General features: G+C 39.5%; 4 protein-coding genes across 7 annotated transcripts in view; 2 read left to right on the top strand and 2 right to left on the bottom strand.

The window, feature by feature from the left end:
* Nucleotides 1-7,435, top strand: part of LOC308666961 (regulator of G-protein signaling 16-like) — a gene marked incomplete at its 5' end in the record, with an annotated part of 9,614 nt that extends 2,179 nt beyond the window's left edge. The window contains 4 exon segments of the mRNA XM_081325995.1: nucleotides 1,279-1,371; nucleotides 2,111-2,172; nucleotides 3,017-3,183; nucleotides 6,510-7,435. Coding sequence (XP_081182121.1) covers nucleotides 1,279-1,371; nucleotides 2,111-2,172; nucleotides 3,017-3,183; nucleotides 6,510-6,710 — 523 coding nt within the window. The 3' untranslated portion in view covers nucleotides 6,711-7,435.
* A 15,561-nt stretch (nucleotides 7,436-22,996) lies between these two features.
* On the top strand, nucleotides 22,997-48,485 carry RNASEL (ribonuclease L). Of its 3 annotated transcripts, none has more exons than XM_081324738.1 (7): nucleotides 22,997-23,427; nucleotides 32,741-34,196; nucleotides 36,149-36,240; nucleotides 36,812-37,014; nucleotides 39,744-39,864; nucleotides 43,536-43,693; nucleotides 46,755-48,485. In XM_081324738.1, the coding sequence occupies exons 2-7, from the start codon at nucleotides 32,810-32,812 to the stop codon at nucleotides 46,891-46,893; spliced, it is 2,100 nt and encodes a 699-aa protein (XP_081180864.1). In that variant the 5' UTR covers nucleotides 22,997-23,427; nucleotides 32,741-32,809; the 3' UTR covers nucleotides 46,894-48,485. The 3 variants fall into 3 exon arrangements, with proteins under 3 accessions (XP_081180864.1, XP_081180865.1, XP_081180866.1); XM_081324739.1 differs by having other exon boundaries at nucleotides 32,796-34,196; XM_081324740.1 differs by lacking the exon at nucleotides 46,755-48,485 and adding an exon at nucleotides 44,676-46,748.
* Nucleotides 48,486-53,501: 5,016 nt separating this feature from the next.
* On the bottom strand, nucleotides 53,502-88,314 carry RGSL1 (regulator of G protein signaling like 1; the record flags this gene model as incomplete). The annotated part of the gene is made up of 22 exons (XM_081325523.1): nucleotides 53,502-53,682; nucleotides 55,239-55,296; nucleotides 56,721-56,816; nucleotides 57,093-57,217; nucleotides 59,886-60,010; nucleotides 62,594-62,732; nucleotides 63,218-63,401; nucleotides 65,353-65,482; nucleotides 66,482-66,578; nucleotides 67,040-67,157; nucleotides 67,687-67,880; nucleotides 69,727-69,832; nucleotides 71,307-71,414; nucleotides 73,095-73,317; nucleotides 74,783-74,845; nucleotides 75,414-76,405; nucleotides 79,001-79,162; nucleotides 80,938-81,042; nucleotides 83,466-83,595; nucleotides 84,648-84,722; nucleotides 87,495-87,577; nucleotides 88,302-88,314. The coding sequence occupies 22 exons, from the start codon at nucleotides 88,312-88,314 to the stop codon at nucleotides 53,646-53,648; spliced, it is 3,363 nt and encodes a 1,120-aa protein (XP_081181649.1). The 3' UTR covers nucleotides 53,502-53,645.
* A 6,589-nt stretch (nucleotides 88,315-94,903) lies between these two features.
* LOC308667042 (uncharacterized protein) lies at nucleotides 94,904-103,237 on the bottom strand. 2 transcript variants are annotated; one of them, XM_081326097.1, is made up of 5 exons: nucleotides 102,325-103,237; nucleotides 101,349-101,490; nucleotides 100,180-100,485; nucleotides 98,773-99,097; nucleotides 94,904-95,800 (listed from the first exon to the last, which is right to left on the bottom strand). In XM_081326097.1, exons 2-5 carry the CDS (start codon nucleotides 101,389-101,391, stop codon nucleotides 95,782-95,784), a joined length of 693 nt encoding a protein of 230 aa, XP_081182223.1. In that variant the 5' UTR covers nucleotides 101,392-101,490; nucleotides 102,325-103,237; the 3' UTR covers nucleotides 94,904-95,781. The 2 variants fall into 2 exon arrangements, with proteins under 2 accessions (XP_081182223.1, XP_081182224.1); XM_081326098.1 differs by lacking the exon at nucleotides 102,325-103,237 and adding an exon at nucleotides 101,951-102,024.
* Nucleotides 103,238-112,071: the final 8,834 nt, after the last annotated feature.

Below are 112,071 nucleotides of genomic sequence, written 5' to 3' on the forward strand. Positions count from 1 at the left end.
CATATCAGTTTAAATAAGCTAGATTCATTATCAGCTAAAGAGCATCTTTTCTATGATCTGTGGAATCATACAGGGCATTTTAAAAACATGCTGGACAAATACTAGAAACAATTGTATTTATTTAAATATTGTTTTAATAAACAGAAAAGAACAAAAGGTTCAAGAAAAATGTACAAAGATTTAAACAGGAATAAACTAAAAAAGGTGGATAAAAGTGCACCATAGAATTATATCTATATGTGTGCACACCAACTACAGTATATGTATGTTCAGTTTTTCTACAGCAGATTAAATGTTGACCTCATCTGATAATGATGGTTAATCAAAAATATGTTGGTTAAAGTTATAAATATAATATAGATATAATTTTTATAAACATTTTTGAAGGATTAAACATTTTTATTGTTCACCTGTTTATTGATAATTATTAAATTCTGGCACATATTGCCTGCTTTTTGGTACATATTACTGATGATAATTAGTAGCTTAAGAATTTTGCAGAACTGAAATGCTTGCCTAGTTTTACAAAGCAGAAAGCATATATATTTATTTTATTATTGGAATACTATTGTGAGCAGCTTTTAAGAAATTAGGTAGTTGGAATATTGAATCCTTGTAAGGTAACTTAGACCATGACAGAATTAATGCCCTGGTAGGCTGGAGTTATGACATGTCATATCACTTCATTTCAGAGGTCAAGGCACTTAAGAGCAGGGCTATCAGATCTGGGGGTACAAATCTCCAGATGACCATCAGACTAAGCTCAAGTGTTCTTTGTGTCTCTTTGTTGCCACCTGGTGGTGATCTGGAGCTTGTAGCCTAGAGCTCTTTGGGCTTTGATGAGAAGTTGAGGGAGAGAGACTGGCCCAGAGAATTAAGCAATGGATATCTGGTGAAAGGGGGTGGGTGGGGATAAAAAGCTAATTCAACCCTGAGGAAGAAAACTTATTATTACATTCTGCTGTTTAAAATCCATTTATCCTTGTTGCCAACAATATAATACAGATAGCCAAGTTCAAGACTGGTTGATAAAGGATAAAAAATGCATGCTCTAATAGAGAAAAGGAAAGCTTAGCAGAGAAGTCAAATAGTGGCATTACTAAAGAAATGCTACAACTCTCAATCTCACCATGCAAACTCTTACCTTAAATTGCCTGAACCAAGAAGCTCCTTGGAGACCTTAAGTTTGAAGGAACATCCTTGCCTGCCCTTGATATCCTCCAGTAATCATGGTACTTTTAGTATGCATTTTGAATTATATTCTTTTTCTTTTTCCAGAGCCAAAGAATTTAAAACACGTTTGGGAATTCTGCTTCATAAACCAGAGTTTGGACATAAAATTGGGAACTTCAGTTGGAGCGCCAAACAAAAGTAAGTCTATACTTGGTTGATAGAAGCGGCAGAGCAATACAATTTTAGGGTTATTTCAGTTTCTAATTGAGTTCAAGGAGAGGAAGGCACCCTAGTTAATGCTTTTTAACTGTAGCAGAAAATATTTTCTATGATATGGCTGCTTGTTACATTGCATCCCCCATTTATGAACAGACAAAGAGCTGTTCTGAATCAGCCAAATGGCTGAGATGTTTTTGGAGAGAAGCTGCTTCGAGACAAAGAAACACTAATATTAAAAAGTCTTGTGCAAGTGTTATAAGACCATTTTTTCCTGAAAAGAAAATGATGGAAGAAGTAGTAGGGTGAAAATGGGAGACTTAAAAAAGAAAGACCCCTTTATCTCAGTCACTTATAACATTCTATGAAAAAAGGGTGATTGTTCAATAAATCTTCACTCAGGATATCTCAGCTACTCAGTTACCAGATAGCATTTTTTCCCATTTCAGAATATTGTCTCCAGAACAAAGCTCTACATCTTAATTGGCTAAGAAGGATAAGAAATTTTGAAGAACTATCTTCAGTTGTTTAAATGTTGTTAATGACATAATGTATGTGAGGCAATGTGTGGCAGCGGGCAACTGACTGAATGGGAGATTATGAGAAGTGAAGGCAAGATAAATAGGATCACCTCTGCACTTCCTAGTGGCTCTGCTTCCTGTACTCCTCACTTACAACATTACTCTCGGACAACCTCTAAAACTGCTCATTTCTTCTCCAGATATTCTTTGGAGGAAGCACTTGGATGGAAGGAGTCCTTTGATCAATTGCTGAGAAGCAGAAGTGAGTATGCATCTTGTATGTAATGAACAATTTGTAAAAAAAACTCCAAACCTTATAATTACGAGTAACAAGAATGGCGATTGTGTGATTTCACATGATTCAGTAGGGTTGCCAACCAGTCATGTCTTCACAAAATGCACCAGAGGATTTTTCTAGAAAGCAGAAAAGCAGATACTTTACAGAATCACTGAATGAACAATCATCCTTAACATAGTTTTAAGAGATTATAGCTCCTGGAATTCCCTGCTCAAATAACAAAGGTCTGAACTGGTTGAGAATACTAATATTTAGTATGTTTATAAATAACTCAAGACAGCAAACATATCCAACACACCTTCTTCCTCCTATTTTCCCCATAACAACAACCTTGTGAGGTGAGGTGAGCTGAGACAGAATAACTGGCTCAAAGTCACACAGCTGGGTCCCTAAAAGGGACTAACCGGCTTTCTAGCCTGGTGCCTTTACCACTAGACCCACAGGCTCTCATTGGATTTAAATTAGGCATTATGATAAATGTGACCTTCTCTCCATTTTGTTTTTTAAATTTAGTAACAGACCATTCACTCTAGATTTTCAGGGAGAGGATTCTCATCCTTTTAATGTTGTGTTTTTGCTACCTGGATTTTTTTATTTTTATTTTCTATAATAGAAGGCAAAATAAATAAGCTACTGGAGTGTAATAGGTTATTCTCTACCCAGAAATAAGCCATGTATCTTTAAGATGTATTGTCCTTGACATTAGAATTTGCAAAACATGCAGCGTTTTAAAAAATCTATTAGCGACAATCTTTCTTTTCCTTCTCTCTCTACCAGTTCTAAACTGGTTATTCTATCTCATTTACAGGTGGCATGGCAGCATTTCATGGGTTTCTTAAAACAGAATTTAGTGAAGAAAATCTGGAGTTTTGGCTTGCCTGTGAAGAATATAAGAAAATCCCCTCCAAAGCAAAATTAGCAACCAAAGCCAACAGGATCTTTGAAGACTTTGTTCAGAATGAGGCCCCCAGGGAGGTGAGTCAAATGGCTTTATAAGTTCAAAAGTCAATCGCACAACTTCAAAGCAGAACTTTAAAAAAAAACTTGCTTGAGCCTAAGTCGATTTAAAGAGAAAGAAGCATAAAGGCTTGAGCAGACTTTTCTGGTATAGCAGATAGGGAATGTATGCATCTGTCATTCAGGAATGGTTGCATAGATGTTCCTTTTTTACGTCAGTGAATTTTAACATTCTGGCTAGGGCAGGAGTCGGCAACCTTAAACACTCAAAGAGCCACTTGGACCAGTTTCCCAGAGGGAAAAAAACATTGGGAGCTGCAAAACTTGTGCCCCTGCGCGCTTGCATGCAAGGGAGGGGGAGCTCAACTGAAGAGTTTAATTAAAAAGAAATAGAGGCTGCTGGGCATGAGTTCTCTCTCTCCCTCTCCCTCTCTCTCTCTCCCTCTCTCCGATCTTCTGCTCACCTGGCAAGCTAGCTTCACGCTGTTCTTGGACAAGCTGACACACATTCTTATTGGGCTGGCTCTCCTGCCCTGCTTTCTGCTGCTTCCTGTGGAGACACAGCAAAGGGAGGAGCCCTGCCCAATAAGCCTGTCAGCTTCTCGGAGAACAGCGTGAGGCCACTCTCTTTTTTACACACACACACACACACACACACACACACACACACAGAGAGAGAGAGAGAGAGAGAGAGAGAGAGGGGGGGAAGGGAAGGGAAAGGAAGGGAAGGGAAGCACAAGTGCCTCTCTCTGTCTCTGTCTCTCTGCAAATGGTGGAGGACAACTGGGAGCAGCAAGAGAAGGCTGAAAGAGCCACATGTGACTCCAGAGCCTCAGGTTGCTGACCTGTGGGCTAGGGGATTCTCAAACAGCAAAGTACAATACAGGAAGTTGGATCAACCAATTAATACATAGGGCACACACCTCCACACAACATACAGTTGGAATTTGGGAGGCATTTGCATGAGCCAATCTGCAGCCCTCCAATTACCCATCACCCCCTTCCCAGTGTAGGTATGTGGTGACAGCTATGGGCAGTTGCAATTCTAAATCAGCCTTGAGAAGGAAAAGGCATGGGCTGGCATCATTTCACACCTGGAGAACAGATTCAGCAAGTTCAGACAGGTTATGTAATCACGAGGTTTCCCACAGTGCTGAGATAGAGTATGATTCTATGTCAACTAGTATTTCTCAACCTTAGCAACTGTAAGACATGTGAATTTCAACTCCCAGAATTCCCCAGCCAGCCTTCTGAATTCTGAAAGTTGAAGTCCACACATCTTAGAGTTTCCAAGGTTGAGAAACGCTGATATAGACTAGAGTCACAGCTCTGTTTCAGGAAATAAATATTCATAGGCAGGTTTTTTTTTCTCATAGAACGCTCAGAATTGAGTTCCGGCACCTTTTTTGGATGGAACCTTGTAGGGTAGGCAAGGCGGGTTGTATGACATGTGTGAGTTCCGGCACCTTTTTCTTTTACAAAAAAAGCACTGTTCATAGGTAATACATATGTGCAAGATTCAAGGCACTGTGCCTTGCAGAAATAATCATCCTAAGTATGAAACACACAGTAGGCCTCCCAATGATAAATGATTTCTATTACCTAGTAACACTAATTAGCTTTTTTGGCATCATTTGACTAATTGGCTCATAAAAAGAAATGGAATGAAAATGAGGGTTCTTAAGAAAGGTACATAATAGGAAGCTCAGTTATCTGGAATAGGTATTTTCTGCTGAGTCATGCAGTTTTCTAAAGGGCCTGTGATACAATAGATCTACCTTAACGTTTGATAACATGTTGCACATCATGAGGTCCATCTAATACATGCAGATTCAGCTTCAAGATATATCTTAGTATTGGCGACAGTGCCTTTACAATGGGAAGGGCATGACATTTCAAGGTTATCAAGGTTATCTAAGTTGGCTTTTCCCAGTGTGGTGCACTCACAATCTGATCTAGCTATAACTCCCGTACCCAGGAAAGGGAAGATGCATACAAATGCTTTTGTTGAGAGTGCATAGCAAGGGTCCAAAGGAGGACAGGTAAATGGAGCAGTTTGGATTCTTCCATGCAGAGAATATTTGTGGCTTGGGTTGTGGATTTTGGCATTGGGTCATTCTCTGAGCTCCTGGACATTTTGTTACTAGACTAGGTAACATCTCCAGTGGGATTTCGGATTAAGTGTTTTGTTCTTTTTCTTCCATTTACCTAGGTCTTGCCATGTTGTGGTCAGTTGGTTGCGTGACTGGTTGTTTGCACATGTGAAATTCAACTGGTGAGGTGGTCCAGAATTGATTATTTGGATGGTCCAATTTCTTATAGGTTCGTATGGTGGTTCTAAGTCAGTGTGGATCCATCAATAAACATATTGACTTACAACCAGAATATGAACCTATAAGAAACCAGACCATCCAAATGACCAATCATTGATGGAAATGACCACCTCCACACCAGTTGAATTTTGTACCATGCAAACAACATGACTTACTGACCACACTACCACACAGGACCTATATAAACAGAAGAAAAACCGAACAAAACACTTCACCTGAAGTCCCACTGAAGATGTTAACTAGTCTGATAATGAAACCTCCAGGACCAAAACAGCACGCTCAAGGAACTAACTGCTGTCAAAATTCTTCCATGTATTTGAGAATTTCCCACCTTTTATTTATTGCCAAGCAATTTCCAGTGTTCATTCATATTTGCTTATTTAAATTCAATTTCCAGAAGCTTTTGATATCTACTTTGCAGGTCCTTCACTGTTGAATAAATAGCATACGCTTTTTAAAGAAATGGAAATGTCTTCCATCGAGACCTATAACTCAGAAGCTTTTTTGTAATGCACTCTAAGAAATTTTCTATCTTGGTTATAGTGTTAAAGGTAAAGGTAAAGGTTCCCCTGCACATGCGTGCTAGTCGTTTCCGACTCTAGGGGCCGGTGCTCATCTCCGTTTCAAAGCCGAAGAGCCAGCGCTTGTCCGAGGACGTCTTCCGTGGTCATGTGGCCGGCATGACTAGACGCCAAAGGCGCACGGAACGCTGTTACCTTCCCACCGTAGTGGTCCCTATTTTTCTACTTGCATTTTTACGTGCTTTCGAACTGCTAGGTTGGCAGAAGCTGGGACGAGTAACAGGCGCTCACTCTGTTACGCGGCACTCGGGATTCGACCCGCCAAACTGCCGACCTTCTGATCGACAAGCTCAGCGTCCTAACCCGCTGAGCCACCGCGTCCCCGGTTATAGTGTTACAGTATATAATAATTACTATATTATATATGTTGTTTCTCATTCATCAAGTTGCAACCAAGGAGCTATATTCAACCATAATTTTTCTTCTTTAGGTAAATCTTGACCATGAAACTCGAGAGGCAACCAGAAGGAATCTCGCTGTGGCCTCTTCTACATGCTTTGAAGAAGCACAAGCAAAAACATACATCTTGATGGAGAAGGACTCCTATCCCAGATTTCTGAAATCTGCTTATTACAGAGACCTAATTGAACAAGCAAATGACCACAGAACAGGCAAACCTGCACACACCTGAGCCGATCCCTTGTCATCATCTGGAACTGTGTTGGTGAACAGAGACACAGAATGAAACTGGAGATGCTGGAGTCCAAGTGGAGAGTGCCAAGAACATTTCAGTTGCAGAGCTTTGGTTGGGATTTTTTCCTGGCCTGGATGCCTGGGACCGCCAATGCTTCCATGCACCCAGAAGCTCTACAAAATGTAGATCTTCTCTAGAAAAGAGGCTGTGAGTTGAAAAAAATGGGAGAGCCTATGAAAAAGGCTGGAGAAATTGATGAAGAGAACTCCGGTCTCCAAACAGGAAGAGAAATGCAACAGGAAAGGGAATGAGAAATATGTGGAAAAGGTGGATTTTGATTCTCTCCTAAAATGTTTACCATTTTTTGAGAGATCTCTCTGCATTCATCTGTCTGAACCAGTGATAAGTCTCCATCTACTCTCAAAAGCTAGTCTCTGCACCTATAAACACAGACCAAAAACTCTACATAGCACAATTCTCATATCTTCTATACATAGCAGACACCAGTTTGAGATTTCTGCCCATTGCATGTCAGCCTCAGAGGCCTTCAGTTCTCTGCATGTTTGTACAGTGATCAGCTTGGTGTTCCAGAGCTTTGCATCCAAACAGTTTTGCATTTATACTCAAGAGGAAGGCTTCATCTGCTTTGCTACTTCATACATCTCAATCTACTGCCATTTTGGACAGATTTCCTTTTAAAGACATATGAAAGAAAACCTTGTTTTATTTATGTCTGAACATTATATGCAATCTTGGGAAATGTGCCCTATTTTTTACTTATTTATATTTATTATTGTCATTTTATTGTTATTTATTGTGAATGGGCATTAGATAAGCACAGCACTTTAGAAATAGGTGCTATGGATAAATTATTGCTACAAGGAGCCTACAGTTGAAAGTGGGCCTTTTAGCCACATTCATAGCATTTACAGAATATGCTTATAGGGGACATTTACAGATTATTTTTAAGAAAAGAGGGAGACAAGCAAGTCCACCTCTACAAATATGTCCCTTAGAATTGTTAGTTTACCTCACAGTGTTTTATGAACATACTGATACATACATTTAGTCATTTAAAGCTCATTTGATAGTCTGAATGTGGAAAAAGAAGGGACAAAATTTCCATTGAATGATTTCCTGTTTGCTTTGTGGAGATAATTTGTATCATCACTGTTGACTGGATAGTGTAAAACTTAAATTCCAGGGCTTCATTTCACAAATCACTTGTTGAACATTAGATTCAATGAAAGTTGAAAATAAAACATAATCAGTAGGATAGTTCATTTGTGACTTTCCTTCTTTAGGGTGTGCTTTTTTAGAGCAACATACTAGGACGCTGAGCTTGTCGATCAGAAGGTCGGCAGTTTGGCGGGTCGAATCCCGAGTGCCGCGTAACAGAGTGAGCACCTGTTACTCGTCCCAGCTTCTGCCAACCTAGCAGTTCGAAAGCACGTAAAAATGCAAGTAGAAAAATAGGGACCACTACAGTGGGAAGGTAACAGCGTTCCGTGCGCCTTTGGCGTCTAGTCATGCTGGCCACATGACCACGGAGACGTCCTCGGACAAGCGCTGGCTCTTCGGCTTTGAAACGGAGATGAGCACCGGCCCCTAGAGTCGGAAACGACTAGCACGCATGTGCGGGGGAACCTTTACCTTTTTTTTTACTATATTGAAAATAATGACAATTGTTCATATTCTAACAGTAGCACAACTGAGACATACATAATCAGAGACAGTTCTGAGTGACTGAACCCCAATTAACTTATTTAAAATATATCCTGTCTTTCTTGTTTAACCAGCTGCAAAGTAAATAATTGTAAGCCTGCTTAGAATTGTTTATATGATTGAGATACTGAAAATGGCTGGAAGGAAACCAAAGTTTTACACAATGACTTAGCAATTTCTATTGCTTTTGACTAGTTCATGAGTGCATGTTCAGAACCGATTGTAGCATCAAGTGACATGGGAATGAGCTATTATAGATTAAATACATATTGTATTATTCATCCTCATTGTCTGATTTTAATACCAACAAATACTTTCTCTGGACATTGTTTTCTATGTTTGGCTGAGAGTCTTGAGAGTCTGTTGTACAAATGAATGTATAAAATAGTTTTCCATTTAATTTCTGAAGCCTTTAGCACAGATATAGAGGGAAGGAACAGAAGAGATACATTTAAACTGAACAACATTAATTATATACTGGCCGCCCCCAACTTCATGGCCACATGATGTGTTGAACATTTTTAGATTGCCAGAATTGTCAGACAGTTTGGTTGAACAGAATTTCTGGAACAGTACCGCCACTATATCTGAGCTGTACTTCTTAGCAGTGGTTAAACCGCTATCATAGACACTAGTAAATGGCCAAATGCCAGTGAAAATAAATGTATCTTTTTTCTGCAGCAGGGGTCTTGAAAATAAATTCTTTATCCAATCTCAGCATTTCTAGGTGAGGTATATCCCAAGCCAACTATAGATTCCTTTTTGCATTCTGTGGAATACTAAAAGGGCCTGCATTCTGAAATGATTCTTCTGACTGTGTGACCCTTATTTAGATCAACTGTAATAAAGAGGCTCCTGAAATAGATTTCCATTCCATTGGCATCCAGTCAACTATGGTGAAAACCTCCTTCTATGACTTTATTGGTGAAATATCATTAGCCTTGTTATGCATAGCAATTCTTAAAAACCCCCACAGAAGACAACTTCTAAACAGGGGCAGGGGAAAGGATTCTTACAGCATCTGAAAATACAGATCCATTGAAATAGTTCCCTACAACTGCCTTGGTTCTTTTTAATACTGATTTTATTGAGACATTCTTCAGAACAGGCATTTTTACAGACATAAATTGGACCTAGAGTTAAAATTTAACTAAGAAATGTTAGAGACCCTTCCAGTGTTCAACAATAAAGCGGCTACAGCAGCCCTGTAGTTTCTCTGGTCAAAACGGTAGGAGTCGCCTCTCTAATCCAAACTGATTAGACATCATTCTCATCTAAAAGTCCAGATTGGGATTCGAACTTTGCTAAGGCCAGAATGGCTTGGATATGTATTATTTATTCATCAGTGGAGGTGGTACTATATTACCGTTCTTTCAGTGAATGATTGAGATACTGCATTGTGGTTTCATGAATGTTGTGTTGTCTTTATTTGAAAAAATAAAACAATTGTGGATACCACGGAAATCTCTTTTATTCTGAAAAATGAGGGGAAGACTGAGGGGAAAGGACTTGCTACATGAAGCATCAGCCACATGGACCTGACGCAAGTAATTCAGGACCCGACTCATGGGGGGGTCACACGCTCGATTTGATTTTTCTATCTGGCCGGTGGTTAGATGATCTGGGTGGGGGCTCTCCAACTGTTACGCCCCTGTCATGGACCGATCATCATCTCCTGCGGCTGGTCTTCCATTTTGCAAATCCCTGTCGTGGGGTTGTTGAACCAACTAGATGGTTCCGCCCCAGGCGCTTAATGGACCCTGAGCGGTTCCAGGCAGCGCTTGGGTCCCCACCTGCCGCCCTAGTTCACAGCTCGGCCGAAGCCTTAGTGGAGGCCTGGGAAAAGGCTGCCACGGAGGCACTCGACCAAGTTGTACCCATGCGGCCCCTGACCCGGTGCAGATCCCAGTGGGCTCTGTGGTTTTCTGCGGAGCTCCGGGAAATGAAGCGTCGGAGACAGGGCCTAGAGAGCTGTTGGAGATCCAGCCGGTCTGAATCCAACCGATTGCGACTAAGATCCTTTACGAGGTCTTATCTCGTGGCGATGAGGATGGCGAGGTCTAACTACTTTGCCACCCTCATCGCGTCCGTAGATAATCGCCCGGCCGCCCTGTTTAGGGTGACTCGCTCCCTCCTGAATCAGGAGGTGAGGGAGGAGCCCTTGCAGGGTCGTGCTGAGGAGTTTAGCCAGCATCTGTCGGACAAAATTGCTCGGATCCAGACCGGTTTGGACTCCAACTGGGAATAGTCTGACGGCATTGGTCGCGCTGGTGAATGATCTCTGGCGGGCTCGGGACAGGGGTTGCTCCTCTGTCCTAGTCCTATTAGACCTCTCAGTGGCTTTTGATACCATCGACCATGGTATCTTACTGCAGCGTCTTCGGGGATTGGGAGTGGGAGGCACCGTTTTAAGGTGGTTCTCCTCCTACCTCCTGGGACGTTCGCAGTCGGTGTTGGCAGGAGGGCAGAGGTCGGCCTCAAGGCCTCTCATTTGTGGAGTCCCTCAGGGGTCGGTCCTCCCGCCTCTCCTGTTCAACATCTATATGAAGCCACTGGGTGAGATCATTCATGGTTTTGGGGTTGGGTACCATCAATATGCGGATGATACCCAGTTTTTTATTTCTACCCCAAACCACCCCAGTGATGCCCTCAATGTGATGTCCCGATACCTGGAGGCGGTTCGGGTCTGGATGGGGAGGAACAGGCTTCGGCTCAACCCTGACAAGACTGAGTGGCTGTGTGTGCCGGCGTCTCGGGAAATTCAGATGGTTCCATCGTTAACTATGGGGGGGGTGAGATATTACCCCCCGTAGATAGGGCTCGCAACTTGGGTGTCCTCCTAGACTCACAGCTCTCTTTGGAAGATCATATAGGAGCTGTGACTAGGGGGGCCTTCGCCCAGGTTCGCCTAGTGCGCCAGTTGCGGCCCTATCTGGACCGGGATGCCTTGCGCACAGTCACTCATGCACTCGTGACCTCCCGTTTGGACTACTGAAATGCTCTCTACATGGGGCTGCCCTTGAAGACTACTCGGAGGCTCCAGCTGGTGCAGAATGCGGCCGCGCGAGTGGTGGTGGGGGTGTCCCGATACTCCCATGTAACACCTCTACTCTGCGAGCTGCATTGGCTTCCAGTTGTCCTCTGGGTAAGATTCAAGGTGCTGGTTATGACCTATAAAGCCCTAAATGGCATGGGTCCGGGTTACTTACGGCAGCACCTGCGGCCGGCGTCAACTTCCCTCCGTCCAGTGCGCTCCCACAGAGAGGGCCTCCTCAGGGTGCCTCCAATCAGAGAATGTCGACTGGTGGCCCCCAGGGGGAGGGCGTTCTCTGTGGGCGCACCAGACCTTTGGAACCGTTTACCGGTGGAGCTCCGGATGGCTCCCGACCTTCGCTCCTTCCGACGTGACCTAAAAACATATTTATTTGAACAAGCCGGCCTGGTCTGATGGGTTTAGGGGTATTTTAATGTTATTGTATTAACGTATTGAATTGGGCTGTAATATTTAATATTTTTTAACTTTTATAGGTTATATTTTATTGTATTGCCCTGTACAGCGCCCTGAGTCCTTCGGGAGAAGGGCGGTATAGAAATTAAATTATTATTATTATTACTATCTGCTTTTCCCTCCCATACACCCACCTGGATGAAATAACGGCCTTTATCAAGGAGTGTCACCCAGGATGTCCCAAAAAACTGAAGAAGCTTCTTGGGTGAGAAGCTAAACATTTTCAAGGGAAAAAAAAACCCAAGAAAGTCCAGTTGCCTTTTGAAAAGCACCTTTGGGACAACCATGACCTGGATGATTGAGAATCTCCACAGACATATTGCCCAGGATGAAAGAATAAAAATTCAGCATAGTAGTTATTCTTTATCGGCATTGCACAACTTGGAACCGGTATTTAATGCTAAAAAGCACAAATTCAACTTTAAAATCCTACCAAGTATAAAAAGTTACTGCCGTCAGTAGTTTCTCAGAGGAATCATGGCTTTAGGAAAGAGGGGATAATGCAATTTAACCATAAAAATTGGCTCACAATATTCATATTCCTGGATATTAAATCATTTTGTCTTCAGGAACAAACAATAACATCAACTCTAATTGTCCAATGTCACAGCGTTGTTCACGTCCATAGATCTGGAATTATGACCACATTGTTTCACAGCATACCTGACTTAACCAAATGGATGAAGACTCAAACACCCCAGCTTATGGATTTCATAAATCTCTGCCTAACCACATATTTCCAATCTGCTGGACAAACGTAGCAGCAAATTGAAGGCACACCTATGGGAACACCGCTTTCAGGACTTATAGTGGAGGTCCTTATGCAACGTCTAAAAGCCATAGCACTTCCACAAATATAACCCAAAATATGGATCAGATATGTAGATGACACCTTCAGCATAATAAAAAAGGACCAATTAGAGAACACCCACAGAACCATCAACAACATTTTCAGAGGAATGCAGTTTACCAAAGAAGAAGAAAGCAATAACTCACTACCCTTCCTGGATGTCTTGATCAGCAGAGACCGCAATGGCAAACTAGAAACACAACTGTATAAAAAATTCAACACCAACCAAGTGATGTTACTAAAGCAACAATCCAACCTCCCACAAGAGAAGCTCCGTATAAACTTTAGATGAGCACAAAATCTCTGCAGCAATTCTGAACAGCAGAAAAAGGAAAAAGAGCACCTATACAACATATTCCAACAAAATGGATATCCACACAACTTTATCAGAAAGTGCCTGAACGCTCAACTCAATACAGCACAACCAACACAGGCCCTGAAAAGAATAACACTGCCATATATCAGGAACATCTCAGAAACCACCAACAGGTTGCTACAACCACATGGAATTAGCGTAGCACAATGAGATGAACCAGCACAAAACTCTGCCGCCTTAGGTCAGCCCAAAAGAATACCATGGTCGATGGTACTAGAAGCTGCCATCCTGTTCCTCTTGGAGATCATCCATGAGCACGACCAATATAGTTTTGGTCCCATATTTGGGCTGAAAACCTGACTGAAAAGGGTTCAGATAATCCGTTTCTTCCTCTCTAGTTACTATATGTGCTAGATTGGATCTTCCTTTTAGCAAACAACTTTCAAAGTTGCCAACAATAGCCCTTATAAGCTACATCTGGAAGTTCACCTTTCTTCCAAGACCATATCCCTCTCGCAACAGGTCCTTCTACATTTTGTGCCTCGACCTTCAATGGAGTCAGAAGACTTGGATCCCTTATACTAACGCCCATTTATTTCTAGCCATTTATTTATTTCTCAACTTCAGTGATTTTTAAGGCCCAGGAACTTCAACTTCCAGAATCCCCCAGCCAGCAGAGGAATACTGGGGTTGAAGTCCATCCACCTTAAAATCCCTTGAGAAACATAGCTCTAGATCATGGGTGTCAAACTCGCCACATCACGTGAAATGTCACGACGTATTGTGACTTTTTTGCATTAGCAGAACTGGGGTGGGTGCGGCCTCCGTATGATGCAACTGGCCCGCAGGCCAGCAGTTTGACACCCTTGCTCTAGATCAATCCATTATTTCTTTGCAAACTCAGCTGTCCATCTTACTGCCTACAGAGGCCAGGTAGTACTTAAAGGGGAGGCTAGACCATTTCTCCAGGATGGGATAAGGACTCCTGCTTTGAGTAGGGGTTGGACTAGATGATCTCTGAAGGCCTCTCCAGCCCTGGGATTCTCTGTGACTGTTGCAAAAGGAGGAGCTGTTGTCCCCCCACCACACACATACCATGAAGTGATAAAAGTAAACTCCCCGCCTCTGTCCTCCAATCTCTCTCCTTTTTGGAAGGCCTGCCTGCTAGACAGCCAGCCAAGAGGGTGTTGTGATTCAGGGTCAGCCTGTGGGTTCGGCAGTTGGGTCGGACGACTCAGAGGAGGAGGAGGGGGGTGTTGAAGACCTTGCTGAGGGGGTTGAAGATCTTGCTGATGAGAGCCCTCAGCCAGGCCCCTCCCACTTGGTCACCACGGAGACCCAGCTGTGTGAGCCTGACAGCGTGGATGAAGATGACCCACAGCTGGCCCTGTTCAAGGACGCCCGACACAGGAGGCAGTCAATTAGGAGTAAACAGAGGAAGGCAATGGGGCTCCTCGGAAGGAGGCAGAGAGAAGCCACACCCTGAACTCTATATAAGGGGAATGTGTGGGAGGGCTGGTTTGCTGAAGGCAACCGCTTGGATAGTTCCTGTTTCTTAAAGCTCCTATTTCTTGGTTTGTCTTGTTCCGTTTGTTTTTGTAGTAATAAATTTGGCAGGCGTAATTCCAGCCTCTTGCCTTCTTGTAAAAGGGGTTGTCCCTGCCTTTTCTGCAGGGCCGGTAGCAGGCTGGTACAGAACAGTGGGAGACAAAATCTTTCAGGCACATCCCTTGACTGCATGCCGAACAGGAGAGGGAAGGAAGCAGGCCAACACAGGTAATCTCTCTACGTCATTTGGGACTTGGAGCAACAAATGCAGGAAGAAAGTACAGCAATCGGCAGAAGAGAGTTGGAGAGGCAGCCAAGACCAACCCGAAGGTCTCCAAGCGGAGTAGAGACTGAGATCACAAAATGGAGGGTGATGGGTCTTTGCATCCTTTAGCTGTCTACCTTGCTGCCTGTAGGGGGGAAAGACATCTACAGTCCAGTGGCCTTTAAGTCCTAGCTGGCCACCGCAGACAATAAGTAAAAGGTAAAGGTTCCCCCGCACATGTGTGCTAGTCGTTTCTGACTCTAGGGGCCGGTGCTCATCTCCGTTTCAAAGCTGAAGAGCCAGCGCTTGTCCGAGGACGTCTCCGTGGTCATGTGGCCGGCACAAGGCTGGATCCATGCAGTAATAACTGCTTCTTTGAGGGAGGGTAGCTTCCCTAACGCCTTGAAGGAGGCGGTGGTGAGGCCCCTCCTCAAGAAGCCTGTCCTGGATCCAGCTGTTTTGAACAACTATCATCCTGTCTCCAACCTTCGCTTTGTAGCGAAGGTTGTTGAGAGCGTGGTGGCACATCAGCTCCCTCTGTTCCTGGAGGAAACTGATTATCTGGACCCGTACCAATCGGGCTTCAGGCCCGGGTACAGCACAGAGACGGCATTGGTCGCACTGGTGAATGATCTCTGGCGGGCTCGGGACAGGGGTTGTTCCTCTGTCCTAGTCCTATTAGACCTCTCAGCGGCTTTCGATACCATTGACCATGGTATCTTGCTGCGGCGTCTCAGGGGGTTGGGAGTGGGGGTCACTGTTCTACAGTGGTTCTCCTCCTACCTCCTGGGCCGCTCGCAGTCGGTGTTGGCAGGAGGGCAGAGGCCCTGAGGCCTCTCGTTTGTGGAGTTCCTCAGGGGTCGGTCCTCTCTCCCCTCCTGTTCAACATCTATATGAAGCCGCTGGGTGAGATCATTCGTGGTTTTGGGGTTGGGTACCATCAATATGCTGATGATACCCAGCTTTTTCTCTCCACCCCGAACCAACCCATTGATGCCCTCGATGTGATGTCCCATTGCCTGGAGGCGGTCCGGGTCTGGATGGGGAGAAACAGGCTTCGACTTAATACCGCCAAGACTGAGTGGCTGTGCATACCGGCATCTCAGATTGAGCATTCTATTCCATCGTTAATTATGGGGGGGTGAGGTGTTACCCCCCATAGATAGGGCCCGCAACTTGGGCATCCTCCTGGACTCACGGCTCAGTTTGGAAGATCATATAGGAGCCGTGGCCAGGGGGGCTTTTGCCCAGGTTCACCTGGTGCGCCAGTTGCGGCCCTACCTGGACCGAGATGCCCTACGTACAGTCACTCATGCGCTTGTGACCTCCCGGATAGACTACTGCAATGCTCTCTACATGGGGCTGCCCTTGAAGACCACTCGGAGGCTTCAGCTGGTGCAGAATGTGGCCGCGCGAGTTGTGATGGGGGTTTCTCGATACTCCCATGTAACACCTGTTCTCCGCGAGCTGCATTGGCTTCCGGTTGCCCTCCGGGTGAGATTCAAGGTGCTGGTTATGACCTATAAAGCCCTAAATGGCATGGGTCTGGACTACTGTATCTTCGGGAGCTCCTGCAGCCAGCATCAATTTCCCATCGTCCTGTGCGCTCCCACAGGGAGGGTCTCCTCAGGATGCCGCTGGTCAGGGAGTGCTGGCTGGCGGCCCCCAGGGGGAGAGCATTCTCGGTGGGTGTGCCTGCCCTTTGGAATCAGCTGCCGGTGGAACTCTGGATGGCCCCCGACCTTCGCTCGTTTCGCCGGGACCTAAAGACTTGGCTATTCGAGCTTGCCGGCCTGGACTGAGGGTTTTTAAGGTTTTATTTTTTATTTTTTGGGGCTATCTAATTTAATTTTTATTTTAACTTGTATATATTGTATTGTTTTAATCTGCCCTGTAAACCGCCCTGAGTCCCTCGGGAAAAGGGCGGTATATAAATCGAAATAAATAAATGACTAGACGCCAAAGGCACACGGAACGCTGTTACCTTCCCACCATAGTGGTCCCTATTTTTCTACTTGCATTTTTACGTGCTTTCGAACTGCTAGGTTGGCAGAAGCTGGGACGAGTAACAGGCGCTCACTCTGTTATGCGGCACTCGGGATTCAACCCGCCAAACAGCCGACCTTCTGATCGACAAGCTCAGCGTCCTAACCCACTGAGCCACTGCGTTCCTGCAGGCAATAAGAGAGACAGCTAAACCGTTCAAAGACCCAGTGGCCTCTTTTGTTGCCCAAGTCTACTTTTGGAGAGGATTCTTTCTTCCTCCATTTCAAGGAAAAAAGCTGCAGAAAGATCCTTCCTTCCTTCTCTTCTTCAGATTCAAGGAAGATTTTCCAAGGAGATTGGAGAGCAGAGGCTGGGAGTTCAGTTTTGCCACCTCCTAATCACAGAGAATCCCAGGACTGAAGGGGGCTTCAGAGATCATCTAGTCCAACCTCTGACTAGACCTGTGGCATCCTGAAGGTTTCCCCTCTGAGACTTTTGATCTGCTTCTTCCCATCATAGAGAGTGCAGCTCCTTCTTTTGCAGGTAAAAGAATGAGGAAAAGCCTGGATTGAACACAATTTGGAAAAATAAAATCCTCTTTTGTATCCAAGAAGCTCTGGATTAGGGAAATAAGAATTTTGGAGAGAGTAAAACTTTGGTTTTATGCTGGAAAATCCTGGATTGCAGTAATAAGCAGTTCAAGATGTTTCTAGACTTCTTCACACTACCAACAACTACCATTCTGGCATGTCACAAGCCAGTGCTTGTGTATGCATGTGTGTTTTTGTGCATGTGCACGTAATACAATATATGCTAGTTCCCTCCCAGCTATGATGACTCTCAGATAAGAGAGTATCTTCAAGTATCTCACATGATCAAGTAAATGAGAGGTAGATGAGAGGTGCAGATTTAAAAAATGGGTCACGATACATCCCGCATCACTGGGTTGGTTAGTACAAAAATAATTGAAATCCATAAATTTATCATGAATTGCCATATACAGTTTGTCAGAGTCCTTACCAGCCCTGGTCCCACAGATGATAAATGATGGTCAACAAGGTAGCTGGCTAGGCAGGAATGGTCTGACTAGCATTTATTGACGGCAATTAACAGCAAATAAAGTGCTGGGAGTGATCTGCTCCCAGTGCCTTACATGCAGTCAGCCCCCTTAGCTCCACCCCCCAATCAGCAAGCCAGTATCCAGCGTCCATCCTCAAAAACAGCAACACCAGCTTCTGGTTTCTTCCTCCGACTGACTATGCAATCCCTTGTATCCTTGTAGATCAGCTGTTTGACCACCTGGCTGTTCAGGGGCGTGGTGTTGCAGGTAGGGCTGTCCCCGTCACTCCCCTGCGTGCTGTCCTTATTGCCTGCTGCGACAGGGCTCCGGATATCGGTGGCTGAGGGTCAGGGATTTTCCGGCTGTTCGGTGTCATCATCGCCACCGACAGTCTAGCACTGCACCAGGATGCCTCAGCTGTTCGGCAGTCGGACCGAGGGATTCCCTGGGTGTTCTGTGGCATCAGTGGCTCGCCACTAGGCTGCGGAACCCCTTGGCTGCCCTCCTACCCCCTTTCTGAAGTGGCAAGCCCACAGGGCTTGACACAGTTGATGTTCAGTGTATGGGAGAATGATGTCAACAGGAGAACCTACTGTATCTTCAATACCTGGGATTTCCTCCAGGTTGACTTTGGGGTGGGATGATACCATCTAAATTGTGTCTATCCCAGCCCCATAAGTGACTCTTCACAAATAAGATTCCACGCATGTAAACTCATCCGTGTGGTATAATTTGTCTGTTTTGTATACTTTTAGTAAACCATATATAATTAGGTTTATCGAGAATTCCATCTCACAGGTGCACCCAACAGTCAAAACCAACAGGAATAAAACACAGTAAAAATATAAATAAATGCATAAACATACAATCATATTAAAATCACAATTGAGAGATCAATTCAAGACAAAACAATGACATTCATAAGGTGAAGACATCCAGATATCTCATTGAGCACAAGCCTTGAAAAGGCTCTCTTCTACTCCCGGACTCCCAGGCTCTATGACACAGTTGTGTTCCAGGCCCTTCCCGAAGGCCAGAAGGTTGTGGCTGGATTGCCAAGGATGAGGGCAGTGACTGGGGGTCCAGGAAATGGGTCCTTTTGGATTCCGACACAATAAGCACATCAGCAAGTAAAGAGCTCTTAAGCTTTAGTATTTCTTCAAGTAAATTAAATAAAAGCACACCCTAAAAAGCATACATCTAAAGCAGTGTGATACAAAATCTCCCCTAAACTGCCATGAGCTCCTTAGTAACGACAACAAGCAGGCTTCAGGTTTGTGATCGTGGTGCCGGCAGACATGCGAGACAATCGCTCTCTCCACCATCTGGTTTTCTCTTGCCAGGGGACCCTGAAAAGGGTCTAAAGTCGCCCTGGAGGGGCGATGAGCGTGAAGAGGACCCCTGACTGATTGCATAAGAGTGGTAGCCCTTCCGTTTGATCCAGGGCAGCTCTTCAAACTGATGGGGAAAAGATTGGCCATTAACATGGCCCACCACTAAGCCACTACCAGCTGAGGCCAAAATTACTATCAAGCACATCGAAAGCACTGCAGAGGAATTGGGTGAGATCCTACCTTCTTTGTATCCCAAGTATTTTCCTGTAAAAGCTTCTTGAAACTTCTTCCCCTTGTGAGGAGAGAGGGAAGGGAATGTCTTCTTCCCACCCTCTAAAATGGTGGCGTCTGACTACCTAGGGGAAATAAAGCCTGGAAAAGAACAACTAAGTAATTGGATTTGCATCTTCTTGATATTTGGGGACCCAAAAAGCTCCTACTTCCATGGGGACCTGTTACCTTATCTGTTTGTAAAAAAGTTGAAAAAGATTTTAAATTGGATAAAAGCCTAGCTTGGATTTTGAAAAAGACTTTAAATGCTATTGGGGACATCTTGTGGTGAGGCTTGGTACAGCAAGTGAATACTCCTGACTAAGAGACCTGCTTACAGCTCAGACCTGTCCTTAGTATTATCTAAAAGACATATAAAGCTGAGAGAACAGCTGGGCGGTGAAATTGCCTTTTAGGAACTGTGGTGGTGAACACTTACTGACTCTTGTTTAAAAAATAGCTTCCACTAAAGGACTATTTATAACCATCTCAGAAATGGAGGAGTACCAGCAACAAATTTTGGCTAATTATAAACTTATACTTGAAAAAATTCTTGAAGCTACTGAGATAATTAAATCCAGATTGAAAGACAAAGGCACCAGCTTAAATCTACAAAACAAAACCTTGACTCCAACTAAAGAACTTACAATTCAAAAAACAACAGAAGCGGAAGAAATTAATACCAGAACAGAGGATTTTAAAGAACAAGTACAATGTACTGAGAATTTAGACAACCAAACCCTGACTGCAACTAAAGAATTTACAACCCAAAAAACAACAGAAGTGGAAGAAAATAATACCAAGACGGAGGGTGTTAAAGATCAACAAGTACAGCATACTGAAAACCTAGACAACCAAACAATTATAACATTGGACATGACTTATTACTTAAACCAGAAGAAGCTTGAAGTAGAAGACCAGACCGAATTGAAGGTATACTAGAGCAAATATGGAGATTTGAGCCACCAGGACAGCAATCTAATGATTATAAATGGGCCAATTCCTTTGGAAAATTGATAACTAGATGGTCTCCTTTGATTCAAGTGACATGTACAAGAATGAAGGGAGATCTATCTGATGATTTAAAGGCACTAGTATGGAAGCCTGGTTGGCATAAAAAGAAAACTAGTTAGATTTTAAAAATGGGGTCCTTTGATTTATGACAGAAGATCCTAAAGTCTCAACTAATGGGCTAAAGGGAGATTTTGAGATGAAGGGAAATATGAATATAGATTTAAATATTGTAGAAAATGATAAAAAAGAAGGGATTAATTGGCTTAATATTTAGGATTTAGATTTATAAGGGAAATGAAAATTAACTATCAGGAAATAGCTTTGAATTATTGTTTAGCCCAGATAATATAGAAGATGGACTTGAGACAATAAAGTACACTTTATTAGTAAGTGGTGAGGTACTAGGATGAGAAATACAAAATGTTTATGAAATAATATAAGAATATAATAATATAAGAATAATAATATAAGAATATATTTAAGTAAGTAATATGTGTATAATATATTTTTATGTAGTGAAATAAAGGAAATTTGGGTTACTGAAACCTTAAATATTATGGATATTAATGGTTAAATTGGAATGCTGTAATTAAAAATTGAAAATTAGGTAAAATTTAAAAACAGGACATGGATATGTATAAGCAAAAATATATTGATAAATGTTTTAACTGAGCATGTTAGTTAGAAATTTACTAGCTTAAATATGATATAGCAAATGTTAAGGGAAATAGAGAAGGACTTTTTGATGATGTAACCTGAGATATGTACTAAAGATTTTGTTATTGAACTATTGACTACTCAATCACCACGCTGCTTTTCAAATACTTAAATGTAAAACTGGAAAACCAATACAATTTGTTATAAAGAAATAAAATAATAATAAAAAATAATAACAGCAAGGAGACCTGAAGGGCTGCCAATTTCCAGAGGACCCAGTGCTAAGCTCAAATGCAGAAGCTCCAAGTGAAATAAAATTCAGGATTTTCATCCCTGTTGTAATATATTTTGACTTCTCCAGGTTCTTCAGAAAAAGAAGAATCTCTAAAAGAATCTTCATACAGGAATTTTGTGTAAGTCTGTATAGTTGAAAATGCCTTTATGTGGTTCACTTTCTTATTAGAAATCTGCATTCACATGTATTACTTTATCTTCTAGCTGCCAATCATCATTGACTAAAGGGAGATTGAACAAAAAAATAATTCCCAACTAGGTGTATCACTAGAAGACAGTAGGAGAAAACACTTGTTGAAGGGCCGCATCAAATGTTAATGTTACATAAATGTGATGGGCCATATAGACCTTTGAAATAGATACAGGGATGGATGGGTGGATGGACGTAAGGACAGACAGACAATCAGACAATTCATTGAGAAAGAAGATCGTTATTAACTTTATTGAGATGACTACAATGCCACAAGAGTTAGCAGGCTGTTTAATACTCCAACCCATCTGGCTCTAAAAGGTAGAGATAAAAAGAGAAAGACAAATTATGCCAGCAGAGACTGTGCAGAGTTTAGATGCCATAGATATCAGTTGGTAACTAAGATTTAAGTATGAAGAAACATCACCCCCAACCCAGACAAAGTTGTTTTTAGGGGAAAAAATAGGGTCTTTAACCGGTGTAAGTTTGTCTTTTTAAAATAGAATATTTTGTCAATATTTCAGGAAGAAAATTTTAAACTTCTCTTCTGCTAAAAATAACTGATGAATGGAGACATCCTGAAGTATGTCTTGAAGTTGAAATCAGTATACAAGATATTAACAATGAAATTCATAAAAGGTGTGGAAGTCAGGAAGGGTAGCCCTCAAATCTGTAGTTTTACTGACTGAATCCAACATAAATGGAGGCACCATCTTGAGAAATACATTGTTTGGATTTTGGCTTTTATTACAGCCATCCCCAGTCCTATGTCAAACTTCCCTAATGGCCAGGATAGCTAGAGGTTATAGTTCATATCAAAGACACTTATTTATAGGGTGCAAGATAGAAAAACAGCCCACTTCTGAACAGCAGAATAACATAGTTCTAACAATTTATTTATTCGATGAGGGCAATATGCTGACTCTGTAAACCTCCTACAGAAGGCTGTAAAGCACTGTGAAGCGGTATATAAATCTAATGCTATTGCTGTGAATTGGGATGGTATAATTATCTAGAAATTTCCCCCAATATTGAATAAATAGAAAGGGATACGAATCTCAAATATTTTTCTCATGTCCCTCTAACCTGCAAGTCCCACCGTATCTAGTCTTTCTATTTTCAAATCTGCAGACAGGCCCAGAGCTAGGCAGGGAATGGACGACTCCCGACTCTCCCCCGGTTCATCCGGGTCTTCTGAAGCCCGTTCAGTTTCGCGAAATCTTCGTCCTCTTTTCTCCTCCTCTATCCGCCTCTCCTCTACCAGTCACCGCCTTCCCCCAGAAGTCAGACCGCCACCGCGGCCTACAGAAGTGAGAACGAGGGCAATGGAAAAACAAGGAAGCCGCTCGTCAGGAAAGGAAGCCTCCTCGCCTTCGACCCTGCCCTCCGCGTTCAGCCAATGCGCCTCAAGCTGCTGCCCGGTGAGAGCGAAAGGCTTTCTTGATCGGTGGCTGAGGAAGAATGAGGAAGTAGCTAACGGTGAACGCTGGTCTCTTTTGAGGAAGAGTGTCAGAGTCAGAGGAACGAAAGCTCTTGGATAAACAGGGGCTTCGACGGAAGAGGAGCGAATGGCGAACTTTGGGTCGTCTTCCCGCCCGCGTCCCGAGACAGAGAGACAGAGAAGATGCTTTTAAGAAGAGCTCAGTAGGCAAATTCAACAGGGGAAGTTAATGCGTCTCTTATTGCCGCTCATTACGGTATCCTTTGTTTGTTAGGCAGGAAAAGATCTGCACCCGCAGGGAATTAGAGGCAGGTTGAAATCGGAGAGCAGATCGGTGTGTGTCAGAACTGGTAGAAAGAAAGGTCTATTCTGGTGCTATTTTCTGTGGCTGAGAAGTCGGATTGGTTCGTTTTACATGTCATACAAACCTCTTAAATCAATCCGAGAACTGTGCGGGGCAAATTTTGTCAGGGGAACACTCTTACACCTGTTTATTCAGAAATAAGCCCCACTTAGTTCATTGAGTTCTTCCTTGAGATAAATGAATTCAGGCCATAATTCTTTGTGGGTTTTCAATTTGGGCTGAAAGTTGGAGAAGAAATAATGAAGCGACTGACCATAATAATAATATTCCAGGCCCTTGGGAAGGACTTGATGGCTGGACAAAAATGCCAAAATAGAAATCATTGGGCAGGATTTAAAAAACTGAAACCTGGAGGAATTTTTTTTTTATTTTAATCCCATTTATATCCCGCCCTTCTCCGAAGACTCAGGGCGGCTTACACTCTAAGCACAATTCAATGTGCTTAGCAATAGCCTTCATTCTATGTATATGCCTGCTTATTAGGGCTTTCGCCCCCCCCCCCCCCAAGTGTCATTATTACAAAGTCAGCTTATTGCCCCCAACAAAATAATAAACTCTGCCACTGAATTATATAGTTCCTCTGAATGCTGAGTAATACCGGACCAAGAGGAATTAGGAAATGTGTTATATAACCATACACGGCTGGCTTATCTAAAAATGTAGCATTTGGCTCCGGATGTGGAAATTGTTCTGTGCATAGCAGAGCTGGGCTATGAAGTGAAATACGAATAATCAGGTTAACTTTAAAGAGCAGAGCCCATAAAGTTGCAAAGACAGGTACAATACAAACACAAATACAGTTGCGTTTGGCAATTACAATTTAGATTGGCAACTCAGTCGTTATGTGAAGCAGTCACTAAGTGAAATTGTGACTGATTATGATCCTACCTCAATTTTCTTTTCTTTTACAGACTTGCAAAGGTTGTAAATGAAAGGACAAGTCATAAAATTACCTTTTCATCACAATAGTAAACAGTGAATGGTCGCTAAAGGAGGTAGTCATTAAATGAAGACTTCCTGTAGCAAAGAAGTCTCACGCAGGCAGGAAATCTAAAAACTGTTGCTTCACAGCCCTAAGAGACATGAGATGTTGAATGGATCCTGTTTTTATACTTTATTTATACAGTACTGTGCAAAAGCGTTAGGCAGTTGTACAAAAATGCTACAAATTAATAATGCTTACAGAAATAAAAGTGTTAATAGTTTATTTTTATCACTTAATCAAATGGAAAGTAAATGAACAGAAGAAAAATCCAAATTAAATCAATATTTGGTCTGACCACCCTTTATCTTCAAAATAGCACCAATTCTTCTAGGTATATGTGCACACAGTTTTTGAAGGAACCCAGCAAGGTTCCTTCAAAGTTCTTCCAAACATCTTGGAGAAGTAACTACAGTTCTTCTGTCAGTGTAGGCTACCTCAAATCCTTCTGTCTCTTCATGTAATGTCAAACAGATTCAAAGATTTTGTCAGGGCCCACTTCAAAACATCCTAAGAAAGCAGAATTTGTGGAAGCAGTTTCTTCCACAAGGAGAAGCTGATAGCAAGCATAATAGAGAGGATCTGAGGGTTTCTTGCTCAGATCAATAGGGTAAAAGTGTCCCAAGCAAACCCCACCCCAATAGTTCATCCGGTCAGTTCAAATGGGCCAATTCCCAGGTGTTAAGGCTGTTGTGGGAAAAATGCTGGTAATGCCAGGCTGTCTCAGGGTTGCAGCGATGTTTTGTTGGTCTTCGCACCTTCCCTTCCGAAAGCGGAGATAAAGCAGTTGCTGGAGGTGCATTCCTTTCTCCTCCACCACTTTGAGCTGACATCAAGGGGGAAGATAGTTCAAAGAGCGTGTATGCAGAGACAGCAAAAGTGTTACAGGGTGGTGATAGAGGAAAACAAAAAAACAGCCCGCAGCATTTTCCCCCTCGCCTCCAGGAACATGGCAGAACCCAGAAGAGTAGAAAGATTAGAGTTAGAATTAAAAGTTAGAAAAAGCCCCCTTAGAATATGGGTTCTGACAGATGTTGATATCAGGGATCTGTGGGGGCCAAACCATCACTTTCAGGATTTCTTGTTCTTCTTTACACTGAAGATAGTTCTTAATGACTGGGTGCAGGTTTGGGGTTGTTGTCCTGCTGCAGAATAACTTTGGGGCCAATCATACCTCTCCGTGATGGTGTAGCATGATGGATAAATATTTGCCTGTATTTCTCAGCATTGAGGACATCATTATCCTGACCGAATCTTCAACTCTATTTGCAGAAATACAGCCCCAAACATGCAAGGGACTGCCACCATGCTTCACTGTTGCCTGCAGACACTTATTATTGTACCCATCTCCAGCCTTTTGACAAACAAATTGCCTCCAGGTATCCTTCAAATTTTGACTCATTAGTCCAGGGCACCTGCTGCCATTTTTCTACATCCCAGTTCTTATATTTTCGTGCATAGATGAGTCGCTTAGCCTTGTTTCCATGTTGGAAATATGGGGTTTTGGCTGCAGTTCTTCCATGAAGATCACTTCTGGCCAGACTTCTCCAGACAGTAGATGGGTATATCTGGATTCCACTGGTTTCTGCCATTTCTATGCTGATGGCACTGTTGGACATTTTCCAATGTCCAAGGGAAGTAAGCATGATGTGTCTTTCATCTGCTGCATTAAGTTTCCGCTGCACCATGAAACTGTCTTCTACAACCTTAGTAGCAAAGTTTGGCTGTTCCTAACCCAGTTTTTTTTTTAAAGGACGTGGTGGCTCAGTGGGTTAGGACGCTGAGCTTGTCGATCAGAAAGTTGGCAGTTTGGCGGGTCGAATCCCGAGTGCCACGTAACAGAGTGAGCGCCTGTTACTCGTCCCAGCTTCTGCCAACCTAGCAGTTCGAAAGCACGTAAAAATGCAAGTAGAAAAATAGGGACCACTATGGTGGGAAGGTAACAGCATTCCGTGCGCCTTTGGCGTCTAGTCATGCCGGCCACATGACCACGGAGATGTCCTCGGACAAGTGCTGGCTCTTCGGCTTTGAAATGGAGATGAGCACCGGCCCCTAGAGTCGGAAACGACTAGCACACATGTGCGGGGGAACCTTTACCTTTACCTTTAACCCAGTTTTAAGCCTCCTACACAGCTGTTTCAGTTAATGACTGTATTTCAACCTATATATGAAATTGATGATCATTACCACCTGCTTGGTATAATTAATTAATCATACTACCTGCCTCTAATCCAGGGGTGTCAAACTACTGGCCCACAGACCAGTTTCATCATACGGAAGCCATGCCCACCCAATGTAAAAAAAGTCTTGATATGTTGTAACAGTTCACGTGACATGGCAAGTTTGACATCCGTGTTCTAATCCTACAAAATCCTTGACTGTGCAAGTGTAAGAATTAATGCTGTTTTGAAGACAAAGGGTGGTCATGCTAAATACTGATTTGATTTGGATTTCTCTTCTGTTCATTTGCTTTCCATTTTGTTACTTGATAAAAATAAACTATTAACACTCCTATTTCTTTTTATATAATATTAGTTTTCTAATTTTACAATTAAAACATTTAAAAAGCAACATGGTGGCTGGGTAGTCAATAATTCAATAACATACATAAATCTTTAGCACAAATCTCAGTTACAACATCAAATATTTCCTCTCTTTTTCCCTTAATATCTACTATCTCATATTGAGCTAATATAGTTCTTATTGTTTTCAACTAAGTAAAACCATCTTTGTTGACTTCCGGTTTGCTGCCGCGGCCGCCATAGTTGCTGGAAGGCGAGCTCCATCTTCCATGTCCAATTTTGCACCGGTGGGGGATCCTGGAAAGGGTTGAAAGTCGCCCTGTAGGGTCAACAAGAAAGGAGGAGATCCCTGCTTGATTGCGGGAGGGTGGTAACCCTTCTGCTCAATCTGGGGCAGCCCTTCAAACTGGCGGATGAAAGACCGGCCATAGAAATATGGCTCGTCACTAGGCTGCAGACAGCCGAAGTCAAACCTACCACCAGGCACCTATAAAGCAGTGCAGATGAGACTGGGTGAGATCTGAATCTCTCTTAAATCCTAACTATTTTTTCTACTTGTATAAGCTGCCCAAAGTATTTTCCCTCCTGTGGAGAGAGGGAAGGGAAATTCTAGCCCACCCTTTAAAAACAGCAGTGACTGACTATCCAGAGGAGTTTAAAACGAAAGAATAACCTGATTTTAACTGGATTTCTATCTTTCTAAATTTTGAGGACTAAAAGACTTCTTATTTTTATTGAAGATTTGGGTTTTTACTTACAAAAAAGAAGTAAAATAGGAAAAAGGACTATAAAAATCTTGGACTTAAAAAAATCCTAAACAGTATGGGCGACACCTTGTGGCTAAATCTGATATTACAATCTGTTATTGTCTAAAAGTGACTTGGCTTGAAGCCCAGACTATAGATAAGACTTTTGTAACCTTGGCACATATCAGCTGTGAGAAGCCCAGCTGTGTTCTATACTCAATGATAAAATTATTTTCATTCTCTGTTTGCAAAGCTTTTAATTCACACCACTAAGAAAACATGGATGAAGATCAGGAACAGATTCTATTTATGTTGAAAGCAATTTATGAAACTATTTTTAAAGCCTGTGATGAAATAAGAAGCTACAGAAAAGAACAAGATGTCACCCTAGATATACGGACCCAAACTTTGATTACAACTAAAGAATCAACTACACAGAATATAATAGAAGAAGTGGAGCAATCAAATACTATGGTAGAAGATTCAACTGATCAACACAGTTAATGGAAAACGCGAAAAAGGGACTGACAACACTGAAAATGGAGAAGACTTTATAAAGCAGAACAAACTTGAGGATAAAGAAGAACAGATTGAAGGGAAGATAAACACTTCAGGACAACTATGCCGAGAGGGGAAAAATAGAGAGATGATTTGTTGGCCCCTCCAAAAAAATGGTGACTGCATGGCCTTTTTTATTTCAAACAACATATATAATAACAGAGGGAGATCTATTTGATAACTTAAAAGCACGGATATGGAAAGGGAGTTGGGAAAGAAAGAAAGCTAGAATAAGGCTGAAGAAAATTGGGGTTTTGACTTATTAGTGAGGGTTAAAATAGAATATATTCAAATAGACAAGATGTGTACTTCAAATACTAGATTTTGTTATGAACTGAGATAAAAAAAACTTTGGTCATTTAAAACTTGGAAATATAAATATTAAAAGTTAAATTTGAATATTGATTTGTTTATAAAGGTTGAATGTAAAACTAATATATATATATATATATATATATATATATATATATATATATATATATATATACATACATATATATATATATATATATATATACACACATATATATATATATATATATATGTAAATTACTAACAAAGAATTAAGGGAGACTTTGTTAGTAATTTACATAAATATATGAGCTGTCACCGGTGTGACTACTGCCTGTTCGATGGCCTTCAAGATAGGCTGAAACAGGAAATAAAGATTTGCCCCATGTTTGGGGCCTAGCAAGGTAATCTAAATAGTTACACACACACATATATATAGTAATTATATATATATATATATATATATATATATATATATATATATATATATATATATATATATATATATATATATATATATATATATATATATATATATATATATGTAGATCTTTGGTCATTCGGGTTTTTCCCCCACGTAGAATTGGAGGTATCAGGGCAACGTTTATATATTGATAAATGTAATAAACATGTTTTTACTTAGCTGATATAATAAAAACTGTACTAGCTTAAATATGAGATAGTAGACATTAAGAAAAAAAGGAAGTATTTGATGTTGAAATGAGAAAATTTGGTTGCTAAATTTAAGACATTTGTAAATTAATAGAAAATAATAATGCTATACTGTATTATTAATTAGTTGGTGTAAGATGGTGAGAAATAGAATATATCCAAATAGATAAGATGTGTATTCTGAACATTAGACTTTGTGATGAATTGTGATAAAGAGAACTTTGGTTACTTAAAACTTGGAAATTATAAATATTAAATGTTAAATTTAAATATTAATGGGTAAATAAAAATTGGGAAAAACTAATTAGGACATTGATTGTCTATAAAGACTGAATGTTAAAATAACCAGGATATGTATAAGCTAAAAATTATTGATAAATGTAAGAATGTTATTTTTATTTAATTGATATAATAAGAATTGTATTAGTTTAAACAGGAGACAGTAAATACTAAGGGGAAAAGAAAGGAAATATTTAATGTAGTAGTTTGAGACTTGTACTAAAGATACTTGTATCTCATTGAATTATCGATTAACTCAGCCGCCATATTGCTTTTTAAATACTTAAATGTAAAACTAGAAAATCAATAAAACATTAAAAAAACTATTGTAAAACTATTGATAAATGTAACCATTTGTTACATTTATCAATAGTTTTTATCTGATACATATCTTAATTGTGTTTGCATTCAATTCTTATATACAATCAATGTCCTGTTATTGTTTTTTCCCCAGGGTTTAATTCCCCCTCAATATTCAAGTTAACATTTGGTATATTATAATTTCCAAGCTTTAGGCAACCAGTTTCCCTTATCTCAACTTCTACATTTTTCCCTTTTTATAACAAAATCTAAAATTCTAAATACACATCTTGTCTATTTTCATACAATCCTATTCTATTTTCTAAAAGTTATCTATTTTTCACCATATTAAACCAAAAGTCTGTTAATTTTATTACACATCTTACCTATTCATTTATAATGTTACTTTATTTTCTGAAAATTATCTATTTTCCACCATATTCAGCCCACTAATCAATAGTATAAAAGGGACGTGGTGGCTCAGTGGGTTAGGACGCTGAGCTTGTCGATCAGAAGGTCGGCAGTTTGGCGGGTCGAATCCTGAGTGCCGCATAACAGAGTGAGTGCCTGTTACTCGTCCCAGCTTCTGCCAACCTAGCAGTTCAAAAGCACGTAAAAATGCAAGTAGAAAAATAGGGACCACTATGGTGGGAAGGTAACAGCATTCCGTGCGCCTTTGGCGTCTAGTCATGCCGGCCACATGACCACGGAGACGTCCTCGGACAAGCGCTGGCTCTTCGGCTTTGAAATGGAGATGAGCACTGGCCCCTAGAGTCGGAAACGATAAGCACGCATGTGTAGGGGAACCTTTACCTTTTACCTAATCAATAGTATAAAATCCCCTCTACTAGATCAAAACCCTATTTTCTTTGAGCCTTACTCTGGCTTTTTTCCTTTGCCAACTAACCTTCCATGTCAGTACTTTTGAATCCTCAAACAATTCTCCCTCTGTTATTATATGTATTATTTGAAATAAGAAAGACCTTTTAATTACAGTTTTTTTGGAAGGGCTAGCCCAATTATATTCATTTAATCTCCTCCCTATTACTCCAGTTTCCCACAATTGTCCTGATAAATTTATCTTCCATTCAATCTGTTCTTCTACTTTTTCCTCAAATTTTTTCTGATTTATGTAAAAAGTCTTCCATTTTCAATGTTGTCACTCTCTTTTCTAATTTTCCTGTTCACTGGATCTGTTGGTCAGTTGGGTCTTCTGTCTTAGTATTTAGTTGTTCCACTTCTTCTGTTACTTGCTGCATTGTTAGTTCTTTGGTTGTAGTCAAGATCTGGGTTTGTATATCTAAGCTGGCATCTTTTTCCTTTATGTTGCCTCTTATTTTGTTACATGCTGAAAGAATGGTTTCATGTATTGATTTCAACATAAGGATTTTTTCCTGATCTTCATCCATATTCTCTTGATAATGTATTAAGTTGAAAATTTTAAAATCAAACGTTAAAAACAGGTTTTTTTTGTTTTTATAGCTAGGTATGTGACGTGTTATAGGTAGTCTTTATAGTGGAAATTGTTTATAGTAATAATTTATAGTCCAAAGTATTCCATCAACTTGTATAATACTTCTCATGTAAAGAAATAGGAAAACAATTTCTCACATATAGCTCTGAAAATCAGTAAAGGTTTATTTTCATAGTTCAAACAGGCCAGATATGCCACCCTGCAGTTCCTTCTTTACAGCTGAGGTTTTCACAGGTGGCATCTGTTAAGGTCAAAGTTTTTTCTGAATTCTAGGCTTCAAGCCAAGTCTCTTTTAGTCAGTAACAAGTTGTAATACCATACTTCGCCACAAGATATCACCGATGCTGTTTAAAACTTTTTAAATCCCCCCTTTTTATAATAGTTTTTCAAAGTTTATTTCTTTTCTTTTTAGATAAAAATCAGTGTATCCAGTAGAAATAGGAATAAAAAAACTTAGGAAAACTTTTAGTCCTGAAATTTCACAAGTATATGCATCCAATTAGATTAAAGTTGTTTTTATAATTGCTTTGTTTCCCCTGGGTAGTCAGTTGTTGCTGTTCATTGAGGGTGGGGCAGGAATTCCCTCTCTCCTCACAGGGGAAAAAATACTTAGGGTAGCTTTTGCAGGAAAGATATTTAGAGTCTTAAAGAGAAGATCAGATCTCACCCAGTTTCATCCACGTTGCTTTAAAGGTGCTTGGTAGTAATTTTGACTTCAGCTGTCAGCAGCTTAATGACGAGCCATATTGCTATGGCCAGTCTTTCCCCTGCCAGTTTGGAGAGCTTCCCCAGATCAAGCGGAAGGGCTGCTGCTCTTCTGCGATCAAGCAGCGATCCCTTTCTCAGGGGGACTTTTGACCCTTTCCAAGGTCCCCCAGTGGGATGAAATTAGACGCTGAAGATGGAGTTCACCTCCATGCATCCGCAGGCGCTGATGGCAAACCGGAAGTCAACACTCCTATTTCTGAAAGCATTCTTAATTTTCAGGATTTTTGAACAACTGCCGAACACTTTTGCACAGTACTGCAGTTGTAATTTTTATGGTGTGTTTCCCTACCCCCAACCCCACTCCTCAGCTGAGTAAGATTAAGGTGATTGTTCTTAGCATAGCAAGGCATAATACTAGTCTGGGATTCATCTTCCAGAATCTAATTTAGACTGGAGTCATAAACTTTTTGGCAATAAGACCTATTGAATATAGTCAAGTTTCTGAGTAAAGCCTAAAATACACATCTGATTATGCAGTTCATTCAGTATTCTGTTTTAATAATGGTCAGTCAGATGTTTCTAGGAATTTCTACTCTGGGTAGGAATAGTTCTTTCATTTATTCAAACTGTTGATGTCTCCATAACTGTATACATGTTTATGTTAAATATACAGTAATAAGAATACCTGGAAATCTAATATAACCCTCTTTCTTGAGAACTAAAAGAAGCCTGCAGAAAAGCCATGGCAGCAAAATTAAACGTTGCTGTGAAAAAAGGTGACCTTCAGCTTGCTCGGCAGCTGTTGGAAGAAGGAGCAGATATTAACGCAAAGGTGGAAAATGGCTGGACACCTCTCCATAGTGCTGTACAAAGAGATTCTGAAAACATTGTTAAGTTTCTGCTGCAAAATGGGGCTGATCCATTAGCTCGGAAGGATAATGGTGCCACACCTTTTATTTTAGCAGGATTGACAGGCAATGTGAACCTTTTGCAACTTTTTCTTGATAAAGGCTCGTATATTAACGAGTATGATATCAATGGCTTCACCGCATTCATGGAGGCTGCTTGTTATGGGCGAGAGGAGGCCCTGAGATTTTTACATAAGAATGGGGCCGATGTAAATCAGCGCCGTGAAGTTGATGAGAATAAAAAGGCTGTGAAAAAAGGAGGCGCGACAGCTCTGATGGATGCTGCCAGTCATGGCCATTTTGCTCTGGTCAAAATCTTGGTTGAGGAAATGGATGCTGATGTAAATATCTGTGACAATCAAGATGCAAATGCATTGATTCATGCTCTATTTGAGGACGAAAAATGGAATAAAGGCAGAGAACACTCAGCCCTTTTCCTTTTGAAAAACAACATTGATGTCAATAAGAGGGATGTAAATGGGAAAACTGTGCTCATATTGGCTGTTGAAAGAGAAAGCCTGGACCTTGTGAAGGCCATATTAGAATTTGATAAAGTTGATCTTGATGATGCTGATGAAAATAATGAAACAGCATTGCATGTAGCAGTGAAGAAGAAAAACGAAGTAATAGCAATGCTACTATGTGAAAAAGGAGCACGTGTAGATGATGATGTCCTGAATATTGCCCGTAGAACCTACCAAAGCAATATGATAGAGCTTCTTCAGAAATATGAATCACCAGATAGTCCAAGGCAGCCAGAAATATGTAAGGAATTCTTGAGCATACGCTGGAGATCAAAACTCCAGAAACTCAATCGAATGCATCGTCCTATGATTGGCAAGCTCAAGATCTTTCAATATCAAGATTTATGGATCCAGAAGACCACCCAAGGAGGGGTCTACCTGGGATTCTATGCTGGAGAAGAGGTGGCTGTGAAGGTATTCTGGAAGGATGCAGAAAATGCCAAGCGAGAAAAAGTGTGCCTTGAGAAATGCCGAACCAGCAAATACCTGGTAAAGTTTTGTGGTTGTGAAGAGAAGAAGACCTGTCTCTACCTGTGCCTCTCCTTGTGCGAAAAGAATCTTCAAGAGTACTTCAAGGAAGAAAACAGCATAACTATGGAAAGCAAAAAGATTCTTAAAAAAATATTTCAGGCTGTAAAGGAACTTCATGCATTTGGATTTGGCCATCAGGAGCTGCACCCAAGTAACATTTTGATAGGTTGGTGTTTTCTTTGGCAGTCTGCCCATTTATTCCAGTGTAATCCACTTAACTTTATAGGCTATATATGGAACAGCAAAATTCACAATTTGTTTTGCAGGGAGTGTTTTGTTGTTTTCAGATTTCCCTATATAATATTATAAAGCCCCAGTTTGGCGCTTTAGCAAACCATTAACAATTTCATCATCATAAGTGGCAAAACTGCTTATCATTTAAAAAAGTCCCAAAGGTCACCCCAAGGTAATTTGGCTGGTCATCTGTCTCATAAAAGAAAATTGTCAGTACCCCATGAAAGTTGATGATTTCCTTCTCCTCCAACAGTCTTGTGAAATGGAGGACAGGATCTCGTTTTTATAGTTGAAGGTTGAAAGGTTGAGAAGAGGCGATGGCTCCTCCCCATCATGCTGTCATTCCTTCAGGGACTTTCCCTCCATTCTAAAATCAGCATTGGCAATGAGCTGAATTTAAGAAAAAACTGTCTGTAGTGACTGCATGGTGAGGGGAAGTTAACAGTAATTTATTTTTCTGAACAATCCTTTAACTCAGATTCAGTTCAGACATCTGTTCATGCTTTATACATGAACAGAAAAAGTCTTTCATATCTATGTTAGCTGAGGAGGTTCACCCATTCTCAGCTCATTAGAATGGAAAAGAAGAGTAAACTCCTTTCCCTCACATTAGCTGATGCTGCCCAATAATCTGGGCAGCTCACAACAATCAAGGGACATTGCAATAAATCCAATAAAAGATACAAATGAAAGAGGGTAACTCTTCCAAAAGCCTAAATGGGTGTTATTTTTCATTGTAGTTAGTGAAAGCAAAACAGCTTCATTAACTTTGTGTGAAATTGAATTGGTGCACTGCTGGTGGGAATTCCCTTCAGTGCACAACTATTTATCCCCTCCCTTCTGCAGCCATCAAAATCTGGACCCTCAGAACAAGATTGAAGGGCCCGGGGAGAAAGACAAGTGAAAATTGTATTGTGTGAGCAGAACTGATCCCTGGATAAATATATGTGTCAGAATCCATTTATATCACATTCATAAATGTATGTTTAAAACATCCCCCCCATGGATTCTGCCATCTCCCGAGGAAGGAGGAGCGCATGTGGATTCAGCCTGCCTTAGGTTATTTCAAAGACCAAGGGAAACCTTTTGAACTGGGGGAACAAAAGGGAGGGTTATAGAAGAAGGCATCTGGCCTGTGTCTCCATTTGAATCTGTAGAGGAAGAAGGCAATAACCATAAAGATTCGAAGTTCCTTTTTCCCACGAAAGGGATGACACGAAGTAAAATGATGGGGGGCTGACCAAATGGGGTTGAGGGAAGGGGGGTTGAACCGGGAACTCTTTATAAAGTTTCAGTTTGTAAAACAATACCAAGTCCTGTCTTGTATTTCCACAACCAAGCATGTCCTAGTAAAAATTCCTTTTGGACTAGAACTGACTCCAAGAGTTTTTGTTTTCCTAAGATGTGGATTGGGGTGGGTCCTGACAATATGGCTTGAAGGTAGCTTGTTTACTAAAAACTGTTTATATTAAATTGTCTAGACTAATATTGTAAGGTGCCTAGAGTTACTGTGTGACAGGATGGGTGGCTAATAAATTTTACAAATAGATAAATAAATAAAAATAAATAAATTACATTTAATCAAAAGCAGATATAAAAATCAACAAGCTTCTCTTGAGTCATAGGCAATGGACAAGGCCCAAGCATAATACATTCTCATAACAGTGCAATAATGATTTAATATTTTAAGTGTTTTTTGTGCATTAGGTTGATATGAAGTAAGACAATATTTCAAAAAACAGATCACTTGCCTTATGCAAAATAAATATATTTTGCTGATGGGACTTTTCTCAAAAGATAGTGGCAAAATTGCTGCCGTTACTTCAATTCAGTTTTCAAAGAATTTATACTTTGTTTCTATCAATTTCTTTTTTACTTTGTTAGATGTCACTGGCAAGATTTTTCTAGCAGACTTTGATAAGAGCAGAGAAATAACTGATGATACAAAATATTCTGTAATCTCAAAAGACCTACAGGTAAATAATTATCTTTATCTGTCTCCAGTCTTCTATATTCTGCAGAATATTAAATATAATTATAATCTCCAAAGAACAAAAAAATGTAAAATTGGTTCTGGCCTTTACAGAAGCTTTTTTCCATAAAAACCTAATATATGTTATGGTATTTTTATTTCTGAAAAACCCACATACCCTGTTATACTTAATAATTAGGCCTATTTCTAAAATACAAATTAGATATAGTGTTCCATTTTAAAATTAAATTTACTTTTTACAAATCTACATTTCTGCTAGTCATCCTTGTGCTAATTTGAATCTCAGCAGAGTTACCATTTTGGGAAAGCTACAACATTATTTCACTCCATTTAAGTCCACTTAGTCTATGGAGCAAAGCAAATCATAACTTACAAGTTGTAATTTTACTGTATGGTGATGGGTGTGCTTGGTACTTGCTGCATTAGCTAAGATGAACTACAATCTGGACACAAAACTTACTGCCCTGTGAGAACCCAGCTGTAGCATAGTGGCTAAAGAAGGCGATCTGCTCTAATTGTTCTGGTGTGATATAGACATTTGTTTGTGCGCACAGGATCTTCAAAAACTTATCCTGTATGTTGTGATGAGAGGCCAGCTGGACTTTGAAGATTTGCCCACAAAATGCCCAGAGACTGTAAAGGAACATAAGGAGATTCAAGACCTCCAAAGAAAACTGGAACTCACTGACCAAAGTACCAAAGCTGATAGTCTACTGGAAATGCTGATCTATCATCCATATTTCTGGTCCAAGGAGACGTAAGTTAATACCAGAAATTTTGTAACTGGCTAACTTATCTGATTATTAGCATAATAGCCATGGGAGAAGGAGTTTTACAAGAAGAGCTAGAATGACAGACCTGAAATTATGCAATCTGTTCATTGCAGATCTTTTAAATTTAAAAAAAATTGTCCTCAGCATTGAATTCCAGGAATTGATTACATGACTTATAATTCATTTTATCATCTCAATGGCCTGATATTGTTGAGAACAATGCAATTAATACAGAGAAAAAGTTGCTGTCAGAATTCCCTCATTGTATTTTCTTTGAAAGGATGAGATGGCTCACAAGAATATTATTAATCATTTGTTAAAATGTTTCATATAAACTATTATGATGAGCACACTAGAGACATCAAAGCAAAAGTTCTCAAAATACTAAGACAGGGTACTGAATGTGATATGTCTCTGAAAGATAACTGAATTTAAGGCAACCACCCCATTTCTAGACAACATCACCACCAGATGAAATTGTAGCTGGCTGACAAACAGTACTTAGCAAATAGTCCTCAATAGCACTACATCCACATGGAGAGAAGTAAGCGGTGGGGTACCACTAGGCTCTGTCTTAGGCCCAGTACTCTTCAATATCTTCATAAATGACTGAGATGAGGGAATAGAAGAGGAACTCATCAAATTTGCAGATGACACTAAACTGGCAGGAATAGCTAACAAGCTCAGGATCCAAAAAGATATTGACAAACTTGAACAATGGGCCCTATCCAACAAAATGAATTTTAATGTGCAGAAAAGCAGTTTTACATTTAAGCAGGAAAAATCAAAGGTATAAGTACAGATTAGACGAAACTGCCCAGATTCATTATCTTGTCAATGTAGAGTTGCCAACTCTAGCTGAAACTAATTCTAGAATTCCAGTCCCCCCGCCCACACAATATATAAATATAAATTTAATAGTATATAAAGCATATAAATTTAATAGTAAGTATAAGTACAGTAGAATGACTATGCTAAAAGAAAGCAAAGATGAACTAATACTAATAGGTGCTTTGAGTGCAAATCCCAAATCCTTGCAATTCCAATAATCTCCTATTTCACAAAGTTTCCCTCTCTTTCATCGATACTAGACATCCAATTTTGGTTGCCATAATATAACAATACTGTATGTTGAGACCCTAGAAAGAGTGCAGAGAAGAGCAGCAAAGACAATTGGACTGGAGGCTAAAAGATATGAAGAACAGTTGCAGGAATTGGATATGTCTATTTTAATGACAAGAAGTCATGGGGTGGCATGATAGCAGTGCTCCGATATTGGAGGGGCTGCCATAAAGAAGAGGAGGGGGTGGGGTTACAACATATTCTCTGAAGTCCCTGAGTGCAGGACAAGAGCAATTGATGGAAACAAATCAAGGAGCGAACCAATCCAGAACTAAGAAATTTCCTGACAGAACAATTAATCTGCGGAATGACTTAACTTCAGAGGTTTTGGGTGCTCCATCACTGGAGATTTTTAAGAAGACATTGGACTTCCATTTGTCTGAAATGGTAGGGTCTCCTGCTTGAACAGTGGGTTTTGCTAGAAGACCTCCAAGGTCCTTTGCAGCTCACTTATTCTGATATTATAAAATGTTAGACAGCCTCCCTTCCCAATCTCAGGCAGTTATTTGGAAGGTAGTTAGTACATGTATTCTTATTGGGAAACCCCATCACAAAATAGATCATAGAATTTATGAAGATGGTGTTTGCTTCCATATATCTCCTAGAATCTAAGGGCCTTTCCCATTGCAGTGTTATAGTGCTCTCTACTCATCCTCAGGTCAAGCAGAAAATCACACTTGTATGACAATAGCTGTGTTGATTGCCTTTGTGCCTAAGAAAGACAAAGCCAGCAGCCACAACTTGTGGCTAACACTGATTACATTGATTTTAGTAGGAAAAGTAGTAGTAGTACAGCTAAGGATGACTTATGTCTGTCTCACTCACTGGGGACAAGGTGAAGATAATATTACAGAGAGCTGGCACACATCCCAAGGGAGCATTGGGATGGCATGACCAGAAGCAACACTGAAGGCTGTTCCAATCTACTAAATAAAACAGTTGATGAAAAGCCAATGTGTAACTCCTTTGGACCTTGATATGTCTCTCTCTCTCTCTCTCTCTCTCTCTCTCCACACACACACACACATATACATACATACATATACGCATACACATATATGTATGTGTGTGTGTGTGTATATATATATATAAAACATTCTCTTCATTAAGAACAAGATAAATGCTGCCAAAGGGAGGATTGTGTTCTAGCATTATCTTTATTTTTAGATACATTTTTGGGCAATGGGTAGTCCCATTAAAACTCTTAAAAAATTAGAGTATGGGCATAGTCCAGTGATCAGTTTGCAAATGTATGCTTGCCCAGAAAGCTGACACAAATCTATTGAGGGTTTAAAGAATATGTCAGTTTAGAGGGATAGAAGGGGAAATCTCACTGGTCTGGTTTCTAATAAATGAGTGTTCGGTGGTTGCCATGTCCAACCAAGATAAGTTATTTTTGTAACAGTGCAGGTTTTCTTATCAGCTCTTTTATGAGGGAACTCACAATATGCCTGCAGTCACTTCCTAACTTTGAAGTTAATATGCAAAGTATATTTTATTCTACAAACACCTTGGTCTCACCGATCATCCACAACACTTTTCATTCAGTAGTAATATACTGCATTTTTTACAATTGCCTTTTGTTCTACAGAAAGTACAGGGTCTTAAGAGATATTGGGAATGAGATACGTGCGTGTCAAGCAAGCAAGAAAAGTGACAGCCTGAATGCTTTGAAATGTAAGAATGATCCTTTCATGGACTGGAAAACAAAGGTAATCTATTGAACAGCAAAAAAGAAAAAAAGGAATTATTTTGCATCTTCCAATTTAAAGTTTTAATTATATTGATTTCTGCATTCAATTTTTGCCTTTTTTGGAGCTGGCTGTGCTAGCTAACAGGTTTGATGGCAGCTTCTGCTAGTGACAAACAGCTAAGGCCTCACATGAGCAGTTTATCATAGGCATGTTTAGTCAGCATCCATTATTGAGAGACAATGTATGTAGTGGTATGTAAAATTTGGATGAGGATCAGGGAGACCTGGATTCAACTCCACTTGTATATTAATGTTGAAAATCCTCTGAATCAGCGTGTGAATTTAAATCCAAAGTTTTCTGGCTTTTTCATATGTCTACCCAGCAAGATAAGATAACCCTTCTTGTTTAGATTTGAAGTGCCTTTTTACATTCTAGATCAATTTCTAAATTTTAATTTTTCCAACCACATATTTCCCAGTGTTCCATCTGTATATTATAACCAAAATTTTAGTCTACTTTATCATACATTTTTTACTTGTTCTTCTGTTTCAAATTTCAGTAAAAGTATACACAGTTTAGCAATTACATGTTCATACACAATTCTATTTCAGGTTCTTTTGTATACTTTAAATCTTTCTAATAACTGTAGATAAGAAAACCATTGGCAAATAATCCCTCTGCCAGAAGTTATATTCCCCTTGACAATAAGCCATTTTGTTTGTCTATTATTTTTTCATTTATAAAATGCTTCTTGTGCTGAAATTCACAAAGGGTTTTTTGGAGGGCACAAACTGGATTTGTATTTATTTCATATGCTTAATATGGCATGTCTAACAAAACTATTTTTAAAATCCATCTTAATCTTGACTTTATCATTCCACAAATATTCATGCCACTCAAATCTCAGGCCAAGTACTTTAGACACCAAGAGCCTTCTATTTCTTAGCAGCACTTACTTTTTTATTCACACTAATAGCAAGCTACAAAATACAATTTTGAATCAGGTAGACCCACTCCTCCTCTTTCCTTTGCATGTTACAGTATTTATATTTAATTCATAGTTTCCCCCTGCCACACAAATTTAGATATATCTTTTATCACTGTTTAAATTGTGCATCAGAACAGATACTGTTTAAGACAAAAACATAATTCTAGGCAAAACATTTATTTTTATCATAGACGTTCTCCCCAGCAATAAAAATGGCAGTTTCTCTCATCTTAACATATCTTTTTAAACTTCATTCCATGTCTTAACATGGTTATTTTGAAATAACATACAATTTGTATGTTGATATTGTCATAGTGATACCCAGATATTTTACTTCCTTCTCAATTTTAAAGCCCATTTTATTCATCAATTTTATTTGATCTTTTATTTTCATGTTAGTTGTTGAAATCTTTGATTTCTATTTGTTGAACTCAAAACCTGCTAATGCACTAAAGCAGCAGTCTCCAAGCTTTCCGGCTTGGCAGCCTGGCTGGAGGGAGAAGGGAACTGGGCTGCATGAATGGCAGGAGAGGGGAACTGGGCTGCATGAATGGCAGGTTGGTGCACATGTGCTTGTGCGCCAGCCCACTGCTCGCGTGAGTGAAGTTGTATGAATGTATGCTGGCACTCCAGTCACATGAATGGAGTTGCATGCACACATGCATACCAGCCCACCATTCACACGAGTGGAGCTGCATGCATGCATGCACACCAGCCCACTGCTCGCCTGGCCTGGTTCCGAATAGGCCACAGCCCAGTAGTGGGCCATGGCTTGGGGGTTGGGGACCCCTAAACTAAATCTTTTAGTTTCCCCATTAATATCTCAATTCCCTTCAAAAGCTGTTCTAAAACAATACCAAGTCATCTGCAAAAAACCTACATTTATAAGTTTCTTTTTAAATCTTTACTCCCACAATCCTCTCATCCTGTTTTAATTGCTATTCAGTATTTCAAGAACCAAAATAAACAAGAAAGGAGACAGTGGACATCCTGTCTTGTTCCTTGTGGTATCTCACAAGCCTTGCTAGAACTTCATTAACAATTATTTGTTGTTTCTGTGAAATATAAATCGACCTCACTTATTTGATAAAGTCTCCCCAAAGTTCATATCTTCCAAAACTTTGAAGAAAGAAGCTCTGTTCAAATTGTCAAAAGCCTTCTCTGCTTTTAAGGAAATCAATGTGCCTTGTTTTTCATTATGTTGCTCCAAATATTTCAGAATGTCCACAGTATTTTTAGCATTACCCTCTAACTGTCTTTTAGGCTAAAAATTCTCATTGATCCTCATGAATAAATTCTTGCAAAATTATGTTTAGTCTATCAACTAGAATTGTAAACAACTTGCAATCATTATTCAATAATGGTATTGGCCTATAATTTCTTCTTAAAGTCAAAACAAAAGTCCTTCTGTCTCAGTTGCAATAGTACCAAATTATCTAGTTTTCTTTCCAGCTTTCTTCCTATAATTTGTGTTTTACAATCCAGAATTTCTACTTTGTCATTAATTTGTTTTATATCTAGAGACACTTGTGTTACACAAATTTCTATCTTCTGAACTTCTTTCATCCCTTTCATCTTTACAAGTCTTTAATCCATTATTCAGAAACTGTCAATTTAGTATCATATGATTCAGATAACTTATTGTTCAATTTTTCAAAGATTTTCTGAAATAAATCTGCTATAATTCCTCTCACGGCAGGTTGCTCTAATGATCTCTCCTCTCTGCTGTTTTTTGCTACTTTCTAGTGGTTGCCATGGTAATACTGTAATACAAATGTGAAAATTATCTAAGGGAACACCTGCTGCCAGCGTCAATTTCCCATCGTCCTGTGCGCTCCCACAGGGAGGGCCTCCTCAGGGTACCGCCGGTCAAGGATTGCCGACGGGCGATCCACAGGGGGAGGGCGTTCTCTGTGGGCGCGCCTGCCCTATGGAATCAACTGCCAACGGAACTCCGGACTGCCCTTGACCTTCGTTCATTTCGCCGGGACCTAAAAACCTGGCTCTTTGAGCTATCTGGTCTGGACTGAGGGGTTTAATGTTTTTACATTGTGATTTAATTTTTGCGGCTAGACTTAATTTAATTTAATTTTAATTTTATATTGGATTGTTTTTAAATTTTGCCTTGTAAACCGCCCTGAGTCCTTTGGGAATAGGGCGGTATATAAACCGAATAAATAAATAAATAAATAAATAAATAAATAAATAAATAAATAAATAAATAAATAAATAAATAAAATGTCTCAATTGCAAGGAAAAGAGTGAAAGACCGTTTTTCCCTATTGATACCCTTAAAATGTTCATCTCAAATGACACTTTATGGTTACAATCAGCATCACAATCAGACGATTATTAGCTTTATTTTTTGTTTTGCAAAATTCATCATTTGTCTGTACTCTTTAATAGTAAAAAAAAGTATATTCCCATCCAGTTCATTTGTCTATTTTAATTCCCAGTTTTTGAAAAAAACTATGTTTCTGCAGTCACACTATAAAGTGTCATTTGAGAAGAAGTTCTCACAATCTCTCCTTTATCCAGAAAGACTGTGCCTATCTGGCTTTCGATCTCTGCTGCAGTGTCCTTCAAGGATGTCTAGTCTGCCATAAATCCTCACCCAGAAGCCAACATTGTTATATCCACCAAATTGCAAAGAGTGAGTTTTATGGACCAATAACTGGCCAGAATTTTGCATCTTTTTCAGATTGATAAAAAAGTACTGGAATCTATGATTTTTCTGTCAAACGAGAAAGAAAGCAAGAAGGGCAACAAGAAGGTCAAACGACAGTATAAGCCGGGTGTAATAGATCTAGTAAAGTTGATTAGGAATATGGGTGAACACTACCATGAAAAGAATGATGAGTAAGTAAATCTTTTTCTAAATTATGTATCTTTAAATGTATCTCTACATTGGATTTGTTGGCTGGCAACCTTTGGTTCTTCTTTTTCTATTGTACTAACTAGAATAAAAACCTGGCGCAAAGGTAAGTCACAAACTTATCTTCATTGATCACGTCCAACTGCAGGGAAATCTGTCACTTTGCAGGCAAAAGGAAAAAAATTCAGAAGAATGACAATTCTTCCTATATCCTGAACTTGGAATTGCTCTTGGAGCCAACAGCAACTATCACTAAGTTCAGAGAGGAGGTAGTAGTGACAGATTCCAGAGTGCTATTGGAAGCCGTTTTCCCAAGAGTTTTAGATACCAATATTGCCTATGGCAGGGGTGTCAAACTTGCGACGTCACGTGACGTATTGGAGCTTTTTCCCCATTGCCGGCAATGGGGTGGGCGCGGTTTTGTCGTGACACGTCTGGCCCATGGGCCAGCAGTTGGACACCCCTGGCCTATGGTATTCATGCCTCCCTGACACAAACAAATATTCATTATGTAAATTCTAACATAATTTAGAAGACAGGCAACTGAACCTAAAATAAAATGGGACATTTATTGATTGGTTTAGAATAGAAAGGGATCTTTTTAGGAGTGAGGTGAGGAGCAAAAAGAAAGGAAAAATTCTAATAATTAATATTGCATCTCCTGTAATCTCTTTCACTTCTTAATGAAATGAAAGATTTATGGGAGCAAATCCAAAGAAATATCTGGTGCTAAATATATAACTGGCATAAAATAATAGTCTGTTCTGAAATATGGTACAGGTAATTCTTGACTTACGACCACAATTGAGCCCAAAATTTCTGTTGCTCAGTGAGACAGTTGCTAAGTGAGTTTTGTCCCATTTTATGATCTTTCTTGCTACAATTATTAACTGAATCACTGCAGTTGTTAAGTTAGGAACACGGTTGTTCAGCAAATCTGGCTTCCCCATTGACTTTGCTTGTCAGAAGGTTGCAAAAGGAGATCACATGACCCTGGGACAGTGCACCCATCATAAATATGAAAGAAGTTGCCTAGCAACATTTGATTACGTGACCGTGGGAATGCTGCAATGGTTGTAAGTATGAAAAACGGTCATAAGTCAGTTTTTTCAATGCCACTGTAACTTTGAACAGTCACTAAACGAATGGTTGTAAGTTGAGGATTACCTGTATTTCTAAAAAAAGATTGCCCATTATGTGTAGAACAATTGTAGTAAATATGCTGTGTGGACAAAAGATCAATTAGATTTTGAAAATTCCATATGTATATTTGTACAAGCTTAAGAACTAGTCTGATGTTAACTTCAGCTCAGAGGACATAGGGACATTAAGGCTTTATCCTCCTTGCCCTGGTGCCTGCTTACACCTTTGGTGCCATCAATCTGTGTGCTGAGGCTTAATTTAGAATCTGCAAGACAGATGTCAAAGAACAAGAAAGTAAGGTGATGCCAGAGTGGCAATAGATCTTGAAAAGCTTTATTAAGAAATTACTTCTTTACATACAGCATCAGAAGAATAGGACCCCAAACAGGTGGATGAGCTTAAATGGCGGGGAAGGTTTCCAGTACTCAATTTACAAGGAAGCTGGGGAAAAGGGATAATTCTTAGAACCCCTTTCTGCCAATTCCCTACACTTTGGAATCATTATCTTGGTTCTGAGATGATTATCAAGGGGAAATTAATATTTATATCCAATTGAGAGGAAGAGTTTGCAAATGAATAAGAAAACACATAATGGAGAATACACATTGAAGAGAATGAGTCTGGGTTGTTTGCTTAGAGTTGTTTGCTCAGGGTATTCTTTGCACTTAGGAGGCAAAAGAAAGCGTTTAGGGTGAAACTGGCCAAGGTCTTGCCAATTTCAGACAGGAAGCCTGCAGAGGATGCTAATTAACTAATCAAGGTCATAGAGCTGAGTTTAATAATCTTTAAGGTTGGCACCTTTTAAGAAAGTGCTGAGCTGGGGGAAAAAGAGTTTAGGTAGAGATAGTTTGTTTAAGCAATCTCTCCCTTGTGCAAAGGGGGAAATTCTAAAAGGTGGAAAAGAAAACAAAAATACAAAAATAGGGTGAGACAGTCAGGCACAGGACACTTTTGTGTGGGATATGCCTTCCTGGCAGAAACTCCATCTTTTGGCCAGCATGCCGCAGGGACAGGCTGAAATTTGAAGCTCATCCAACAAGAACATTTTCTTTTCTATTGAAAAAATCAATGCAACCTGCTAGATGGACCTTCTGATTTTTTTTTTTTGGGGGGGAGGAGTTTGAGAGAGATCATTAACCTGCCAGGCTCCAATTGGATCATTCCATGGCTGCCCCTCCCATCCACCTGCAGGCTGTGTCTTTCCGTGGCTCCTCTTCCTCCTCTTACATACAAACAGATGAGGATCTTTTCCTTTCTCTGCAACTGAGCTTATCTCCAATTTCCTCCCACAGCAACACAGCAAGGTTTTCTGGCCTGTGTGACAGGCTGGGAAGAAGAATAGGGGGAGGGGGTGTAGTTTTTGAAGCAGTGTGTCTTCTCTTGAGGATGGGAGGAAAGCATTCCTGTGAGGTTGTGGGAAGAAAGTCCAAACAAATGTAGACTGGAAAACACGTTGCAAAAGCAGAAACTTTAGAAAAGGCTTCATGTTAGAAGACTATCTCTATGGAAAAATGTTCCAGGTTTCAAAGATCAAAGGAGTTGCATGCTATTGCTACAGTAAACCTGAGAGCAGGGCATTTAAAGCAAATTAGACTATTAAACTAGTGGTTTGAGTCGATTGCTGAATGAACTGTCAATGGGACCTCTTATGATCTAAAAAAAAGAAAGAAAATGAGATTATCAAGCCAGCTCCTAGGAAATGCTTGGATTTTAATAACTATGTAGTCTTTTACAGCTTGCATAGTTCACAGATCCAAAAAACATGTGTTTCCTGGCTGACAATTGCATTACAATTTAGCAAGTTGGCATTCATCTTTTAGCAGCTATTCTTCACCTTCTTTAACCCAGGACAAACTACTGCTTGCATATTGTTTATATTAATTGTATTTTCCTTCATTTCAGGGTGAAAGAAATAATTCAGGATCCTGCAGACTATTTTCTGAACCTCTTTCCAGATTTAACCATTTATATCTATCAGTGTTGCTGTAACTCAGATTATAAGAAGTATTTTCCAAATGCTAAGGATTCTTCCCACCCATAACATGGGTCAATGGGCACTGATTGTTTAATGACATAATTGACCTACATATTTTCTAACTAAAACCAATCAATAGTTTTATCAGCAATTAATACTGTATGTCATCCTGGAAAATGAGCTCCTCCTCTTTAGGCCTTCCCTTGCTCACAGACAATCTAGTCAAACTACAACAGCTAGTTAGTGTACCCCCAGAGAAACCAAATAATGCAGAATACAATTGTCAAATTTACAATCATGTCTAGTCTGACAACACTACTTTTAAGTTCCCAAAGCATTGGGCAAAGCATGGTGGAGTTGCATAATTGCTTCCTCTCCAACCTAATATGTTGTATTTGTTAATGATACTGCAGATATAGGAGTTTATTTGTCAAAGTCAGCTTCTATCCAAAAAAAGCCCCTTACCCTTTTTAGTGAGTGGAGAATCTCTGCTTTCAAGCAAGTTTACTGTAATGCCACAGGGACAGAATACAAGGTTTTGCCCGCTTGACAAGGTTGAAGATGCAACTTACATAGTAATGCCACACATTTGGTCAGTTAACAATATCCTGTAGCCACAACACCCCTTTCTTGAAACCCAGAGTCCCCTTTGTCTTATCCAATAGCAGCAAATGCAGCAACAGCAGCCAGACTTCTCATAACTATCCTTGAGGTTTCACTTCTGCTTTGTTGAGCTGCATAAGCTCTTCCTATAGTTCTGCTTCTCTACAAATAAGTCAGTGTTTTTTTTAGCAAGCTGAAACCATTTTACTAGGCTAAGCTACTTCCCCAGTCAAGCTTTAAATGCGCACGGGCTTAAAGATTATAAAAGGGCACTTGGAAATTAATATTTTTTGCCACTGAAGTTCTGTGTGCGCTCTGCAGGTTGCAAAATAAATGAACATGAGGCACGTGACCATGGGTCGCCTACCTAAGAGCTGCACGATGACTGAATCCAGTCACTCACTGTAATGGTGTGTAGAAATGACTTTGGGAGACAGGAGGAAAAGTCGTAGACTGGACAACTGGTATGTAAAAGAGATCTCAGCCCACAGAAGGATGGAGGGCATGGGAAATGTTTCCCTAATATTCTGGTGTGTAAAAAGAAAGGAGGGGAGAAATTGCAAAATAAATAAGTTTATGGCAAAGTTAAGATACGTTTGCAATAAAGATAGAGCAAATATTCTTGGTTGTGCTCTCTGACTGGGCTACTATGAGCAACTATACTGACCATGCAAGAAGGACCATATTACATTCAACGCTGACAGCAGAGATTATCAATTGTTCTTGGTCTTCAGTGCCTTCATCTCAATAATTCTTTTCACAGTGATCCTAGGCTTGTAGTTGTGTGGTGTCTGACAATTGTCAAGTATCAGTGTGGTATCCTGTGGTGTCCCTTTTGAGTTCACTGCAGCACCCTGGGATACAGCAGAACCGAGTTTCGGAACTTGGCCACAGTGATAATTATTACTCTCTGCACTTAGCACATTAAATTTCACTTTGATTGTATTGCTTTACATATAATCCCTACATCTCTATGATGTCATGCCATGTAAGTGGTATGATAAACTGAAATCCATGGAAGTCTATGCTGCAATAAACTTGGTATGTAAAGTGCCTCAAAACTGTATTTTTACTTCATCAGTTACTTGAACAGTTGAAAACATCCATCCAATGTTTATCAAGATAAATGATTGCATGTTGAAAAGAAGAAAATTACTTTTAATTTATTTCTGCAACTCATCCAAAATTGCCATAAGTATCATCTGCAGGAAGCACTGCACTGCAGAAAGTCAACAGTCTAGGACAATTCTTTAAAATTTTCTAGAACAGCCTAAAAACCCAACAAAATCAAAATAGGGCAGGCTAAAACCTTGTCCTTTTCACACAAATTAAAAGATTTACACCTCAATAACATATAAGGCCTCATTGCAAAAACTGAAATATGTGTGTGAATTTTTCCCCTAGATAATCTCATTGTTTTCTTGAAAGTTGATTTATGAATCCCTTTAAGTTACAAATCTCTCCACTGTATAATGTGATCTAATGACTTTGAATATTTTCATCACAGCTGGCCACTAAGGTAGGCAAAACCCAAATTGCATTGACCACTTCTGAGTCCTACCAATAACATCCCTTTGCTGTTGATTCCAAGTTTCTGAAGTCAGAATAGACCTGAATATTTTAAAAAATATTTCAATATTTTAAAATCTTAATTTGAGCAATGCCATTAATTTTTCAAGAGTGGCAATACAAGGCTAGAATTACTACTGGTGCATAGTTTGCATTTAGCATTTTGGTTAGGATCCAATCATCTCTGGTTCCTTTGCCATTTTTGAGCTATGAGTTCAGCAGCCCCCAAAAGAGACCATGCAGGCCAATTTGCTATGCTATTGAGGCAGTGATTCAATGAAACCAGGATCTCACTGAGTATTTGGCCAACATCTGAAGAGAAATGAGGCAATGAGAGTTAACAAAGATCTTTGTAAAGAAAGAGAGAAAGCATCAGTCCAAAACTGTGGAACTCTTTTCCATTGTTAGTGACCTTTTGCAATGTGTCCAGCTATTTTTCTTTTCAGCCTTGATATGAATTGAAGACTGTACTTTCTAAAACCTTCAGCTCACTAGGTTCTAGTTTCATCATATTCAAAATCAAGCCATGGCATTTGGTTCCCTGAGTCTTAAGTGAGATCTGAACCCAAAGATTTTTTTTGGATGTTACTAATTAACTTTGGAAAGTTATTGAACATCTGACGCATGAGCTGGAAATGATGGCTGAGGTGGCCCATTCCATCTACCTCCATAGCGTACCAGACTCTCAAGCCTTTTTTCCCCTGGGCTTTAAGCTGATTTGCATCTTGCTAATAACCTCTGGTCAATCTTCCAAACTAATCTAATAGAGCAAAGAGGTCTTTATCAGTGTGGTAGCAATGAAAAAGTATTGTGCAGTAGGCCAGGGCAATATCAATAGCAGTGGAGCCCCGCACATTTCTTACAAGTTCCTCTTTGTGAACCCTATTGATGGGTCCATTTAGAATGCACTGATTAAAGTTAGAAGTCATTTGGGATCAGCTCTCTTCCTCGTGGCTGATATCTGCATCTTAGAAGGCCAGAGAAAGAATTAGAGGAAAGAGGTGCCCAGAAGAGACCTGTTAAAACAGATAAATATTATTTCATCCCAGGCATTAAAAAGCCTGTATCTCGCTGCAACAAAGTTAAATCCAAAATATAATCTTCCATCTTGTTCAGTGGTGGGATTCAAATATGTGAACAACCAGTTCTTTGTGTGGATGCTGCTTCCGAAGTCCATTCTGGGCCTGGGCAACAAAAAATTAGCTACTGGTTCTGCTGAACTGGTGCAAACTGGCTGAATCCCATCACTGATCTTGCCCCCAAATCACTGAACTATTGAGACTCAATTATATTTACCTCCTTTTATAGAGTGTCATAGCAGAGAGCAAATATAAGGAGCAGGGGGTTCTTATGCACAGTTTATCCACTATATTATGTATTTCCCCCTAGCATTGTCTCTTAAGGCTTGAGGTTGCTGTCATTTCATAGGAAACAAAACTATCAAGCTCTTTTGGAAGATAATCAGATTTTCCATTGGGCAGGAGAGACCTTTCCTTTTTTGTCACCATCTAGATATATCCCAGGAACTCAATGAAATCTCCTGCTAATCTCACAGTACTCTGTCAGTTGAAGGTCTCTGTGTTTCACTAATGAAGTAGATTGGTGCAGAATTAGTAGAATCTGCTGTGCCAATGGTGGCTTGGCCAGTAGTACCACATTGTGGAGAGGTCTTTTCAGAACTGACTGAAGCATCAAAGGTCATCAGTAAAAACGGGGGTTTCAACACCATTTCAGATGTAGAGTTGAACTGCAATTGGACAATTTCAAGGTTGGAATTCATGCCTCTTGTTATTTGATGAATAAGTTTATTTATTTTTATCTATATTTCATATTTCTTAACTGCCCTCTCCAGCTCTCTAGAGTTGCATGGATAAATTCATTTTTATTTTTTATGTCAAAGTTGCTTTGATAAATACACTTTCCCCTTTTATTCATTTGTGTGAAGAAAGGTGGGGCCGAAGCTGAATGCTATCTATATTAGCCGGTTTTCTCTCAGATCATCAGAGGGAGCTACAGGAACCTTTGTAGATGAGGACAGGCTTCGTGACTAGGCCTCTACAGCTTAAAAGCTGGAATAAACCTAGTTGTTATTTTAATGAGGTCAAGACTGAATGAACAGATAATAAATGATGTTTTAATCTTTCAATCTTTTGCAAATTTCAATTTGCTCTTCATTGGAAACAAATGAGCAGAAAGTACTGGTTTCTGATTAAGAAAGGTGAGCAAAAGCATTAAGAGAGACTTAGCAAGTTGATATTTGTATTGTAGACATAAAGTTTGTAGAGTTACTGTATGTATGATTCTGTGTCATGTGCAACGTGAATTGTATCATTGAGTAATGTTCACCTGCAACTTATAATCATTATAATATATAATGAAGGACATAATACGACAGCTTTCTGTCATGAAAGCTGCCCAACCCACCTCACAGGGTTCTGGTTGTTATGGGGAAAATAGGAGAAGGAAGGAGTATTAAGTATGTGTGCCACCTTTAGTCACTTTTATAAAGTAAGAAAGGTGAGATAAAGATCTAATAAATAAATCTCACTCTGTTTCCAAATGTAACAATTTATTGGCATTCATATATCAAAAAGATAAATGTTTTCATGTTCAGAACCCTTTTAGTCAGTTCAGTAAATGTAAGTGGCAGTGAATTCTTGCAGGTAAAATTTCTACTTTTGATTCACTGTAGCAATGTGCTGAAATGTTATTCAATTTTATCTAAATATAAAACACGCTCAGTGTAAAGAGAAATACAAAAAGAATTTATGTTAAGAGGAAGTGTGGATTGCAAGCCCTCCTTGCTTGAAGTGAAGATCTTTGACCTACAAAAGGACACCAAGCAATGTTTTGTAAATGCAGTGCAGGCTGCAGCTGCGGGGCGAGGTGGGGGGGGGGGACCCAAGCACATTTCATTATGCTCTGCAGTTGCTTGACATAAAATCCCTTCACAAATGAAAGAGAAACTTGCAGGGGGGGAAATATTTCCTTGCTGTTTCAAATTTCTTTGGTATGTATAGGATCTGGAGTTGTTTATAAATGTGCAACAATGCAATATATACCTCCAGGACATATGTCCATCTTATCAAAAGAAACATAGCTTCTTTTTAATATAGCTGAGTCCAGCTTCCTTCTAGAATACAGAAAAACAGCCAGATAGAGTTCCAGCGTTTGGGATCAGGAAACATGGAGAGATAATATTTTTTCACTTTGGTAACCTGAAGGTGTGCAGATGCTTGCTGAGGAATTCTAGGAGTTGAAGTCCACATATTTTCAAGTTGCCAGTGTCGGAAAAATAATGGATTAGCAGCTACTTTTGGAAGTATGGCTTGTGACACAGGATACAATTCAAAACAGTCCCAGATTTTTAAGTCACTGTAACAGCTCTTAAGGGAATGAATGCATTTTTGTGGGATGAATAGGGTACTTGTGAGTAATGATTGCAGAGGAGAATACCAATGATTTTGGAGGATTCTGTGATCCTGTATTGTAATTCTGATTTTTAGTAGGTAGCTGCAATAATATCATGAACATATGACGGCCCTCTTTTGGTATGCAAATGGTAACAACATATGTATCTGTGGTTTTTCAGAATGATTCTCTTATGCCAAAGGATTTTTTTTAAATAAGACCAGGACATTGTCCCTCCCCCCTTCCCCTTTCCTGGAGTCATAGGTTAAGAAATCATCAACAAAACAAATGACAAAACGTATATGGCTGCATCCTCCTCCTAATGCTGGGACTTGTGTGCTTGAGACAGACATTAGGATGCAAACAGATAAGAACAGCGTATGTAAAATAGCATCAATACATGCATGCCATTAATTTCATGTCACAGTGGTTTGCTGTGGATGCCGCTGCCTAATGTTTCCACAGTATCTGTTGACAGATGAAATTTGGATTCTTTAAAGGACTATTGCCCTACTGCTGAAGATGCTGCCAAATCTTTAGATTCAGGGTAGATTTTTTTTAACCTGGAAAAAACAAAAAGTGATAAAGTGGCTGCTGATTCTGTGACATCTGATGGGATGACTGAAGAAAGAAATAAAGATAGATTTTTGTACTAAGCTTGTCAATATAGAAAGATCTGACAGGGGAGGTTTAATAAAAGACCAGTATTTCATGATTAAGATAACTGCTTATTCCAGAAATGCTATTATCTCTTACAAGTACCTGTTTCATCTTCTGAAATGAAACAAACAATGATTTTTTTTACAAATAAAATCTAAAACGATAACTTGTCATTATAATAAAATAGAAATCAACCCACTCAGTCTTAAAATTATATCAAAGGGGTGGACACACCTATTTTAATTATTCTAGAGAGGCTCTCTAAATTTTGCAGGGATTCTCATCCCTGTATGCACAGAAAGACATATCCTCAATTCTTTCTTTTTCCTCTATCCTTTTTTTTCTTGGTTGCTTCTGCTTTCTGAGGGTTAATAGAAAGGATTAGAAAAATACATCCCAGGAGGGAAAATATACTTTTATCACTTAGCTCCCAAAGATCTTTCCAGGCTTGTTAAAGCCCCATTACTTGCTGTGGTGATAGACAAGGAACTCAGTTTCCATATGTTGCAGCAGAAATTTATCGCCCATTGACAAAGTGGTGACAACGTGCTTCCAGAAGGGAAGATATTAAGCTGTTAAAACACTTTTTTTCCATCTTCAAAAATTGATGTCCTGTGTCAGGATGCAAGCAAAAACAAATTTAACAAATTTAAAGCTGAGATACATAATGTTATAAAGAATTCACGACTGGATTGGGAATTAGTTGATCTTTTGGCATTATTAGGCTGTGGCTTCTGTGTGACAAACATGTCCAACCATACCAGGTAGTCCTTATGACCACGTTTGGGACCAGAATTTCTGTTGCTAAGCAAGGCAGATGTTAAGTGGGTTGTGGCCAGTTTTATGATTTTTTTGCCAAGATTGTTAAATTAATCACTGCAGTTGCAGCAGTGCAGTTGTTAAGAGAATCTGGCTTCCCCTATTGACTATACTTGGCAGAAGTTGGTTGAGATGGTTGCTAATGGTGATCACACGCCAAGTTGTTTCCTTAACCTTCCATTAACCATTCTGTCCACCTGTTTAGGAGCAGAATAATTGCATACAGAATGGTGGCTGAGAAGACAGACCCTAAATCAGTTGGTCTAAACACCCAAGAGCATCTTTCTGATCAGCATCAATACTTGTCATTTAATTCTACCACCTATTGATTTTACATAACTTGAGGCTGGATCATATTGGAATATAGAGGAAAAGGCTACTTGAATACAGAACTGGAACATCTAGTGAAAACTTACCACCATCCCACTCATAAACTTAAGAAAAGGTAAGGGCAATTCAGTCACAGGACAAAGTGTGAGGGGAGTAGCTGTTAAAACCATGATTGTGCCTTGATGTGCCAAAATCTCACAGAATTCAGATTTTTTTTCCTGTGAAATATCTGAGAATGTCTTTGTCTAATGCTTACTTCCTATCGCTGGCTGCTTTGTAGAACCTCCTCTGAATATCTCCACCACATGTGTGTGTTTCTACATGTGGCAGCAATAGCATTATCATCCTCTGCATGGAGACAGGATGCAAAAGGTTGGCCAAATTGTAAGCATGGTTGCTTCTACGACTGGTTGCACAAGTGAAACACATGTGTGTACACATTCCATAGGAAACCCATGTAATATCTTACCTGTTTATTGGGGAGCTTCTGCCCAATAAACTGATGGAGAATTTTCACTGAAAAAAATCAATAATTTTGACTTTCTCTAATTTATCATTCAATAAATTTGGTGGAGAATTTCAGGAGGATGCTTTTATATAGTTCTACATACGCGGTGGCTCAGTGGGTTAGGACGCTGAGCTTGTCGATCAGAAGGTCGGCAGTTTGGCGGGTCGAATCCCGAGTGTCGCGTAACAGAGTGAGCGCCTGTTACTCGTCCCAGCTTCTGCCAACCTAGCAGTTCGAAAGCACGTAAAAATGCAAGTAGAAAAATAGGGACCACTCCGGTGGGAAGGTAACAGCGTTCCGTGCGCCTTTGGCGTCTAGTCATGCCGGCCACATGACCACGGAGACGTCCTCGGACAAGCGCTGGCTCTTCGGCTTTGAAACGGAGATGAGCACCGGCCCCTAGAGTTGGAAACGACTAGCACGCATGTGCGGGGGAACCTTTACCTTTACCTTACATTTCTCAAAAACTTTTAAGTCTCAGGTAGAGGCAACATATTTCAAAAACATTTACCTTTTTTGCACAGAGGCACCAGATGACGATTTCCTACGGACTACACTTCCTGTCGATGCTGTCAAGGAAAAGGAGTTGTTAGGACTAAATCAATTGATTCAACCAAATATGAAACCACTCATAAAGGAATTATTGATATATTTTTTCCTTTCACAAGCCTCAACCTATCTGGAAAAAAATGATCTCTTTTTTCCCCTCATCCACAACTAAGGAAAGTAATTTCTAAGTTCTGGACAACTGCCAAATTCTTTAAGGTTAGATTGTTCCTACTTCAATTTTTGGTTCAGCCATTATACTGAATAATAAGGAGAGGGCCAGAGTGCAGGAAATGCAAAAAATTACGATCACCTAGATAAGACTTTAATTTGTTCTTTGGATTTTGCTGGCCTTCTTGCTGAGAATTTAGCAACTTTTTCACCATCCGGAAAAGGTGGATTTTTCCACTAGCAAATCTAGAATCACTATGCTTGTTTATATTTGTAGTGACAAAGACTTCTTTATACATGCAGTCCTCAACTTTCATTTCATTTAGTGACGGTTCAAAGTTACAACAGCATTCAACAATATGACTTATGACCCTTTTTCATAGTTACCACCTTGGCAGCATCCCCATGATCATATAATCAAAATTCAGATGCTTGGCAAGTGGGTCATACCATCGCTGTGTCACAAGGTCATGTGATTAATCTTTTGCAATCTTTTGATGAGCAAAGTCAATGGGGAAGCCAAATTCACTTAACAACCGTGTTACTAACTTATCAATTACAGTGATTCACTTAATAACAGTGGCAAGAAGGCTTGTAAAATGGGGGCAAAACTCACTTAACAAATGTTTCATTTAACAACAGAAATTTTGGGCTCAATTGTGGTCGTAAGTCAAAGACTGTATATTTCTATTCTCTTTCTGTATAGTCCAGTGATGGTGAACCTTTAAACACCCCCGCAAGCCCCGCTCTGCTGCCTGCCCTGCCGCCTGCCCACTCCCGTTCTGCTACCCACCCGCCCCCACCCTGCCCACCCTCAGGGCCTCCTACTGCCTCCACGGCCCACTGCAGCAGTTTACCCAGGCGACCCTGCAGTGCCATGGCAGCCATGCCCTCTGCCTGTGCCCTGCAGCATCATCTGTGCGTGACGGAGCACAAGGGCGGAGTCTTGTCCCTGCTGCCTGGCTGCCATGTCCTTGGCTGCGCTCCTCTGCACGGGCTGCACCCGGGGGCGGCTCTCCAGGGTCGCTGCTGGTGAGGAGAGGGCTGCAGGGTGGTGGTGGGGCTGGGGGCTTGGTACGCGTGCCCACAGAGGGGGCTCTGTGTGCCATCTCTGGCATGCATGCCATAGGTTCACCACCACTGGTATAGTCCTACTTCTTTTTTTCTATTTCCTTGCACTTCGAATCTTTCTTTTTTCCCTTTCTTTAAATTTACTTTGTGTTAGATTATACTGTTATAATTAAAATTCTTAATAAAATTGTATAAAATGACTTACATTTTTCTCCAGGTGACTCATCTGTTGCCTCTCTTGGTTGAGGCAGCAGTAGTTGTATTCCCTTGAGCAAAGTAAACCTGATGATTGGATGATCTTCTATATAAATTTATTAAAAAGTGAAGGTAAATTATAACAGGCATTATCTCCTGATCCCCCAAATAAAACACCACTGATAAAAAATTGTCTTAATATGCACACTCTAACAATAGTGTAAAGTTACTGAGTTTGAAAAACACTAGTTTAGCACCCTATAGAAGGTCAAGAGTTGCTTTTTAGAGCCGTGAGATACAGTTCAAACATGCCAATCAAGTGCATATTTTATAACATAAAACATATACAAAATAAATCATGGAAGCTGCAGGTTCTGCTTACCTCCACTGAAAACACTGGCCCTCCTAGTTGCTTTTGTAGGTGATAGTGGTGGTGGAGGAGGAGACTCATCTGCTTTTTCTCCTTTGCGTTTTCTGAAATATTTCATCACTTTCCAATAACAGTATCTGCCAGGAAAAATGTTGATACTCCTGGCAGCTTTTATTGACATAAGGCACATTTGGCAAAGCAAAGAGTTGCTCGCTAAGAAAGGTACAAAAAAAACAAAGCAGACAAACCAGCTTAGAGGCTTCCTGAGCCCCCGGTGGCTGTCATATATGGATAACAGACTGTGTGGGCTACAACTTTTGTAGGACAGGTCTAGAATGAAGGAACCCCAAAAAACAGTAAACAAGTGGACAGAGTGACAATTTAGGGACATGCAATTCTTCTTTGAGCTGAACCTTTCTTTTTGTAGTACTAAGCCACCCAAAATCAAATTATCACAGAAAAGCAGCACAATCAGTAAGAACACACCATGGAGGCTCCTACCTTCATTCGATTTTGAAATATGTATTGCTTAGATTGCAAAATCAACTTTGGGACCAGCTTAATAACCCTGTTGTGACCTTTGTTCTCTGATTATGTCCACTATAATAGGTATTTCCCAGATAAAAAGCATGCCCAGTGACCTTTTTATTCTGTCATGTCATTGTTGTATTATCTTCATCTCATCCTCAGCCCACAGATGAGGTAGCGTAACATTATTCTTGGCTGTTTTGATCTGAAAATAGCATTTTTCTCCTTAAGCATTCAATGACCTTGGGTCTTTTTGTTGTGGGGGTAAACTGATACTGTACGCTCAACCTAGCGGTGTTGCAAGTGACTCTTAGTGGTTGGGATCATCTTGCCATTTATTAGCTACGTTGGGCTGGTGCAAATATGTTCCCTCCCTTCAATCCCTAGGTATTGCCCTCTAGATCCCTATTTTCATAGAATCATGGGCTGAAAAGGACTTTGGAGGTCTTCTAGTCCAGCCCCCAGCCCAAGCCAGGAGTTCTTACACCATCCCAGGTAGATGGTTGTCCAATCATTTCTTGAAAGCTTCCAGCAATGGAGCACCCACAATTTTGAGGGAGGCAAGCTGATCCACTGCTCTCAGGAAAGTCTTCCTTATTTCCCAGTTGGCTCTTCCTCTGATAATCTTCCACCCATTGCTTCTTGTCCAGCCCTCAGGTGTTATGGTGAATAAATTGACAACTTCTTACCTGCAACAGCCCTGTTTTAGGAACAATGAGAGCAGCAGATAGGGTTTTTCCCTCATGTTTACCAGGTATCTGAATTGATCCCTAGCTTGGAGATCTGTTTCAGCCCAAATAGCACTACTAGTGGTGGTGATGTAGGTTGCGAGGTGAAGCAGGCCAGAGCAAGCCATCTGTGTCACTTACCCCTCCTGATGTGCCTGTCAGCTGTTATTTGAGCTGCTATTGAGTATAGATTTACTGTTCTTTCAGAAATGTACCAAATGTTTCACAAACTTTTTTTAAAAAGCTGTCCATATTGGGAAGAGGGGGAAGGTATGGTGAAGTGGGATTCTTTTACTTTATTTTGCAATCCTCACAGCTGTTTGAGAGACTTGTTGACTGTAACTGGTGAATAGAGTCAGTTCTTCCACCATCCCTCCCTGCCCTGGTAACCTGGGCTTCAGCTGCCAAAATGGGGAGGATTGGCAAGAGAAATGGGATACCTAATAAAGCAAGTAGAGCACCTCTGTTGGTAGGCTCTAGCACCCCATGGATCAGTGGCAGCTCATTTCCCAGTCTGCTGGTTAGGTGAGGATTGTTCAGTGTGGCAGAAAAGCATCTTCTGCTTTGCTGGTCAGACTCTACCAATGCCATGGATCAAGGGCCATAGAGGGCAGAGAGAATGGCGTTGATGGACAGAAGGATGAGCCACTACCAAGTCAATGGTCAGATGCAAAGGTTTTGAGAAAACATCTCAGACAAGCCCTTCCCTTAGTTCACATAAAGAACTATTTGTGTGTGTGACCTGGCTGGGCTGACACTTGATAGCAGATCTTGACAGATGATGGGGTCTACACTGTACAGCTGTACAATGATTAGTGGAGAGTTTCTACTTATTAGTGAGACTAGAAAACAGAGGACCACGACGCCAGGGAGTTTAAGCTTACTTACTAAAGCTTTAATAACATACCCTGAATACTTTAAATCAGAATAATGTTATCTGGTGGCAAACCAGAACATAGGTTTTAGATGCAGGATAGGGATTGATAGTTTAGTTTAGCTGATTGATTAGTCAAACAGTCACATCAAATCATAATAGCAACAGGCTACAACATAACTTGCCACGTTATGTGACGTGTTATGACATATCGTGCCTTTTTCCCCCCTTGCTGGAACTGGGGTAGGCATGGCTTCTGTGTGACACATCCAGCCTGTGGGCCGGCAGTTTGACATACCAGGACTAGAAAGCAGGAGATCGTTAGTTCAAGTCCCATCTTAGCCATGAAAGCCAGCTGGATGACTTTGGGTCAGTCACTCTTTCTCAGTCCAACTCACCACACAGGGTTGTTGTTGTGGACAAAATAGGAGGAAGGTGTGTTGGATATGTTTGCTGCTTTGAATTATTTGTAAAAATAATAACGACGGGATACAAATCAATAAATAATATTGTCAACATGAATTGGTAGTCAGCAAATGCTAATCCTGTATATATTTTGATGAATGGAGAACACTTCAATTCTGCAATTGGAAAAGGCCCTATAAGAGTGTCTCAACACACATCTGAAGTGTACATATACAGCAAATTAATAATCCAAGTGATAAAAATACTTACTTCTTCCAGAAGTATAATAAATGTGGGAAGATGGAAATTATAGCACCATGATAAAGAGTCCTGTTCAGCACCCCTTCAGAAATCAAAGTCCGAATTTGAATACACTGTGCATCTGTGAGATTGACCTGATCATAAATAAATAAAATCTATTTTCAAATAAAATGTCATAAAAATGGATAATCATGTCAACCCATCATCAGAACAGAAACAGAAATCTCTGAGATAATGCTTTCAAACCAAATGTTGGAAGGCAAAGGCTAACTATGGAGAAGTGCTTACATTTGGTATTTTGTCTAGAATGTGAACCTCCTTCACAAAATGCCTTGCAGGCATGCATGAATATCACCGCTTAAGCACATTCTTGCCCTAAAAATGTTTAACTTCTCTTTACTAAGACCAGTGTAGCATTCAGTGGGACCTAATTCTAAAAGAGTAATTTCCTAGGAAAAATTTCTAGATCAGAGACTATAATCTAGCTGCTCAAGACCTAAGATCCAACTAATCATGTTCATCATCTGTACATAATCATTTTCAAATTCTGTTACATATTGTTCTATACCTGCTGGCTTTCTGTCCATACTGACCCTCACCCTTAAATGCACATACAAAAACATGAAAAGTAAATCCTTCTGTAGTCAGTTGTTCTCTGGATTTCATTTTGAGTTCTCTATTTTCCTGAGTTAGGTAAAAGCAAAGTTCCCCCTGTCCAGCTTTGTCCAACTGTAAGAGGCAGTGCTCATTCCCATTTCTTAACTGAGGGAGCCACCATTGTCTGAAATGTCTGAAGACATTTCTGTGGTTATGTGGCCAACATGACTATATGCCGAGGCATACAAAATGCTTTTACCTTCCCATCGAAGTTGTACCTATTTATTCTACTTGCATTTGCATGATGCTTTTGAACTGCTAGGTGGGCAGGAGCTCAGCCCATCATGTGGCACTTGGGTCTTGAGCCCGGACTGTCAACTTTCCAGCTGGCAGGCTCAGCATCTTTAACCACTGAACTTCCACGCCCCCTATTTTCCTGCATTAGCAAGCCTGTATTTGTTAACCATTGTTGTTTGCTATAAACCATTGTTTCTTTTCTATAAAATACTTCTTGAGTGGAAGTCAACAAAAGTATTTATGGGCATTACCTGGGTCTAAAAAGGTAAAGGTAAAGGTTCCCCCGCACATGCGTGCTAGTCGTTTCCGACTCTAGGGGCCGGTGCTCATCTCCGTTTCAAAGCCGAAGAGCCAGCGCTTGTCCAAGGACATCTCTGTGGTCATGTGGCCGGCATGACTAGACGCCAAAGGCGCACGGAGCGCTGTTACCTTCCCACCGTAGTGGTCCCTATTTTTCTACTTGCATTTTTACGTGCTTTCGAACTGCTAGGTTGGCAGAAGCTGGGACAAGTAACAGGCGCTCACTCTGCTACGCGGCACTCGGGATTCGACCCGCCAAACTGCTGACCTTCTGATCGACAAGCTCAGCGTCCTAACCCACTGAGCCACCGCGTCTACATCTCTGTAATTTGTTCAAATTTGCCATTTGTAATATGGCAAGCCCAATAAAATGTTTTTTTATATAAATTTACAGTTTAACTTTACCCTACCATAAAAAGCCATGCCATCAAAACCCCAGACCATGACTTTCTAATTCTAAGAGTTTCTTATTTCTTAGCAGCATCCATTCTTTCATTAAGCAAACTACAGGCAGCAAAATACAATTTAAAATCAGGCAACCCCATTACACCTCTTTCCTTTGCACCTAGGAGAAACTTATATTTAATTCTTGATTTCTCAAATGAATCTGGCTGTATCTTTTTGCCATTGTTTGAAGGGTACATTATGCCTCAAAATGGATATTGTCTGGAATAAAAACATTCCTTCCCCATTTGTCATTCAGTCCTTTGTCATGAACTCCTCTTTCTTTTCAATGCTGCAGCAAGGTTCCTGGGATTTAATCTCTCTTCCATACTTAGGTAATCAGAAAGTAAGTTTTGATTTCCAGCTTTGTGATGAATTGAAAACTTCTATGGTTGCATAGTTAAATGCCATCTGGTAATCCTAGGATTACTGTCCTTCATTGGTTTTTTTTAATCTATGCAAGTAGTTGATGAAAGGGCATGGCAGCCTAGTGGTTAAGATGATGGGCTTGACAACCAAAAAGTTTGAGACTCAAGTACCGTGTGATGGGGTGAGATCCTGTTTTGCCCAGCTCTTGCCAACCTAGCAGTTTGAAAGCATGCAAATGCAAGTAAATAAATAGGTACCATTTAGTTGGGAAGGTACGGTAACAGCATACTTTGTACTTTTTAAAAAATGCTTATTTTGTTGATTTATTTATTAAATTTATATGCCACCAGTTTCAGTCTCCGAAGCAACTCTGTCTCTATATGTGTAGGAAGTTTATCACCACAAACCAAAGTAGAAACTCCTTTCTGAGCAAAGGAATGAATGATTCCTTTAAACATGGGTCTTTAAAGATACAAATGTTGTGCTAATGTAGGATGCAACATGACTACTTTCGACTTTTACGAAACATGCCACTATTATTATAATAATAAGTTAAGCTTTGCTATGAAATCTGTATATCTTACCTGTCCATCTGTCCACTTCAGTGCCTATTCTCTGCCATTAAGTTGAAAATGCAGCATCTTTTCTTTATGTTCCTGCAAGCACAACTAATCCCATTACCTTGGAAAAGTTGTTTTCAGATCTCTTACCCTGAGTTTAGGTGGGATATCTGAGTTCAGAAATAGTTTGGTGATTGTAGCCACTTTGTTCTTCAAGAAGGCAATATCTCTCTCTGTATAGAACCCAAGAGAAGCCAGCATGACCACAGTGTCAGACAAGTGAAGAAACCTGTTGTAGTAATAAACAGAAAAAGGAGAGACATTGAGGATGGGGAACACAAAAGCCCCCCTTGATGTAGCAGAAAAGGGAGAGATGACCACATCACAGTTGATATCATCCAGGCCTGGATTGGCAATGCTAATATGGCAATAACAGGCCATATTTGGGGTCAATGGATATTTCTTCCTGTGGCCCATTCCCATGCTAAAAGCTGCCGTGTTCATTTGGCACCAGTCTGACATAGGTCTCTGTGGCTGCCACAGATTGCCAAGGTGAATTAGAAGGAGAATGCCTCCCATGTTGGAGAACATATTGGCGAATTATCCAATCCAAACAAGATGTTTCAAATATTCATATATGGCCTTACAATGTGATGCTTGATGAGTGTGAATGAAGAGTTGCATTAAACACGATTGATGAGGGTAAATATTATTGATCACAGAATACAAGAAGCATGGATGATATGTCAAGTGATATAGCATGGGGTGACCTACCTCTCCATTTCTAGATAAAAGTAGAAATCATTCACCAAGAAGTTGACTGAGATGATGCGGCCACCAGGTAGCTTGCGCTTCACCTGTTGTGATTCAGGGTCTTCTGATAGTCCAGAAGCTGCACCATAACGCCCACTAACTCCACTCTGACTTGCAGGCTTTGTTTGAGTTGGACTCTGTATATCTGGACAGAAAGAGAGGGAGCATCTTCCACAAAAATCCATCCATGATGAGAGGTATAAAAATAATTCTGTTCAATAATCTTCAATATTGGCAATTTCATTCCCCAATGCAGGAGACCAGAAGTTGCACAAAAATGATTTTGGACCACAATGCACTTCAACTTATCAGTCCCTTTAATAACCCGTTCCCCATTAGTCCATGCCTTGAAGATTAAGAATTTCCTGGTAAAATTGCTTTGGCTGGATAATTGTTGCAGGAGCAGATATTGTTGAGCTGGAAACTTCCAGTGATTTACTACCATCAGAATGAAGAATGCGGGGAAAACACACTGACCACAACTAATACAAGGCTATCAGGATGAACCTCTAACTTCAGAAGATTGGCTTTAATGATTTAGTAGACATAAAACACTGGAATGAGTTTTTAGGAGTTCCAGCTGGATCCAAGTGCTCTGCCTGCTAGGGAAAGTTACTCTAGGAAACCAGATTAATCTTCTATTTAGAGAGTCATTTGAAGACAGAGAAGCACACTCAGACTCAGGTCAAAGTACATGACACAGGAAATACAATACAACAACTCCAAACACAAAAGCCCAGGAAGGTATAAAACCCACCACTCCCAGCAACATGTAGTCAGCTTTCCCAGAGCCATGCTTCTGTCTGGCTTTTCTCTTCAATAAACTACAACTTTCTTTCTAAAGCAGTCTCCATTTTGTTTATTCCCAGCTTGGATTGGACCCTGATGAAGACTTTTCTTTCAACAGTACTTTACAGCTATAAATGCCCTCCATGAGACTCTAGACAATTTGACTATTTTTTTGAGAATAAAGCTGGACAATATTGTATGAGTCCAATATAAATAGTATGGTTATTTGGATTGGATTCTATATGTGAAGGATATATATGACTTTGGACTGAGCTGAGTATCTAACCTGAATGCATAGGTGTTCATCTCTTTTTACTTTGATTGCTATCTCTTTATTTGATGGACAATGTATGTTTTATTCTGGGAGTTCAAGTCCATACATTTTAAAAGTGTTGAGGTTCAGAAACAGTGGCCTAATTAGTTCAAAAATCCAAATTAAAGCTTATAGCTATCTGGCTTCTGTAAGAATACATCCAGTAAAGAAGAGCTCATTTTTTATTGTTTTTCTCCCCTAAGATATTTCAGTTTAACTTTTTATATCCACCGTAGTTTCTACTTAGACTATGTATGGTATGAAATAATTTTTATTTGTATGAAATATTAGTTTTTGTATTCAAAAGTATTTTTAACAATAAGCTCTTATTTCTATATAATTTCTTCCATGTTTTTAAGGAGTGACATTTGCACAGAGGGACAAATTACCAGTACCTACTTGCTGTTTATTATGAATTACAAAGAGAACATTAGTTGCTTAATAATATTGCTATCTAACTGCATCACTTCTTATCCTGTGTCATCATCTCCATTAAAGGAAAACTAGTATTACAGAAAAAGCAAATAGGAAATCACTCAGAGAGAAGCCTCCATAGCTGACTTCACTATTGCTTTGCTTTTACAATTAGAATATTTTTCCTAGCTTCCAGTTGCAATTGGTCGCCCTGTAAGGGGTAGTATACTCAATAGTTGGTCTCACTGTAAGGGGCATATTCAACCAAAGTGTCACTTGAGTGAAATCATTCCACACTATGTGGAGGGCTTGGTTGTTGAAGAGGTTTAGGTTAGAGGAATGAAAAAGCAAGGAAATAAGTCTGTGCATGTTAAAAAAAAACCTCAAAAGCTCTCAAACTTCATTTCATTCTCAGAAACCAAGTTAGTGGATGCTGAACTCCTTTCATTCTGAACCAACTGATGCCTTTGCTCCATTTCTTGATTTTGAAATAAACTATAACATAATATCATCAACCAAGAAGACTCCTTCTCCTGAAAAAATCCACCGCTGTGTGGAAAGTGAAAGATTTAGGACTCACTTTCCTTGTCATTCTTCACCTCCTTGAGGAGAAAGTTCTCAAACCGTTTGCGCTGTCCCACATAACTCATTGCCTTTCGGAACTTGCAGACCCTCCTGATGAAAGCGGTAAGAATACACCAGCATCTTTTCTGGAAAAGAGACCATTGTTTGCAATGCTCAGTACAAGACAGCCTGATCGCTGACCTTGTTAATTCTCACAAATGAGAAAAACTAGAGTAGAAGACAAAGAATTGGAGAAGTATCAAGATCTGAAAATCGAAATTGAAAGATTATGGCATAAACCAGCCATGCTGGTCCCTGTGGCTATTAGCACACAAGTTATCATATCAAAAAATCTTGGACAGCTCTTAGAAAATCTTCCCATTGACAAAATGTTCCAACTGTCAATAGCAAATGAACCCATTGTTTGGATCCATACATATACTATACATATTAATTACAATTTCCTAGGTTCTTGGGAAGAACTCAGTGTTATGAAGGCCAACACCAGCTAAAGAATCAGCAGCTGTCTTGGGTTAATCATAATCGTAATAATATCAAATAAAATAAAATGGGGGGGCACAATCACTATGTCTTTTGGGTCTGCAATAGCTACCTGGTCTTCAGTAGATTTTTGAATGATATAAAGATGGGAACCACACAAATCTCTGGAGGAAGATTATTCCAGAGGTTTTTTTTTCTCTTACTGTTTGCTTTCTGGTTATTGTTCAGGGAATGTAAGATTTGAGGTTTGACACTTCCAGAGAAAAAAAACTTGTTATTTAAAGACTCCACATTATTTCAGACTCTGAACATAGCACCTCAATTAATTAGGAGAATGTCATGACAGAATAAGGTCATCTCCTTGATTCAGCTGATTCTTCAAGACAAGCTAGAAGTTTATTATTACAGACAAGCTTTGTTTATTGAATGTAATGCTCTGCATTCTGGCTTCCTCTGACCTTTCAAAGGGTAGAATAGGTTTTTAAACCAGATTCAAGGCAACTGAGTCAGCTATTTATGAATTTGTAATTTCAAATTGGGTCTGAATAGAAGGATGTAAACACAAAGCCGTCCTTTGCAACCATCAGTCTCTATGGAAGACATGAATCCAATCCCTCCCCACCACTACTTCAACCATCAGTCACCTGCTTGTTTGTCAACGGAGAATCCTTCTTTGTCTTCCAACCAGGTGAAACAATGGCAATATCACTATCAGGATATAGGCCTTGGTACATATTAAACCTGCCAGTAAAAATGGAAAATCATTTTGGTAAATTATTACTCCTTGTTATCTATTGCAATTCATTTCACCTGAAGATGTTTATAGGAGAAACTGGAGTGTAACAAGCAAAGGATTCTGCATCAAGATTGACTTGGCACTTAAATCATCCTACATTCTCCCCCATTTTAGGGGCTATAGAATAATTTATATCCCGGATATAAATTATTCATGTGGTAATTCACATATGAGCAGTGTAGACAAAAGGCAAATCCTAGATCAAAAGAGGCTAAACTCCAACTTTACTGCGCCCCAGAACAAAAATACAACAGGTTTCCTTTGAGGAATACCAACTCATTGTTATCTGCATTATTATGTCAATGCCTCTGTGGCTTTCCATATCACTACATATAGTATTCTGACTATGCAATGGCCCAAAATGAACAACCCCCATGACGCTATTTGGCCATTGCCCTTTACTCACCACTTTTCTTCCAAGTTCCTCAGGACTAATATTTGAGCAGTGACCAATATGGGAACAGAGACTGATGGTAACTTTGGAATCTCATGGATGACATATTCATCGCAATGCAGCAGTTTTTCTGGATAAGAGAAAGTATATACCATTGTACTGTTGTTTTTTTGTCCTTGAGTGTCTCTGTGCCACACCTAGTGGTCATTTCATTATAGCATTGTATCTTTCATGCAACTCTGAAAGAGCTACGCTATTTTTTTTTAGCCTTGTAAAGAAGCCTGAAGAGTTTGAAGGAACAGAAAGAGGTGCTCTTGTGCAAGATCCAAAACACTTCTTCCCAATATTTTTCAAATCTCTCAGGCTGAGTTCTTCTCAAATCGGCTTGAGCAAAGCAGACTTGGAAGCATTACAAGGAGCCAAAATCAGGAGGAGACCAGGAACTTTCTGCTGTGAAAGACAAGACTGCCTTTTCTCCCCTCTATCTCACAGGTTGACAGGGCACCAGGCAGAAGGCCCATCCAGACTAGTAAGGCAGGAGCACAAGACGGGCAGAAGAATTTGTGGCTGTCAGCAAGGAGATAAGCTTCAACAGTGAATCACCCCTGGGCCTATCTCTAGCCTTGTGAGGTAGAATGAGAGACTTGCTTGCTGCATACCTGGTGGGATAGCATTTAAGAAGTAAGTTTGGACACACTTGTTGATCTGCATATGCTGAATCCTGGCATCTAGCTCGTTCTTTATATCTTCTACAGCCAGGCAGAAAAGGAGTGGGGCTTCTGCATTGTGCAGACGAAGGAAGTTCTTGAAGTATTCAAAATGGAGCGAGTTCTGCATCACTTCAGAAAGAGTTCTAAGAAGGAAAGAGAGATGAGGAAGCTTCAAGGGGCTACTTTCCCATTGAGCTACACAGATGTTCAATCTCTAAATATGGCGATGGAGTCCATTTAAAAACCATTTAAAAACAAACAATAGTAATATCAATAAAAGATCCATGGTGCATGAACGTATTACAGGATACAATTATTGACAAATCACATGGTAATGAAAATCACTATTCAGTTAATACTTAATTCACAGAAAAGGATTTACTTTCTTCCCCGTTTAGAACAGTACATCCTCTTCTGTTTAAAAACATCCTCCTTTCTATAAACTCAATTTTCTAAGCCTGATAATAAGAGTGTGGGGATTCATATTAGAGACATGTGGTTTAACACCCTTCCTCCCTTTTGGGGTCTGTTTTTGAGTCAGTGCTGACTTCCAGCAACTACCTGGACCTATATCCCTGCAGGTTTTCTGGCAAGATTTCAGATGTAGTTTGACATTTGCCTCTTTTCTAGGACTGAGAGTGAGTGACTGGCCCAAGGTAACCCAGCTGGGTCTCTATTCAGTTATACAACGTATTGCAGAAGCTGGTGCTTCTTTGTGCCTGGCTAAATTCTCAATGCAAAAGGAGTAAATTGCCATGAGATCTCTGGAGAGAAGGAGGGAAAGAAATGTGTCAAATTAAATCATGTTTCAGAATATCCAAATAATGCTTAAAGAAAACAAAGCAAAACAACCCTTCACTTTGCTTCTATGGAACAGAGCTTCAGGGATCTATATACTAACCAGACCTTCCTTCCAGTTTTTTTTTAAAGGCTGTTTCTGATATTTCTTGTTCACAAACTTGCTTCTTCATATAATCTATGCAGTGGTGTAGCGTGGGTTGTCAGCACCCGGGGCAAGGCAAGTAATTTGCGCCCCTTAACCCGTGGATTTTAGCACTCGAGTCTCTTCCACTAGATTAGTTAAAGAAACCCTTACCCCCTAAGCACATGTATTGTTTGTTATGAAAATACTGATGTAATTAAAGTAAAATGCATCTAATGCGCCCCCCCAGATGTTGCGCCCGGTGCGGCCGGCCCCCCCTGCACCCCCCACGCTACGCCACTGAATCTATGTCTTACATTGCTTATCAGCTCCAATACTTCTCCTTCCTCTGGGCTATGGGACCATGGGAGTTTGCACATTTAGCAATTTAGGAAAAATTTCCTAATAGGCTACATCATAAATATTAATATTTGCCTGCCTTGATCAGAGCCCCAACTCTGCTTTGCTTCCTTTGATGCAGAAGCAGGGAAAGCATACAATTTCACACAAGCAGCATTGGTAGGCAGGGTCATTTCTTGCATGCCTGACTTCAAAGCAATACCAGATTTACAGTGCAATCTTACGTATGTTGACTTGGTTAAATTCAACAGGCTTTAGTCGTGAAAAAAGCACACATAGGAGTGTAGCAATAAATGCTTAAAAAACAAAAGATAGCAAGAGGTGGTAGCCTAATAATTTTAAAGGTGCCAATACCTCCTTGGATCCTTGGAAATTTGATGAACCCACCAAAACATGTGTTGGTAGCATAGAATGAGCAACCTGCAAGGACTAGAGTAGACCTGACAACTTTATGAATTACACGAAGTTCCACTGGTAGCAAGGGAGGGCTTCTGTTTAAATGAAAATAAGAGCTTTAGAGAAAATACCTTTATTTGATGTTTGTCAAAGAGATGGAAGAAGATATTTACTCCCTTACTCCATCTCTTATTCCTGATCCATATTTCTTAATTTTTTTTCCAGCTGCTATTTAATGAGCAAAACTAGTTTGGCTAAAATTTGGAATGAAATAGCAGAATGTATCCCTTCTGGATGGATGAGATAAATACCTGGGCTTTGAAAGGGGTTTCCTAACCACAGCCTTCCTCAGGAAAGAGAAACTTGATCTGGCCCATTGGAGACTCCTTTTGGGAACCACTGGCCGAACAAACACTTCTGTAAAGAAATAACAGGACATTTCCAAATAAGTACAATCTCTGTCTTATCTGATTTGGGAGCTGGGCAAGAAGCACCTTCTGAAGATGAGCGTAAAAGATTTGAAGCTTATATTAAATCTTCAATTCACCTGTGCATTAGCAGATGTAGGTTAGGATCTGCTCACAGAACAAATTAAATCCCCCCACACTGATTGATTGACATCATCATTGGCCTTTTTAGATGCTTCTAGCTCTCCCCTGCTGCAACTGCAGTATCAGGAACCTTGGTGGCGCAGTGGTTAGAATGCAGTATTGCAGGCTAACTCTGCCCACAGACCTGGAGTTCGATCCTGCCAAGCTCAAGTTTGACTCAGCCTTCCATCCTTCTGAGGTCAGTAAAATTAGGACCCAGATTGTTGGGAGCAATATGCAAATAAAGTTGACATTGCAAACAATCCAGAGAGTGCTGTAAAGCACTGTGTGGCAATATACATACTGTTAAGTCTAAGTGCTATCGCTATTTTATACTAACTGAAAATTTCCACTTTCCAGCACCAAGTGCCCTGCAGAAGAGGCTGCATTTCCCTTTGCTGTAACATACTGGATGGTTGGGGTGGCCCTTGAAGGGAATGCTTCCCATCTCATGCTAGACATACCAGCAAGTCAGGAGGATAGGCAGAAGGCACAAAATGTGGGGCTGTAATGCCAAGAGACAAGCTGCCATGATGGACAGACTGAACATCTGCATATTATTTTTCATTATTTTATTTTATTTGAGGGGGAAGAGAGATATTTTTAAATGTGAAGTGAAGCTAGCTAACAATACCCAAGCAGCAATTGGTTGAGGCATTCGGTGTTCTCTTATCAGCTAATAACTGGCAGGTTATAAGTGGCTGTCAGTTCTCCACCAGCCTCATCCACTTACAAACAACTAGATTTTCCCTGTTCCTGCAGTATTTTGTATCATCAGGGTATCTTACTTCACTTCAATGGTGAAATCATAAAATTTGCGCAACAAGAGTCTAAAGTGCTGGTACTCTGAAAATAAGATATCCTTGCAGAATCTCAAGACTGCTGCAGGAAATACAGTTAGTCCTCATTTGGCGACTGCTTGGTTTAGCAACTGTTTGCAGTTCTGAAAGTGATGAAAAAGTAACTTTACAACCAATCATCACATTTACAACCTTCACAGATCTGTAAGAGGTGAGGAAAGTTGAAGTAGAATAATAGGCACAATCATGGTTTCACTTTGTGACTGCTTTGCTTAATGATCAAGCTACTAGTCCCAATTGTGGTTGCTAAACAAGGAGTATCTGTACTTTTATTTTTAGATGCCTCCAGATTTTTTTTCCTTTCCCTATTCTGAGATGTTAAGGTAACAGAAAGGAACCAATACACCATAATCCTCTCTATTGGGAGCTCTATTCTATTTTCTTCCATATTGTTTCTGAGCCAGGTGAATTCCTCTTGAATCCAGCACTCCAAGAACTCACTGCCTGATGGACATCTCTTGCAGAACTCCCTGAAGTTCTTGCTAAGAAGTTCCACAGCCATCTTGGGATTCAGCCGAGCCAGCTCCTCAAATGTCATGCCGCCATAATCTGTTGTTATGGGCAGGGGGAGAAGCGGGAAGAACAAGCATGGGAGTCATTAGCAGTTTTGAGCTACCCAGTTGAGCTGACTACTCAGGATTTGTTCAAGTTATAGGGGAAGAAATTACAACTCAGATGTAACTCAGTACACCATGAAATTGCAGGTGATTTTGTATCTGGTGTCACGAGAGACTCAGCCATGCATTTTAGACCCTATGGCTCCACTCTTAAAGCACTACAAACAATTTTGCCCAACCAGGAAACAGACTGTAATTCAATCCAGCTACCTTTGCTCTCTGAGCCGCCTAATGCTGCCCCAGTTCCAAAGAACCAGCTCTTGCAGTTCCAGAGACAAATCTCTGCGAACATGATCTCCTTACACTTCTGAGAGCTGGGTGGAAATCTGCTTCTGGACAGCTTTCTTGAAGGCACTTGCCAATTAACTATCTAGCACTCAGAATATGGCCCTTAGGTAATTCAATATGGAGACTCCTGCCACTCTCAGATCAAAGCAATATACACTGGCTCCATTTTTACCTCCGTAAAAAGAACCTATGTTATATTATTTATTCAGTAACCAGAAAAAAGAGTGCAAAAGCAATAGGAAAATATGATCATTTGAAGTCCTTGGTGTTCTCAGAACTCAGTTGCTTGCTTGCAGACATTACCCAACTAGGTGACATCATCAGCACAGCTCACAATATGAGTCTTTTCAGCCTACCTTCTGAAATATTCTCTCCCTAGGGATTAGGATGCACCTGACCCTGCTGTCATTTTTTGTGAGAACCTAAAAATCTGGTTTTGTGCTTGTTTCCGGGACCCCAAGTGGGTTAATGATTCATAACTGCTGTATTTCTCTGTGTGTTCTGTGAATTATATTTGCGTGATTTTTATTTTTAACCTTGTTTGTTGCTCAGAATAATTTGTTAAGATGGGCAGCTATTTCATATTAAACAAACAAACAAAGCTGGCTTACAAATGGAAATCTTGATTTTAATCTTGAATTTTGTGAATGAAGCAGGGCAGCATGCAATAGAAGTTAAAATTAATAAATAATAATAATAAATATTATTGACAATATTTTTGTTTGTGTGTATGTGTTTGTATACATACATAATGTGGATTCCCATATATAATATTCCATAATGTGAAACGGTGGGCTTGACGGCCCAAATCTAGGATGCTACAGTTGTGTATGTATCTGAGTGACAGAAAATATTTTTTTGTATTCTTATATTAAAATGATTCAAACTGCATTTTTCTTAATGAGAAACTGATTCCCCCCTCCCCATGTCCCCATATTGACTTCAAATACAACCCATCTCTGTTGGATGTTTGCCACTGAGCAATTCTCAGGGTCCTTTTAGGATAGAGATTTAAAACCATGCTAAGTACCAAATGGACAAGGGTCACTTGACATGCTAAACCCAGGTCAAACCAATAGCAGTAAGCAAGCTGTAGCAGCAGAGGCCCATTTCTCATAGTATGCTAAGACAGTGGCTGACTTCCCACATTCCTTCAGTCAAAAATTACCCCATCCCATTGTAGCTTTAAAAAGTGTGTTGTATATCAACAGATAAGTGTAGATCCATGTACCCCAAATATATTCTAAATTGCTAACCCTGCAAGGACTCAGATCTTGCTCTCCAGTTAAACACTGCTTTTACTGTGCCAGTTCTGTCAATTTACCCCTCTGTGGTGCAACAGGCTCCAATTCCATGAAAATAGAGCCTCCCATGGCCAGGTCCTGAATGCCCAACAGTTGCCAGTGCTCTCGTGTCAGCAGGTCAAAGTCTCTCATGCCAGCTAAAGCCTGGCTCAGATGCAAGGATTCAACAATCCTTTTGATCAGCCGCAGGTTCTCAATTCTGTCATACAGTTCTTCTGTGTTTGGTTTCTTTTCCTTGCCACTCTACAGAAGAAAATATTAAAGTGCAAAGTACAGCTGGTTATTCAAAGCAGTGAATGTTAGAATACTACACAATGCCGATCGATATAGAACTTTTTTTCTCAGACTCTGAGATTGGACTACTAGTTCTAGGCTGCAAAAATCTCCATGAGATGGAGGCTGACACAACTCTTAAAACTTTGCTGCCTTCAAGTAATCACTGAGACTTTTTTTTAGCCCAAATCTTGCAGGTCTATTCTGAGAGACCTGGGGGCAATATGTTCATTCTGAATCCTCCCCTTTCTAATTTTGTACTTGCTTTCTAGAACCTTGTCAGGTTTTTTTTTTTAATTCACTGGATTTTGATCATCAAAGTCAATAGCTCAATAATCAGGAGTGCTTGGAGAAATGGAAATATCTGTCTGTTAAAACTCACTGCTTTTTGCAAACAAAGCCTTGAAGGACTACTTTTGAGTACATCTCTGGCCTAATCAAATTGAAAGCACCATTCTTGAGCTATTCTGATGGCCTTTATTTTTTAAAAGTTTGTTTCAACAGGTAACAGAACCTCATGTCACATGTTACCAAAGCATATTCTCTTAATCTTGTATCTAACATCTATTCCTGTGGTGGCGAACCTATGGCACACGTGCCACAGGTGGCACGCAGAGCCCTCTCTGTGGGCATGCATGCCGTCACCCCAGTCCTAGGCCTTCAGCTGGGTTTTATAAAACTTTTTCACTTCAGGCCTCCACTGCCGTGTGCAAAAAAAAAAAAGTTTCAATCAATCTATTTCAACTTCTTGTGGGGAAGAAAAAGATCTCACAAAGTTGGAATTGATTGATTGAACTTTTTAGTCCCACCCAGTCTGCCGTTACCACCACAGCCACGCCCACCCAATGGGCCAAGCCCACCCAGCACCAGATGATACATAAGTGGGTTTTGGGTTGCAGCTTGGGCATTCGGTCTCTAAAAGGTTCGCCATCACTGATCTATTCCTTCTGCAATCTGATAACTTTTCTGCTCCAAGACTGTACAAGTAGTCCTCAACTTACAACAGTTTATTTACAACAGCACTGAAAAAACTGACTTATGACCATTTTTAACACTTATAACCATTGCAGCAACACCAGGGTCACATGATCAAAATTCAGGCACTTGGCAATTGACTCATATTTATGATGGTTGTAATGTCCCAGGGTCATGTGATCTCCTTTTGCGACCTTCTGACAAGCAAAGTCAATGGAGAAACCAAATTCACTTAACAACCTTGTTACTAACTTAACAATTGCAGTGATTCACTTCACAAGTCTAGCAAGAAAGGTCATAAAATGGGGCAAAATTCACTTAACAAATGTCTCACTTAACAACAGAAATTTGGGGCTCCATTGTAACCAACAATGTATAAGTTTTGTTTCCCTTGTATTTTATTTGGATCCCTTACTTGTCTTTCCCTCCTGAACTAAAGATCTCTGTAGCTCCCTCTTACCACATAATACAGGAACATTTTGTCATCATTCTGAAGAAACTCCTCATAGAGGAAGCTGAGTATCTAAAATGAACATAAGAACACCACCTAAGTAAATGATTTTTTTCAGTTTCACACTAATTATTTAGCAGTGACTAGATATTGGTTCTTTCCTTACTGTTGAATACTATCTTCTCCTCCCATTTTTTGATTTGGCAGAAAATTGGTGCTATCAGAACATTTGATGCTTCCATTGCCAATCCTTATTTTGCCTTTATTGTGTCTGTTCCTCCTAACTTTCTTTCAAGCAATGTGTGACAAAGCCTAATGGGTTTTATTAACCTCAGGTCTGCCTTTGGACAGTTTTGGAATAAGGGGGGACTAGTATCTTAAGATGAGTTCAGCCAATGATGATTTAAGCCAGTGTCACTCATGGGCTGGAGACAATGTTAGCAATGCTTTAGGAGCCCTACAGAAATAAATTGTTGTCAGAGCACATTTAAGCCACATTAGTTACAAGCAGTGAAGCACCCTTTCCATCTGTAAGGCAAACCATAGATATTGCATGCATCACAGCCCCAGGACCTAGGAAAGCTGCTGAAAGGTTAGGTCGCTTTGCCTGGAAAAAGGATGGAGATGATGGTCTTCCCACCTTACAGATTTCCTTCTGTGCCTTCAGGACCCAGGGAATCACATGACCAGAAGGCAGGAGATTCTGCAAACTCTGGAGTGTCGTTAGTTTCAGAGGCAGATGCCAATTGTTGCTCTGCGTCAGATACAGCTCACAAATCCTTTCCCCCATCACGTGGCGCAGAAGGATGTTCCCTTCACCAAGGGAGCACAACATCATGCGCAAGAAGTCCTCCAGGTCATGCCACAGGTCAAGCAGATGGACTTCTACTGCATAGTTCCGCCGCAGCAAAAACTCTCTGAAGGGGCGTCCTGCACATTTGTCAGCCATGAGCACCCAAGGAAGGAAGTCTAAGCATGGGGCAGATTTGACGAGGGTTTTCAGAGCAAGCATGGAAGGGAACTGCACCACAGGAGTGGAGGAGCACAATTTGTTGAAGGTGCACTTGTCTGGGAACTCATCAGATGCAGGAGAGGTGAAGAACTCACTTGGACTGCTTTTGAAGCTTGGTGATTCGTCGAAAGGCATCACATCCTCAGAGTCCCAAATGAGTTCCGTGTGACGAGGGCTGGGACTTGAGAAGCTTTTTCTGGAGAAGGTCAGCTTCTTGGGAACCGCTGGACTGCCTTTATGTGATTTGAGCTTCTGGCTGCGGCCATCTTTTTTTTTTCCTTTGTGAGAAAGGCTCCTACCTCTGATCTGATCCCAGATTTCCCTCTTGTTTTTCAGACTGTGGTAGGATTTTGTGTCCAAACTGCTTTCTCGGATGCTCATTGAAGGCAGAGCCAATGACTTCTGCCTCTGCAGACCAAACTGAAGTGAACGGTCCTGGTACTGCTTGAGGAGATGGAGACATTTGGGCTCATCCTCCATGCTTAATTTGCAATGAATGAAGAAGTTGGGGAGCCAGTAGCTTTCAATCTTGAACAGGGCCACTTTCTGCATCTCACGTAGGGTTTCCCTCCGAGTGTGGATGTGCTGCTGGTGGAAGGGAGTCTTTTTCAGAAGTGATTCTGGGAAGAGGAGAACAAATCAGAAAAAGAGGACTCAGAGATTTCCTTGTTTATGGAAGGAGGAAGAGGGTGTACCTGAATTCTTTAATCCCATGTTGACTTGTCTATTTCTAATGTTTGATCAGACCTAAGGAGGCCATAACTGAGCTGTTACTGCCTAGGAAAATCTTTCTGGGAATTTTCTGGCTGGGAACTTTGCAAGTTCAGTTTGAGCATATTTACAGGGATGCCAGTTTGAGGAAGCTCAGATAATCTGTTTCAAGTATTTTCTGTGCTTCTGATAGCTGATTCTTCTTTGTGATTTTAAATGTTAATGAACATTACAAGCCTACACATGCACAGATTTGTAAAATGACTATATGTAAAAAAATATACTCAAGTACCCCTTTCTAGAGTCTAAATGGCTGTGTGTTCATATGAAATATTTAATAGTTACAGGCCTAAGGGCTGCATTATCATGTGTTAATATGATCATTATTGACCTTGGTTGGTTCTTTTGTGGTTTTAAGGCTTCTGCAACCCTTGTCTGTTTCATTGGTTTGTGGTTTAATATACTATGTGAATTCAGAACATGAAGCAATTCAGTATATCAGTTTAAATGTATTACGCAAGTACATCCACTGAGTGCTATTCTGTCCAGGCTTCCTGTGGGTCATTGTGAGGGAAATCCATTATGTTGAATAGAACCTCAGTGTTGAGGCAGGGTTTGTGTGTGTGTGTGTGTGTGTGTGTGTAGAGGTTTTCTATGCAAAGAAAAGGGAAAGCAGATGGAGATGTAAGGCTCTTTGGAAGTCTTGGGTTTCATCTTTGTTGGGAAGCAAGTTATTGGCCTAAATAGGTTTTGCTCTAGAAGGCTTTTCATATAACCTTCTTTGAAGAAAGCATAGCCAGCACAGTGTCTAGGAGAGATATTCATCTAGAGGAATTTATAAATCCTTGGTAAGGCCACACCTGGAATACTGCATCCAGTTTTGATTACCACATTACAAAAAGATGTTGAGACTTTGGGAAAAGTGCAAAGAAGAGCAACTAAGATGATTAAGGGCCTGTAAACAAAAACCGTAAGAAGAACAGCTGCAGGAATTGGGTATGGCCAGTGTTATGTAACCCAGACTACAAGTCTTCTGTGCTGCAATTGGCTATCTCCAGGCGGCAATGGTTGGTTCAAACCTATTGGCTGCCGCCTAGGGGCTAGACTATATGTTGCAGCTAGTTGCAGTCTTTTCCCCAGTACACTTTCTGCACGAAATAAACTATGAGTTACCTTGTACTCAGCTACGCGTCGTCATTCCTGCGCCAAAGAACCCTCTATTTAACAGTCAGTTTAGAGAAAGAAGCATTAGGGGTGACATGATAGCAGTATTCAGGTATTTGAGGGGCTTCCACAAAGAAGAGGGAGTCGACTTATTTTCCAAAGCACCAGAAGGCAAGACAAGAAGCAATGGAAGGAAACTATTTGAGGAGAGAAGCAACCTGGAATTAAGGAGAAACTTCCTAATGGGGATGGGGTTGGTTTATTATTATTATTATTATTATTATTATTATTATTATTATTATTATTATTATTATTATTATTATTATTATTATTATTATTATTAATTAAATTTATATACCGCCCTTCTCCCGGAGGACTCAGGGCGGTGAACAGGGCATATAAATAGAAATACAAAAGTTAAAAAAGGATTAAATAATTGCCCAATTAAAACAATCACAATATAAAACCCATTAAAACCCTAACGTTCCCCCATCAGGCCAGGCCAGCTTGTTCAAATAAATGGGTCTTTAGCCCGCGCCGGAAGGAGCGAAGATCCGGTGCCGTCCGGAGCTCAACCGGCAGTTGGTTCCATAAAGCCGGGGCGCCCACAGAGAAGGCCCTCCCCCTGGGGGCCACCAGCCGGCATTCTCTGACCGGAGGCACCCTGAGGAGGCCCTCTCTGTGGGAACGCACAGGGCGGAGGGGAGTCGACGCCGGCAGCAGGTGGTCCCCGAGGTTTTAACTTTTAAAAAGTTAAATTAGTTTTAACTTTTAATATGTATTAATTACTACGGGCATAGTTGTTTAATCACTTTTTAATTTTTGTATCCTGTTTTTTATTATGTATTGCCCTGTTCACCGCCCTGAGTCCTTCGGGAGAAGGGCGGTATACAAATTTTATTATTATTATTATTATTATTATTATTATTATTATTATTATTATTATTATTATTATTATTATTATTATTATTATTATTATTATTATTATTAGTGAGGACAATTAACCAGTGGAACAGCTTGCCTTCAGAAGCTGTAGGTGCTTCATCACTGGAGGTTTTTAAGAAAAGACTGGACAACCACATGTATGAAATGGTACAGAGTCTCCTGCTTGAGCAGGGGTTTGGACTAAAAGACCTCCAAGGTTCTTTCTAGCTCTATTCTGATTGACTGAATCATGGAATGAACCAAGACTTTCTCTTCCTGCAGTGAATTAATAAGGAGTCTTTTAGGTTCCTGGAGATGTTGGATTGGTAAGTGATTTAGTGAACATGGATATTTGATTTTTTCATAATATGTAGCTAGAAAAGGACACTTCTGACCCCAAGATATATGTCACTTACCAACAGTTGTGTTACAGAGGGTGACAACTGTAGACCCTTCCTGCAAGTGGGTGGCCATCAGGATCTGGATCAGTGACACATAGAGATCTTGCTGGGATTCATCTCTTTCATCAATCCCAAGTATCCTTTCTGCAGCAAGCCAGAACCTGGTGAGCTCTTCTCCTATACACATTAGGACAGAACTATTTGATTTTGCCACCTCTTTAGTCCCCAGCAATACCAGATACTAGCAAAATAGCTCAACATCAACATCTTCTTCCTTTGCTTTTTTGTAAAAAAAAAAGTAGGTTTGTCTGTGGAAATTCTTTAATTCCCCCACTGATGTTAAGGAAATATTCCTGCAATAAAGCCAACCTCTGGGGCTGTGGTATCATGGACCTCTGGTATGAGAACATGAGTAGAGTTGCTGTATCAGTAACATGGGTGGGATAGAAATTCAATGAATGAATGAATGACTTAATGAATGAATGACATATATGGTAGTTCTATTGTCTAGTCTGAGAACTTAAATAAGGAAAGAGATTCATGAGGTATGGGATAGTGGTTAAAGGAACTAGGCTAGAAACCAGAAGTCTTCGGTGACTTTGGATCAGTCACTCTCTCTTAGTCCTAGGAAGAAGGTAATGGCAAGTCACTTCTGAAAATATTGCCAGAAGTGGCCACATACGATGCCACTTGTGGATAACTAAGTAATTGCCTACTGTCTGCATTAAGAGGAGGTCTGTAAAAATGCTCCTATTAAGGTCATTTCCCTGTCTGGCAAGAAACATAACAGAATTTGAAGTGGGCGTAAAGAAAGATCTAATGCTGGCCTTAAGATTAGTGGAGCTGATATGAAAGCATTCTCATGGGGTGCAGTCTAACTCTGTTTTTTCTCTTACAAGAAAAAGCAAATGAACAGTCAAAGCTACGCTAAAGAAAACTGATGGGCTGTGCAAATGCACCTTTGTATGACTCCCCTCTCCCCAAAATATAATTTCTTTGATTTCATTTAATAAAAGAATGGTGATGCAATGAGTATTTCCATTTTTGCCCCATGGGAGAATGTGCAAGACTGACAAATAAATCAGAACTAGATATTTAAGCATCTTTCTTTAGTTAGCAAATCTGGATATGTTCATGCCATAACCAAAAATGTGCTCTTCGCCCAAAGGGAGACTGAATGGGCACACTCTTACCAGCTCCTTAACTGAAGGCAGAAACCATAAAAGAGATTGTTATAAGATAACAGGCTAGCCTAATTTAATCAGGTTTGTAGTTTGCCTAGTTTCATAATCATCCCCAATATTTGTCTCCCTTTGGATATAGTGGCTAGGCTAGGATGATCCCCTAGAGGTCAGCAAAAGACAAAGCAAATTCTGACTCTTTGCTGACATCTTGTGCTAATCAATATTTTTGCAACCCAGATATGGTAACCCTAGACTAGGTATAGTAGGAGTTAGGCTTCCTCTCTGCTTTTATATCTATCCCACCCTGCAAACCCTTCCTCTTTCTCATCAGTAGCAGGCTGTAAGATTTTTTTTTCTAGTAACCACTGATTAGAACAGTATTTTACTTTTTTCTTTTTCTTTTCTTTTTTTGCATTTGGGTTTCCAAGGCATAGAATTTAGGACAGCAGGATTAAAGGCTGGTGTGATCACAGCTAATCTCTTTTGCTGGTCATGTCACCCACACCAGATTTTGCATTTTTTCTAAAAAGGGACAAGGCAGGAAATACTGCTCAGATCAGGGATAGTATATTAATCCTAGGTCTGTAGGATTTCAGGAAGAACATTTTGCCAACCTATTAAATTCCAAACAGTCAAGGATTGGAACCAGGGGCCTCTTCCTGTTCTTCATCCTTTGAGCTATGGTTCCATTGATCTGGGAGAGGAATCGTTCAACTATCTTTAGCTCCGTTTCTCTTTGAGTGTGATTTTTGGTGCTCCCTTGTCTACCTGCCATTCCTTGCATGAAGGACCGAAAACGCCACATGCCTCTGCTGCCAGCAATGCATTTCTCAAGCAGCCACTGATCAGCCTTTTTCCATCGCAACATCTCCGCTACAAAAGAAAAACAAAGACAATGTCACCAGAGAACGTTTTTTCAGGGGTGAAATGGGGTCCTGCCCCATGGCTTAGAAACTAGTTGTTTTTGTACCAGAAGTGACAAAACTGGGGGGGGGGGGGAACCCAAGCAGGTCATCAACTGATTTTTTCTCTCTTTCTCTTTCTACTGAAAAGGCCTGGAATTAGCTTCCATATCAGCTGATCCAATGAATTTATTTAATTGTGCCTGGCTGTCCACTGAAAACGCATCATTTGCTTCTTTCTATGTAAATATAATTAATCCAGGTGCAATTTTCAACTCTACTACTCACCAGCCAGTTTGCACTTCAGATTTATAAAATCAAAAGCTTGTACAATGATACAGCACTCTGTAACAAGATCCATCTGTCTGTTTTTAACCTGAACCACTTTCACTGGAAAGATCTGGTGAACGGTGATTTTTTTATGTAGCAGAATCTGCCTTGAACAACTTTAATTTTAGTGAGAGATTAGCTTAAGTACACTTTTGCATAAAGTGTAAAGATATAATCTGGCAGAATGCAACTAATACTAAATGTATAAGCTTGGAACTGATTTTTTTTTGTCTTCAGGTCAGTGTTGATTTCTGGTGACTGCTGGACAAGTCCCTGCAGTTTTCTTGGCAAGATTTTTCAGAAGTGATTTGCTATGATCTTCTTTCTAGAGTAGAGAGAAAGTGACTGGCCTAAAGTCACCCAGCTGGCTTTGTACCTAAGGCAGAAATAGAACTCATGGTTCTCCAGTTTCTAGGCCGGTGCCTTAACCACTATACAATACTGGGTATGTTGGAATTGATTTAGTGGCAGTTTCTTGGGGACAGCACGTAAAGTGTTGGAGAACTTGAACCAGATGGGCAAGGCTTATTGCTTAATAAAATGTGCCTTCTCTGCCTTGTCATATTCACAACATTTGGAAAATAAGTCTCTTAGTGTAACCCACAATTATTGCTGGGGTAAATCACTGGTTTCTTTCTGATTGTTGGTCAGGCTGGTCTAGTAAAATGGAAAATACCTACCGGTACTTACCAAACAGAATTTATAACTCCTTAAGTAAGACTAACAACAAAACATCAGCATGATCAATACTTAGCAATGGAAAGTTTTTTGCAGAATTTCTATTGGGTTTAATTCACTTTGGCTGGGACAATAGTAGAATGTAGGGCTCTGTAGTGCTTAAGGCAATGCTGGAGTGTAAGGGTAGCTGTCTGCAAACCTGGAAAGTAGTCATGTCTCTATCTAGACTCATGAGACAACAAAGCAAAGGTACAATTCCAGAAAAAAATATGGCTGCAATAAGGACTTGCAGTCGGGTGCTAAATTCATACCTCTGTACATTCAGAAGGTTTTTAGAGTCAGATTCAAAGCAGTGCTCTTAATAGTGGCCCTTTCATTAAAGTGACATCTACAGGTCTTTAGCTGGCAGAAAAATCTGTGGTCGCAAAATTTGCTACCAATCCCTATCCTGACTCTTTTGCTCCTGCCCTAGCTTGCCATTGGATGATAGAGTCCTGATTCTGGATATACAGGGTATGTTAAGTGAAGTCATTGGTTGAGCCATCATTTTGTTGCCCATCCTCTTTTTGTTAGCAGTTGATGTAACCACCTGCCAATAAAAGCATTATGATGGAGGGATGTTTTGTCAGATGGAGCCATTGGAGTAGCTATCTGTCACAACTTGATACTTCTCTCAGTGCATAGAATAGCTGATCTGTTGGGTGGGAAATCTGCCCAATGAGGCAAATTCCCCCACTTTACTCAACAGCTCTTGATAACAAATTTGTTTTCACTGTCAGCTTAGCACACTAATAAATCCGTGTTCAGAAGAAGCCTATTCAGCTGTTAATCATTAAAGTGCTTCATAATGAGAGACATGTTCTTCTGTTGTATTAGTTAGTTTTCCACCTTGAATCATACGTTCCATGGGACTGAATGTGGGTTCCCACCATCCACTAAAGTGCTAAACCTACATTTAAAATGAGTCTGCCAGACAACTAATGGCAGGGCTTGTTTTGAGCATGAGTTTAGTACTCTTTCTAACAAGGAGGCAATTGAGCAACTTATATGTGAACTTCAGGAAGTACTGGGCCCTTTCTTTCAATCCATTGCCATTTCTCCAGCAGCCTGCAGCTCCTTGGCTTTACAGATTTACATTAGAACTTCTTCCACTGGGATTGCTGAGTAGTAGTGCCTTGTAGGAGTAATAATAATATTACTGCCGGAGATACCTCTGCCCTTGAGTTGTTGGAAAATTTCCCTTTCCCCTGGACAAATTCAGAGACATTGTCTATCCTGCATCTCTGTCCAAAAATAAGGTGCTAAGTTCCAAAAAACTCTATCCTCGCTCCCCCCAAAACCCCATGTCCTGTCTATGTTAACTTTCCACATAGCTTCAACTCTCACCTGCCTCTGGAGAGCGGATGAAACTGACAAGCTCCTCACAGAGTACATAATGGAGAAACAGATTTGTTTTGCAGAAGAAAGGCAGCCGATGCTTCTCCATCCAATTCAACAGGCCTTTGTGCTTTGATACCTGTATGAACCCCCCAAACAGCAATGAGACTTTTTAAAATAATCTGTTTGAGCCAAAGATTAACGCAAGAAAAGAATTGCTGTTCTGGAATACAGGGTCCTTGGAGAACATTCTGGCTTGTTTTCTAGAGGACATGTGACCACATGTGAGTGATTCTGTCAGAATGGATTATCCATGACTTAAAACCTATTTGTACCTGAGATTAGGAATACCCATGGTATGGACAGATTCAATATCTTCTGGTTGCCATGGGAATGGCACAAAATTTGGCCACCATTCTGGAGACTTCCCAATGCTGATTTTACAGAAGCCAGAAATACTAGACCTGAATGTACTCTAAGTATAGAAAAAATATAAGAGGAGTAAAGCATATGAATTAACAGATGAAAGGAGGAAAATAAGTATATTCTGTGCCTGAAGGGCTAAGGGAAAGGAAAGGGAGAAATAAATGTGACGCTGTAGCTGAGTCACAACAACCTGGAACAAGTAGACGAATTTGTGTACCTTGCTAGATGAGTGAACTAGATTTAATAAATCTTATTTTATTTTTTCTTATCTCCTTTTATTTCCTTTAGCTTACTGCCTTTAAGGGCTTTATATAACCTTGTATAACCTTGATTATATTGAAGGAGAAAACCTTGAGGATCTATGTAGTCTGCGTACTGTATGTATCAAATTTCCTTTGTGAATTCTGGGTTACACAAAGTAGTTGTTGATATAAGACATGGGTGTACGTCCCTACAGATTTCAATTCACACTGTAAAACATAACACACTTTGAAGAATTGACCATGAAACATAGGTATATTTCTGATCAAGCACCCCTCATTGTGTCTTGATTTGTGGTGAGGCATTTTTAATATTCTTTGGCTTTTAAAACATTTTGTAATTTAATCTTGTGGAAAAGGATTACTAGTAATGCTAATTATTAGTCATGATTAGATTACAGGATTGTAATGAAGCTACATTTAATATGCTATATTTTCAAGACTTGGAATAAATCAATGACGTTCATCCTCCAGTGCGTAATTTCACAACATTGAAAAATCATACCTGGTTGCATGGTAACTCTGGCCACAGATACCACTGACGCGTTCTGCAAATGAAAAGAGGGGTCTGACCGAACACCTGCAGAGAGAGAAGAGGAGGAGGGGAGACAAACAGGGACTCACACATCTTGCTATGCCTAACCAACCATATTACGTCTTAGCATGGTGTAGGAACCCAGATGTATACAGGCAAGGCTTCTTTAGCAAAGCTGCTGTTTAGGCTCAGATATTGGTGGGCTGTACCTCCCTTCATCATGATTACTGGGTATATTGGCTAAAACTGAGGCAATCTCATTGGGAGTTGTTCACACTCTGTTGATTGTAATTAATAACCCATGTTTAATAAATAAAATCAGGGTTGAAAATTGGCAATCATTCTTAGGCAAGTAGAAAGTAGCATAAAAGAGGTTTTGGTTCCCATGGGCATAGAACATGTTTATTTTCTTCTCTCCCTTAGTTGCCTAATGGGAATAAATTTTTATGGACTTTTTGAAACAAAACCCATTGCACAAAAGAACATATGTGAAAATGGGAGAAGAATATTCAGACAGTCCTCCATTTACAGCCATAATTGAGCCTAATATTTCTCTTGCTAAGTGAGACATAGGTTAAGTGAGTTTTGCCCCATTTTACAACCTTTCTTGCCATGCTTGTGAAAGCAAATCACTGAAGTTGTTAAGTTAGCAACATGGTTATTAAGTGAATCTGGCTTCCCCATTGACTTTGCTTGTCAGAAGGTTTCAAAAAATGACCCCATGATTCCAGGACACTGCAACCATTATAAATACATACCAGTTGCCAAAAGTCCAAATTCTGATCACATGACTGTGAGGATGCTGCAAGTTGTTAAGTGTGAAAAATGATCATGAGTCACTTTTTTCAGTGCCATTGTAACTTTGAACAGTAACTAAACGAACTGTCATAAGTTGAGGACTACCTATATATCACGTTAGGAACCGTGCTTCAAGCAAATCTTGAGCACATTGTAAAAAGAATAAAAGCAAAACTTTATCTTCATGTCCTGCCTAGATATAGATGTAGATGTATAGATAGATGCAGTGTACAGAATTAGCACTTACTGATTTCTTAAAGCAATGTTTCTCAACTTCGGCACCTTTAAGCTGTGTGGACTTCAACTTTCAGAATTCCTCAGCCAGCAAGATTAATAGAAGCCTTACAAAGACCCAACCATATCCCCCCCACCTTCTGTGAACAGTGGAAAGGAATTGGGGATTCTCTCTTGATATAACATCAGAAGCAAAAGATAAAATTTGGACTGGAATTACAATGTGGACAAATAATTAAATTCCCACTCTCCACCCCTTACTTCCAGAAATTCAATTAGCAATTCATGCTAATTGCTTGAAAAATGGGTTGGGCCCAAGAGATTAAGGATGTTAACAATTTCAGGTCCCTTTCTCAGCGGTAAGACATGGCTGTGCTGCTGCAACCAGCTGAATGTGCTTAGGGTCAGGTCTCACCTTCATAAGTGTATCTTTATACACAGAAACTTTTTTCACTGTCTGGCTGATGCCATTTAGTGAGCATCAGGATTTTTGCAGCCTAGATATGATAGTCATGCTACATGACATGTAGGACTGCAGATGACATAGTAACAGTCAGATGTGGCTGGCTTAAAACAGAATAGAATGTATTCTTTAAAAATACAACATATGTAGCCGATTAAGTAATGTAGAAGAATGAGCAAGAATTTGTCATTATTCCAAACCTGGAATTGTCCACTTGTAAATTCTCATCAATTGTATTCCATCTGAGTAAGAATCCATATAGCACTTGACACAGAACTATGTGGGGGGTTTTTTGTATGAATGAACGACTTCTATTCTGTTATGCAGGAGAAAGAAGAGCATGCATTCTGAGAAGGATTAAATATGGTCTCCGGTTCAGTAACTCCAACCTCTGAGAATTTCAATTGTTCCTTGTTTTTTAAAGAATTCCATTAGAGTAGAGCTAAGCAATACTGGGCATACTCTGTCTGGGCTCAGAAATTAACAGAGTAAGGTACAATTTACATCCGGATGGGAGACCTCCAGGAAATTACAGAGCTGTAAGCTAGATGGGGAAGCTGAAAACATCCCAGAAGGAAATGACAAGCTACTTCCATCCTGTCCTTAAGAGAACTGAGTGGATGTGTCCATGAAATCACCATGAGTTGAGCCCATCTTAAAGGTGCCTTTACCTTAACAAATCTGAAATGAAAAATCTGGATCAAATCTCTGACTTTTGCTGCCATCTAGTGCCATCCATATACATGTTTTATCCCAAATATAATAGCTATATATTAAGTCTTCACTGGGGTCAAGAATATAGAAAAGAAAAACTTGGAATCTCTCTTTGGTGATATCTGCCTGATTTTGTGTCATCACTACTTCACTAAAAGTACTACTAAAAAAAAAATAAGTTTGGATTATGGTTACCAAATTTGCATAGCACTATAGGCCAACAGAAGGTCGGCTGTTTGGCGGGTCGAATCCCGAGTGCTGTGTAACAGAGTGAGCGCCTGTTACTTGTCCCAGCTTCTGCCAACCTAGCAGTTCGAAAGCACGTAAAAATGCAAGTAGAAAAATAGGGACCAGTACGGTGGGGAGGTAACAGCGTTCGTGCGCCTTTGGCGTCTAGTCATGCCGGCCACATGACCACGGAGACGTCCTCGGACAAGCGCTGGCTCTTCGGCTTTGAAACGGAGATGAGCACCGGCCCCTAGAGTTGGAAACGACTAGCACGCATGTGCGGGGGAACCTTTACCTTTACCTTTACAGGCCAACATGACAGATTTTTGATAACTAGTTCATATACAGAAAATGATTCTTGACTTGAGAGGGAAACTTACAGGAAGATTCAGGAATGTGTTGAAGAAGTCTGTAAATATTTCATCTTTTAACAGAACGGACAAATGCTTGCTGCCAATCAACTCTGAAAAGAGGAAAAACAATTATGACATTAATGAGCAGAAAATGTAAACTGGGGCTGATATATTACCATCCCTTGGGATATCTGCTTCCTTATTCCTACAAAGTAGACTATCCCATTAAGGTTATATGCTCAATTTTAAGAGATGATACATGCAGGGTCCCAACTAAATTTACTGTTGTGGCAATTTGATCCTCAGAAATACACCCTGGAAGATGCCACTAATATGTCCATCTCCTCCTGAACCTAGGAAGTGGTAAAAACTTTATGTTCTATCTGCCTTTAAAGGCAAGCCAGGTCAGGAAAAAGATTGCACAAATATTAACTGGAACTATGCTCTGTTGTTACAGCTTATAGTAACATACATTTGTTGCTTGGGCTTTGTTTGTGTAACCATCATCTTTGTCTAGTTTCGACAAGGTCATCTTTGTGGCTCTTTTCATGTTCAGAATAAGAGTATAATCTCCACCCTTCATTGTAAAGGAATAGTGGGTAAGATGAATTGATACAAGCCATGGTTAACTGATGACAGGTTAATTAGGGAAGTAGTAGCTGAACTCATGGGCAGGGGCCATTAATTGGAAAGATTAGCACATCTTTGATTGTGGGAACCATCCTTGATTCCAAATATTTGCAATGTGTGGAGAATCAATAGATTGATTTCTATTGCCACTTAGAGACGCTTTGCAGAAAGATGGAACAGGAATACGAAGAGCAGACAACTCACTCGCTGTATTCATGCTGAACTAGTCCTGAAGAAGACTGTTCCCTACTGAGCATTCTGTTACCTTACAATGCATTAGATCTCTTGTTGTTCCAGCAGGTTCCACATTCCACCAAGACCTTTTCCTCCAATCAAGATCTTTCCAAATGTTTCAGGTCATATCAGTTCCACTTCAACAGTTTTCTTTTATACAATTCCTCTTCTTACCTACCAGCCTTAATCCATCACTTTGTGAGAGCAGCTTCCCATAGAGCTCCCAGGTGGCGTCAGAGAAGGAGATGGAGCCCTACAGCTGGAAAATCTCACTTCATTAACCTATGTTTTGTGTGGACAACCTTTCATGCAGTTCATATTATTTCTCATATTTGTATAGTCACCCACCTCACATAGTGACTCGGGGTGGGGGCAGACAATGGATTGGAGACCTGAATGCACCTGCCTCCTATGAGGGATTGCCTATAGACATAGATTTTGTATGAATACATATAATGAAATATGGAACTTGTTCACACACAAAGAACACAGTAGGTTTTTTTTAAAATGATCATTACATAAATGCATTAGGAATACCTACATGCTTGAATAATTCATTAAATAATTGTTTATAGAATTCTAACTATTTACTGTTAAAATGATATTTTTTCTTTGTTGTATTTCTTTTACTCTCTATTAAAAGCACATGTATTTTTTCTTTTATTTGACAATGCATATATTTTTATTTTTGTGTTCTCTTCCATTTCTTTTTGGTCACTATTTTAAAGGCAATAAAAAAATAAATTGAATGCATAAAGCAATAAGGGCTGAAGGTGGCAAGACAATTGTTATGTCAGATGCAGCTTCTATGGAAACACAGAGTAGGTGCCTCTGACTCTCAAGGCAAGGAAAAAGACAGGGAAAATTTCCATTGACTTGAAGTATCAGGAGAAAAAGTCCCAGAATTTAAGCCCTGAGGCTGACCCATGCATAGGACTTGATTCCTGCAAGAGGCTGCCATGTCAAATCAGGGACGCTTCAGCAGTTGCCAAATGTGGGATTCAATTTCCAGAGGTTTGGTATTAGAGGGTTGTCTCTAATCTATGCAAAATAAACCTGTCTTTGTCATTTGGTATTTACAGAGCAAAACTGAGCCTTCGAATGATTGGGTCATGATGTATTGCTGAAAGATTTTCATTTTCCTTAGCACAGAAGTAGGAAGTTGAATAAATCCTTTAAGCCCCCAGAAGTCCAAGTGCCACCTTTTTCTTTGTAGCTTACCAAATAAACCTTTCCTGGTGTTTATGATATAGGCTGTTCTTCATTCTAGGGCAGGCATGTCAAACTCGTGATGTCACGTGACATCGCGCGACGTATCGGAACTTTTTCCCATTGCCGAAAATGTGATGGGCGTGGTTTCTCCATGATGCTCCGGCCCGTGGGCCAGCAGTTTGACACCCCTGTTCTAGGGGGATGGTTTTCTCAATTTCTGCACACAATCTATTATCTTGCATCAGTTGTGTTCTCTGCCCAGTACCAACAGTGAAACTCTGAGTCATAATGTATCCAAATTTAGTAATATTTCACCTGTAAACATAAGAGTGAAACTGTTGTGTAGTGGATTCTTGGGAAGCAGGAGGCGAGACGAGGGTTCAAATAGGAACATTGCTTTATTGAAGTAACAGGAACAAAACTGAGAACAGAGGTTTCTACGCAGCTACTTATACAGTTGGCCACTAGGTGGTGGCCAATAGGTTTAAAGGAACCTATTCCCGCCCCAGAGCCAACCAATGATTGTCCTGGAGACTGCATGTCTGGGCAGCCAGCGACCATTACACAGACACCCTAATTAAGCAATCTCAGGTAGCATTCAAAGATACGTGAAAACAGTTCAAGTAAAAAGGCCCAATACATTACAGAAACCTTGGTGCACAAAGAAATGAAAGCAAAACGCAACTTTGGTGCTAAAGAGAAACCTAAATTTCCTATTTCTTCAGTTCTATAAATATTTCTTGCCAGAATAGAGTGTCAAAAATATACTAGGCAGTTTGACATCATGAATAGATAAACACCACAAATTAACACCCACCTTTTCCTTCCTGTGTCATGCGCTTTTGAAAAGGTGCCAGACCACATTTTGCTGTGCCAAAACTGGAAGATCAATAAACTGTTTGGTCTCATATGTCAATGATGATTTCAGTTTGTGCCTTTGAATCACTTCTGATAATTCTGAGGTTTATTTTCATTTAAATACTACTTTTATTCTGCTGCAAAGAAAGACCATAATTCATCTACCTCTCTCTAATAGGTTCCCAAGAAATAATACAGGTAGGATCCGGTTTCTAGAGTTCAGTTCAAGAATGGGTTGTTCTTCTGTTATACACCACACTACTCAAGCATGTATTTTTTTAAAGTAAACTACTACTGTTATTTATTGAACAGTAGTTTACACAAAGAGACAAATGACTAAACAAAGAATATACAGTATTATAAGGACAAACACAAAAATAGAATAAAGAATAGAAGGCAGTTACCAAAAAATCTTAAAATTGTTCTTAATTGCCATATATTGTAAAAGTTATCAAACTTATACTGTTGCATTTGATGTAATGAATATAATCTGTCCAAATGTGATAAAGGTATGATTCTTGCCTTTGGAAATTCATCATTATAAGCTTTTTTTAATAGAGTATATTTTTTTCTAATAAAGAACTTGAGAAAGCTTTTTGATCTACAAACCAAATGTTGAGCAATAATAACCTCTGTATTCTCTACCTGCCCACTGAAATGTAACAACTTGTTTCCTGCGTTATCTCTCTCTCTGAACTCTATCTTCTTAACTGTCAGTTAGAGCAAGGGAGGAAATAAGGAATGTAACCTCAGTGCCTGGTTTATGTCTACACTCTCAGAGGAAAGCGTGAAGAAGCCGCCAATCATCGCTGCGTGAGCTGGAGATGAGCCGATGTTATCTCCCCCTTTCCCATGATGGATGGGGATTGGCCGTCCCACATCAGCCGGGCAGACTATGGGGTGGGGTCTTGCTTGGGGATACTATAATCTATCGCTCTGCTTGGGAAATTTCAGATCCTGTCTATTATGCCTGCTATCAACTACTCTTAATAAAAGTTCCTGTTGGAAGAAATTGTTCCCAAGAGTTCTGCTTTCTTAAGATGTGGAGTTGAAGTGGGTCCTGACAGCTATTAAATCAGCTATATTAGCTATATACAGCTATATTAAATCAGTTGGCTGTACTAAACATCTTGCCTGATTATGTATTTTTTCTCTCTGAATAGGGAAATTAATTAGATTCCCCTGGACTTTCAGACAATTTAGAAATATTTTTCTCAACCTCAAAGTTATATTTCTTTCTACATAATATTATGTTATTTTCCTTTAATATTTAAGACTCAGTTTCCTTAGCTGGGTTTGATGTGAGTTTTCCATACTCTTTTTTCACTGCATTTAGTCACATTCAGGCCTCCAGAGGAAGATTTTTTTAAAATAAAATAGAGCATAGAGTCACATTAATGCAAACTAAGTTTCATGTATTAACCAAAGTTTTACAATTAGCAATGTAGATCATCTTAAGAAATTGAAATATATTTTCTTCTCTGTGGTTTTTGATCTTATAATAGGGACAGAGATATTTAACATAGACTTCTAGCCATTTCTTTTGTATCATACTTCAATTTCTGCAACTGAATTCTGAATAATCTTTTTTCTTCTTCTGCCATGAAAAATGGCAGGAGTCTTTCAGACAAAAACTGAACATGGTTTTATTTTTATATTTTCTACCTCTGAAAAATCAAAGCAAAATGCTTCTTTCTAAAATGAAAAAGTGTCCTTTGGGCTTGAAACAACTATCCCTCTGTTCCATTAATGAAATTCCAATATTTGCAACAGTTCTGTTACAATTTTTATAGTCTGAACTGGCTTCTTTTATTCATTTAATATTGTGTAATCTACATTAAAATGGCAATTTAGAATCTTATATCCATTGAATTCAAGGGGGATGGTGACTTTTGAGTGCATTACATTATGTTGGTAAGAATAATGAATATTCAGAGTGATACATCATTTCTATAATTCAGATTAATTTGAAACCTGACTTCTCTCTCAAAGCTTCCTTTATCAGTCACTTTACAGTGAGAATTTTAAAATAGAACACTCAAGAACTTTATTCTTGTTTAAACTTCTGAAGCTGGTCATCTGGAGGTCATTTACTAGAGGTAACCATATAAATAAGCCCATACAAGCCTATAACTTTATATATATATAAACTATATATATATATATATATATATATATATATATATATATATATATATATATATATATATATATATATATATATATATATATATATATAGGTAAAGGTAAAGGTTCCCCCGCACAAGTGTGCTAGTCGTTTCCGACTCTAGGGGCCGGTGCTCATCTCCGTTTCATAGCCGAAGAGCCAGCGCTTGTCCGAGGACATCTCCGTGGTCATGTGGCCGGCATGACTAGACGCCAAAGGCGCACGGAACGCTGTTACCTTCCCACCGGAGTGGTCCCTATTTTTCTACTTGCATTTTTACGTGCTTTCGAACTGCTAGGTGGGCAGAAGCTGGGACGAGTAACAGGCGCTCACTCTGCTACGCGGCACTCGGGATTCGACCCGCCAATTTAGGTAATTATTGCTTTATACATTTAACTGTTCTATTATACAGTAACCATATAGACTTGCTTATTAAATAAAATAATGAATAAATAGATTATCTCATTTCCTGGAAACTTGGTTTGACACAAAAGAAGTCCTCTGGATCGAAAGGAAACTGTGATGGTAAACTGACTATGTCACACTCTAGTTCTGAAGTATTCCTTTTATGTGTGTTTTGGCCTAAAGCATGAAGACTGTTGCAAACCAAGATGGGATCTGCTGCTATGTAAGCCCAGCTGGGAATACATCCTCACATTTTCAGCTTCTCGCTTTTGGCAGTAAGAGAAAAACATGTCACAGAATTTGCTTTTCTATTAAAGTATCAGTTGCATACAGAAATAGATCATTAGGACTTATCAGTGTCTTACCTCTGGGAAATGCTTTCTGAAAACAAAGCATAAGGCTGAGGAAAACAGGGAGAGGACACAAGATGCTCACATTCCAAGTCACCTCAGACTCCCAACACTTTTGGAAAAGCAAGCACCATGTTAAATGATCCAGCTGTCCTAAAAAATATGGCTGTCCCTTTTTTTCTTTTTTATCACAGAGGATAAGTGTTTAAGCTACATATGGTAATGTTCTTAGTTGTTATGGGAGAGATAAGTCTCCTACTTTTTCTCCTAAATATCCATTCAACTCATTTCTATTCTTGCAGAAGAGGCTTTGTTTGTTCATTTGTTTGCAGAACTGTCCACTTCCATGATCTAATCCAAAAGACTCTTATATCTTCACTCTGTATCTGGAAAGAGAATAAGGAAAACAGTCTGACCTGTTCTTTGTTGTTGTTGTTAGCTGCGAAGTCATGTCCGACCCATCGCGACCCTATGGACAACGTTCCTCCAGGACTTCCTGTCCTCTACCATCTTCTGGAGTCCATTTAAGCTCACGCCTACTGCTTCAGTGACTCCATCCAGCCACCTCATTCTCTGTCGTCCCCTTCTTCTATTGCCCTCAATCATTAGGCTCTTCTCCAGTGAGTCCTTCCTTCTCATTAGGTGGCCAAAGTATTTGAGTTTTAGCTTCAGGATCTGGCCTTCTAAAGAGCAGTCAGGTTTGATCTCCTCTAGGACTGACCGGTTGGATCACCTCGCAGTCCAAGGGACTTGCAGGAGTCTTTTCCAGCACCATAGTTCAAAGGCCTCAATTCTTTGGCACTCTCCTTCTTCACCCGCAACAAGAGGCTCTTTAGTTCTTCTTCACTTTCTGCCATTAGAGTGGTATCATCTGCATATCTTAGGTTGTTGATATTTCTTCTGGCAATATCTGTTCTTTGATGGATTTTTATTCCAGCCTCTTGACCTGTTCTTTGATGGATTCTTATTCCAGCCTCAAGTTTTGGTACTGAGAAGTGTTCTAGATAAGTTTTCATGTGCAAATCTGACAAGTGGCTAACTCAGATTTGGTTAGGTGTGGATCAAATTATAAACTATTTAAAGACAATGCCCAATGTTAAATTGAAATGGAACATTTGATCTGGGATATATCGATTCAACTAAACTTTTCCCTTGTTTTGAGTTTTATCTGTCAGTACCTTGACAGAATTGGCATATATTTGCATATAATAGCAAGAGGGCTATTTTCCTAGCTCTCAGATAAGAACTGTGTGTTTCTGTAAATGAATGACTCTTGTAAGATGATGCCTCTTAGTTCTCATTCAGTTCACCAAGTAATTCTTATGAATCTCTCTCTTTCTCTCCCTCTTCCCTCCCCCCCGTGTAAAACTTTTTATCACATACTGAAAGTAATGTGACATGATTTTTATGAAACATGATGTGATAAGCATAAAAGTAAAATGCAAAATTCAGAACATTTGCAGTAAAAATTAATAACATGGGGCATACACAAATAGCCATATAAACATTGGCGAAATGATGGATCTTCAGGCATGGTTCACAACTATTAAGATTTATATTTTCAAAATATAGGTGAGGGACTAGGATAGCTGGGGAAATGATAGACTTGCAAGCAGAAGACAGAACATTCATCTACAGTGATCCAGAAATATGAGAGAGAGAGAAAAATAACAATTGACAAGCTGCGTGATCTGATCTGGAAAGAACTTCTTTTGAATTTTTGTATTTCTAGCAAAAGACCTAGAAAGGCTAGATATAGCTACCCCTAAGGATTTTGCTAAGATAAAATGAAGATCTTTTTGAAAGCTAATTTGAGTGGCACAGAGGAAGCATTCACAGTAGCCATGTTACTAATTTTATAATGCTGTGCCTATGTACAGAATTATTGCTGGATACTTTTTTTCTTTTGATGACCTTGTAATCCCTTGCATTGGGGTGGAGTCAGGGCAACTGAACGGAACCCTTCCTGACACCTATGTGGAGTTCCCAGCAGACAATTACTCATTGAGCCCAAAGAGAGAAATATCTGTAGCTACCTAGGATTGAACTCACAGCTTCCTGATTGTGAAGTGAGAGCTCCACCTCTAGACCACCACATCGCTCTATTGCTGGATATAATAAAGGAGAAATACTTGAACATTTGAATAGTATAAAAACTGGCAGGCACCCACCATGTAGATAATTGCTAAGATAAAGCTCAAACTACTTTACAGTAAAGGAAGTGCCTTTTCTTCTCAAGGAATTATGGAAAATTGTAATTGAGTCTTTAATATATGCTTGTGGACTATAAATCACAGGGACATATTAGAAGGAAAGGTTGGATATTAACATAAGCATTTCTGTTCTTCAGGCTGAGCCTTTAAATTCCATCATTCATTTTCTTCTTTGTGAGTCTTTCCATTTTTTAATTATTACACAAAACTCTCAACCCTTTAAGCCACATTTAAACTTCTCCCACTTAGTTCTGCTTCTTTGATCTAAAGAAGAAAAGAAGAAAATCAAAGTCAGTCTCACCAGTGATTATGCATTCTTTTATTTGCCTAGAATTTGAACTTTGCATCAGGAAGCTATTCTGAATTTTGTTTTGCTGGCTTCCATTACCCAGATGCAACATTAAATAACTATTTAGGGATAAAACTGTAGAATTGCTAGGTTTGGAACACTGCCTGAGTAAATTTTTTTTAGCTCTCTCTGTTATTATTTTTAATTCTAACTGACTGCTTTTATTGTCTACAGTACACCCTGGGCTATTTTAATTAAAATGACAATTTAAATACAACAGTTTGGCTCTAATAGGAGAACAAAAATGGCTAAAATGAAAATACATTAACAACAGATATTAGTTCCAGAAACACATTTTCTGGTCCATTTTCCCAGCCATTGCTGGACTGGAAACTATCTTCAATCTTCCTAGGTTTCTAAAGGTGAAGTAATTTGGAAACCTATTGACATAAAAATGTCCTAATACCCAACTCATATGTAATGCATATACTGTAGTTCCCATTCTCACTCACTGTACAGTCTTCCTTTCTCTTAATTAATTCTAGCATAATCCCACTCTTCAATCTCAGAATGCTTCAACAATATGAACTTTCCAAAATGCCATCGTGCAAGTTGCCAAATACTTCTTGGATCTTATTCCTGAAGATCAAACTTATCTTCATTTTCTGGGCAGAGCAGGAGCATGATAAAGTTTTGAGGAATCACATAATAGTTTGTACAAGGCAAAGCCACTGTCAAATGCATTACTTGAAAAAAATACCCTCTGAACAATAAATCAACAGTGCAATTTGAAAGAGAAGGGTGTTGTGGGATAACCCAAAAGAGAAAGTCTCATGAAAGCAGGACTGCGAGAACTGAGAGCAGGGAACAATAAATGCAATCCGTTAGACTAGCCACTGGGCCAAAATGCTCAGAAATCTGCCCCTCCCCTCAAGTAATCAATTTTCCTTACACCACAACCTCTTGTTTCAGAAATCCACAGCCTTGGTATTCAAACTTATCTGCTTTCGCAGTTCAACCACTTTTTCACCTATAGTTCTTTGGCTTTTTACCAAGCAATGTCTCTGAGGCCTCGTACTGTATTTCCCCACCCACAAATACAGGTAGTCCTCGACTTACGACCACAATTGAGTCTGAAATTTCTGTAGCTAAGCGAGACAGTTATTAAGTGAATTTTACCCCATTTTACAACCTTTCTTGCCATATTTGTTATGTGAATCAATGTAGTTATAAAGTGAGCAATACAGTTGTTAAGTGAATCTGGCTTCCCCATTGACTTTGCTTGTCAGAGGTTCCCGAGACACTGCAACCGTCATCAATATGAGTCAGTTGCCAAGCATCTGAATTTTGATCACATGACCATGGAGATGCTGCAAGGTGTGAAAAATGATCATAAGTCACTTTTTTCAGTGTTATAACTTTGAATGGTCACTAAATGAACTGTCTACCTGCCTGCTTTCCTCCCATCTTTAAAGGTCCTCTTAACACACATCAGGAACAAGGCCAGTAGATTCCCTGATTTTAAATGGAGGCCACAGTCAGCTATTGCTCTAGCTTTAGCAGCAGGAAAGAGGAAAATGCCAGGAGATGGTTCTTTTTTTCTTTTCTCAGCTGCCTCCTTCTCTTCCCTCCACCAGGTCAAATGTGGATCTTTTCTTTCCCTGCTCCTCACCCTTTTGCTGCCCATTTCTCTCTGCCAGTCTTTGCCACCTGTCCCAACATTGGCTCTAGTAATACCGCATAGCTTCCAAAACTGATTAGCTGTGGATGATGGTGACAGGGGCAGCAATGTGCACCGTATGAAGTTCTGATCTCTCTGGCAGCTAAAGCAAAAATGGCCACAGACATGGTATGTTCTGCAGTTCATTGACTTTTCTTAGATTTCTGCATGGTGAGAATCAGAATGCTTGAATAAGAAGCTGTCTTCCACCTTCTAATGGAAATTTAATTTCTTGTAGGATTACTTTGATCCAGCTTCAGTCTGGTATTAGAAATGGCCTGGTGTCATCTCCACAAATCAGGATATCAACTCAATAGAAAGGATAAAACTACTTTAATTGAGATTAGCTGTAATAACAGATTTTTGCATATCTGATAGCAATGTACTTCCTCCTCCTCCTCCTTACATTCCAGTGAATCTTCCTAGGCCATTTCCAAACATTATTTTGCTTAAAAAATGTTTGCCTAGGTCAGGGGTCAGCAACCTGAAACAGTGAAAGAGCCACTCGGAACCGGTTCCCTCACAAAAGGAAAAACTGGGAGCTGCAAAAAATGTGTGCAAATGTGCATGCATGCGCAAAACAGGGTTTGACTGAACAGTGGAGCCAAGGCAAGATATGCACCTACCCTGCATATATGAATTGATTGTTTGAACTTTTTTAGTCCCACTTTTTTTTTTGGACTGCACATGGCAGAGGACTGGGAGCCGCAGGAGACAGCTGAAAGAGCCGCATGCGGCTCCAGAGCCGCGGGTTGCAGACCTGTGGCCTAGGTAATGGCTCTTGCATATTTCCATTAAGGTCATCTTTCTTACTCTCTATGCTGACAACTCTATCAAATCTTTGTTGTGAGGATATGTCCCTGGTAAAAGCTAGATGAGCTGTCAAGGAACCAAAAGCAAGAAGACTGTAAGAATGAACTAACAGGTTACACTCATGTACCTATAAGGCTACAGGTTTCTACAGTCTGGTACACTCCACATCTATAAAAGAGGAAAAGACTCCTTTGGGCTGTGCTTAACTCCCGGTGATTCTATGGATACAACCATGCAATCTTCTTTGCCAACCATATGGAAGTGGCTTTAGCCACTTAGACCTAAATTCTTACATCTTCTAAGTGTAGATGATGGGACATGTGGCTCAACATAAGTGGAGGACAGCTGGTTGGAGATGATTATATTAGATTTTCTGGATAAATCAATTGATTTGACTATTTTGCCATGCTGTACCTGTGATGCTTCCTGTTTGAGGACACTTCCTGTTGTGAAGATTGCAGCATGGTCATGTTTCCTGGGTATGAGCAACTATACGACATTTCTGGCTGCCAGTCCTCTGGAGGAATCAGTTTCAAGCTCAAAATACTGAAAGCTCCTTTCCCATCTATCATGTCAGCATCTATCTTATCTTGATAAATTTTTCCACTAATATTCCAAGAGACGGTATTTGAATTAGGGTTAACATTGAAAAGGGTGCAGAGCAGAGGAATATCATGCTTCAGAGGTCCATCCTGCAAGACGGATGGAACAAGGAGGGAAAGATTTGGCTTCAAAGTTTCTACAAAAGATGAAAAACGATAATGGTTATTATTAGCTATATATCCCTTGAATTTCTTTCTTTCTTTCTTTGATTAATTTGTATCCCAATTTTATTATTATTACAAAAAACTCAAAATGATAAACAGATCCAACACACCTTCCTCCTCCTATTTTCCCCACAACAACAACCCTGTAAGATGGGTTGCGCTCACAGAAAGTGACTGGCCCAAAGTCACCTAACTTGCTTTCATGGCTAAGTTGGGACTTGAGCTCACAGTCTCCTGTTTTTGAGCCTGTTGCCTTAAATAGTAGACTAAATTGGCTCTCTAAATTATGCTTGCAGGAAAATGCTAGGAATTTTTTTTTAAAGACCTAAGTAATTTTATCACACATATCCTACTCATAAAGTCTTGTATTGTCAAGGAAATAACTTGTTTTTGAATAGAACTATTTAAAACATATTCCCTTCCATCAAAAAAAGAATTTGTGTACATTCTTTTAAATTTGCTTTGAACTCTATTGTTCAATTAAGTTTGAATTATATTTATTTATAAGATAATAAGTAGGTTAGCTTACCACATTCATAAAATTGATAGGTAGGCTAGCAATCAGATCAAAGCAAATGTTCTGAGAGGTGATAAAGCAAATTATAGCAGCCAAAGACCAATCCATTTTATAGCAAATTGTGAACAGTACATGAAAATAAAATATTAAAAGGAGATGTACTGGGCTGTTCATGGCAAAGAATTCCCATACATTGGCAGGGCATTAGAAATGTTTAATCTTTCCATATTTCATGCCCACACTTTACAATTTATGATGGTGAAAGTATCTGGATTTCTTTTTGTGACTGAAATGTGCATGCATAATATGTCCACCTTCCACTGTGAACCATCATCTTTCTAGTTCTTCCCAAAAATGAGCTTGATTACATCATTTATTTATTAACGTATATATCCCGCTTCTCCTTCAATACTATGGGTGGTACACATAAGACTCTGCTCATTTTTCTTCACAAGAACTCTGTACAGTAGTATGGACTGAGAAAGTATAGCTGGCCCAAAGTCACTGAGGGAGTTATTAATATGCTTGAATTCTCACCTGTAATTATCACTCTTGTCCTGTGCATGAGTATCCTGTCTTCCTGTATTACTACACAGGTATAAATACCAGAGACATTCCTTTGTGCATTGTTGATAATCAGATTACACAAGTGTAGGGTACACGTTTGGTCTCCTTTCAAGTTCTTGTCATCCTGATCAATCTTGTGCAGGTTTTTGTTTTGTCCTTCCTTGTACCAGGTCACGGTCCGTTCGAAAGCCTCAGCTGAAATTTCACAGCTGATATTTACCGTGCCTCCAAAAGGGACCACAATCGTTTTTACTTCATTACCCTGTGAATCAGCTGCTATAGCAAGAAAACAAATAAACCTTTTATTACAAAATGAAGCAGAGAGAAAATAGGAATGTCTCTTCTCTCCATATATGCATTCTTCACTCATTGGTTCAGTTCATTCAGTTTTGCAGTCTACATTAAGATGGATTTCCCCCTCTACAAACCCCCAAAACATCACCTTGGCTGGATGGAGCAATTAGTATATAGTCTACACTACAAATTAATACACTGTTGGTGTAGAAGCCACACAATCAATCAATCAATCAATCAATCAATTATAATTTGGAAAGTTCTTGAGTTGTATTTGTTTTATTCATGAAGGTATTATGCAAGGCCATATAAACAGAATAGAAATAAAACACAGAAACTATACAACTCAAGTGTTAAATTTTTTGGCGTAGAAAAAATGGATTTTTGTAGAATTTACGTATTTGAAAATAACATTTGTATCAGAAAAAAGCTTTAAATATTGCCTGTAAAATACTTCTCAATTTGTTTTGCAAATTAGTGCTTTTGTGTTTCTAATGTTATTATAAGAACAATAATTTGTTGTCTATAAGCTGTGCTCTGCTGATAGGAAATACTGAAAGCTGACAGTTATGCTTTGCTTATTTCTAGAGATGTACTCTAAGTAATCATCGAGATAACCTGTCTGAAGTCACATTCTGACAGTCATAGATCCAAGTTAATAACCTCTCTCTCGTTATGTTGTGTGTGTATTTAAATATAAATAAAAAAGGCTGCACTGCACATGGATGAGAGAAATAAACTAGTGATTAATGGAGAAAAGCTTCACCTGAAAGCACCCTTTCCTTAATGATAATTAACCTCTGGAAGAAAATCAAGTAGTAAATTCTGAATCTGAAAATACTTACCATGCAAGACAAGTAGAAGAATCCCAGCACAATGAGCAAACATCTTAGACTTCTCTTCAGCTTGCAGCCTCTTCAGTTAATTTTCAACAGTTTGATCTAAAACAGTCCATGCACAGCAACACCTTTAGAGTGCCTGTCACTCCTTAGAGAAAGAGAAGGAAGAAAGCCAAGGAAAACATTCTCAACCGGAAAAACTTTAAATCTGTGTTTGATAGCTAACTTTTCCCTTTTTTAAAGGAAAGCAGGCAGAGTTTTAGGAAGACATGTTGCTATGCAATGAGGAAATCCAAGCCCCTCTCCACCCACACTAATATTCATATTACTGAGTAATATTATTCTGCTCAGATAATGCTATAATAGTATGTAAAATCAGCTTGTAAACCAAGGGAGCCAAAAAGCAAGAACTATGACACCCCACCCCCCAAACTAACCTAGTAACTGAAAATATCCTGCAGTCCTGTTCTAAAGATGTGAAGAACCAAGTCAAACAGGAGGTGGTGAAATGCAGGCAGCAGAATCCACACCAATGTGTCAACCAAAGAGGTGACTCACATGCCACCAATGTTTTTTGATGGCTTGCTATCAACACTGTAACCACCCACCTGGTGTACACAAATTGCCAGCCCTTCTTTGGATGCTCACTTGAGCAATGCAGTTCATCAAATGCCTTATCCTGCTCTCCATCGGTAAGTCCAATCTGTTCTATCAGAAATCTCTTAGCCAAGCACTTTTGGATCTGATTCTGAGAAGAGATTTTCTACATGTGGCAGAAGGGGGCAAAAAATGTGGTATCTTATAGGCTAATAACATTTTAGCAGTTTTCATTCCATGAAATCAATTAAAATTTACTTGATAGTCTTTGAAATGCCACAGAAGCCTTTGTAGTTGTCTAACTTGATTTCTTAAAGAGTTTTCTCCAGAACTCTGTTTCTGGTTTTTTTTTCATTCTAGTCAAGATGTAAGGGATGGTACCTACAAAGGGGGAGGTGTGATGGATTACAGTGAAGTAGTTTCCTAGGAAACTACTAGGAAGTATCACATTCTAAGGAGGGAGTGAAACAAGAGGCAACGCCATCCAGACCTGAATAGAAAAAAAGAAGAGAATTAGGATAGCTACTCTTTAGAATTTCCCAGGACATATCTGTAGAATACTAAAGGTTTAGTCTGGCAAGATTCTGCCTATTGGATGTAAGCAAATAAAGAACTGATCCTTGGATGGATTGTTATATCTATATCATTCTTAGACTGGACTTGACAGAAATACAGTATTCTATCAAAGGTATAATGCTGCCTTTTAAGTTACTTATTTTATCCCATTATAGTATATATTTCCTCCAGCGGGAAACAGATCCTCATAACCTGTGGCCCAAGATCAACTATATGTAGCTGAGGTGAATGTGATCTTTGACTTCCCTGCCCCTGATGTGACATCAAATTAAAATTAGAATCCCAATATATAATTCTTATTTTGTCTTCACAGTATACAAAGCCCAGAATAATCAGTTTCTATTTGTGGATGTTGGGGGAAAAGCAACAATCGTGTGCAATTTTTCAAAAAACATTAACAGCAACGTAAATAATATTCTTTGGTATAAAAGAGAACAGAATAAACTAAGGCTTTTAACAGATAAATGTGGGCTTGATGGCAGCAATGGGAAATTTAACTGCAAGACTGAAGCACAGAAGCTGACACTAGAAATTTTCAACACAAAAGTAGAAGACGCTGGCTTATATCTGTGTGCGGACCGAACCCCAAGTTACTTCTCCTTGAACTTTGCCAATGCATTTTCTTTGATTGTGGGAGGTAAGTCGTCATCTTCAATCATTCAGTCATGTCTGACCCTCGGCCACTTTATGGACCAGCATCTCCATGCCTCTCTGTCTTGCACTGCCTCCTTCAGATCTGCCATAGTCATCCCAATGCCATCTTTTATAGTGTCCAGCCAGTGGGTATTAGGATGGCCCCTTCTCTTTTTATTGATGATCACTCACAGCATAACCGACTTTTTGAGTGAGTCAGCTCTCATGACATGACCAAATTATGACAGCCTCTCTTTGGTGATCTTGGCTTCAAGTGATATTTTTTGCTGAGGTTCGGCCTAGGACTTCTTTGTTTGTTATTTTTGCCATCCACAGGATGCATAATAGTCACTTCCAGCACCACAGTTCAAAGGCATCCACCCTACTTGTCTTTTTCAGAGACCAGGTTTCACAATCATAAATAGCATAAGTAGCCATATGTAGGAGGTGAATAATGGATTTGAAATGGAAATACAGATTAGCCTAATAGGGCTAAGATCCTGTTTAGTAAATCCACTGAAAGCAGTTGTCCACTTTAACAATTACAAAGAGTCATTTGTTTATTGAGTTGTCATCTCCATCTCCTCCTCAGACAGTTATACCTCAAGCAGCTGGATGATGATTTTACAGCCTTCTGCACAAGACCAGGCAATACAGAGTGGCAGCCAGCTGGCTTGTGTGGTACATGGAGTTTCCAACTGGGTCCAGATATCCTGGAATGCCTCTCACATTCTCCAAGATGGACAGACTCTTTTAATGAAAAACCACAGTGGTTCCTTAACATTTGTCAGCATCCTTTACATCCCAGAAAATTCTTCCGTCAGTGGGGAGGAATTTATGTGCAAAGTCAAATTCAATTCATCTGGCATGTTCATGAATCTGAGCACCACACTGTATGCAGGTAAATTTATTTTTTATGTCTATGATAAAATGTTGGTTCTTTTGCATCTAAAAGGTTTGAAGTAGTATTTCAGTGAGTCAGCTTTCTAATGCCATGGACACTACATATTGTCTGGAATACTGTTTGATCACCAATTTGACCATTAAAAAGGTCACAAGATAAATCAGAGTTTTTTAAAACAACTTATCTGCGTGAGCAATACTAAAGACGGTGAAAGTAACCAGCAGAGAAGGATCTTCTTTCTGTTCCATTTCTCCAAATCTGTAAAATGAGGAGCAAGATAGAATTAAGTGATTTGAGTTTACTAAGCAGTTGTGACTAAACCAACCTTCTTTCTCTCTCCCCACTTCCCACAGAAACAACTTTCCATACAAATGACCATCAACATTATGCAATACATTTGTCTGTCATAGGAATACTGGCATTTCTGCTACTAATTGTGATCTGGCTTTGGATTCGATGCTGTCCTTCTAGATTAGGTAACATCAGGAAAATATATCCTATTTCATTGTGACATTCTGGCTTGTAAAATAGAAGTATTTGTGGGATTCAGAGACCAGTCATCGCAGGGTGTCCCAAAATGTCTGTCTGCCTACGCAAAGTTTATTTTAACAAGCAGGAAATAACGCACAGCAAAAGCATTGTTTCTTGGTGTACTCCCTAGTCAATCTTAGAGAACATCCAAACATCCCAGCCAGGGCAGAGTCTCTCATATCTAGCTGGTTCCTGGCAGTCCTTGGCAGTGCTAATTGTAATGAGCTCATAGACATGCGGATAACAGGATACTAAGGCAGGCAGTTTTCTGCACACGGTCCCTTCATATCCTTGACCTCCATCTCTATACCTCACTCTTTTCTTTTTTGTTAGCCAAGGACTTGTAAAAAGGGTCAATGGAAGGGTCATAATCAGGAGAGGAATATCCTTGCAGTTGCTTGTACAAGGCATATACCTGACTCTGAGGCATTGTGGGAAGGGGTTTAGGGCAAAAAGCTGTGATACATATGTTGCAAAAGGAAGGGAGACACTGAACAAAATAGCACCCACCAATCAAAATAGCACAAATAATGACTAAACAGCATAAGACATTTCCCAATTAACCTTTGGGTAGCCAAGCCCAAAGGCTTTCCCACCAAGATCCTAAAGTATCAATTTTCAAATCAGAGGCCAAATTGTGTAAAATATTGAGCTGGTGCTGGATGGTTCGTGATTCATCTGAAATGTTAAAACAACACATTCCTTCAAAACTTTCACAACCCAAATGCTAATGCAGAAGCAAGTAATCAATAGCAGCACAATTTTGTAAAATACCTTTACACAAAGCCTGCAGCTGATTGCTGAAATAGCTATAGAAGTAGCATTAATTGTTTTTACATGCAACAGCGTTAATGTTAAGATGAGCATGAGCAGCAAGTGCTGGCACACCCACTATAGATATAGCCAATGCTACATATTCTGCTTTATTTAGTAAAGCTGTTTCAGAGTCACAAGTGCTATCTAGCGTGACTCCACATCGAGAACGGTTTGAGTGAATTAGCTGTTTGGAAAGCAAAACAGGAATCAACCGGCTGAGACAACACTGTGCTTCACTAATATTAGCAGGAATGTAATTAAAAGTTTCTTGACCACATGTAAAAAACCATCCTTGTGGGAGCCAAACATGAGCAAAATTAAAGGAAGTTTCCTCAAAAGCTGTATAATTTAAAACAGGTGAACTAATACGAAAACAGTGAGGTTTTTTACTTGAAGATGTACAATTAACTATTTTTGCGCATGTTATATTCTCAGGGACTGCTACTATTGGGGTGTGCAAAGCAATTACATCAGGGGGTAGATCATAGGCAGTCAACCCCCAACTAGATATAGTCCCATAGTTAAAGTTTTTATTTAATAGAAATTTGCTCAAGCCAGTGAAGTTTTGAATCGCTGCAGAAGGGGTACAAACAGGGATCAGACATGTAGAAAGCAAATTTTCCATGTCATATGATTCAGATAAGCAAAAGTCTTAAAACTCTTCTCATGCAAACACTTACAACAATAAAATCAGCAATTTACTGTTCCTTCTTGGAATAACACAGAACAACATAGACAGACATATATACACAGATACTAGTAAAACAACATTCATTTAGACATATGGCTTGTCCTGCAAGAAGTGAGAAAAATCAGGAGGTGATTCTAACCAAACATGGATTTATAGGGCCCTTTAACCATCTCCCATTTTCCCCACCATTCCAAGTCCAAGCTTAATGTTCCAAATGTACACACACACACACACACACACACACAGATATATATATATATATATATATATATATATATATATATATATATATATATATATATATATATATATATATATATATATATATATATATATGTATATATATATATATATGTATATATGTGTATATATATATATATGTATATATGTGTGTGTGTGTATATATATATATATGTATATATATATGTATATATATATGTATATATATATGTATATATATATGTATATATATACATAAATATATACATATATACATATATATATATATATACATAAATATATATATATATAAACAATATATATATATATAAATATATATGTATATATATATAAATATATATATATATATATATATATAAATATATATATAAATGTATATATATATATATACATAAATATATACATATATATATGTATATATATACATATATACATATATACATACATATATATATATATATATATATATATATATATATATATATATATATATATATATATATATATATACATAAATATATATATATATATAAACAAGCTTCCCCTTTTAATTAAAAGAAGGGGAACATTTATGGTTACTTACAATTTATCCCACCAACTTCAAAAGACAGTGGGGAAAGACTAAAAGGAATATTGAACCTGGGGTCTTTTGCAGGTGTGAAGTGGGAGGTGTCCTCACCTCCGACAAAAGGAATCAAATAGTCCAAAGAGCCAGATTAAAAGAAAAAGACAGAAAAAACACTTGGTTTTGGTTTCAACCTCTGATAGAAAGGGTTGCGAGATGCTGCAGACATGCCCCCCCCCCCCCGGATTTTGACATTCCCTTTTAAAATGACCGGGTTTTCCACAGTTTTCCACTTTCCTTGAGGCTTGCTGCCTTGCGATAAAGCGGCTGCCAATAAATTGGTTTGATAAGAGGCTGTTCCTATATCCTGTAATCTGTTAACAAAATCAGGATATGGCTCAGTAGCCTTCTGCCTGATGTTAGAGAAGGCTTGATGAGGTTTGCCAGACACAGGCACTTTTCCAAATGCTTGGTAAGCGTATTCAGAAGAAACATGTAGAGTGGCAGCTGGTAAAACAATTTGAGCATCAACTGAAGCAAAGGGACCAGACCCGTCAGCAATTTCTTCTACATTCCCCCCCCCCGCCTTTTTCTAATTGTTCCTCTAAAATTTGCCTCATGAGGGTATACAATGGCTGTGAAGAAGCAGAAGAATTAACCTCTTCATGAGGAGCTGAAGGTTTAATTAAAGATGATTTAGGGGGAAAATTTTTTATTTTATCATAATCAGGTGGAGGTTTTGTGGTCAATTGTTGTCCTGCCAAAGCATCAGAGCCAAATGTTTCCACTGCGTGGCAGCATTGAAACCATAGATGTAATATCTGAACTGGAGCCCGGGGTTCAAGATGTAAAGTATGCCCTATCATTGCCCAGTCCTGTAAACGGAGCATCCCGCACTCTGGATACCAAGGACAATGTTTCCCTATCTCACCAATGAGTTCCTTTATCTCTGCCTCAGGAGCTTTAAGCCCTGACTTTTGTAGCAGGAAGTGAAGTTCCTCTACATGCTGCTGCTGTTGGTGAGATAGATTGCAACCCATACTTACCTCTGAGGGGTCCTGTAGGGCGAAGGTACCTTGGGGTCTATTCCAGACAAAGGTAAATATGTTGAAAGTTGCTCTCCTGGAGGAAAGTCCCTGTTCAGGGCACCAAAATGTGGGATTCAGAGACCAGTCATCGCAGGGTGTCCCAAAACGTCTGTCTGCCTACGCAGAGTTTATTGTCTTTTATACAGTTTTAACAAGCAGGAAATAATGCACAGCAAAAGCATTGTTTCTTGGTGTACTCCCTAGTCAATCTTAGAGAACATCCAAACATCCCAGCCAGGGTGGAGTCTCTCATATCTAGCTGGTTCTGGCAGTCCTTGGCAGTGCTAATTGTAATGAGCTCATAGACAAGCAGATAACAGGATACTAAGGCAGGTAGTTTTCTGCTCATGGTCCCTTCATATCCTTGACCTCCATCTCTACAGTATTCACATGCTAAGGCTTAATATGACAGCTAAGGTGGCTAGACTAAGTTAATCCTTTTGAGGTCCAGCTTCAGCTATGGGGATCAAAAAGTCAAGACGGCAGCTGTCACCATATGTTCAAAGCCCTGCTCCTTTTATGTGCCCTATGCAACCACCATTGACTGTTTGACCCTTTCTGGGTATTTCCCTGCTGCTATCTTTTGATTGATTGAAATAATTATTAAGATGATCCCTTCAGGGATCTTCAGAACGATGTGCAAATAAAGCAAATTCAGAAAGGTCATAAAATCACAATAGAATTAAAGTAAAAAGACCTGAGCAAAAACTGCCATTTTTTGCAAGACATCCAGCTTATGCTCCTCAGAACTAACTTCCAGTTGGGGAGAACAAACACCCAACCCATCTTCTAGCTTCTTAGGTTGGAACGTCAGGCTATAGAGCTTCTGAGGGTTGATGGCAAGGAGGCATTGCTTTTCCGTACTAGGTTAAGACCAATGACCAATCATAGGAGATTCAGAAAAACACATCTTTAAAATGGGCAGAGACCAAGATATTTTGAGAGAGAGAGAGAGAGAGAGAGAGAGAGAGAGAGAGAGAGAGAGAGAGAGAGAGAGAGAGAGAGAGAGAGAGAGAGAGAGAGAGAGAGAGAGAGAGAGAGAGAGAGGGCAGCAAGGGAAATAACACCACCAATTCTTTCATGGTATCATTCCTCTGGCTCTGTTTGCAGTTGAATCTCAAGACTTAAATATGATTCTGTTTATTGTTTTTATTTGATTTATATATACCAAATATCTCTGGGCATAAGCACAAGATAGAGTCTTCAAGAGCCCAGGGCATCAAGAGAAAAGTCCAGCTAAATGTTAAAACAAAAGAAAAAAGCAAAGAAAATTACATTTAAAAAAATGTTTTCTTTTTCCCCATAAGGTTTCCAGCCCAAGGACTCAGTGCCACCAGCTTTAGAGACATTACAGGTATGTCTGTTTGTTACTTTCCCCTTTTTGGACAATATTTCAAGTTTTACTATTGCTTTTCCTAATGGTTATTGGTAGTCCTATAGATCTAGTCAAATGACTGTTGTCTTTTAATGTGTGGCGTATTCAGAAAAGGAGTGTCTTTATTTGGGAGGAACAAGAATATTTAAGAACTATCTAATAAATTAATAAATAAGTCAATAAATCTGCAGTCTGGATTCCTTATTTTGTGTGAGAGAGATGGAAAATGTAATCTTGTAAAATGGCATCCCTAATTCATGGCCTATACTCTTCTATGTGTCTTATATACATATAATAGTATGGTTAATACACCTGCATGCTCAGAAATAAGCCTACTTGAGTATAGTTTGGGTACATCAATAGTTTTCTTGTTATGACTCTGAATTATTACTATTATTTCATTTCATCTTTTAATAATCAATTATTACAGGAGGACATTTGCTACTCTGATCTGGTGTTTCATTCAAATAATGAGGATGGGGAGAAGACAAGACAAACATCTTAATAAACAGATGTGAAGATCTGAGCAACCAGTGAAAACTGATAAGCAGAAACCTGGATGAAAAATATAACTCTTTAGAAGCTAGTATTAGAAGCTAGTATTAGAAACTCAGATCTGGGATTTTGATAGAATGTGACCCTAAGATATGATTTTTCCTTTTTATAATGTAAATAATTATCTATTTTACACAACTGTCAATAAGGGAATGAGTATTAATATATTTTTGTAATAAAGGAATACTTTTACATGAACCACTGGTTTTCTCACTATTTTTGGCAAGTGGGGAAGAGTTTTGTAAATTATCTGATTACAAGGTCTTAAGAAATTGAAATCTTGTACTCTTTTGTGATTTTGAAGTAACTTAATAAAGGTACAATATTAACATGTATTTTTTTTAATTCAATAGCTATATCATTTTTTTAAAAAAAAGAACAGTTCGCATGCAATGATGGCAGTATCCATTTATTCTTTATCATTGACTTTGCTGTGAACTGAGACCCATTATTCCTAGGTAAAATAATTCCTTATCTATTTTATCTGTACTTGTAAAACTTTACTTTCATATATATATCCACACCTGGAATACTGCAACCAATTTTGGTCACCATATTACCTTTTACAAAAAAGATGTTGAGAGTTTGGAAAAAATTCAGAGAAGAGCCTGGAAACTAAAACATACAAAGAACGGCTGCAGGACTTGGGTTTGGCTAGTCTAAAGAAAACAAATAGGGGAGACATGATAGCAGTATTCCAATATTTGAGGGGCTGACACAAAGAAGAGGGGGGTCACATTATTCTTCAAAGCACCAGAGGGCAGGACAAGAAACAATGGTTGGAAACTGATCAAAGAGAGAAGCAACCTGGAATTAAGGAGAAACTTCCTGACAGAGAGGACACTTAACCAATGGAATAGCTTGCCTTCAGAAATCATGGGTGCTCCATCACTGGAGACTTTTAAGAAGAGACTAGACAGTCTGAGATGGTATAGGACGGTTCTCCTACTTGAGCAGGGGGCTGGACTAGAAGACCTCCAAGGTCTCTTCCAGCTTCTATTCTATTCTATTCTATTCTATTCTATTCTATTCTATTCTATTCTATTCTATTCTATTCTATTCTATTCTATTCTATTCTATTCTATTCTATTCTATTCTATTCTATTCTATTCTATTCATTATGAAGCAGATATTAGGAAACCATTGCACGACAGTGTACATATTATACTAGTCCTAGTCAAATCACATTATTATGTGGTCCCACTCCAGAGTAATTGAGGAAATTTATTGATTTGATTTTAATTTTATTATTTATTTGACTTGTACAGTATGTTGCTCATTTCTCTTTGAGGCTACTCCAATATATTATGTTACGTTTCTTCCAATTCTCTTGCACTACTTTATCCATTCAGATGTTGGGGCTAGACTAACCTTCCCATACCCATTCTAAAAAAAAAATCATATTTTTTTGGAATTCCATGCTCCTAGGAAATGCTTAAATGTTTTAAGGAGGAATCACCAAACACTTTTTGCATATAGGTTGAAATTTCTACTATACTCAGTCTGGAGTCTGTTGCTTGGTTGCTCCAGGCTGTCCCAGGGAATGCAGAATAAAGTGCAGCAGTGCTATAGGCACTCATAGCACAGATCAAGGAAACTACAATTTGAACTTTTCTGTATCAACTCACTGCCATTTCAGATGGCAAATATTAAGTTTGCCAAAGAGTAGCAACACACAGAAGTGTCACTGTACTTGCGACCTAAGTGTTTATGTCACTTTCATTATATCTGTGACTCCCTTTCACGCAGGATAGAACAACCACATAGAAGAAAAAAAAATCCCATTTGGTTAAACTATTGATATTTTTCTGAGGAAAAAAGTAGAATAATGATCTTGCATCAAACCGAGCCAATTTGGTCTAGTGGTTAAGGTCCCAGGCTAGGAGACTGTGAGTTCTAGTCTGGCCTTAGGCTTGAAAGCGGGCTGAGTAACTTTGGGCCAGTCAGTCTCTTTCAGCCCAGCTCAACTTACAAGGTTGTATTGTGGGGAAAATGAGAGGAGGAAGGAGTATTAGGTATGTTCGCCACTTTTATTATAATGAAGTATAAAAATAATAAAGGCAGGCTAATCTAAACAGTAAAAAGTAAATTGCAGAGAAAGAGAGATTTGCTTATCTTCTGCTTTCCAAATCTGCTCCCTTGTACCCATCTTGCAAAA

This window comes from Vipera berus (genome assembly GCF_964194415.1).
Source record: "Vipera berus genome assembly, chromosome: 3".
In the NCBI taxonomy this organism is placed as follows: domain Eukaryota; kingdom Metazoa; phylum Chordata; class Lepidosauria; order Squamata; family Viperidae; genus Vipera; species Vipera berus.

Excerpts from the sequence above, each read along its gene's own strand:
- LOC308667042 (XM_081326097.1), bottom strand. The coding sequence starts at position 101,391 with ATGTTTGCTCATTGTGCTGGGATTCTTCTACTTGTCTTGCATG. Across the intron at positions 100,486-101,348 it reads TCTTCTACTTGTCTTGCATG|CAGCTGATTCACAGGGTAAT; the intron begins GTAAGTATTTTC and ends TTCTTGCTATAG. Across the intron at positions 99,098-100,179 it reads GACAAGAGTGATAATTACAG|AAACTTTGAAGCCAAATCTT; the intron begins GTGAGAATTCAA and ends CATCTTTTGTAG.
- RNASEL (XM_081324738.1), top strand. The coding sequence starts at position 32,810 with ATGGCAGCAAAATTAAACGTTGCTGTGAAAAAAGGTGACCTTCAGCTT. Across the intron at positions 37,015-39,743 it reads TATTTCTGGTCCAAGGAGAC|AAAGTACAGGGTCTTAAGAG; the intron begins GTAAGTTAATAC and ends TTTGTTCTACAG. Across the intron at positions 43,694-46,754 it reads TACCATGAAAAGAATGATGA|GGTGAAAGAAATAATTCAGG; the intron begins GTAAGTAAATCT and ends CCTTCATTTCAG.